At 64.5% G+C, this 126865-nt stretch overlaps 12 protein-coding genes, 1 long non-coding RNA gene and 1 other non-coding gene across 75 annotated transcripts; 7 read left to right on the top strand and 7 right to left on the bottom strand.

Moving 5' to 3' along the window:
* The first annotated feature begins 5128 nt into the window (after nucleotides 1-5128).
* On the top strand, nucleotides 5129-28059 carry CHID1 (chitinase domain containing 1). 6 transcript variants are annotated; one of them, XM_033861483.2, is made up of 13 exons: nucleotides 5129-5259; nucleotides 7830-7983; nucleotides 8493-8642; nucleotides 8901-9033; nucleotides 9588-9632; nucleotides 10406-10512; nucleotides 10926-10987; nucleotides 13832-13924; nucleotides 18961-19062; nucleotides 19592-19747; nucleotides 27430-27510; nucleotides 27687-27729; nucleotides 27885-28059. In XM_033861483.2, exons 2-13 carry the CDS (start codon nucleotides 7873-7875, stop codon nucleotides 27981-27983), a joined length of 1182 nt encoding a protein of 393 aa, XP_033717374.1. In that variant the 5' UTR covers nucleotides 5129-5259; nucleotides 7830-7872; the 3' UTR covers nucleotides 27984-28059. The 6 variants fall into 6 exon arrangements, with proteins under 6 accessions (XP_033717374.1, XP_033717375.1, XP_073665488.1 ...); XM_033861484.2 differs by having other exon boundaries at nucleotides 5258-5371; XM_073809387.1 differs by lacking the exon at nucleotides 5129-5259 and adding an exon at nucleotides 5336-5356.
* A 2219-nt stretch (nucleotides 28060-30278) lies between these two features.
* Nucleotides 30279-51525, bottom strand: TSPAN4 (tetraspanin 4). 19 transcript variants are annotated; one of them, XM_073809388.1, is made up of 11 exons: nucleotides 50646-51525; nucleotides 45319-45414; nucleotides 41928-42007; nucleotides 34211-34402; nucleotides 33732-33795; nucleotides 32881-32955; nucleotides 32201-32306; nucleotides 31892-31993; nucleotides 31663-31794; nucleotides 31509-31592; nucleotides 30279-30761 (listed from the first exon to the last, which is right to left on the bottom strand). In XM_073809388.1, the coding sequence occupies exons 1-11, from the start codon at nucleotides 50699-50701 to the stop codon at nucleotides 30693-30695; spliced, it is 1056 nt and encodes a 351-aa protein (XP_073665489.1). In that variant the 5' UTR covers nucleotides 50702-51525; the 3' UTR covers nucleotides 30279-30692. The 19 variants fall into 19 exon arrangements, 17 of the variants coding, with proteins under 17 accessions (XP_073665489.1, XP_033717386.1, XP_033717382.1 ...); XM_033861495.2 differs by lacking the exons at nucleotides 33732-33795; nucleotides 50646-51525 and adding exons at nucleotides 42924-43054; nucleotides 49705-50026 and having other exon boundaries at nucleotides 32201-32407; XM_033861491.2 differs by lacking the exons at nucleotides 33732-33795; nucleotides 50646-51525 and adding an exon at nucleotides 50038-50178 and having other exon boundaries at nucleotides 32201-32407.
* On the top strand, nucleotides 50215-51791 carry POLR2L (RNA polymerase II, I and III subunit L). The gene is made up of 2 exons (XM_033861505.2): nucleotides 50215-50452; nucleotides 51520-51791. Exons 1-2 carry the CDS (start codon nucleotides 50358-50360, stop codon nucleotides 51626-51628), a joined length of 204 nt encoding a protein of 67 aa, XP_033717396.1. The 5' UTR covers nucleotides 50215-50357; the 3' UTR covers nucleotides 51629-51791.
* Nucleotides 51792-53022: 1231 nt separating this feature from the next.
* On the bottom strand, nucleotides 53023-57855 carry CD151 (CD151 molecule (Raph blood group)). Of its 5 annotated transcripts, none has more exons than XM_033861500.2 (9): nucleotides 57699-57855; nucleotides 56680-56748; nucleotides 55733-55817; nucleotides 55450-55641; nucleotides 54945-55019; nucleotides 54370-54474; nucleotides 54109-54267; nucleotides 53866-53952; nucleotides 53023-53781 (listed from the first exon to the last, which is right to left on the bottom strand). In XM_033861500.2, exons 3-9 carry the CDS (start codon nucleotides 55814-55816, stop codon nucleotides 53722-53724), a joined length of 762 nt encoding a protein of 253 aa, XP_033717391.1. In that variant the 5' UTR covers nucleotide 55817; nucleotides 56680-56748; nucleotides 57699-57855; the 3' UTR covers nucleotides 53023-53721. The 5 variants fall into 5 exon arrangements, with proteins under 5 accessions (XP_033717391.1, XP_033717392.1, XP_033717394.1 ...); XM_033861501.2 differs by having other exon boundaries at nucleotides 55733-55842; XM_033861503.2 differs by lacking the exon at nucleotides 57699-57855 and adding an exon at nucleotides 57125-57255 and having other exon boundaries at nucleotides 55733-55842.
* An 827-nt stretch (nucleotides 57856-58682) lies between these two features.
* Nucleotides 58683-64810, bottom strand: CRACR2B (calcium release activated channel regulator 2B). 20 transcript variants are annotated; one of them, XM_033861477.2, is made up of 9 exons: nucleotides 61850-62037; nucleotides 61660-61771; nucleotides 61050-61233; nucleotides 60439-60585; nucleotides 60220-60310; nucleotides 59988-60080; nucleotides 59613-59779; nucleotides 59349-59420; nucleotides 58683-59128 (listed from the first exon to the last, which is right to left on the bottom strand). In XM_033861477.2, exons 1-9 carry the CDS (start codon nucleotides 62012-62014, stop codon nucleotides 58945-58947), a joined length of 1215 nt encoding a protein of 404 aa, XP_033717368.1. In that variant the 5' UTR covers nucleotides 62015-62037; the 3' UTR covers nucleotides 58683-58944. The 20 variants fall into 20 exon arrangements, with proteins under 20 accessions (XP_033717368.1, XP_073665475.1, XP_073665482.1 ...); XM_073809374.1 differs by adding an exon at nucleotides 63936-64810 and having other exon boundaries at nucleotides 58683-59178; nucleotides 59349-59801; nucleotides 61660-62037; XM_073809381.1 differs by lacking the exon at nucleotides 59613-59779 and having other exon boundaries at nucleotides 58683-59178.
* Nucleotides 64811-64945: 135 nt separating this feature from the next.
* On the bottom strand, nucleotides 64946-69970 carry PNPLA2 (patatin like domain 2, triacylglycerol lipase). Of its 2 annotated transcripts, none has more exons than XM_073809384.1 (9): nucleotides 69636-69970; nucleotides 67620-67852; nucleotides 67472-67537; nucleotides 66906-67115; nucleotides 66599-66659; nucleotides 66303-66488; nucleotides 66066-66198; nucleotides 65738-65860; nucleotides 64946-65643 (listed from the first exon to the last, which is right to left on the bottom strand). In XM_073809384.1, exons 1-9 carry the CDS (start codon nucleotides 69820-69822, stop codon nucleotides 65373-65375), a joined length of 1470 nt encoding a protein of 489 aa, XP_073665485.1. In that variant the 5' UTR covers nucleotides 69823-69970; the 3' UTR covers nucleotides 64946-65372. The 2 variants fall into 2 exon arrangements, with proteins under 2 accessions (XP_073665485.1, XP_033717373.1); XM_033861482.2 differs by having other exon boundaries at nucleotides 66312-66488; nucleotides 69636-69968.
* A 3231-nt stretch (nucleotides 69971-73201) lies between these two features.
* On the bottom strand, nucleotides 73202-75388 carry RPLP2 (ribosomal protein lateral stalk subunit P2). Of its 2 annotated transcripts, none has more exons than XM_033861507.2 (5): nucleotides 75254-75388; nucleotides 74945-75068; nucleotides 74392-74440; nucleotides 73419-73517; nucleotides 73202-73311 (listed from the first exon to the last, which is right to left on the bottom strand). In XM_033861507.2, exons 2-5 carry the CDS (start codon nucleotides 75065-75067, stop codon nucleotides 73238-73240), a joined length of 345 nt encoding a protein of 114 aa, XP_033717398.1. In that variant the 5' UTR covers nucleotide 75068; nucleotides 75254-75388; the 3' UTR covers nucleotides 73202-73237. The 2 variants fall into 2 exon arrangements, with proteins under 2 accessions (XP_033717398.1, XP_033717397.1); XM_033861506.2 differs by having other exon boundaries at nucleotides 73202-73314.
* On the bottom strand, nucleotides 74227-74361 carry LOC117313447 (small nucleolar RNA SNORA52). Its single transcript, XR_004527955.1, has one exon. It is a non-coding gene; the product is annotated as a small nucleolar RNA SNORA52 (small nucleolar RNA).
* A 17-nt stretch (nucleotides 75389-75405) lies between the features above and the next one.
* PIDD1 (p53-induced death domain protein 1) lies at nucleotides 75406-83562 on the top strand. Of its 4 annotated transcripts, XM_033861465.2 has the most exons (17): nucleotides 75406-75516; nucleotides 75595-77811; nucleotides 78475-78854; nucleotides 79291-79704; nucleotides 80021-80230; nucleotides 80316-80370; nucleotides 80533-80734; nucleotides 80812-80937; nucleotides 81174-81353; nucleotides 81432-81579; nucleotides 81695-81830; nucleotides 81912-82062; nucleotides 82156-82279; nucleotides 82357-82475; nucleotides 82554-82667; nucleotides 82777-82976; nucleotides 83176-83562. In XM_033861465.2, the coding sequence occupies exons 3-17, from the start codon at nucleotides 78551-78553 to the stop codon at nucleotides 83432-83434; spliced, it is 2742 nt and encodes a 913-aa protein (XP_033717356.1). In that variant the 5' UTR covers nucleotides 75406-75516; nucleotides 75595-77811; nucleotides 78475-78550; the 3' UTR covers nucleotides 83435-83562. The 4 variants fall into 4 exon arrangements, with proteins under 4 accessions (XP_033717356.1, XP_033717360.1, XP_033717357.1 ...); XM_033861469.2 differs by lacking the exon at nucleotides 75406-75516 and having other exon boundaries at nucleotides 75712-77811; nucleotides 82156-82231; XM_033861466.1 differs by lacking the exons at nucleotides 75406-75516; nucleotides 75595-77811 and adding an exon at nucleotides 77818-78131.
* A 3686-nt stretch (nucleotides 83563-87248) lies between these two features.
* On the top strand, nucleotides 87249-92033 carry SLC25A22 (solute carrier family 25 member 22). 7 transcript variants are annotated; one of them, XM_073809399.1, is made up of 10 exons: nucleotides 87249-87388; nucleotides 87485-87610; nucleotides 87819-87874; nucleotides 88275-88395; nucleotides 88662-88752; nucleotides 89547-89665; nucleotides 89757-89931; nucleotides 90014-90168; nucleotides 90261-90336; nucleotides 90415-92033. In XM_073809399.1, the coding sequence occupies exons 2-10, from the start codon at nucleotides 87586-87588 to the stop codon at nucleotides 90563-90565; spliced, it is 969 nt and encodes a 322-aa protein (XP_073665500.1). In that variant the 5' UTR covers nucleotides 87249-87388; nucleotides 87485-87585; the 3' UTR covers nucleotides 90566-92033. The 7 variants fall into 7 exon arrangements, with proteins under 7 accessions (XP_073665500.1, XP_073665501.1, XP_033717377.1 ...); XM_073809400.1 differs by having other exon boundaries at nucleotides 88290-88395; XM_033861486.1 differs by lacking the exon at nucleotides 88275-88395.
* A 370-nt stretch (nucleotides 92034-92403) lies between these two features.
* Nucleotides 92404-95560, top strand: CEND1 (cell cycle exit and neuronal differentiation 1). Of its 3 annotated transcripts, none has more exons than XM_033861510.2 (2): nucleotides 92404-92490; nucleotides 93889-95560. In XM_033861510.2, the coding sequence occupies exon 2, from the start codon at nucleotides 93986-93988 to the stop codon at nucleotides 94424-94426; it is 441 nt and encodes a 146-aa protein (XP_033717401.1). In that variant the 5' UTR covers nucleotides 92404-92490; nucleotides 93889-93985; the 3' UTR covers nucleotides 94427-95560. The 3 variants fall into 3 exon arrangements, with proteins under 3 accessions (XP_033717401.1, XP_033717400.1, XP_033717399.1); XM_033861509.2 differs by having other exon boundaries at nucleotides 92406-92513; nucleotides 93889-95558; XM_033861508.2 differs by lacking the exon at nucleotides 92404-92490 and adding an exon at nucleotides 92539-92885 and having other exon boundaries at nucleotides 93889-95556.
* A 6515-nt stretch (nucleotides 95561-102075) lies between these two features.
* GATD1 (glutamine amidotransferase class 1 domain containing 1) lies at nucleotides 102076-110198 on the top strand. 3 transcript variants are annotated; one of them, XR_004527733.2, is made up of 8 exons: nucleotides 102076-102231; nucleotides 103738-103814; nucleotides 104268-104373; nucleotides 104739-104846; nucleotides 105871-105965; nucleotides 106194-106302; nucleotides 106670-106763; nucleotides 106932-106973. XR_004527733.2 is itself a non-coding variant. In XM_033861511.2 (8 exons), the coding sequence occupies exons 1-8, from the start codon at nucleotides 102168-102170 to the stop codon at nucleotides 107130-107132; spliced, it is 663 nt and encodes a 220-aa protein (XP_033717402.1). In that variant the 5' UTR covers nucleotides 102077-102167; the 3' UTR covers nucleotides 107133-110198. The 3 variants fall into 3 exon arrangements, 2 of the variants coding, with proteins under 2 accessions (XP_033717403.1, XP_033717402.1); XM_033861511.2 differs by lacking the exon at nucleotides 106194-106302 and adding an exon at nucleotides 107126-110198 and having other exon boundaries at nucleotides 102077-102231; nucleotides 106932-107043; XM_033861512.2 differs by lacking the exon at nucleotides 106194-106302 and having other exon boundaries at nucleotides 106932-107047.
* On the bottom strand, nucleotides 110106-118919 carry TALDO1 (transaldolase 1). The gene is made up of 8 exons (XM_019951006.2): nucleotides 118761-118919; nucleotides 115078-115201; nucleotides 113323-113430; nucleotides 112963-113094; nucleotides 111021-111196; nucleotides 110735-110932; nucleotides 110392-110537; nucleotides 110106-110309 (listed from the first exon to the last, which is right to left on the bottom strand). Exons 1-8 carry the CDS (start codon nucleotides 118855-118857, stop codon nucleotides 110277-110279), a joined length of 1014 nt encoding a protein of 337 aa, XP_019806565.1. The 5' UTR covers nucleotides 118858-118919; the 3' UTR covers nucleotides 110106-110276.
* Nucleotides 115208-117340, top strand: LOC141279430 (uncharacterized). The gene is made up of 2 exons (XR_012333666.1): nucleotides 115208-115471; nucleotides 115816-117340. It is a non-coding gene; the product is annotated as an uncharacterized lncRNA (long non-coding RNA).
* Nucleotides 118920-126865: the final 7946 nt, after the last annotated feature.

A 126865-nucleotide genomic window follows, 5' to 3' on the forward strand; every position in this document is an offset into this window, starting at 1 on the left:
GAGGCTGTAACTGAGGATCTGACCCAGACCTCTGTCCTCGGCTTGTAGACGGCCCTCTTTGCCCTGTGTCTCTTCACACCATCTTCCCTCGATGCATGTCTCTCTCTGTGTCCAAATTTCCCCTTTTAACAAAGACACCAGTCATGTTGGACCCGGGGCCCATCTTACCCAGCAGGAACTCATCTGAATTAATTACATCTGCAACAACCCCAAATAAGGTCCCATTCTGAGGAGTTCAACATGTGAACTTTCAGGGGACACAATTCAACCCAAAACACACGTTTGGTGACATGATTTTGAATCCTCGCCCCTCCTTTTCCATCCTACCTACTTGGAGCACGGTTCTGGTGGCTGGAGCTCCATTTTGGACCACACCCTGCACTGCGCTAGCTCGCAAGCTGCCCGTGTTTGTGCCACAGTGGCTGGGGGCTCTGCTACACCGGCCGAACCTAGATACTAATTGACACCTATTGCCATGCCCGAGGGTTCTGTGCCATTGGGGTTCCTGGTGCTCTAGGGGCCTGGGACATGTCGGGATGCCCCCCACCATCCTGTCCTGTGGCTTGTCATCAAGACCACTTCACGTCCATTCCCCTTGGGCTTGAAGGGGCCTTCCAAGCACTGTCAATCATCAGCCTCAGGAGCAACGCAGCTGATGACGCCAACCCGGGAGGGGTGGAGCACCCCCCCACCATGCTGCCAGTTCAGGCATCCTGCTCACCCCCAGAGCAGGGAACCATGACCTCCGGTCTCCCTAAGGTACCTGTTGAAAAATACACCCCTTGACCTTAAAGGCCGGGTCAGCCATGCTGGCAGCCAGCCAGCCAGACTGAATGGGCCTCATATTATACGGTGTTTTGTGGCATCTCAGGCCAACATTCACCCACTGCAGCTCCTTCCTCTAAGGGCCCAGCCAGGGTGGGCTGATGGAATATAACCCAATTTTAAGATTAGCCTGAGAAAAACAACTTTAGGAAAGAAAACATACCTAAAAATATCAGTTCAGGCCTTTGAGCACCACTAGAGTAGTTTCCTGCGGCTGCTATAAGAGATAACCACGAAGCTGATGGTTTAGGAACAGCAGAAATGGATTCTCTCCCGGTTCTAGAGGCCGGAAGTCCAAGATCAAGATGTGTGCAGGGTTGGTGCCCCTGGAGGCTCTGAGGGGGACTCCATTTCCCGCCTCGTCTAGCTTCTGGGGGCTGCGGGACCACTCAGCCCGTGGCCTTCTCCCCTGCGCCTGTATGTTGGACCTTCCTCTCTCTCCTCTTATAAGGATCCCAGTCATTGGACTGAGGTCTCACCCTAAATCCAAGATGAACTCCTCCCGAGATCCTAAGTCACATCCGCAGAGACTCTATTTCCAAAAAAGGTCACCATCACAGGTGCTGCGGCAGGGACGTGGACAGCCTCCCAGGGTCCACCACTCCACGTGCCCCATGACAGCCACCAAGAAATGCTGCCCATTTGGCTTCGTTGACACACATACCACCCCTCCCCTTCATTATGGGGTATTTTCACGTGGGTTGTGGGATGACGAGAAGCATTAAAACCCATGACTGACACCACAGAGCACGCAACCCTGTGCACGGCCACTTGCCCATCGCAGAAGCCTACCTCGGGGCTTAGCACCTGCCCGGCCACTGACTGGACACCTACATGCCAGACAGCACAAGATGCCCAAGTCACAGCAGTCACCCCGGTCCTGGCCAGATGGGCTGGTGGGGGTGGGACAGAGCAGATCTGCTGTGCTGGCTCTGGAGCCATATCTGGAAGCTTCCGCTGCACATGACACGCCCTGCTCCCTCTCCCTTCTTGCTCTGGACTTTGCTTATCCCAGCACCAAGGGAGGGTGTCTCCATCCATGAGCTGGAGAAGGGCTCGGCAGCAGGAAATCCTTGCATGCGTCCCTCTTCCTGGCCCTCCGGCCTCAAAGCTGAATGTTTCTTGGCCCAGGAGTGATAGGACAGTGATAGTGGCTTGGGCCCTGCCCTTGGCGTGACCCCCGGCCAAGCCTTCCCCATTAAAATAGGACAAGTCACGGGTGGCCCCTGCCAGGAAAACAACTTACCTTGTGCTGACTTGGCAAATGAAGAGAGGCTCAGGGTTGCCCACGGGGCCAGGGACCCCATCCTCGCCCTACCCGGGAGCACTGGCCACCCCAGGGAAGACACAGGCCTGACCCCAGAAGCCCCACGGCCACCGGGCACCTCCAGCAACAAAGTATGAGTGCTCTTGGGGTGTCGTCCAGGTACTGGGCTCCCCATAGTAAGACAGAGATGCCATCCAGGCCCTCCTGGAGAGGCAGCCTCAGACTGGGGATCCTCGGCTGGCCGGGTGGCCCCGAAGTGGGGTGCTCTGGCCCTGCAGGTGTCCCCAGAACATGGGGGAGGGGCCCAGTGGCAGCAGGAGAGCTTGCCTCTGAAGGCCCCTCCACGGGGCCTGTATCTGCCCTTGCGTGTCCTCTGGTGCCCACTGCGACAGGCGGGGGGCAAGGAGGAGGATGGAGCAAGCGTGGGCCAGACCTGGGCTCGCAGCACAGAGCGTGGACCTGGCAGGGCAGGCAGCTCCTCAGGCTGCCAGGGCCTGAGGAAGGGCCAGGGATGGGGGCTGAGGGTTAGGGTTTCGGGCCTGAGCAAGGCGTTTATACTCAGATTTACATTAAATTTAAATAATCAGGATTCGACTTATTAAAGTTATAATTTCAAAACCTAATTTTTTAACCTGCTAAGTTCCGTTTTACAAGCCCTTATGCCCTTCACGAGCCTAGCAGGTTTTATGGTTGTTTTTAAGGGGCCTCTGCATAATATGCTGTGCCATCGACAATCTCAAGCATTTTCAGCATTTCAAACTGAACTTATAACTTAAGTGTCTTTCACTTCCATTTATGTACTCTAGCTTGTCTGAACGGACAACAAAATCTCGGGTGCTTCAAGAACTCATACACTCGCTAGATTAAATATTTAAAATGGTGAACCCCAAGTTGTCTCAAATGTTCCAGGAACACGCACTACCAAATGCGTCCAAGTTTCACTTCATCTGTAAATGCTAACACTTCGGTTCAGATTCTCTTAAACCTTCCTGTGCCTCATTCTAAATCTTCCTGTGGCTGGACCCATTTAAAGAAGTCAGCTTTCAACCTAGGTGCTGGGGCCCCTTGGCACCAGCTCTGCCAGCTGGGAGACTGACAGCTTTGTGCTCACAACTCCAAAGACCGCCAAACCCTGCCCAGTGGGGGCTCTGAAGAGGGGGTCTGGCGCCAGGTTCGGTGTCCCTCCTTCCCGCCTGCTCTCGGGGTCTGCCGTGCAGGACCAGAGTGACCCCTGAGTGGATTTTGCAATTCTTTTTTTATTTTTTAAAATTTTTATTTATTTATTTATTTTTGACTGCCCTGAGTCTTCGTAGCTGCACTTGGGCTTTCTCCAGTTGCGGCGAGTGAAGGCTACTGTTCGTTGAGGTGCACGGGCTTCTCATTGCGATGGCTTCTCTTGTTGCGGAACACAGGCTCTGGGCGCGCGGGCTTCAGTAGTTGTGGCGCATAGGCTTAGTTGCTCCGTGGCATGTGGGATCTTCCCGGACCAGGGCTCGAACCCGTGTCCCCTGCATTGGCAGGTGGATTCTTAACCACTGGACCACCAGGGAAGTCCAACTTTGCAGTCCTTTAGCTCCAAATATCTCTGCTCTCAAGGGATCCTAAGGCGACTAAATATCTTCCTCACTCAGAGAACTTTGCCCTTGCTGGGATCTCCTTGGCATTCCTAGGGCTGCATCCAGCATTGCCTCCTGGGGCTCTCTCCAGAGCTCTGCCTGACCTGGGGTCACTACCCACAGGTCAGGCCTCAGGGCTGAGCTGGGTGCCAGGAACACAGAGATGCCCGGTGACACTTGACGGTTGGTACGTGACATGCCTCATCACACCCACCAGCCCCCAGCCCCTGGGAAGACCGTGGGGGTCGTCTGGTAGAAATAGGAGGAAGAGAAAGAAGGAAACCTGAGTAGGAAGAAAGAGAACGAAGTTCAGTTCAGGGAGTAACCTCTTGAGCAGCAGAAATGGGGAAACAGCCGTGCAGCAAGTCCCAGGGCTGGCCGAGCAGGGACGGGCTATGCGGTTTTCTGCAGGAAACTGCTGGGAACAGCTAGGGATGGGTGGAGGATCCGTCAGCATGTATCAGGTGTAAAATGCCTTGTGATTAAAACCGCTGGCCACTGTGCCCTCAATCTGTCCCAGAGGCGCACTGACTCCCCTTGCTGGGGCTGAAAGGTTGGGGGACGGGGGCGGTTACTGTTAGCCTCTGGAGGGTTCCAGCTTTGTGGGATTTGCATGTGAGAAGTGCCACAGTTCCTGGAGGCGAGGACAGAGAGAGCACTGACTCTAGAATATGTGGGATTTACGATGTTCAGGGGCCATCCAGAGGGCCTGGAGCACGTGTCCCTGCTCCAGACAGCGTTGTGGGCACCACCGGCCCCTGGATGGTGACCAAAACCAAAGAGTGAGAAGAGCTCACCCAGGGCGACATGGGGGCTGACGGAGGAGGGCTAGGCTGGCGGGCGGCCACCAGGCGGTAGGAGGAAAGCCTGGAGAGGCGATTCCCGCGTTCAAGAGAGAACGTGGAATTCCGGATGTCGAACCTGCGCGGCCCTCCGGGCCACCTGCGGCCCTGGAACCCACGGCGCGCCCTCGTGGTCACCCACGTGGTCGCAACGCGGACGTCGCACCGGGCGCCCAGCCCTCCACCGAGCGTGCGCTGCCGGGGCGTGGGGACCGCGCGCTCCCCCGAACCCAGACCCCCGCGCCAGCTGTCGAGCGTGGGCGTTAGGTTCCCGGGCGAGTCGGGGTCCCGCGGAAGGCCGGGGTCGGCGCGCGCCTCTAGATCCTCCCATCGCCCAAGTCTGGACCCCACCCGCCCCGGGCGGGTCTCCTCCTTTTCGCCCGCTTCCCCGCCCTGGCCAATCCGGCCCACCCCGCCCCTTTCCGCCCACATCATCAGCCCCGCCCTGTCCACCAGGCTCCGCCCCGCCCCGGTTCCGCCCCTCGACCTCGCTCCGCCCCCATTCCCGCCCCTCTGCCCCGGCCCCGCCCTCCCCGTCTAGGCTCCTCCCCTCGGCTTCCCCCCCCACCCTCCCTCTCGGCCCCGCCCCCAGCGTGTCTTGCGTGGCGGCGGCCCGGAAGCTGGCGTGGCGCGGCGGCGGCGGCGTGCGGGCTTTCTGAGGCGGGACTTCCGACGGCGTTCGCGAGCGTCCGGTCTCCGGGACATGAAGGTGAGCGCCGTGGCGGCGGCTGGCCGGGTTGGTGTCTGCGTCCCGCGTTCCGGCGTCTGCTTCCCCGCCTCCTACGGCCTCCGTTCCTCTCCGCGGAGTGAGCGCGCGGGGGGTGCGTGTGAGAGCAGGAGGCGCGGCACGAGGGAGAACGGGTGTGACAGCTGTGTGGACGAGAGGGAGTGGTATGAGCGGGTGTGAGGGAGTGTGACAGTGGGTGTGACAGCGGGTGTGGACGAGAAAGGGGTGTGACAGCAGGTGTGGACGAGAGGCGGTGTGTGAGTGGGTGTGACAGCGGGAGTGGACGAGAGGGGATGTGAGAGCGGGTGTGAGTGCGTGTAAGAGCGGGTGTGGACGAAGGACGCGGGGCGGGAGCTTGTGGGCGCGAGCGGCAGCACGTGGCGTGGCCGGCGTGGGGCCGGGACCCGGGGCACGATGGGCCGCGCCGGGCTGGCTCCTTCTTGACCTCCACCCGCTAGTATCCTCCGCTCCCCGCTCCCCCTGCGCATGGCAGGCTGCCTCAGGGTTCCTCCGCTGAGGGAACCAGACGGTGGCCCACAGTGTGGACAGAACCCGAGGTTAACGTCCGCCGGGGCTGGGGTCTTTCTGCTCTTACGACGCCTTCACTTCCAAGTGCACTCGGCCCTCCCCGCAGGAACACAGCTAGCTCCAAAATTTGTGCTCACGGGCGAGAATCTGTGACGGACCTTACCCCCGCTGTGGGGACGGCAGCATTCTGTTCACGGGACAGTCGGCTCGGGGTCCTGCCAGGTGTTGGTGATGGTCGCTCAGGGCACGGTGGTCAGCATTTCTCAAATTGCACATCACTGAGCAGAGACAGGTTTGATGGATTAAAACCAGTATCTTAAGAGTGAAGTGGAGGGCTTCCCTGGTGGCGCAGTGGTTAAGAATCCACTTGCCAACGCAGGGGACACGGGTTGGAGCCCTGGTCCGGGAAGATCCCACATGCTGCAGAGCAGCTGGGCCCGTGCACCACAGCTACGGAGCCCGCGTGCCACAACTACTGAAGCCCACGAGCCACAACTACTGAAGCCCGTGCGCCTAGAGCCCGTGCTCCACAACAAGAGAAGCCACCGCAATGAGAAGCCTGCGCACCACAACGAAGAGCAGCCCCCAGTCGCCGCAGCTAGAGAAAGCCCGCGCACAGCACCGAAGATCCAACGCAGCCATAAATAAATAAATTTATAATAAAACAGGACCCTGCTGTGCGTGTGCACTTTGTGACGTTTGTACTAGGGGGTCATGAGCACCGTGGCGCCCTCCGTATTCTGGCGTCTGGGAGTGCAGGGTATTAAACAGCGCTGCAGTGAGCATCTTGGAGCGTTTTCGACATAAGTGGGATGTCCCCCAAAGTGGGATTTTTGAAAAAAAAGAAACACATGTTGGAAAGTATAATATTTGTGACCACATTGTCACCCGAAAAGGTCTGATCAACATGAATTCTCAGGAACAGCTCTGAGAGTGAAGCTGCCCCAGGTCGTCAGGTCGCATCAATCTGTTAGTCCTTGCCAGTGCCCGGGGGTGGGGGGGACCAAAACGCACAGCTCGCTGTCTTATCTCAGCGTCCGTTCCTTTGGTTGCTGGTGATGGTGGAGGTGGGGTCTGTGTGTTATGGGGGGGTCTGTATTATGGGGTGTCTGTGTGTGACACCTTCTCACGTCCTCTCTGTATTTTATAGTGGGGCATTTTTTATTGGAGTGTTTTATTTTCAGTTTGTAAGAGTTCTTTGCATGTCACGTGTAGATGAGGAATAGAAATTCATTGTCAAGTATGTTCCAAGTATTTTCTTGTTTTGTGTATTATTTCTTTAAATTTGCTTTTCGTTGGGACTTCCCCAGTGGTCCAGTGGGTGAGACTCCGTGCTCCCTGTGCCGCGGCCCGGGTTCGATGGCTGGTCAGGGAACTAGATCCCACATGCCTCAACTAAGAAGTCCACATGCTGCAACTAAAAGGTCCCACATGCCACGACGAAGATCCCGCGTGCCTCAACTAAGACCGTGCACAACCTAAATAAATATTTTTTTAAGCAAATAAATAAATTTGCTTTTTGTTTCCTAAGTGAAAGCTTCACGTTTTTACGTAGTAAACTCTATTGATGTTTCCTATCGTAACCTTTACTGTTGCTGACTTAGGTGGAAAAGCCTCCCCTCTCCAGCCCCTGTCCCTGAGTCTACGTACACAGGCACCCAAGTTTTCTTCTAGTCCTTTGCATAGCCCTGTTATTTTGCACTTAAGCCAGTAGCTCGTAGCCAGAATATTTTGGGGTTTGAGGAGGGTGGAGAGCCAATGTTTTCCTAGTTGGCCGGCTGTGGTTAGGGCGGCCCCGAGGCAGTGGGGCAGGGCTCACCGGCCTGCAGCAAGGAAGGCCCTTCCTGGGTGTCTGAGGGATGCCAGGGCCCAGCGGTGCTGACAGCTGGACTCTGGCCATTGGGGCTGGCTCAGTGCCCAGCTTAGGGCTGGGAGGCCCCAGGCACCATTAGGACCATTGCCACAGTAGGCAGAGGGGACACCCTTCCTGCTGGGGGTCTCCACGGGCTCTGCTCTCTCTGCAGCCCCCTGGACCCCGAGGTTGGACCCTGCTGTGACACGCCCACCATGCAGGTGCTCCTCGGCACACTCTGGCTTGCCCTGGCCTGCGGCTCTGTTCACGCCACCCTGTCAAAGTCAGATGCCAAAAAGGCTGCCTCGAAGACGCTGCTGGAGAAGGTAAGGGCAGTCTGGAGATGGGCCAAAGGGCTGAGCCATCGCGCCTCCTTGCCCGCTGGGGCTGTGAGCCGAGAGCTTGGCCTCTGGGCAGCCTGCGCTGTGCTGCCCCAGGGCTCTGGCTGGCTGGCCTTGGCGGGAGCAGCTTCTGGTGCTGGGGCCCGAGGGTGCGCCTGCCCCCGCTGGGCCGACCTTCTGTGACGTGCCACGTTTCCGCCCTCACCCTGCCTCGACCCCTGCGCTCTTCCCCGCTTCACTGAGCAGATCAGACAGGAGCCACACCGGCTTTGGCTGTGTCTTTGTGCCTTTTTTCTGGGGCAGCCCTGGGGAGGCAGAGTGAGTCTTCGGGGCCTGTCAGCTCCTCAAGGCAGGCCTTTCCCTGCGGTCTCCTGCTCAGCAGCTCCGTGTTGATCCTGGGACACACCCCTGCTGAACAAGAGGACCGCTGCTGTCCCTGGGCTTCTGCCTGGGGACGAACCCTCACAGCTTTCTCCCTGCTCCTTCTGTTTCAGACTCAGTTTTCAAGCAAGCCCGTGCAGGAGCGGGGTCTGGTGGTGACAGACCTCAGAGCCGAGGATGTGGTTCTCGAGCATCGCAGCTACTGCTCAGCGAAGGCCCACAAAAGGCATTTTGCTGGGGACATCCTGGGCTACGTCACGCCAGTAAGCCGGGCCCTGGGGTGGGCAGGGAGGTCCCAAGGGCAAGGTGGCTGCTCAGGTCTGTCTGCGTTCTCACCTCCCCTGGCCGCTGCCGCCATGGGGGTGTGGCGGGAGCCATGCCTCCCAGAGGAGTGGCCGGGATCGCGCCAAGCGTCCTGTTCCCCATGGTGCGGGCAGCCTTGCAGTGCCCCCATCCCAAGGTGGCCTCAGACCCTCTGCCCCAGCTGCAAGCAGGCTCACCCATTCTCCGTTCTCTGCCAGTGGAACAGGCACGGCTACGATGTCGCCAAGATCTTCGGGGGCAAGTTCACCCACGTCGCGCCCGTGTGGCTGCAGCTGAAGAGGCACGGCCGTGAGATGTTTGAGGTCACGGGCCTTGACGACGTGGACCAAGGTGCTCGCCCCGCTGCTCGTCTGCGCTCACCCCAGGGGTCTGGGAGGGTGTGAGTGTGTGCGAGCGTGGTGCCTACCTGGCATCGACCCGCATCCCTGTCGCCCTTGGGGGTTTGCACACAGCGTCCAGGGAGGAGGCGGCCAAGACGGTGTCCAGAGGGCGCGAGGCCCGGCTGTCCTGACAGCCATGTTTTGCACCTGTGTTTGCACAGATGTCCTCCCTTTTGGGTTCAGAGAGAGGAGGTGTTAGCTGGTGGTGGGGCTCCCCGAGCTGGGGGGGCAGTGTGTTGGAGGACACGGCCGGGCAGCGTCAGTGCCTGGCCCCTGGATTCCCCTCAGCTCTGAGAGATGGTCCCAGGCGCCTCGGAGTCGTCGCCCCCAGAGCAGCCACTTGCCCCTGGCCCTGGCGGTCCTGCAGGGGGAGGAGAGGCAGTGCAGGGCCCGCAGACTCCTCCCTGCCCCCCTCCCTTTGTTCTCCTCCTGGCGGGTAGGGCAAGTCTTCACATGGGCAGGCGGCTGTGTCCCCACATTGACTGGCTTCTCCACGTCCCACAGGGTGGATGCGGGCCGTCAGGAAGCAGGCCAGGGGCCTGCGTGTGGGTGAGTCCAGTGGGCCTGCGGGGTCAGGGCTGGGGGCCCTTAGGCCATACGCCACGGGTGGAGGTCCTGGAGCTCCCTGTGGGTGGGTCAGTGGCCCCGGGGTCTTCACACCTGCTTGCCTGGTAACCCAGGCTGTGCTGCCTGGCACGTTGGTCACTCCCAACGGCTCAGAAGTGAGGCCGCCCCAGCCCGGCATTCATGGCCCTCAGTCCGGCCAGAGCCCTTTGGCCCTCCCGCCCACCCAGCTCAGCCCGCCAAGGCCAGCCCGCCTTCGCCTGTGGTCCTGCCCTCCCATCGCTTCATTCACCCAGGAGTGTTTATCGAGGGCACCTGGGGGCTGCGCCCAAGGGTGACGCTCACCCTGCCCTGCCCGTCCTGGAGCTCGTGGCTGGCGAGGAAGGGACCCATTGCAAAGTGCAGTGGGGCTGGGGAGGGAGGCTTGGGGGTCTAGGGGCGCATAACAGCTGAACAGGAGGAAGGGGGCCTGCAGCTGGGCCAGCGGGGAGCCGACGGAGGCTGGTCCAGCCGGAGGCAGGCAGGAGGCGGCGGGCGGGCCAGCATCCGGGCACTCGGGGGCCTGGTGTGCCGAGAGGAGAGGGTGCGCACCTCCGTCCTTCCCCAGCGCCCCCTGGTGCCCCTCCCTCACCCAGCCACCTTGCACTGGGATGACCTCACTGGGTGCCTGGCTGTGGTCACTCTGCTCTGGAGGCCAAGGGCCAGCCTGTGGGCAGGGCCGGCACAGAGGGTCACAGTCTCTGCGGGTCTGTCCCCAGTGCCTCGGCTCCGGTTCGAGGACTGGACGTACGAGGACTTTCAGAATGTCCTGGACAGCGAGGACGAGATAGAGGAGCTCAGCAGGACCGTTGTCCAGGTGGCCAAGGTGACGCGCGGTACCCGCACAGCCACCACCGGCTGCCGTGGGCTCCCTCTGGCCACCATGCGTCTCGGGGGCAGGGGCTTCCCTTGGGCAGTGCCCAGCTGCCGGCTACCCTCCTGGGAGGGAACCCATCCTGGTAGCTGGTGCTGGGCTGCGGGGAGGGGAGAACCCTTCAGGGCCCTGGGGTCAGGTTTGGGGGAGGCATACCAGTGGACAGGGCACGCGAGAGCCCCAGCTCCTCTGCTCCTGGCTCCTCTGGGGACCCCCACACCGCCACCTTCAGAGAGGGGCTTCCAGGCCTGCAGCCTGGCCCTCGGGCTGAGGCCCGGTTGGGTGGGAGGAAGCGGGGCTGCCTCTGCGCCTCCCTCCCACCCCTTCCTCCTGGGGCCCTCCTCAGCAGCCCCCGTTCCTCTCAGAGCCAGCACTTTGACGGCCTGGTGGTGGAGGTCTGGAACCAGCTGCTGATCCAGAAGCACGCGTGAGTGGGCTGTGGGCAGCGTGCGGGCCCCCAGGGGTCAGGAAGAGGCTGGAGGAAGGATGTGGGGGGACCTCGTGTGGGAGGAGGGCCTGCTTCCTACAGTCTGCACCTGGGGGTGGGGATGGCACCCCGAGAGAGTCGGACAGTGGCTCCAAGAGGCCCGGGGGCAGCTGCGGGCAGGTGGCCAGCTGAGACACCCACGTGGTTGGCCTGATGGAGCCCCCAGGGGACTTGGAGAAGAGGTGGCCGTGCAGGGCCAGGGGCCCTTGGAGCAGGTGGCCACAGAGTCCTCTGGGAAAGGGATCTGCCGCCCAGGCCCACAGGCTTTGCGTCAGCCGGCCTGGGAGGATGCCGCGTGGTCCCCTCGCAGCATCCACCCTGCACATGAGGCTCACAGCCAGAGTGACCCGGCAGGGTGGGAGAGGGGCAGGTCCCCTGCAGGAGCCGCTCTCCTGGTTCTGTACGTGTCCCAAACCCCTGGGGTAGCCCTGGGCAGGGCTCCTCTCCTACCCTCCTGCAGCTGCAGGCGGTGCTCTGCCTGCTCGGAGACAGCGTCCGTGGGGTCTCCTGCCTCTCAATGCAGGGGGATGCGCATTGTCAAGGGGTCTGTGCAGGGGGACAGGCCTCCTGCCCGAGACCCAGAGGAAGCTGTGCATGGAGCCAGGCGTGCCGGGGCCTCTCTGCCTGGGTGGGGGTAGGGAGACTCCACTATTGGCCTCGGGAACAGGGGTGGCCTGGACCCAGGCCCCGGCCACGGTGCCTGCTTCTCGGTGCTCAGACCCCCGCCCCAGTGGGTGCTTCTGAAAGGCTCCCTCTCTGTCCACCTGCCCTGGGAGGGCCCCAAGGCTGGAGCTCAGGAGGAGGATGGGTGGAGACAGCCAGGCTGAGAGCGTGGAGGATACCCACGTCTGTTGGGAGCCGACGCGGCACCTGCACGTCGGGGGCCCTGGCTTTTGGCCGAGAGACAATCCCCCCACCCCCTCGGCTCTGCCTCCGTCCTTGCTGGGTGGTGGCCCTGCTGAGGAGGCCTTATGGCGCCTTCTGAGGAGGGGGTGCAGCTGGGGAAGGAGGTGCCGGAGCAGCCGGCAGCGCCTCCGTACCCCGGGGGCTCCTGGCGGGGGGCCCGGAGGAGGGCGGAGGCTGGCCAGCCTGGTAGATGGCTTTGGACACTGCTGCCTGGGAGCTGCTTCCGAGGACAGGCCTGGCCGTGGCAGGCATGACAGGGGCGTCCGTGCTCCTGTGCCCACTTGTCACCCTCTTTAGGCTTCCGTTTCCTACCCAAAGCGCCAGGTCACCCTGGGAAGGCCTGTTTGGTGTGATGCGAGGCAATGGCACCTTGTCCACGTGCCACCCTGGGCTGCGGTTCCCCCAGGCCCTCTCGTGAAAGCCTCCCGGGGAGGAGCGTGCGGCGCTGCCCGGCGCTGGCGAGAGGCCCGTCTCCTGCATTCACACCGGGCAAGCGGGCGGGCGGGCAGCCGAGGGGAAACCCCAGGGACTCCGTCCCAGCAGACTGCCCCCGGTCCCCACCGAGCAGGTGCTTCCCCTGGGCCATGAGGCCGCCTCCCCCCTCTCACAGAGAGGCAATCCCCTGGGTGGTCCCAGAAGCCAGGAAGGCACCCAGCAGTGACAGGTGCTGACAGCTTCTGGCCTCAGGGAGGTGCCGGCCCCCTCCAGCCCGCGTGCTCCCCCGAGGGCGCCCCTGACCACCTACAGTCAAAGCCAGAGCGGAGTGACCGGGATCGCTCCCGCTGAGTGGGGGCCACCTGGGAGGCTCTGAGAGGCTGCCACAGCCCGGTGGTCAGTGCGCACCAGGCCCCATGGCGGCCTTGGCAGGATGACCGGCAGCTGTGCTTGCCCCACCCCCTCGCTCTTTGCGGACTTGCTCTGGGCTGGGGGCCGGGGCAGCCCCTCTGACCCTCCTGCACTTGGTAGTGGCGGGGAGCACTTGCTGCCTGTTCTCCAGACGGAGGGGGCTCCTGAGGGGCTGCAGCAAAGGACCCAGGTCGGTCACTGGGCCCACAGCCTCCCAGGCACGGTGACGGTGGCCTCCGGGACTGGGGTGTCCTGACGAGTGCTCCCAGGCGGTGCCAGAGCCACTGTCCCGCCGGACGTGCTGCCCGCCAGCTCTGAGATACTGCCACCTACCACACGCCTAGGGTCCAGGCGACCCCGTGACACTGCTGTCTCCTCTGCCCCCTGCCTGGTGGCCCGCTGCCTGCAGAGACGCTCCCCCGCCTCCAGGCACTCCTGGTCGAGCACACGCCGGTGCCCCCTCCTTATTTCCCCCTGGGGCCAAGGCACACAGAGTTCTGCATCCCGGTGTGTGCAGGGCCGGGGGTGGCTGTGCGAGGGGGCTGGGCCGGCTGCCACCCTGGGGTGGGAGGTCAGGGCCCCCTGGGCACAAGGCCTCATCAGTGGAGCCGCCCCAAAGTCCTCATTTCAAGGCACCTCCCGGGTGCAGCAGGGCTCTCAGCACGGCCTGAGGTGTTTCGTGGCCCAGGCTGACCTGGCCACCAGCAGGCCAGCGTGCCAGGTCCACATGGGTCCTTCCTGACTCCCTGCCCGGCTGTGTGTCTGGGAGGGTCCAGAGGTGATGGGGCACCACACCGATCCCTCTCTGCTCTCCACCCTACTCTTGTGGGGAGGGAGGGGGCTTGAGTGTGAGGAAGGATGGGGGCTGGGCAGGCAGTCTAGGTGGAGGGCGATCCCCGCGGTGTCTTCCAGGCCCCCTGGTGCACCCACCCGGGAGCCTGTACCTCCAAGGCAGAGCGTGGCCGTGAGGGGCGTCTGCCTGCAGCGGGCCTTGGCCCAGCTGCCCCTGACCTGTCCTCTGTTTCTTTGCAGGGGCCTCATTCACCTGCTCACCCACGTGGCCGAGGCCCTGCACCAGGCCCGGCTGCTAGCCTTCTTGGTCATCCCGCCCGCTGTCGCCCCTGGGTAAGTGCCGTGCTTGCTGGCCAGCCCCGTCCAGGTACACGCTGGCCACCGCGTGTGTGACGGGTCCTCATCAGCACACTCGGACACCTCGGTGGCCTCAGCGCGCCCTCATGCGTCAGCGGGTCAAGGCTGCGTCCTTACACCTGAGCACTTGACACCGTGTCGTTTAGACTCGTTCCCCGCCCCCGCTGGTCCCTGGCGAGGCCCCGGGCACTGCGGTGCAGGGCCTGTGCCGCTTTAGGCCCCAGGAGGTCACGGCTCCCACGCTGAGCCCAGCTGTTCATATCCTGCCTTGAGATGAGGGCTTGTGCCCAGGGGGCCCTGACCTCCCACCCCAGGGCGGCAGCCAGCCCAGCCCCCTCGCACAGCCACCCCCGGCCCTGCACACACCGGGACGCAGAGCCCGGTGAGGCAGCTCTTCCAGAACCCCCGGGACAGGGAGGTGCGGGGCCCGAGTGCCAAGTCAGGTGGCCTGGCTCCCACGTCCAGCCTGTGCTGGGCGCGGAGGAGGCCAGATCGCACAGTGAGGACTGAGGGCAGCTCAGAGCCAAGTGGCGGGTCGATGGCGCACAGAGGCCCAGGGGTGCTGCCTGTGCTCTGCCTGGTCTCCGCTGGCTCCCAGGGCAGCCTGGGCCCTCAGTGCACTGCTCTGGAGGGACCGCTGTCCATGCATCTTGTCACCCCGGCTGTCGGCTCGCTCTGCAGCGCGGGCCAGTTAACAGGAGCGGGTGGGCAGCTCTGGGACCCGAGCTATCTGGCGACCCTGACGCTCACAGGCCGATAGCCCCACACAGAGGAGCCTGCGGGCGCTCCAAGGCCAAGGCCGCAGCCACCACAGCAGGCACCTGCCGCTCCCAGGTTGGCTGCCCGCCCTTTGCTTGGCCCTCGTGCCCCCAGAGCCCCCACGCGTCACCAGAGGCCTGGGCGGTGGTCCCACCCAAGCCCAAAAGCCTCGGCCTCCCTCCCGACTCTTCTCCCCATCTTTCCAGGGCCCTCAGCCTCGTGTGTGCTCCTGTGTGCAACACACGCGTGTGATAGGCTGGCGGTAGCAGGGGCCGCCAGTCCTCCTAGGATGGGGGGCCCCGTTCTGGAAGAGCCAGGGGTGGCAGACACTCACAGAGCCTGTGGGCTCGGCTGCAGACGTGGGCACCCGTTTCCGGGGTCTGCTGGTTTCTGTGACGGTTCGGGGAGGGGTGCTGTGACCGATGGAGCCCCGGTTGCCCTTTGTAGTCAGGGGCCGTCGGCAGAGACAAGCTCCTCGGAAGCTGGGGCAGCCCTTCAGTCTCGGCTGGGGAGAGGTTGGTTGCCTGGCCGGGGGTGGGACCCAGAGGCCTTGCTTGCAGCCCCTCCCTGCTGACACCCCGCCACTCCCCAGGGCCTCGGGCCTCACAGCTTCTGACGGGAGCAGAGAGCAGACTCCCAGCCCATGTGCTGGAGAGTGTGTGTGTGTGTGTGTGTGTGTGGAGGGGCTGGTCTCTGGGCTTGGCCTGGAAGGGCGGGAGACACCCATGGAGGGGCTGGTCTCTGGGCGGGGCCTGGAAGGGCGGGAGGGCTTGGGGCAGGGTGGGGAGCAGCTCTCTGACCGGCGCCCTCTCTGCCCAGCCGTCTAGCCTGAGCTCCTGTCCCCTAGGCAGGAAGTGGATGGTGTGAGCCAGGGCTGCTCTCTCACCCTGCGGTGGCCAGGGGAGGAAGTACCCTCCACCCGGCAGCCGAGGAGGTGACCGGAGGGAGGAGACCATGGCCAGGGCTGGAGGCACGGGTCCTGGGCACTGCCGCTGAGCTGTGGCCTAGTCTGGCCTGCCCCTGCTGGCAGCCAGGGGTGTGTTTGGGGGGGCTCAGGCCTGGGCTGCATGCCCCCGGCTGGCGGGCAAGCCCTGCTCTCTCCAGAGGCTCTGGCGGCCTCGGAATTGGTCTCATCGTTGACTTGGTCTGCCATGCTTCTGGCTAGCAGCCCCCGCAGAGGAGCCAGGGAGCCGTAAACAGTCTTTCTGGGGTTTTCTGCAGCATCAGTCGCCTCACAAGGGCTGCGCTGCCCCCCACGGGAACAGCCGCCCCAGGAGGGGCTGTGTGTGCTGCGCCAGGGCCGGTGCGCCTTTGCCGCTGTGCGCCTTGGCCTGGGGCCTCCCTCCAGGGGCCGCTGGCACAGCGGCCATTCTGACCTTGAGCCCTGCTCCCGAGGTCGCGGCTCGGCCCCCATTGACGTTCCAGCACCAGTCAGCTGGTTTAATCAGCCCTGGGCCGTCCTCGCTCCGGAGGGGGCTCTGAGTTAGTTCTCACCCCGGCTTCTCAGGCTGTATCTTCTGAGAATCCAGCACTCCCGGAACCCTCAGGAAAGTACTGGCCTCAGGCATGGTGGGCTGGCTTCCTTCCCAGGACCTGCCCTGCGGTGAGCTCGCATCCTCACAGGCAGGTGCCCACCTTGACGGGTGCTGCAGCCACCCCCGTGGTTTCCCATGGTTTCGGGCAGGCCATCTCCCCACAGTCAGGAAGGAGATGGGTGGGGGTCCTTCTCTGGGCAAGCCTCCTCGTGTCTGGGGGGAAACTGTCTAGAGCAGCGGTCACCAACCTTCTTGGCACCAGGGACCGGTTTCGTGGAAGACAGTTTTTGCACGGGCAGGGGCGGGGGTGGCTCAGGTGGTAGTGGGAGCGACGGGGAGTGGCGGATGAAGCTCCGCTCACTTGCCCACTGCTCGCCTCCTGCTGTGTGGCCCGATCCTGACAGGCCGCGGACCAGTGGCAGTCCGAGGACCGGGGGTTGGGGACCCCTGGTCTATAGGCCACGCCGTGTCCATTGTCCGTGACCACGTGGAGAGGGGAGGCCAGGCCACATGACGTCTACCAGGGCCACCTCATCCTGCAACGCCCCGAGGAGACACGGGCGCTGCCCTAGCCCCGCCTCTGGCAGCTTCAGGGTCTCGGGGGGAAGGATCCCGTGGGGCAGGCTGGCCTTCTGGAGGGGAGGGGTGCCTGCAGTCAGACGGGTAGTAACTCAGTGAGAAGCACCTGGCAGCCCCGGGTGCCCAGACACGAGGCGTGGCCAGAGGCCATGAGGTGGTCAGAGCCTTGGGAAGCAGAGGGGCTGGTGGGCCAGGGCGGCCCCTGCAGCCCTTTGGACCGCGCACTTGATGTCGGCAGGAGCCGCGGCCCCCAGCGCAGTGGGCGCAGGCTGCACAGAGCAGAGCCTGCCTCTGACGGGGCTGCAGCTGAAACCAGCAAAGGTGACAGCTCGGGGAGTCGTGTGGGATGGGAGCCTGCACCAGGCTCCTCCCCGAGCAGCGGACTTCTTGGAACAGTGTGACTGGGAGAAGGGGCTTGGAAACCTCCATTCTCCCTGGCCCCCGTGGCCGTTCTTGAGAGTGTTTGTCTAAGAAATAATCGGCCAGTGAAAGTGAGGCTGTTCGCTGTGCTGAGCAGGTTTGAGCAGAAGGGTTTCTTTTTATGGGGTGAGTGAGGCCAGCAGGGTAGTAGGCCTCCTGGGGCCCGCTCCCCCCGCCGAGTTCGTTGCTCCTGCCCCTCTGCCTGCCTTAGTCCTGTCCCTCGCCGGCCTCCCCTTCACACCTGGTACCAGCGCTTCCAGGACCCCTGGGGGTGGAATCCCCTCTCCCAGTTGAGCAGGGAATGTCTCCTGGAAGGCCCCGGTGCTGCAGTGACCAGGACGTGAGACACAGGGGCATACTCCCTGCTGGGCCACTGAACTGCTCCGCTCGCAACCCTGCCTCCCCTTGTGAGCCATGGAATCCAGAAACGGTAGGGCTGGGTGTCCGTGGGTTCCTGAGCGAATGTCCACCTGAGGACGGGTGAGCTTTTGAATTGTGGAAACATCTTCCTGGAGCTGATGGCATCCGCTCTTTGTGGGGTGCGCCAGGCCCTCCTCACACAGGCCCGTCTCCATCTCGGGCTGAGCCGGGAGGAAAACGCCGCCTGCCGGGCCTGGCGCCTTCTAGCTGACTTTAGAGGGCCGGTCTGGAGTGTGGCCACAGGGAGCATGGCTGTCACTGCCCGGTAGGGCATCTGCTCCCCAGGTGTGTCCCCGAGCTCCCTGCCGCGGCAGGTGCCCACCACCGAGTGTCGCTTTATCCCCCTCGGGGGCGGGCTTTGGCGTCCTGGGGTCGCTTTACTCCCGCGGGGGCGGGCTTTGGGGTCCTGGGGTCGCTTTACCCCCTCGGGGGCGGGCTTCGGGGTCCTGGGGTCGCTTTATCCCCCTCGGGGGCGGGCTCTGGGGTCCTGGGGTCGCTTTATCCCCCTCGGGGGCGGGCTTCGGGGTTCTGGGGTCGCTTTACCCCCCTCGGGGGCGGGCTTTGGGGTCCTGGGGTCGTTGGCTGGTGCTGCTGGTCATCAGGTCCCACAGGTGCCTCATGTGTCGGGGGGACCTGGGCCGGGCTGCCTGGACCCTGTGGAACCAGTGACCATGGCTCAGGTCCACACGGTGGGCCCCCCTGCCCCTGCCCAGGGATTGGAGGTGCTGGCTGAGAAGAGGGATTCTCTCTCTGCTCACATGTTGGGGGGAGCAGAGGGCCCCGACCCCCCTGGGACAAGGCTGCAGTCCTAGGGGCTGCTGCAGGCAGAGCGGGTGGGCTAGCAGACCAGGTGTGTCTAGCAGACAGGCCACCTGGGCTCCCGCCTGCCCCAGGCCTGAGGCCTTGGGAGGGAGGGCGCTCTGCTCATAGCAGCGTGCTCGCAGCTGAGATGAGCGGGGCTGGCCTGGGGCACCTGTGCCCACGTATGGATGGGCCCTCCCGGAGCTGGGCTAGCCGCGGTCTCCCGTGCACTGGGCAGGAGGGGAGCCGGGCCTCTGCTGGACCTCCAGCAGCAGGCTCTGCCTGTCGGGACCCAGCTGCGGGCCATCCCCTGTGACCGAGCGCTGGGCCACTCTGCAGGGAAAGTGGCCTGAGGTGTCTTCCTGGCGTGGGAGGAAGGGGCGTGAGCTGGGAGCCCACACGGCCGGCTTGCCGTGCCCTCTGCTGGCCCAGGTGTCAGCTGGGCGGGGCTGGAGGGCTGTGCGAGCTGGGTGTGGTGAGCGCGCCGTCTCGCTGCAGGACCGACAAGCTGGGCATGTTCACACACAAGGAGCTTGAGCAGCTGGGCCCCGTGCTGGACGGCTTCAGCCTCATGACCTACGACTACTCCACGGCGCGGCAGTGAGTGGGGGCACCCCGGGGCCCCGCGTGCTCTGGCTTGGCGCAGAGATGCTCCCACGACCGGGGCCTAGACGCTCAGGCAAAGTCCAGCTTCCCACGAGCCTGCTCAGGGCCACGCTTTGTCAGCTCGCGGTTCCAGGCACAGGAAGGGCCCAGTCTCGTCTTCCCAAAGCCCGCAATTGGCCTTGCATTGGGCGACCTTCTCCTTTCTGGAGTCACGTGACACAGGGCAGCGGGCACCCCCATGGGAATGCCATCCCGGGCTTCCATCCACGCCTATGCGATCCTGGCCGCCACATGGTGGCTGTGGTGCTAGGCCCGCCTCGCTGCCCAGGAGAAGGTGCCCCTGTGGCCGGGGGCGTCGTGCTGCTGCCTCTGTCCATCCCAGGCTTCACCTGAGCCTCTCAGCTGACTGCAGGGGCCCGCCTGTCTGCTGCCGTCCTTCCCACTCCGTGTGTGGGCCCCACCCCAACCTGGGGCGTCTGAGGCCTCTGCCTGCTGCTGAACCCACTTCTCCTTGGCCCCGCAGGGCCGGCCCCAGTGCACCGCTGTCCTGGGTGCGAGCCTGCGTCCAGGTCCTGGACCCCAAGTCCAAGTGGCGGAGCAAGATCCTGCTGGGACTCAACTTCTACGGCATGGACTACTCCGCCTCCAAGGACACCCGCGAGCCTGTCATCGGGGCCAGGTGAGCCAGCGGCTGCCCCAAGCCAGGTGGCTTCCTGTGCCGTCTGCCACGGCACCCTGTGTCAGGTGTGTGTCTCCCAGAAGTGAGGGGGTGCGGCGAGGAGGAGGCCTGGCAGGGTCTGACCACGTACCAGGCGCCTGCAGGGTGCTGTCCCAGTGCCCTCTCTTCCCCTGGGTCGGCGGGGGTGCGGCCCCCATCTGGCCCGAGCAGCACGCGGCCCCCCGGCCTCCTCTCCTTCGGCCTGAAGGACGCCCTTTGTGTTGCTTGCTATGCATTTCTACCAGTGTTGAATCCTCTTCCGTTTTATCTTGCTGGGTTTTGGGGAGATGTTTGTGCCGGATGTGGGGTTCTGGGTTGCCAGCTTGTTCCAGGACCTCGACGGTGTTGCTTCGCCATCTTCCCGTGCATTCTGGCCCACGAGACACTCGTCACCCGGTTACTCCACACGTATCGCCACCGAGCACCCCCGCGCTCTGATCACCAGGTGCCTCCACGCAGGCTTCTTTACGTTTTTGCCACCTGGTTTCCGTTGAGTTTTTTAGATTTGTGTATTTATCCTTTTTATCATACGTGGAAAGGTTATAGTCTATTTTTTCCAGGATTTTTCTTGTCCCTCCCTTTCTCTTCTCTTCTTCCGGGCCCGTGAGTACTCGTGTGTTAGGCCAGTCTGTTTGTCCCCCCATCCGCTGACACTCATTTTATTTGTTTGGCCTCTGTTTTCTTCTGTTCAGTTTTCCTTGCTGTCTTCAAGCCCACAGACCGTTTCTTGGTCGCGTCTCGTCCGGGGCTTTTCCTTCCCATGTGTCGTAGTAGCTCTCTTGTCAGGCAGTGCGTTTGGGGCTTAGCCTTTGCGTGTCCTCTCAGCACTGTGTGAGACCGGTTGCCTGGCGTTGGGCCCGCCTGGGGTCCAGTCAGCACTGTCCCCTTCCCGTGGTCCCGTCGAGCCAGCTCTCCGTGGGCCTCTGCTCCGGGCTGGATGCTGTGAGTTTCGTTCGCTTGGCTAGGTGTTGGGCATCTGGGGTTCCTGATCCTCTGCTTTCACTCTGGGTGCCGTCACGTCCCCTGGACACCAAGAGTTGTACGCTTCTCTGAGGGACCTGGTTCCGTCAGAAGAGACGGTCCCGAGGCTGTGACCTGAGCGCGTGTGCCCACTGCTCCCCACTGTTTGCAGGGTCACCTGCAGGCTTGCTTGCCGCAGGGACACGCGTGTCAGCCCAGGCAGGGGTCAGGCGCCGAATGCCAGCTGCCCGCCAGGCTGTCCGCGCCCGTCGTCCACAGTGACTCCCTCAGGTCTGCCCTGGGGGAGAGACAGAGGCTGCTGGGTTGGCCCGTGCCTGGACTCGTGGGTCCTGGAGGGCTGCTCCCGGCCTGCCCCCGCAGTGGGGCGGGGCTCCCGTTTCCTGGGTCCCTTTTGTGCTGGAGGCAGGGCCTCCAGGACGAGGAGAAGCGGATTGGGCCCCTCCAGGGGTGGGATGTCGGAGTCAGCCGTGCCTCCCCGACCCTGCCCGGTGCGCACAGCTGGTGCTAGGGCCTGGGCTCCAGCGCAGGCCTGGGAGCCCCTCCTCCCTGGGGCCTGCCCCTCTGCTGGGGGAGCCCTGTGGATGGCGGGAGCCGGGCTGGCGGGCGCTGCCCTGGAGCAGCCCAAGCCTACCCCATGTCCCCGCAGCAGAGGGGCTCTCGGCCCCCGGTGCCTGTGCCTTGGATCCGCCCCGCCCATCTGTCCTCCCTGTCATTGCTGCTGTCTGTTCTTTGTGTGCTGCCCCGTCCCCACCACAGCCTTTCCAGATGTGGGGCTCCTCGGAGCGTCCCTGACAGGGTGCCCGGCTCGGGGGGCATCGGGCAGAGCTGCCTCTGGAGCTCGGGCTCCCAGCACCAGGCCCTAGGGCTTCAGGAGCTGGAGTAGGAGGGCGTTTTCTCCTGCTGCAGAGGTGGGGTCAGTAGCCAGGGTCGCCCGCGTGAGGCAGAGCCAGAGGGACCCGGCGCCCCACCTCTGCTCCAGCCCCCGGCTTTGCTGGCCCGGGCCTACGGGCAGGGCAGGAGGTGTTGGGGCCTACAGGCAGGGCAGGAGGTGCCACCCACCTCTGCTCAGGCCGCCACACAGGTACCACGGCCGGGCTTGAGCCACAGAAGTGTCGTCTCCAGCCCTGGAGGCTGGAGTCTCAGACCCAGGTGTGGGCAGGGCTGGTCCTCCTGAGGCCTTCTCTCCTCGGCGTGTAGACAGCCGTCTCCTCCCTGTGTCCTCACGGGGTCGTTGCTCTGTGTAGGTCTGTCTCCTGACTTTGTCTTATGAGCACACAGTCTTGTGGGGTTAGGGCCACCCCAGGGTACCTCAGTCATCTTACATTAAACATTTCTTTAAAGGCCCTACCTCCAATTATAGTCACATTCTGAGGTTCTGGGGGTTAGGACGCAACATATGAATTGGGGGGACACGGTTCATCTCTAACACCGCCTGAGGAGTGAAGAGCTGTAATTTCTTTACTAAACGTGGGCCCAGCAGTAGCTCATGAGGTGGAGTTTTTGCAGCCATTAACCCAGCTCGTGGGGCCCGGCGACAAAGGCACCACACGGCCCCTGCCGGTTCTGAGGAGCGGCTGGGAGGCAGAGGGGGGAGTCTGGTTATGAAGATGTGTGTTTAGCGAGAGCACAGGTGCGCACGTACACACACGCATACAGGCTGCCCCCAGCCAGGGACGGAAGGCTGCATCGCCTCATCCGGGCCCCACCCCAGCTGAGCGTGTCCCCCCACCAGACGTGCCCCCACTGATGACAGCCAGGCCTGGAGGCAGAGGAGGGAGGTGGGCCTGTGCCGGGGCGGTAGAGAGGCTTCCCCCAGGCCCGGGGGCATGGCTGGGCTGTGTGTCAGGGACCGCCCAGCCCAGACCTCCTGGAGTCCGCCACCCACCTCACCTGGACCAAGCAGGTGCCGGCTCAGCAGGGCCGCCCAAGGGGCCGAGCAGGCTGAGTGCCGGGTGGCAGGGCTGCGGCTCCCCCCCTCAGGGGCACATGGAGGTCAGGCAGCGGCACCCGCTTGGGTCCTACCCGGTGAGTTTGTCCTGTGGAGGGGCTGAGGGGGGCCCGGGTGGAGTCGACAGGCCCGTGAAGGGCTGACTGCTGTCTCCGGGGGTCGCGTCGGCATCTGGGGGGTGCCATGGTGTGGGGATGCCCGGAGTCCCCCCCATGCATGGGCGGCGGGGCTGCTGCCGGCCTGAGCTGGGGAACTGGCACGTCGCCGAGCTCCTCTCCTCCCCAGGCCTCAGCCCTCCCACGGAATGGGGCCGAGTTCGGGCGGGTGCAGTGAGACCAGGTCTGGCGGCTCCCGGACGCTCCTCATCCCGTGGTGGGGGGGCCCGCAGGACCCCCCACACCCGGCGCCCGCACCAAGGCTTCACCCTCCCGCGGCCCGAGTGCCCCCACCCCACCGCTTCCTCCTCCCTCCCAGGGCCCTGGCCGGCCATCTGCCGCCTGCTGCCCGCACCCTGGGTGAGCCTTGGACAGGGGGTGGGGCCCCCGGCTGGCCCCTGGGGTTGCACTTGACCTCCTTTGTCCACAGCCTGATTTCTTCCAGCCCTTCCCCGGTGGGCAGGGCAGGGTTGACCCCTGGGCTCAGGGCCTTGGGGCTCTGGGGGTCATGGGGAGAGGCCTCTCCCAGGGCTGGTCAGCAGCCCTCCCCCTCCCAGGGCCAGGTAGTTCGGATCTGGGGAACCAGATAGGCAGGCTTAACGAGGCCGCCTGCGGGTGGATGCCTGTTCAGGGGAGGGAGGAGAGGGGAGGGCTGCCTCTGCAGGGGGTGAGCGTGTTCACCCAGGTCCGGCCCCCCCAGAAACACAGCTCACCAGGATGCACCCCTCAGCCGGTCTCCACCCCGGAACTCACTACAACAGCCTCTGTCCCTGAGCAGATGACAGGCCAGGTGTGAGGGGCAGGTGAGCCCCATGGCCACCGGAGTCTCTCCATCTCTTCCGCTGACAGAAGCTCAGGCCAGCCTGGCCCAGGATTATCTGCTCTCCCGTCTCAGCGTCTCCAGCGCTGAGACCCTGGCCTTCTGTGGCAGGTGTCCCCGGCCCCCTCAGGCAGTGGGGGATTAGCGGCCGCACCATCTGCTCCCTCGCCCGCCCCGCGGAGCAGGGGCGGGAGGCTGGCAGCTCTGTCAGGCCGGGGCTTGGCCTTCTGTGCCTGCCGCAGGGGGAGGGGCGGAGGGCAGGCTGTGTGTGCACATTCTGGGTTCTCCACTGACCCCCCAGCCTCTGTCGGCCTTCCCTGGGTGACAGCAGACCCCATCACGACCACGGCCGGGCTCCTGTGTGCGTGGCCTCGCCACTCCCCAACTTTGAGGCGTCTGGGCAACCGAGAAACACCCCAGGAGGGGCCAGGGCTCCCCCGCCTGCAGGCTCATGTCACCCCACGTGCAGTTCTGCGTGCTGATCCGTGGGTCCCCATGGCTGCCGAGCCCCCATTCTGGGAGGCCCTCCCACTGCCCTGGCGGCCAGGGCGCGCGGCTAGTCCCGCGAGGGCCCTCAGGCCAAGTGTGCACCCATGCCCCGCATCTGTGGCCCAGCCCCGCCCCGCCTGGCCTCTCCTGCCGCCGCCTCCCAGGGGCCTCAAGAAGAGCCAGCCCCGCAGAGCACGGCCAGACGGACCCCCGAGGGCAGGCCATGGCTGGCAGGACCCTGCCCCTGCTCAGAGGCCTCTTTTGGGGCCAGGGCACCAGAGGTCAAGGGCACAGAGGCTCGGGGAAGCGCTCCCTGTGTGTCCTGTGCCGGGGTCTCGCTCTGCCTAGGGGCGACTGGTGGCGCCTGGTCCCAGGGCTGCCTGTCGCCATTCCCCCGTGGCTCTGGGCCTTCTCCGTCCCTGCGCCGTGCTCTTTACTGAGGTCCTTTGCTTTTTCACTGGCTTGTGTGATCTCGGAGCCTGTCCTGGTCCTCTCCAAGCATCCTGCTCTTGCTTCCCAGCCGGGGTCTCCCCACGCACCTTTGACCCTGCCCGCTTTCACAGTGCCTCTGCTCAGGGTATCTGCCAGCCCTTGCGTCGGAGGCACAGCTGGGAACGGTCCCACTGCTTGCAGGTGGGGGCCTGGGACCCGGGGGTGGGGGCACCTCCTTACGTCACCCGCAGCGGCACCCACTGGACCCCCCGTGTGAGCCTCCGGCGGGGGGGCCCTACCCCTTCCACGCGCCCCTTTCCGGCCCAGCCTGGGAAGGCCATCACCAGGGGCCGTGGAGTCCTGGCTGCATGCTGCAGGGGCTGCAGGGGAAACCAGGTCAGGGCGGACCGCCCTTCTCGGTGCCCAGGAAGGTCACCTGCCCAGAAGGTGGGCCAGCAGGTCAGGTGCCCCCCGGGGCATGCCCAGCCCAGGCCCTCAGGCCGGCTCGGAAGCAGTGCCATCCGGGGCAGGCTGCAGCTGTGGGTCACGCTGCCGGCGGCCTCTCCACCCAGGGCACACAGGTGGCTCAGACTTGGCCAGATGAGGTCAGGCCCTTCAGTTCTCGTGGGGTCACAGCGGAGAGCACAGGGCACCGCAGGCCCCGCCAGCCGAGGCAGAGGCCTCGCTAGGCTTTCCTCCTGGGGCGGGGTGTCCCCTTCCTCCTCCGCCCCCCCAGCTCCCTTCTTCCCCCTCACCCACACCTCATCCACACCTCACCCACACAGCCTGATCACCTCTCTTCGGCTGGTCTCTGCTCGCTCCTCTGGAAACTGGGGGACGTGCAACTCGTCTCGGTGCCCTGAATCCTCCACCCGCCCATTTGGTGTGTCTTCGTCTACGATTCTGTCTGCCATTCCTTGAACCCTTCACTCCAAAGCCCGAGAACTTTTTTGAGCGGGGGCGGTATGAGTCACGCACCGTACACCCCCCACTGCAAAGCGCACACCTGCGTGGCATTTAGTCCGTTCTCAGGGTTGTGCAGCCACCACCTCCAATTCCAGAACGCTTGGTAGCAGCCCCCCACCTCACCCCACCCCTGGGGCACTAATCTGCGTTGCCTGTGGACTCGTCTCGTCCGGACATTTCGTGGAAACAGAGTCACCCGGCGTGTGACCGAGGCCTTCCACTTTAGTTCAGGGAAACGCTCAGGGCCCATTGGTACCGATTCCCTCCGTTCATCCCCACCCCGCCCCGGCTTCCTCCTCCTCCCAGGCAGGCCCCTGCCACCCCGACCCTCAGCCCCCGTGGCCCTGCTCTTCCTCCTGGGCCGCCTGCCTGGGAGCCCCCTGCACAGCTGTCCCTCCAGCCCACCCTGGCTCACACCCCACTCTGCTGCTCCACGTTCCCGGGGCTGCACCCAGGCGAGTGTGAGGGCCTGTGTGGTCCCCGCCCTGGCACCGCCAAGCCTCGGCCTTCAGAGGGGAGGGACCAGGTGCTCTCAGGGGTCTGGCTGAACCCCCAGCCTCAGCCGCCCCCGCAGCCTCACCACCTCCAGCAGGTAGCAGATTTTGAGGGGAAGCCCCGGAGGAGGAGTGCACAGCCAGAGCTCCCCAGACGTGAGGGCCCAGAGCCACCTTCCCGCCAGCATCTGCCCTGGGCCTCGGGGGCTCAGGGACAGGCTGGGTCGGGATGCCTCACCCTTCCCCACACATCCCATCCCCGCACATGCCACACCTGTCTCAGCCACGTAGCCAACGCTGGATCAGAAGCTGCAGATGACATCAAGCATCCCAAGAGCGTTGTGCTAATTAAGTATAACGCAATAATCTTGGACGATTCGAGCTGGTTGATGGGGGCTCTGTCCAGCCCTGACCCACTGCCGATGTGCAAGGTGCAGCCTGGAGCACCGCAGCCCCCTCCCTGGGCCCAGGCTGCAGGTCTCTGGCCTGTCTGGTCATCGGCTGCATGCCAGGAAGACACGGGGTGAGCTGGAGACCCCAGTTGTCCTGGCCATGCGGCACCTTAGGCACCGGCCTGTCCTCTGTGTGTCCTCTGTTGGGCGGGGAGGGGTTCTCAACCCCTGCTCCTGGCAGTGAGGTGGGGCCTGCCATGGGCTTGGGGCAGCTGTGTCCACAGCAAGGAGGCAGGCTGAGAACAACTTGGCCTCTGAAAGGGCCCGGAAACCACTGCCCTGGACTGTTGTCCCCCAACCCCGGGGGCGGGGGGGGAAGTGCCGAGGCTGCCCCCAGTTCTCGTTCATCCTCAGGCCTGCAGCTGGCCCCAAACCTCCTCCGCAACTGCAGAAGTTGCTGCTTCTCCTGCAGCAGGTGCAGTCTCCCTCAGGTCGAGGGAGTCTCCCCCAGGAGCTCCTGCCCGCACCACCGGCCCAGCAGGCGCTGCGCCCACAGCGCGGGGTCTGCGCTCCACCCGCACGCCATGCCGCCAGCTCAGGGTGCGGCGTGAGCTCTGAAGCACGGCCACGGCCTCTGCTCACATCTCAGCAGCCTCTCGGGGTCTCTGTCCTCCTCCTACCCCCAGTGAGGACCCGGCTGCTGCAGCCTTGGCCCGGGTGTTCCAGACCCCGTCCCATGGTCCTGCTTCCTGACTTCTTTTCGTGTCTGGCCACACGCGTGGCCCTCCCACCTGGCCCAGTGTGCTGCAGGCACTCCGCAGACCATCGGGGGATGGGATGACACCCCGCATCCTGCTGCCCTCTGGTGGCCTCACCCCTTCCGTGAGGGCAGAGGCCACTTCCACCCTGTCCAGGTGCTCGGGTGGGCAGGGGAGGGCCCCCGCACCCACACCCGGCCTCCCCCAGGTACATCCAGACGCTGAAGGACCACCGGCCCCAGATGGTATGGGACAGCCAGGCCGCAGAGCACTTCTTCGAGTACAAGAAGTGAGTGTCCGGGGGCAGCCCCAGGTGATGCGGGCCTCGAGCTCGGCCTCTGCCCCTGAGGGCCAGCCTGGCCCGAGGAGGGGCACCTGAGGCTTTGGCTGGAGGGGGGTGGGGCTGGGAGGAGCAGAGGCGGGTGGGAGTCGGGCTGGCGGACTGAGGGTTCTGCTGTCTTGCAGAAGCCGCGGTGGGAGGCACATCGTCTTCTACCCGACACTGAAGGTGCGTGTGGGTCCTGACGCTGGGCATGGGGGCAGCAGACACAAGCCCTTCCCCAGCAACCCTGGCCCTCAGCTTGGTTGTGGTGGGCAGGGGTCGGCAGGTGGCCCACGGTGGGGCAGGCGGGCAGGGCGGGGCCGACACTCCCACTGCTTCAGTCCTTGCAGGTGCGGCTAGAGCTGGCCAGGGAGCTGGGCGTCGGGCTGTCCATCTGGGAGCTGGGCCAGGGCCTGGACTACTTCTACGACCTGCTGTAGGCCTGGCCTGGAGCCGGCCTGAGCTTTTCCAAGAGACAGAGAGAGTGACAGGCAAAATACAGGCTCTTCCATTTTCCGTGCTGTGTGCGCTGCGGCCTCGGGCGGGGTCAGGGCGGCCTGGGACCCCAGGCTCCTCATCAGTGATGGGGCGGGCAGTCCGGGTGGTGGGGGGCAGCAGGCCCTGAGGATGCAGGCCCCTCTGGCCCAGCCCTGGCTGTCTGCCCGTTGGTGGCCGGTGACGGCAAGACCCACAGGCTGGCAGGGAGTCCTGCACGGCCTGCAGATCGCTGTGGGTTTGGAGGCTCCGGGACAGCCCCAGGCTCCCCGACACTTAGACACTCCGGTGGGCGTCACCCCAGGGCCGTGCAGAGGGGCCCTGGCCTCCCCCTGCAGGTGCTGACTCAGCTTGCCTGCCTGGGAGCCCGATGGGCACCACACAGCGAGGGCGGGGGCACCACGGCGGAGACCGGGGCTCTGAGAGGCTGGCCGTGTCCCACGGTGGTGCTGTGGGCTGTGTGGTCACTGCGGAACGACAGCTTGCCGCAGGTCCACTGCCTGCTGGGAACGGCCATGCTCCCAGGAGGGAGCAGTGGGAGAAGCCCTGGGTTGCCAGGAGTTGAAGGACAGTGGACCCCAGCCCTCGCCCCCTCGGTGGGCCCGCTGGCTCCAAGCAGATGGATCTGCACGTGATGGTGCTGCTGGCTGGACCCGCTGGTCAGACGCTGTGCGTGAGCCCAGGGTGCAACGGCTGTGGGACGTGACTGGGGGAGGGTCCTAAGGGACATGTATCTGTCCTCGGGGTCAGGGCCTGGTCGGGAGGGGAGCAGGAGGCCATTGCACTGGGAGTGGGCGCTGGGCTGTGTGCGGGGCAGTCTGCAGGAGTTGGGGCAGGAGGGGGCGAGGCCGGTTGTGGGCCCACAGCGTGCTCGGTGTCTGTGGCTGTGGAGCCAGCTGGGTGACCGGATGCCGGGTGCCTGGGAGGCTCCTCAGCCTAAGCTTGGAGCACGGGGAAACCAGCGAGGGGGGAGGGGGCTTGGGAACCCCACGGAGGCGCGGGCCAGCACGTGGCAGCAGGCAGGGCTGGCCCCACGTGTCCCAGTGGGACCTCAGTGGAGTCGGGGCTGCCAAGGCAGCTTGGGGGCCATGAGAGAAGCTGAGCCAGGGCTGCGCGTGAGGGTCTGGTGCCCGCAAGGCTGCGCCTGAGGCGCGCGGGCATGACCGAGCACAGGCAAGCAGCGGCTTTCCCCGAGCAGAGCCGGAGAGGTGCGAACAGGGACCTGGGCAGAGGGCAGAGAGCGCTGGCAGGGCTGGGGGACAGCTTGGCTGGACTGTGCTCACTTCCTTCCTGCTTGTTTGCTGTCGTGCCTGAGGACAGTTTGGTTTTGGTGCGTGAACCGCTAACTCTGACTTCTGCTGGAACGGTCCCCGGCGTTCTGGTGGCTTCCGTGGAGTGAGGACAGGGGAGGCCGGTGGGGCGTGCGGTGGGGGTCCAAGGGCCAGGAGGGGCCGGGCACCCTGGTGGTCTGGGTTGTGCCGGGGTCAGTGCCTTGCTAGGCATCACCAGGCAGGTCTGCCACACAGCAAGGATGCAGAGGGGGTGGGGCCGCGGGGCCGGCAGGAGTATGGGCTGGAAACTGAGAGTATGGGGTACCAATTGGTGGGTCAGATGCCCCACAGCTTGTGAGGCCCTTGGGAGGGGACCACCCCCCAGCCTGGACCCCCAGACCCACCACCCTCCTCACTCCCCGTCAGTTCTGTCCTCAGGAAGCCCCGCCCCACCTTTGAGGTGGTTTGACACAGTTTGACCGTTTCTCTGATTCTGGGCCTTGTGACAACTGCTTCACTGCCAACAGCCTACTTACTTGCAAAATCCGTGAGTGACACTTAAGGGACAAAGTTCCCAGGAACGAAACAGGAATAGAAAGAGAACAGGAAAGATGGAGCTGAGCTCCATTTTGGGAGGACACCCCTGGGGGAGGGGGAGGCCCTGAGGCTGGATGGGGGCCCCCCCACGCTGGGAGAGGGGTGTCCGCAGCACGGGCCGTGGGCGGGTCAGTGAGGCTCAGGGCTGTTCTCTGCCACGGCTTGGAGCCAGCCTCACTGAGGTTCTCTTGCCATCCTCTGCGGGCGCAGGGGCCACCGTCTGCCTGGCCAGGGAGCTCCCCCCGCTGGGCCCACGCACATCCCAGAGCCCCACTCCGGGCACCAGGCCGGTATCGGTGGCCAGAGGATCCACGGCCACACAGGGCCTGCCTGGTGTGGCGCCCCCGGGGTCAGGGCAGTGAGAGACACGGCTCGGGGGCTGCTGCCCACACACTTTATTAAGACGCACGCAGAGCCGGCCGCGGCCCCGCTGTGGAATGTGGGTGGACGGGGCTGCAGACCCGCCTCGAGCACCAGGACCAGTGGTCAGTCCCCCACCTCCCACCCCAGCCCCCCGCCCTGCACAGGGCTGCGGGGGAGCACACTGCTCTGGAGGGTACCTGGGTATAAGAAGCGTCAGAAGCCCCTCCCGACTGCCGCCCCGGCCACGCGGCGGCGCTCACAGGCCTGGCTGGCAGCCCTGGGGGCTCTGGCTGCCCGGTCCTCCCGCCCCCACGCCTGGGCTGGTGAGAGGTCCTGTAGCGGGAGACGCAGGTGGGGACACGGTCATCTCCCCAGGGGCGCCGTCCTTCGGCAGCAAAGCAGGGGCGGCGGGCAGCTGGCAGCCTACGCGCAGTAGGTGTCAGCCTTCACCACCTGGCAGTACATCGTCATGGCAAAGGTCAGGCCCAAAATCTGTGGGGAGAGGCGGGCGCTGGGCAGGGCTGCTCCAGGGACGACAGCCCGCGGCAGGCACCCCAACCCCAAACCACAGCTTCCCAGGTGGCCTGGAGCCCCCTTCCCTGGGGAAGCCTCGGGTAGAGCCTGCCCCCCACGGGCCCCTTGGGCTCAGCCCCAGACCCGCCTTCCCTTTGGGTTGGGCTTGGCCACCCTGGGCTCCGCTGGTGGTCTCAGGGCCTACGGGTTCCAGGCTAGGGCCCCCGCAGCTGCCCTCTGCCCCTCACCCCTTAGGGAGTGTCTGTCTGGGACCCCTGTCTGCACCCCACAAACAGGAGCTCCCCCAGGGTCCTGGCACTCGGGTCTTGCATGGGGGTTGGGGAGCAGAGGCGGGCTGGCTGGACTTCACACCAGGGCCTGGGCTGCCCACTTCACTCCCCTGGGCAGTCCTGTCACCACCACCCACCACGGCCACTGGGTAGGGCCTGCAGGAATGGGGCTGGCACATGGGCCTTTAGTAGAGGTGTCCAGTCTGTGCTTCCGTCCACGCGGAGACGGCAGGGCCCTCTGCTCAGGAGTCTGGGGCAGCCTGTCCTCTGAGGCGTCCAAGGTCACCTCCCCGTGGACATCGTCCCTGACTATCCCCCTGTGAGCCCCACCTCCGCCTGGGGACCCACACTCGTCTGCTGCTTTGTTCCCTGGGCTCAGGGCCTTCACACACATGCTGGGGCACCGGGGCCCGGGCCGGGGCGGGTCCCCGCGCACCTGAACCAGTGCTGTGCACAGCCCGAAGACACCCACGGCCAGCAGGTTCTCCTGGAGCCACACCTTCACCGTCTCGTAACACGGCTGCGGGAAGAGCAGGCGTCACGGGGGCGCGAGGCCGGCCCTCCACCCCCAGTCCCGGGGCCAGGCTCACCGCCTTCCACCAGGTGCCGGGCGCGTGCAGCCCGCAGCTGTCGCTGAACTCCAGGCAGCAGGAGTCCGGCACGCGCGTGGCGTTGTAGACCTCGAACCAGTCAGTGTAGTTGGAGACCCCGCAGCAGCGGAACTGTGGGAGAGGTGAGCAGGGACTGTGCGCTGGAGGGGGACACGCCCCTGCCCCGGCCACGCCCCCCGCCTACACGCCCGGCCACGCCCCGACTCACGTCTGTCTGGATGATGCTCCAGGCGTTGGTGAGGCCCACGTTACCCGGGGTGCCATACAGGTGTAGGCCCTTTTTCAGGTCCCGCTGTGCATACCTGTCGATCTGCAGGACAGCAGGGCCACCCTGTGGCCAGCTCCACCTGCCTCGTCCCGACCCCGGCCCGCCCCGGCCCCCTGTGCCTTTTGTCCCCCTCCCTGCGGTCACCTCCTCCCAGAAGTGCCACCAGGCTCTGGCCTTTGCCCCAAGGTCTCCCTGGGCCTCCCGTGGTGCCGAGCACGGGATCCAAGTCGGACACGTTAGTTAACGTACAGATGGAGACGGACGGGCGCAGAGACCCTCGGGGCTGTGTCTGCGCACACCGGTTACAACCCACACGGCTCCGTGCTGCCAGCCGAGAGGGCCCGGATCTTGGTTCCTAAGAGCATTCGTTCTCCAATAAAAGAACCAGGCTCCCTGGAGAAATGGCCGATTCCAGGGCTGGGACAGGGAACCCCCAAGATGGGCCTGGAGCGTCTTCTACCACCAGAAAGGAGGGAGGTGCTCTGAGAGGCACGCAAGGGACGCGGGAGCCGACAGAGCTCCAGCCGCCAAAGCCAGACCGGATGAGCAAAAAAATAACTGTCTTGGAGTATAACCCAGAGGATAAAACACACGTAAATGAGCCCTCACTTGTGTAAGTGAGCAACTGAAGGGGAGTGGGGGATGGGAGCTTTTTCCCCTCCAGCTGACACGCAGCTGAGACAGCGGGGGACCCAGCCCGGGCCTCCTGGGAGCTCAGACACCTTTCTGGAGCCTCCAGGCCCGGCCTCCTGGGGCTGCAGTTAGAAGCAAACCCACGGCCCGGCTCCCAGTGTCTGTCCACGCAGAGCTGGGCGTCCCTGGTGTGGGTTCTCGGCCCCTCCTGCCTCCTCGCCGCCCACAGCACCTGGGCCTCGCTGGGGGGGGGGGGGAAACACCCACACCCACACCCGAAGCGGAGGCAGCCGTACCTTGTCGGTGTAGGCGAAGAAGAGGATGGCGAGGGAGGCCTCCAGCAGGAACACCAGCAGCAGCAGCACGAAGAACTGAGGGTGGGGAGGCCACAGCCTCAGCGGGCCAGCCCCCAACCTGCGACAGGCGCCCCCAGCCAGGTCTGCAGCCTGGGGACCGCCAGGCCCCTGGCGGCTGCGCCACCTCCCTCGGAACCCTCCCGTCTCCATCCCAGGGGCCGTCGTCTCTCGCTCGACCTTTAAGCACGTGTGTGTGGCCCGCGCCTGTGTCCTTGTGATGGGCAGCCGGGTGGAGGGACGCCCCGGGAGGCCCCATCCAGGGAGTGGGTCCAACTGCAGTGACCCCCCCAGCCCCCAGGTCACGTCCCCAAGGGCAGCCGGGGGGCAGTGCCCACTCAGGGAGGACCAAGCTGGAGGAGCCATGACCCCTGACTGCTCAGACAGCTCACAGTGGCAGACTCCACTCGGGCACCCACAGAGGCACAGCCCTGATGCCACAACCAGGCTGAGCAGTGGAGCCTGCCGGCACCTCCTTTCCCGCCACGTCGCTCCCCCAGAAAGGGGGGCGGGGGGCAGGGCCAGAAGCCAGGGTAAGTGGGGCACACCGCTCTTTGAAGCCCCACTGGCCCCATGGGGCCCCTGGACAGAGTGGGGAGAAGGGACAGGGCCAGGGGAGCGGGCCCGGTCCTCTCCTGGGGTGCCCGATCTTGTCCCCCCTCAACCTGGGCCCACGCTGCCCCAGCAGGCACCAGCCTCCGAACTCCAAGTCACCCCGTGGGAAAGGCCAGGGTCGGGGCCCCACCCGCGCCCCAGCTTCCTCCTTCATCCAAGGGGCCGAAGCCACACCCTACCCGCTGCTCCGAGGGGTCCAAGCCCCGACGGGAACATCTGGCACGTGCTGGACACTTGCAGAAGCTGCACAGATGGGGGACGTGCCCTCTGAGACCCTCTGGAGGCCCCGCCCGTGACGAAAGCCCCATTTGAAGCAGGTGATTTAGGACCTGGGTGGCAGCCAGAGGCCTCTGTGCTGGGCACACTGATAGGTAGGGAGCCCGGCCCAGGGATCATTTTCCTCCATTATCTGTGATTAACATTCCCGCCTCTAAATCCATCTCCAAAGCTGAGGGTCCTGGGGGGCCAAGAGAGCTGGACAGGAGCTGGAGAGGGAGTCGTGGGAGAGGGGGTCTTGGAGGAAACAGGCCCAGTATCGGCTGGAGGGGCCCTGCCCGGCACACGTGTGTGTCTGTGTCTGTGTCCCTCAGGGGAGGCCTCCCCCGAGCACCGCTCCCCCCACCGCGGCCCGCCCGGCGTGCCCCTCCCCCGGACTCACAGTGAGCAGAAGGCATTTGTTCTCCTTGATGGCCCCGATGCAGCCCACAAAGCCGATGGCCATCACAAAGGTGCCGGTGACAATAAGCAGGTTGGCGGCTGACAGGGACGGGAAGGAGGAGGACAGGGTGGCGAAGTTCCCCTGCGTGGCCGCCAGCCAGATGCCGACGCCGAGGATGCCGCAGCCTCCCAGCTGGGCCCAGGACAGGGCGAAAGGGACAGGGGGGCAGGAGGTGAGCAGCCCACCAGATCCCTGTGGGCGAGCCCGGGCACCCTCGCTGCCTTGCTGACCTCCCAGTCTCGTCCTGTTATGGGGGCTGGATCCCCCCCACACACCCTCGGCCCCAGCTCTTCCCTAGGAGGTGCAGTCCCTGGAGCTCCTGCCGGCCCGCTCCCTGGCCCCCTCCCCTCGACCACTGGAGCTTTTATTGAACTCCATAATTGCTCATTATTACAAAAATCGATTGAGACAGGAGGAAGAGGCAGAGAAGGGCAGGCGGTGATGAATGCGGGGACGGCTCTTGGCCTGGGGCGGGGGGGCAGGGGCGAGCCAGCAGGGCGCCGAGGGCGCTATGGCTCCAGACCCCGGGACTCTTGAGCCTCTGGGTCGTCTCCAGATGAAACGGGAGCACGTGTCCAGACTGGGCCGCGGGCAGGCGGCCCCCACACATGGCTGACCAACCCCTGGACCTACAGCATCCTGGGCTTTGGGAGACCACCTGGGGACTGATGCCTACGGGCTGGCAGCCCTGGGGGCCCTGCCCCACTCAAAACTGGGCATCACATGGGGCCCCGCACCCCCCGGGCCCAGAAGCCTCCTCGACATCTGGCCTTGACCCTGGCAGGGACCCCCCACCCCAGACTCAGGCCGGATGGGCCCTGAGACCCCTGCCGGAGGAGGCTTCCGCCTCCCCGTGGGCCTCCCCTCGTGTACTCACTCACCCCACCCCCACCAGCAGGCAGCCCTGGCTACAGGGGTGGGGATGGGGGACGCTGCCCCGCTCTCACTAACGCACCGGGGAGCACACACCGTGCGTGAAGCCAGGCCAGCAAGAGACCGCAATTATGGGGCGGGGGGCGGTGGTGCAGCTCCCAGCCCAACAGCAGCAGCAGCCGCGGGGTCCCCGAGGGGTGGGCGCGCCCGGGGCTCTGGCCCAGGCCTCCCGCTGGCATCTAAGGTCCCTCTGGGCCTCGCCCGGAGCTGGCTAAGCAGGCCAGGAGAGCCCCAGTGGGGGTCTGGTCAGCTTAGGGCAAACACAGGGCTCCTCTCTGACCCCCACCCCATCCCCCTTTGCACCTTCCACCAAAAACAAGAGCTTCTGTCTAAAAATTATAAACTACCCACTCTGAACGCTCCTGGCTGAGGGTGGGGCCTGGGTGGCAGCGCTAAGCATCCCAGACAGGACAGGGCTCTCGTGCCCTGGCCTGCATCCCATCTGAGCCCTCCTCGGGGCGGGGTGGGGGCTGCAGCTCCGGGCGTGTGCCCGGGGGTGGGGTGGGGCCAGCAGCCGGGCTGGGGGCACTGGCAGCGGGTGACGGCCCCGAGGATCCAGCCTTACCGCAGAGCTGGGCTGGGGCACAGCCCCAGGTATGGTGGGGTCTGCTGGCTGTACGAAGATGTGTGTGCCCCCACCTGTGGGATGGGGATGACCCCCGTGTGGCAGGCCCCGGCCAGCAGTGCGGGGACAGAGCTGTCCACGGTGCTGACCGCTGGCAAGGCCACCATGAGGGAGCAAGGCTGGCCACCAGCGCCTCTGGGCACCCACACCTGCCCAGGGGGTGCCGTGATGGGACACAGAGAGGCTGGGACACGTGCTGGCTCCCTCAACCCTCCCACCCGACCTGCAGGTGAGGAACGGGGAGCTCTCCAAGGACGCCGGGGGGAAGGCTGAGCTGGGAGCAGCCAGCGGGGCCCTTGCAGACCTGCGCAGGCAGAGAGCTCCCCTGGCCTCTGGCCGGGACTGGGGCAAGGGAGGGACCCTGGGGCAGAGGCCAGGGAGGGCGAGCGTGGGGGCAGCCTCCCCTTGGAGGGAGCTGAAGTCGGGCCACTCTGGCTGCAGGAAACAGCGACCGGCCAGGCTGTCCTGGGCCCTCGCCCAGCCCACACACGTCCGTCCCCTGCAGAGCCCAGCAGCGCCCGCTCTGGGAGGGTTACGTCTCCGGGCTGAGCCCCCAGGCCAGGGCCCCAGCGGGGTGGGTGGGGCTGCCTCTGAGCAGAGAGGAGAATTGTTATTTAAAACCAAAGGGCTGCCCAGCTGGCTCTGCCTTCAAGGGCAGCGCGGATGGCTCCAGTCAGCAGGAAAATGAGCCCCTCCGAGCTCCCTGGCCCCGTGGGGACGCGTGGAAGGGCACGGGGAGGATACCACGGCAAAGTCACTGTGGAGGCGGTGGGGGGGGGCGTCCGGGTCGGGGGTATCCTGGAGGGGCTGGGCGCTGCCCCCAGCCTTGGTGGAAACAAGATTTCTTCAATTAAGACTCCACAAAGCATCCTCACCTCCAGCTCCGAGGTGGCAGGAGAGACACCCGCCGGCTGTCACCCAGGTGCTGCCGTCACACGCACTGTGACGCGGACACACAGCCCACGTCCCTCACCATCACACAGTTTCACCCAAACACGCACACACGTCACCGACGCGCTGCCCCGAAGCCCCAGGCGCCCCTTGTTCCAGCACATCACAGTCACCAGAAGCCCAGCACTCACGGGACGCGTGCGCGTGGCTAATAAAACTACCTGTAATTTTGAAATCTGCGTAGGCAACTTTTAAAACATTTTGGCAGGAAGATTACAGCCTCCAAGTACAGGAGAAGATGGGCCCTGTTGGACCCAGACAGGACATCCAACTCAGGACAAGTGGGGCTGAAGTCCTGGGAAGGCTGGGCACTCCAGGTCCCTCCCAGGACACGGTGGCCGGGACGTCAGCAGTGGGGCCACCCCCACCCTCCCCGTGTCCCACGCTGCACATCCCCAGCCCCACTCATCGCTGCCTGGGCCAGACAGAGGCCCAGGCGGGGCCCAGGAGCAGACCCCAAGCCCACGACAGCCTGGGAGACGAGCCCAGCCCGCCCACCGGGGTCCCCCGTCCCAGCCCTGAGGTCACCGGGGCCTCCCTGTCTCCCTCGCACACACCTGGGGCGCACACCCTGCCCACCTGTCCCCACCGGAACCCAGCCCATTGCCTGGCATGTCCTCCCCACTTCCTGCTGTCTCTCTTCTTGTCCACACATTCTGGGGGCTGGCCTAGGTCTTGACAGGTGGGGCCACTTGGTGAGGCCCATGTGGGGAGGGTACCAGCCGGCCCTCCACTGCTGCCCCTCCAGCCACATGGCTCAGGGTGGCAGATGGCCGGGCAGCTGGCCAGGTCCTTGGAACGGGGTGGAGGGCTGGGTGCCCACAGGGGCCAAGCCTGTGTCCAGAAGCCCCTCCCCCGGCAGCCTGCACAATCTTGGGGTGGGGGCCGGGCATGGTGGGGTGACACGCCCCTCCCAGCCAAGAACAGCCACAGGAGACGGGGAGAACACATCTCTACGAAGTTCAAGAATGGCAAAATGTATCCCCTGTGCCAGAAGTGACGTCTGCAAGGGCCCAAGGCCGGGGCTGGGGGGACTGAATGCAAGGGCTCAGGGGCCATCCTGGCTGGGTGCCGTTCCCCCGTGACATCGCAAGCTGCCCACTGACATCTATGCAACGACTGTAATCAGTTTCCTTAAGCTCCAGCATAGCCCCACATCCCCCCAGGCTCCAGCCCGTCAGGTAGGTGGCCCCACTGACCGGGGACCTCCTGAGTCTGGTGTCCAAGGAGGAGGAGCGGCGCCTCAGGGCAGCCGGGGAGCAGACAGGGGGCAGGGCCTACGATGGCGAGGTGCGACCGGGCCCCCAGGCCTCTCCCGTGCCCCCGGCCCCGCTTAGTGGCTAAGGCCACACCTCTCTGCCCCAGACAGAACTCCCAGAGCCCCCGACCACCTGCTGCCACCCACTCCCTAATGGGAGCGGGACGGTTCAGAAAGGGATGCTCACGCGGGACCGACATCTTGTGGCATACTGACCCCTGACCTGACCAGGACGGCCAAGGACCCCCGCTTCGGGCTGCCCACCCACCCCGGCTCGGGGTCCCCAGGCAGCAGGACCCCCACTGCCCTGCCCCAGCCTGTTGCAGGAAGAAGCCGGAGCCAGAACACACAGACGCCCTCAGCACCTCCAGAAGGCTGGGGCCAAGAGGAGTCACGGGGTCTGAGGTCTGCAGGCCCCCGGCCTGCGCCGGGACCTCCGGCAGGGCACCCTGCACGTGCCTGTTTCCCCGACTGCGGTGGGGCTGGGGGAGGTGTTCCCACAGCCCTGCACAGCCCTTTGCCAGCATCTTCCACCGGTCTCGGCGTCTTGCCCAGAGGCCAGCGACAGCAGACCAGGCCTCGGTCTGTAGCTCATCAAAGGGGAAAACCAAGGCCCCCCTGTGGTGCTGCTGGGGAAACTGAGGACCCCAGGAGGGCAGGACTTGCCCAGAAGCCTGGGCGGCAGGCAGGGCTCAACCCCCAGCCCAGCCACACAGACAGACCCTGGCCACACTGCAGGGGGAGGCGGAGCAGGGAGGGGCCCAGATGCAAGACCAGGAGGCGCGCCTGCCAGGGAAGCAGGGAGCCGGGCCCTCAGCTGGGCAGGTGCGGGCTGGGCTGCACGGCTGAGGCTTGGGTGCGGCCCCCCGGGCCAGGGGGGCCCAGAAGCACCTTCCCCTTTCAGAGCCAGCCCTGCCTCTGCCCAGGACCGCCCCCAGACCAACAAGACCGCCCCTGGGGCCACAGAAACTGCCCCTGGGGGAGCCCTGAGCACCCACCCAGAGCTGGAGAGGGGGAGGGAGAGCGCCCCAGGGGGCGCACACAGCCCTACTCACCAGGAGACACCCCTGACTCAAGGACCCTGGCCCTAAGCTGCCCACCACCTGTGCACGCCTGCAGGAGGGCAGCTGTGTCCCCAGTGGAGCTGTCCCTGCCCTGTGAGGGCCTGGATGCCGCAGGAGGGCAGGTGGAGGTCTGGGGGTCAGTTGGCACGGGGGCCTCTCCTCCCCTGGGCGCCCCCTGCTGCCCGCCGGCACCTTCTTGGCTCCCTGTCTCAGGGCACCCGAGCTGCAGTCCCTGGTGACAACGGGCAGGCGTGTTTCCTCTCCCGAGATGGGCCAATGACCCACAGGCCACGCAGGACCAGGCAGATCCACCCCAGTACAGATGGGGGATGCTTTCCAGCGCCAGTGGTACCTGAGGCTGGAGGCCTCAACCCTGCCCTTCCAGTCCCCATCCAGAAGCCCCCAGGGAAAACCCCGCAAACAGGGCGCACAGAGTCAACTAACTTCAGAGCCCGCCCCTCCCCCATCCTCAGCCGGGGGCGCTGCCCCGCACTGGGGACGGAGGGGGAGGGGCGGGCTGGCGTTGCCGGAGGAGGCGAGCTTAGGCCTGGGAAGAGAGACCTGCCAGGCGTGCAGGTGCCCAATGGGGCCAGGTGTGAGTGACAGGGCCTTGTGGGGGATCTGCCTATGGACAATGGGGGTTCTGAGGTGACTCCTGAAGGAAAGGGGTGCCCAGCACGGGCTGGGGGGCAGGAGGAAGCCACGGGGAGGTCACTGCATCTTGACCTCCAAGCAGGTCCATGGGCCGGAATCCTCACTCCCACTTCCCCTCAGTTCCTCCCAAGTGGGAAATGGGGGGGGCGGGAAACCTACCCCTCCTGCGGGGACTCTGCACCCCCAGACAGCAAACGAGCCAGGCTCTGGGGGAACGGGTGCTCTAGCCCCACCCCACCCACCTGCAGCCTCCGTCACCAGCAGCAAGGGCCTAGTTGACAGCTGCACAGGGCCCGGGGGATGGATGTCCCGCCACCCCCCGACCATGCTCACCACCCCGGCCTCGGCGTGTTTCCCATGGGCCCCCTCTCTGACCCCCAGGCCTCGAACCCCTCTGGGCACAAAGGTGGGGTGTGGAGAGACCAAGACAGCACACTGGCAGGGGCCCAGTTTGCTTGGCTGGGGAGTGTAATTGGATAATAAAAGGGAACTGGATTTTCCAGCCCAGGAGGGGATCCCAGGGGGTTCCTGAATTGTTCTTTCCTGCGATGAGGACGTCATCCACGGCAGGAATCAGTGGAGTGTGTCCGCCCTGCAGCTGGTACGGAGGCTCCTTCAGGGTTCACAGGGCAGATACAGTTCGGCCTGGGGGCCCATAAGGGTGGGCTGCTCTCAGAGCACAGGCCCCCTCGAGGGGCCCCCTCTCGTTTACCGGGCAAACAGGTACCCGGGTCACTGGGGAGGTCAGGGAAGGGGAGAAGCAGGTCCTGCCCACCACCTGGGACCATCCCCCACACCCACTGCCCATCCCCCAGTCAGTCCACCACCCTCACTGCTCACTACCATCATACCTACGGCTGCCAGCTCTGGTCACACTGCCTAAGGCACACTGACCCTGCCAGCAGCTCACTGCTCACTACGCTTGTGCCCACTGCATCTGGTCAATGTCCCCCGCCAAGAGAAAACAGTCACCTCTGCACATGCCTGGACACAGCTCCAGCTGTACCCACCTCTGCTGCTGGCTCCTGGCCTCTCGGGGGGCTCCTCCGCTCTGGGCCCGGGCCTTGCCCCTCCCAGGAGCCCCTTGCAGGGAACAACTCTTCGGGTGACTGCCTCGGGAGGGGGCAACTGGGGCAGGAGCCCCCCAGGCTGGCCACCCATCCCAGCAACCCTCCCACTTCCCAGGCCAGAGTCCAGGAGAGAAGGGATGTGCAGAAATGCGGCCCGGTTTCTGAGCATTTCGCCTTAACTGGACCTCATGCAAATGAGCTTACAATTGACAGCCTCCTTCTGGGGTCCAGAGCCCAGGCAGGAGAGAAAGCCACGCCCCCTCATTCCCAGTTGTGGCAGAAGGGTGGGAGCAGAAAGTGACCTTGGCATCAGCTCTCCACCAACCCTCCCCCAACCCAGCCAGTGGGGCCCAGGCCTGGCCAGGCATGCTCTAGTTGCTCAGGTGTGACACCTGCCACAGCCCGAGCCCAACACCCTCCCTGCCCTTTGGGTCTGGGTGGCAACTGTGTCCTCCGGTTTGGGGGGACGGGGGCCACCCTGTAGCACCAATACCTCTACCCTGGACACAGGCACCTCCTCTGAGCAAACCCAACCCACCTCAGCGAAAGTTATGAAAGCCCCGGTCTCCCGCCGACTCCTCATCCCGCCCAGGGTCTGGTCCAGCCGGAGGGTTCACCCACATACACCCTCTCCCTTCCCTGCTTCGGGAGGCTGGGGACCGTCTCCCCTAACCCCCGCCCAGCCCCTCCCCAACTGCGGTCCCTGGAGCCAGGAAGGCCGGTCTGCAGGGGAGGCGAGTGCAGAAAGGACATGGTCTGCGCCCACGAAGAGGAAGGGAAGGGGCGGGAGAGGAAGGCACCAGCGGCTCAGCGCACGGACAGGAGCTCACACCCGGTAGAGGCCAGGCGCAGGGCCCCACGCCGACCTGCGGCAGGTGCGGGACACGGCCGGTCTCAGGAAGAGACAGAGAGGGGAGAGGACGCGGGGCGGCCGCCCACAGGGCAGAGGCCCGTTGGACCCCAGCGGCACCGGAAACCCTCCCCAGGGGCCGGTCCAGCCCTGGCCCCCGGCGACCCCAGGCACACCCCCCAGTCCGCGTCGCGGGTGTCCCCCCCCCCATTCCAGCGCGAGCAGCGACCCCGGGGCCCCGCCGCCACTCACCCAGAAGAGCAGGTTGAAGGCGAACATGAGGTACTTGACGCCCTGCAGGCAGCCGCGCGCCATGCTGCAGCGCTTCAGCTCTAGGAGGAAGATGAAGGACAGGTCCAAGTAGAAGACCACGTACTTGCTGCCCTTGGGCGACGTGTAGCGCGCCTGGGCCGCCTTGGGGCCAGGGTTGGCGTGCAGGCCAAAGAAGGGGCCGCCGCGCGCGAAGCCCGGCTCCTTGCCCGGCGGCGACGGGCTGCGCCGGTACGTGGACTCGTCCGTGCTCGAGCGGCGCATCGCGCGGAGCCGCCGGGGCCGCCCCACGCTCCGCGCCCCGGCCCGCGGTGGCACCGGGCGCGCCGCTCCGCTCGGACCCGCGGCGGGCCCGGGACACCGGCCGGCCCGCCGCAGCCCCGGCCCCGGCCCCGGCCCCGCCCCGCGTTCGCCCGCCCGCCCGCCTGCCAATCCTCGAAGGCCCCGCCCCCGCGCGGACCCCCTCCACGCCTCGCCGCCCCGCCCCTCAGATCCGACCGCTCCGCCCCGCGCCGGCCAATCGCAGCCCCGGGACGGTGCCCCCGCGCCGCCCTCGGCCCTCGGCCCGCGCCTGCGTCCCTCGCTCCCCTCCCCTTCCCAGTCCGGCCCGGGAAGCGCGGTAGGGAACTGGGGGCGGGCGTCCAAGCAGCTCTCAGTCCCGGGTGCGACGGGCCGGGCCTTGCCCAGAAGCCGCAGCGCGCCGGGACCCCAGTGCCGGCCGGGCTCTGAGGCCTCCGACCGCAAGCGAAACGCAAAGCGCTATACAAATAAGGGGTGACCCAGTTGCTGTCTGGTGGCGACTAGCGGCATCTCCGGCCCGGGCCCCTGGCCCAGATCGAAGTAGCGCGGGGAACGCAGCTGGAACCCACCGGGGGTGCACACTCCCCAGCGGCCCACCCTGGGCTGAGCGAGCGCTGCGCGGGGACCCCAAAGCTCCCGCAGCTCACATAGGACAGGGGTCAGCCTGGGGGATCCAACCTGGTGGGCGGTCCTGGGAGAGGCAGCAGAGTTGAGGTTTGAAGGACAAGCCCCTCAGAGGGGCCAGGGCGAGGGAGAACAAGCGGGGAGGGTGCTCTGGGGCACCCTGGGTGCCCAGAGGGTAGGTCACTCTGTAAGGCATGAAGGGAGGTTTTCAGACTTAAAGGGAGGGGCCGGACACACAGGAGTGCAGGAGTCATCACTGGGCACCCAGAGACAGGCCGCATGCAAGGCTGGCGGCCCACTCCAGGCCCAGAGCTCACGCAGGCCCCCCTGTCCTGCCATGGTCCCACCTCCCTGGGCAGGGAGCAGGCCCGGCCTCACCGGCATGTGACATGTGCCCGTGACACATGTCACACAGGACCCTTCTCTGGTTTGACGCTCTGCTGCCACTGTCTTGAAATTCTCCATGATTTTTTTTTTTTTTTTTTTTTTGTGGTACGGGAGCTTCTTACTGTCGTGGCCTCTCCCGTTGCGGAGCACAGGCTCCGGACGCGCAGGCTCAGCGGCCATGGCTCACGGGCCCAGCCGCTCCGCGGCATGTGGGATCTTCCCGGACCAGGGCACGAACCCGCGTCCCCTGCATCGGCAGGCGGACCCTCAACCACTGAGCCACCAGGGAAGCCCTCTCCGTGATTTTTGACCAAGAGGCCCTGAACTTCATTTGGCACCAGGCCCTCCCAGACACATCCACACAAGCCAGGTGACGGGGACACATGATGCTGCAAGGCCCCTTGCACCGGCGGTGTGGTGTGCACACGTGCTGCCGTTTAGACAGACACACGCCAGGCGCAGCCTAGAAGTCAGAGGTGGGGAGACTCCCCTCAGCTGTGCCTCCACAGCCCACGCATTGGTGGAGGCCCTGGGCCGTGTGGGGAGGACCTCAGCATGGGGCCCAGATGCCTCCTCCCCATCTGCCCTGGGCCTCTCAGCTCAGCAGGGGAGCCAGGCTTGGGGGAGAGTGGCCACAGGCCTGGATGCAGCCTGCACCCTGGACTGGGTCTTCCCAGTCACTGAGGCCGCCCACTGGTGGCGTCCACACCATCGGATGGTCCCAAAAACTAAAGTCCAAAGAGGGAAGGACTCGCCCAAGGTCAGCAGAACTCAGATGGGAGAAGAGAGGAAAAGAAGTCGGGGAATAAGAAGGAGGAGGAAGGTGGGGGGGGGGAGGCCCGTCAGTGACAAAGTGACAGACTGAGAGAGTGAGAGGTGCCCGAGGTAGCATGTCTGGGGGACGTCTGCTGGGCTGGGGGCCCAGTGAGGCCTGGCAGCCCTGCGGGGCCCTGAGGACCACTGCACCAGTCCTGCGCTGCCCCGGCGGGCTCTGAGGAGAACTGCAGCTCAAGCCCCCAGGGCGGTGTCCTTGCAAGGTCCTCCCTGAGCCCAGCTGGCCCTGGTAGGGAGTGGGGACAGGAGAGCCCCAGCATCCCCGCCCTGCCCACATGCCAGCCAGCCTGGGGCTTCCCACAGTCCCTCCACCCTGTCCTCCGCCAAGGATTCTTTGGCGTGTCTGGACCCCTGGAAAGGGATACAGCGGTGCCCACGCGCCAGGGGCCCAGTGAAGAAGTGAGCCTTGCAGGGCCCCCATCTGGGCCCCGTAGAGACCACTGGCCGCAGCTCTGCCCAGAGAGCGAGTGGCAGCCGGTGGCCCCTGGAGATCCCGGGGAACTCCAGCAGCCTCTTGCTATCTTTCCCTTGGCCCAGCTCAGGCAGCCCCATGCACCCCAGCCAGGGATGGACACTCAGGGCCCCGAGGGTCGCAACGCACGAGAGGGCCTGCGCTCAGTATGCACGCTGGACACAGGGGAGCTGACGAGGGCTGAAGGACATGTCTGTCTCCCCAGCCTGGTCACAGGCAGGGCCTCTGAGGACAAGGGTGGGGTCCTCCCCCGTTGCCCGTCCTCCGCTTCATCACACTGCAGCTCAGGGCGGGGGTGGAAGGGTGGCCTGGGTTCCCACGATGGGGCCCAGCACCCAGGCTGCCCTCTCCCCAGCCTCACTCAGCCAACACCATGCCAACGCCCCCAGAACTCCTGCCGAGCCCTCTGTTTCTAAAACCTGCACCCATCACCCCAGGTGAGCCTGTGAGTCTGAGCTGAGATTAAACCAGAAAACCACCAAGGACGCCAGGGACAATGGCAATGCGGACGTGAGCACATCAAGGCCACGAGTGGGGTGCTTCCCAGCCCCCAGGAACCCTGTCCTCAAAGTCCAGCCATTCCTCCAGCAAGGGGACCCCAGTGAGACATGCTGAGAGGGTGACAGCTGGCTGGCTCAGCCTCAGTCTGTCCCGGGACCAGGAGAGTATCCAGCCAGCAAGGCCCTTGGGCCAGGCGTGGGGGAGACCAGGAGGCCACCCAGCGCTGCCCCCGCTGCCCCACGGGCTGCGACGTACCTGGGTTTGCGGCAGGGAAGAAGGTAGGCGGTGCCCGGCGCCCCTGAAGGCTGGCCAGGCGGCAGGTGAGCAGTCAGCAAGGCCAAAGCCGGAGCTCTGTGGAAGGAAGACGGGCAGAATGGAGGCCGTGCTGCACCTCATTCCCAGCCTCTGTGGGGCTCTCCACTCAGGACCAGGTCCCTGCAGGGGCAGCTGGGGGCTGGGTGGTGGTGCACTCAGACTCAGGGGGCCAGAGCACCAACCAGCGGCCCAGACCGGGGGGCTGCATCCCCACCCTCTGGTCACTCAGCCTTCTGAGATGCCCTGGCAGACACGAGAGTACCCACATGCGGACATGCACACAGAGAAGACACATGTTCAGAGTTGGGGACACACACACGGACTGAGGGCCGTCCAGCCCCCAGCGGTCCTGGAGCCCTGAGACCCGCCGGCATTGTCCACTCATTCTGAGGTGCCCTGCACCCCATGCCCTCCTGGGTTCCCAGCAGACAGATGCCATGAGCCACCAGCCTTACGCTCTGCCCAGGGAGCCAACAGGCGATGACTCACATGGGGCCGTGAATCTGCCGTTGGCGCTCGAAGGGGGATTCTGTCCTCCCCTACCAGCCAGGGATTGCGGGGGGGGGGGGGGGGGGGGGGACAAGCTCACACGCCCCGCCCATCACACCTCACCCCTCAGACCAGCGGCTCCTTGCAGCCTGGGGGTGGATCAGGTGTCTTTCCAGCGGCCCAGGGGCAGGAGGGGACAGCCACACTGGCACATGCCCACCCCGTCACAGCCATGCCCTCTTGGGCAGCCCACTGCCAGCCAGTCCACTCAAACCCACACCTGGGGCAGACATGAAGCCGCTGAGCGGATGGAGGCCCCGGCAACGTGAGACCTGTCCCTTCATTTAGGGGAACGAACAGCACCCACCACGGTGGGGCGAGGAGGCACGTGGGCCCAGGGCCCGGGACCACCCCCCCCAGCAACTGCTGTGCCCAGGGAAGACGCGTCCGTGGAGGGGTTTCAGGCCCAGTGACACATCGAGGGCAATGAGTGGGAGGGACGCACCCCTCCCGTGTTCTTTGATGAACCCCCTGCCCAGGAGCTGAGGGGCCCAAAGCCCATAGCCACAGCGCAGAAGCAGAAGACCACGCATCGCAGCCCACCACCCCTCCAGGCCTGAGGCTGCGTCTGCACACCCCGCACCCCCAGACCCGGGCGCCAGGCCCTACTGGGCAGCTCCACCAGCACCCCTCCTGGCCCCCACCCCAGAGGCACCCCTGGACCCTCCATGAATAACCTCCCCGCCTCCTGGCCCCCACAGTGCCCCTCCATGAGTCCGGGGCCCCCAGCCGCATCCTGGGCAGCCCAGCCACAAGCCTGCAGTCAGGGTATGGGTGCAGGGCCCGACAGCACCGGGCTGGCCCTCTCCCTCACCCAGGCCCAGCCTCCTCCTCCACGAAGCCTCCTTGCCCCACACCCTGCTCTGGGCTTCCTTTGAGCACAGGTTCCGACATGCCTGCGTCCCCCGGAATGGCTCGTGCAGCCGGCAGTCAGGATGCGGGCTGAATGAGAAGCCCGTGACAGACCCTCCCGCAGCCGTCCAGCCCTAGGCTGGGCCTTCTGAATTCCCCGGGGCCCCAGGGCGGGGGCAGGCAGGGACCTGGGGGAGCGCGAGCCACACAGAGGTCGTGGGTGCCTACCTGGCCAGACCAGGGTCTAACTCAGAGAAGGACCTCCCCGAACGCCAGAACAGAGCTTGCCCCGGAGGCCTTGGAGGCCGGGGGTGGACAGCAGCAGGGCCCGGGCCGGAGCACACACCCCAGCGGGCAGCACAGGCCGCGCGGTGTCGGCCTTCCTGCTGCCACTCCGACCCCCGCAGGCCCCAGAGCCCACCCAGGCCCGCACCCCCTCCCGCCTCCCCCCACCCAAGCTGCAGCCCCTGGGGCTGGGAGACACCCCCTCCAGGGGAGGGGTCCCCGAGGAAGAGGCCGCGGAGGGGCCCCAGGCTTTCCCTGGGCCCACCGAGGCCAACCCCAAGCTCAGGGCCCTCCCCTGCCAGCCTGCTGCTCCCGCCGCCCCCAGGCCCCGGGAGCACCCTTCTCCGGTGCCCACAGTGTACGTGCCCCACCTCAGCGCTGACACCCCACCCGCCCCCTCCTGAGCGGTGCCCTCGGGGAGCCCCATGTGGGGCCAGGCTGGCAGAAAATCACATGATCACGTTCCCAAAGGCCATGGGCCCAGCCTGTCCACAGGGTCATTAGGCTGGGCCAGCTGAGCCTCAAGCATGCCTGCAAATACCACCACTCTCGAATACCACGCCGGGGGCTGGGGCCCAGAGGGTTACCGTAGATGCTGCAGGCGGGTGACCCCGTCGGACCCTGGGGAAGCGTCCGAGCACCCCGCTCACCCCACCGCGTGAGCACGAGTCTACCCAAGGCAGCCGGGGCTCCGGGCTGAGCCTGGGACCCCCAGGCCCACACAGCCAGTATGGGGACCCTCCAGCTGGGCAGTGTCTGGTTCCACCGACGCTTCACAGATGGGGAAGCAGAGGCTGTGATCCAGGACCAGGGGCCAGGGTCAGCTGACTCCCAGCCTGTTTCCAGGACAACACTCAGGGCCAGAGGCTGTCTGCAGCTAAAACTTCAATCGCTGATTTCCCCTTGTCCCTGCCTGCCCTGAAGTGACCCTCCTCTAGCAGGAAACAGGGCTCTTGGGTTCCAAACCACATGTAAGCACAGCCCTCCCTCCCTGTGCCGCCGCCCCTGGGGGCAGGACACCCCATTCTCGGAAAACAAGCGCCTCACTCTCCCTGCCCCACCTCCAGCCCTTCCCAGAGGTCTGGGCCACATCTGTGCTCACACCCCACTGCCCCTGCAGGCAGGCCTGGCCCCGCTCCCCCTGACCCTGTGTGTTGGGCTCCCGGGGCACCCTCCTGCCCCTGCCCACCCTGCGGAGAGCCAGGCCCACGCCCCAGCCTGCCCCCCCACACACACACACGAGGGGGCCAGCTGAGCAGGGGGCAGGGCTGACCTCTGAGGCTCCCCTTGGTCCTCAGGTCTAGCCTGGCCAGGCCTGAGCCAGGGCAGAGTGGAGGCGGAGGGTCAAGTGCCCCAAGGGGCCTCTGTGCACATGTGTGTAGGGGACCTGCACACAGGCAGCCACACTGCTCCCCATGGCCTCTCCTGGGAAATCAGGGAGCTGGAGGGAGGAGACTCCCCCCAATCTACACACAGCTCTCAGAATTCCAGGAATGTCAACTTGGCTCTCGGGCCCCTCAGTCTCTGGGAGTAAACAACTTCTGGGGCCAGAGCAGGATGAGGCGGACCATGGGCCCCTCCTCCAGGAAGCCTTCTGCCCACACCCGCTCCCGTTACCGAAGAGCTACCCAGATGGCATCCCAGATCCCTCCCCTGTTTCCCTCACCTCCACAGGTGCGGCAGCCTCTACAGCTGAGCCCGGCTCCAACCCCAGGCCACTGTGACTCAAGGCCCCTGCCCCCGCCGGGGACAGGATGTGTCCCGTCAGCCTGGGAAGGGGGGGCACTGGGCAGGGAGGTGGCCTCTGCTCGTGGCTCCGCACGTGGCAGGGTGGGGGATGGCAAACGTCCCTGGGGAGGCTGTCAGGGCCCAGACTTCAGGCGGGCAGAAGCTCTGATCAACCTCTCCAGGACACTGGGGACCCCCATCTCCCTGCCCCTCAACTAAATCCAGACTCCGTCACCCACCCTGAGAGGACTGTCAGGCCCCACCCACCCCAACCAGAAATCCAGACGCCGCAGACCAGCAAATGTGCCCAGACTTTGCATAGGTGCCTAAGTTACAGGGGCCACTGTGAGACACATCTACCTTTCTCAGCCCAAAGCTCACCTCCTCCAGGGAGACTTCCCTGCTTCTCACGGTACACAGCCACAGGATCAGGGGTCTCACCCCAGGCCATTTCCAGAGACACAGCCTCCCCTCCCTTTAAATCCGTCATGGCCCCTGCTCCATCACCTCCAGCTCCGACACCTACTCTGTCCCACAAGTACAGCCTCCAGGCCTCAGCCCATGGGTCCCCTTTGCCGGTATCTGTCCTGCTCCCTCACACACACTCGGGATCCCTTGTCAAGGCTCAGCTCAAAGGACACCACTTCCACGACGACCCCCTGACCACCCTCCGCTCCTCAGAGATCCGACGCTCCCAGATCGCAGGCGCCCGACTCATCAGAGCCTGGCCTGGGACGGGTGCAGCCAGCCCCATCCCGCACCCCCTCGCAGCCCCTCCCCCGGGAAAAAGGCAGGAGAGACAGGGGCGAAGCGGACCCAAGCGGCGCTGGGGGTTGGAGCGGCCGGCTGAGCCCGCCACCCGCCGGGTCACTCGCACCGCGCCCTCCCGCCATCAGGGATACGGGCAACTACCGGGCCGGGACCGTTACTGTGCGGGCGATCGGGCTGGGCGGCGACTCCGAGGGTCCTCCAAACTCAGTGCAAAGACCCCCGGGTGTCCACGGGCAGTGGCTCCAGGTGGAGAGACCCTCCCCCCTTCCTGGTCCCCACTGGCCGCCGGTCAGCCGCTCTCCTCGCCCGCAGCGGGGTCGCCGCGCCCCGGCCCGGCCCGCAACTTGTTGCTGAGACTCGTATCGTGCTCTGCGCTCGGGGCCTGAAATTCGCGCCGGCTCGGCTTGGGCCTGGGCCCGGCTCGGGCGCGCGGGCAGCGGGACCCGGACTGCATCCCCGCCGGGGGCGCTATACCTGCGGGCAGTCAGCTCGTCGCGCAGCTGTCAGTCATGCGGACACGAGAAACGCGAACGCCGCCGCCGGGCCCTTACGGCCCCGCCCGGACGCCGTAGGCCGGGATGTACCAATGTGGCAGGCGGGGGGCGCCGCCTGCTCCTGCCGCGGCCGCACGGGCCTCGGAAACTCGTCGCGGAGGGAAGCGGACGGCAACGGCACCAGGGCGGGCGGACGGCCGGGCACCCCCGCGCCATGGGCGCGCCCGGGGCGGGGCCGGAGCCGAGGGCGGAAGCGCCGCAGGATCAAGGAGTTTGGCCGCTGGCTGCTCCGGTGCCGCCATGATCATCCCTGTGCGCTGCTTCACGTGCGGCAAGATCGTCGGTAACAAGTGGGAGGCCTACCTGGGGCTGCTGCAGGCCGAGTACACCGAGGGGTGAGGCGCCGGGCCGGCCCGGGAGGGCCTCCAGCCTGGTCGGGAAGCGCTCCCCGGGCCGCCAGCCTGCGGGGCAGGGCGGGTGGGTCCCGGCCTGAGGGGCCTGGGGGGCCGGGTCCCGGCCCGCGGGGTCGGTGTATCGGGCCGGTGTCGGGGGGTCCCAGTCTGCAGGGCGGGGGCGGGGGCTACTCACATCAGATTCCAGGTGACCCTGGGCGGGGGAGCTTTCAGTCTCGGAGTCTTTTCCATCCCTGTTCTCCGGACCTGTTCTCAGGAAAGCGCCCCCCGCCCCGACCTCTTAGTTTGGGGAGGGGAGGGAGTCGGGCGTCAAGCTGCTGCCGTCTGGGGACTCCTAGGTATCCTGGCGAGTCTCGCCACCTCCACGGCAAATAAGCCCTCAGCCGCCTCTGTCCACCTGCTCCCTAACATCTCCCCGCTGTTAGGCCCACCCCCGTGTACTGCAGACTCACTGGCTTATTTAGGACATAGGACAAGCTTCCTGACCACATAGGCCTCATCATCAGGCTATTGTGGGGGTCCCTCTTCTGTGCTTACTTACCCCTTAGCCCTGCAGTTACCACCGTGCCTGTCAGAGTCTCTACCCTGGACTAGAGTCTGACCTTGGGCCCCTGTGTGGACAGCCCCATCCTCATCACATTTGAACCTCTGGGTCCCGGGATGTGCCAGGGAGGCGTAGGCTCTTAGTGCAAGTGTGTGGGATGAACGGGGAAGCGATAGATGGCCTTAGTATTTGCGCCAAGTTCCGAGGAGGCTGCTGAAATGACCAGAGTGCAAGTGAATGCTGGCAGCCTGCACGGGACCCCTCCCCAGGATGCCCCAAGCAGGGGCCACCCGACCTGGCCTCCCCTTTCCCAAGCCAGCGCATCGTCTGCACACCAGAGGCCTTGAGGGTGACGGGCGGCGTCTCTGGGAAATGAGAGAGGTGTCTCCCTCCCCGACATGGGGAGCAGAGCCCGTGGCAGCTGAGCAGGGCTTGCTCCAGCCGGGGCAAGGTCCTCCATCTGCCAGGACAAACAGGCTGCAGCCAGCTTTCTCCTCGCCCTCAGGGACGCTCTGGATGCGCTGGGCCTGAAGCGCTACTGCTGCCGCCGCATGCTGCTGGCCCACGTGGACCTGATCGAGAAGCTGCTCAACTACGCACCCCTGGAGAAGTGACCCCTGCCCGGCAGGCCGCGTCTCGCCCACGGCTCGTTCCCTGGAGGTGTGGGGAGCTGGAAGCAAGGCCCGCCCACCCGTGGCCCTGTCGGCATGGGTCTCCCTCTCTGGAAAGAACCGTCCAGTAAATGGTTTTGAGGACCACAAGGAGGTCCTGACAGTTGGCCTGGCTCTGTGAGGCTCCCCGCTGCCCGCTCCTGTGTCCTGCCTCGAGCATGAGGCCGCTTGGGGTGGGTGCGGCCCTCACGGCCCGGGAGGGGGGAGGGCCATCCCCAGGGATGAGGCCTGGGAGAGGGGAGGGCCATCCGCAGGGAGGCGCTCAGCGGGGGGCTGCTTTCCTCCAGGGCTCACGCTCGGCTCCACACAAGGCGCAGATGTCGGGAGTGCTTGGGCGCCGGCGTCCCCACAGCGGTGTTCCGGGCGCCCTTTAGGCTCAGGACAGACGCCCTCACCTCTTCCTCCCCGGTGTCTGAAGAACCTCGAGGCTTTCTGAGCCCTGAGTAGAGTGCCCGCTGTGGTTAGACGCCCGTCTTGACAGTCCTGCTGCCAGCAGCTTCCGGGCTGCCCCCAAGGCCAGCAGCCCGTTCCCCTCCACAGACAACTCAGATCCCCACAGTGGGTGGGAGGGGCCCTGCCGGCTGGGCTGGATGGGTTCTCAGTGCCCCAGGCACTGACATGCCACCCTGTGAACCAGCGGAGCGCTGCCTCTCGGAGGCCTCTGTCCTGTTGTGGCCAGGCTGAGGCTCAGAACGGGAAGCTGCCGCCTTGGCGGGGGTCAGGCAGGCCCTGGTGCCCTGCAGCGGGCAGAGGGCAGGGCCGTGCAGTTAGCGAGGGAGGCGCCCTTCCCCGGGCACCTTCCTCAGGGCTGGCCCAGCTGCCCGGACGCCTGAAGTGGGGTTCCCTGAACGCACGGGAGGGGACCACGGGAGGGAGATGGGGTCTGTGCAGCGGTGTGAGGAGCTGGGCAGCCCCTGGGCCAGGGCACGATGGCCACACCCTGGCTGCCCCTCCAGGCCCAGCACCCCTTCCAGCCCCAGCTCCCACTGCCAGCACACATCCTTCCAGACACACCCCGGACTCGCTCCTGAGACACCAGCCCCAGCACCTTCTCCCGTTCCTGATCCTGCACCGTGGCCAGAAGGGCCCCTGGAAACCACAAGCAGTCCCGGCTACTCCCCGAGGTCTAGCCCCACTTCCTCTGGGGCTCTGGCCACACCACCAGCTTTGCATCAAGACCTGTCCCCAGCCACCTCTCCCTCGAGTCCCCTTGGCCCACAGCTGGCCCCCTGTCCTCCTCTGTTGTGGCCCTGGGTGGGGGGATCTGTCCACTCTGCTGGATGTGACGGCCCTGGGGACCAGGACTGTCTGTGTCACCAACATAGTAAGTTCAGCCATCCGCTCCACAGACGTTTATTGAGCACCTACCACACAGCAGGAGCAGTCCTAGGCATCGTCAGGCGGCAGTGAATAAAACCTGCAGGACGCCTGCCTCCAGGGAAGAGGTGACAGCAGTGAACTAGTGATGCGAGGCCTCTAGATGGTGGTGAGAGCAGCGGGAACACAGCGGGGGGAGCGGCAGAGGCCTGGCCCTGGGAGAACTCTTGCTTGGTTTTCCCCAGGGGCTGGACGTGGCTTGCTTAAGGAGAAGCCCGCAGTACCTGAGGGGCCTCAGGGCAGGCACACGGGGCTCCTCACCTGCTGCCGCCCGGCTCCCCGCTGGGCCAGCCCATTGCTGCCCAACTCGGCCCCTCTGACTGAACCCAGGCCTCAGGGAGCAACCCGAGGCCACGACCCCGGCCCCCACCCACCCACCCAGCCCAGCAGACAGGCAGACAAGTGGGGCCGACCCCAGGCCTTGGGACTTTGGTGTGCAGCTAAAGGCACTTGAAGCTGCCTCCGGGGTTTGGGGCTCCCCAGAGGTCACGGTGATGGCACGGTGCGGGGGGCGGGGGGGCCCAGGCACGAGAACACCAGGGGGAGACCCTGGCAGGCAAAGGGCGGGGCCACGTGCTGGACCGCAGCTCCCTGGCCGTCAGTAGTCAACGCGTGGCAAGAAGCTGCAGTGCACATGGAGGGCCGGCCCGCAGGCAGGATCAGTAGTGCTCCAGCTTCAGGCTCTTGTACAGGCAGCACGTGAAGATCATGCCAAACACCTGAACATGGGGCCAGCATGAGCGGACGTGGCCGCCAGCACCTCGCATCCCAGCACCCGCCGGCCCGCCCTGCCGTGCCCGCACCTGCACGCAGGCGATGCCGAGGCCCACGGCCCCGATGATCCTCAGGTGCTCCTGGATGAACGTCTCCAGCTTAGTGATGCAGCCGCCCTGCAGGAGCAGGCCAGGGGTGCGCGCTGAAGGCAGCAAGTCGTCAGGCCCCCTCACCAGCCCCCAGCATCCCGGGGCTCCCCGGGCCCAGGCACGACAGAGCAAAGCCACTGCCCTCAGGGCCCTGGGCGTCTCAGCAAGGCCCCACCGGCCTACCTCCACCTTGTAGATGTTGGAGGCGTGGTCGCGCTGCCCGCAGCGGGCCACCACGGTCTTGCAGCAGCTGTCAGGGACCACGCGGCCACCTGCCTCGCCCGAGCGGATCCACTCGCTGTCCCGCCAGTCCTGCGAGTTGTTGCTGCCGCAGCAGTGGAACTGCAGCGAGGACACAGCCCAGGCTGAGCCCTGAGCGCCCACCCCTGCGGCTGGGGCTCCCGCACGAGTCTGGGGAGGTGCCTCCCTGCGCCACCCACCCACCTCCTGCTGCAGCTTGTCCACAGCGCTGGTCACGCCCTCATGGCCCAGCTGGTGGTACCGCTTGGTCATGGTGTCCTTCAGGTTCTCCTTGAGCTCTGCGTTCAGCTGGGGTGAGGGGTGACAGCTTCAGCCACAAAATCTAACACTCTCCAAGGTGGGGCAGAATGCAATGAGCACAGGCGGGAGAGAGGCGCAGGGTCAGGGCTGGGGTCAGACACATGGCTCAGATGGCCACGGGGAGGGCCGCGGGCAGGGAGGGCGCTCCAGAGCCTGCGGACACCTGCCTCCCCCGCCAGGGCCCCCAAGCAGGCAGCTTGGGTGCTGCAGGCAGGCTGCCCATCCCTGTGATCCGCCCTCCCCCTGGGACCCAGTCCCCACCTCCTGGGCCTGATGCCACGACGCTCAGCGCTGGAGCGCGTGGGGTCCTGTGTGCATGTGCGCGCCCTGCCTGTGTATGTGTGTGTCCCCGTGTGTATGTACACGTCGCCTGCCTGTGCACATCCATCTCGCACGTGCGTGTCCCCGTGTGTGCCCGTGCACGTCCACGTCGCCCACGGCCCGTCTGTGCCCCTCACCTGCTGGTAGTAGACGTAGGCCAGGGCTCCCGCGATGATCTCCAGCAGGAAGATGACGAGGAGCAGGGTGAAGTACTGGGGGGCGGTGCAGGGGCTCCGTGAGACGGGGCGGGACACGGACACCCCCAGTCCGTGAGCACTCCCCGGGCCCAGGCACAACAGAGCACAGCCACTGCCCTCAGCTCCCAGCAGCCACACGATGAGGGCTCCAGGCAGCAGGCGAGCGCTGGGGGGCCGCCAGGACCCCCAGTGCTCACTCCCAGGTGTCTTCCCTCTGTTGGCCCAGCTGGGAGGTGGGCACTCACAGGACTGGGCAGGTGGGAAGGGACGCCCCCCCCCCCAGGTGAGCACAGCAGAGTCCATCCTGCGGTGTCACACTCGACCCCCATCAGTCCCTTCTAACTCCCTCAAGGACCCAGAGCCAGCCCCCGGCAGCCTGGCAGGGAGCCCTGGCAGGTACCCGCAGCCCCACCCCCGCCCCCAGTGCCAGCCACACCCTGCTGACCAGACGCAGCAGGTCCCTCCGCTCCTTGAAGGTGGCGCAGCAGCCCAGAACCCCGGTCACCATGACGACAGCGCCCGCCACCACCAGGATGTAGGCTGTGGCCAGATAGGTGCCCGAGGCCAGCAGGCTGATGTAGTCGCTCTTGAGGGCCAGTGTCCAGATGCCCACGGCCATGACGGCCAGACCAGCCAGCTGTGGGCAGTGCACAGCGGTCACCACACCTGGCCCCAGGTCTGAGCCCCAGGCCAGGCTCCTTTCAAGGCTGGGGAAGGGGGTGCCTCACCCAGAAGCAGCAGTTGAAGGTGAAGAGCAAGTACTTGAGGCAGACGGTGCCACATGTCGTCGTCTTCTCGCCGAACTCGCCCATCCTGCGGCAGGGAGGCGGGGGAGGGCCTGACTGGGAGGATGGCCAGACACCAGTGGGGACAGAAGGAGGGGACACAGATGTCCAGACCAGCCCCAGGTTGGGGCCAAGCCAAGTGCCTGCCCGGGTGAGGGCTCTGGGAGAATGTCCACGGCAACCAGGATGCTTCCTGCGAAGGCCGCTCAGGAACCTCTACCCCACTGCAGCGAGGGCAGCTGGGGTGCCCACAGCCTAGCTGAAGGCCGGGGGGCCAGGCTTCGCTGACCAGAGCCCAGGGCACGGTGAGAGGGGGCCTGGAGGACCCCCAACCATCATGGGCTGACTCACCCCTCTGGCAGCCAGGGTAGGAAGCCCCAGCAGGCACCTCGGGGTGAGCTCATGCAGGCTCCCCACCCCGTCCCAAGCATTCCCCGGGCCCACGTCACAGGTTGGCAGGAACCCACCAGCTGCTGGGGGGGAGGAGGCGCTCCAAGACAGACCGACCTGCCGCTCGCTAGCCTAGTCCCACGGCCTTAGGAAAGCCCCTCAGGGCTCTGTGAAAGGACAGGCCTGCCTTCCTCCCAGTGGGGACAAGTGGAGCTGGCAGACACACACCCGCCCAGACCTGGGGGGTTCTTCCTGTGCCGGGCCTCATTGCTGGAATGGGGACAGCCACACCGACCCCAGGGAGAAGTGGAGCTACCGGCTGTGCTCCTCCCCAGAGGCACCCCAGGGCCACCCCACCCACTCTGTTCTGGGGTGTCCGCACTGGGCGGGGAGTGGCTGTGGGACACAGATGGCAGCTGAGCGCCCGGGGCCATGTTTCCAGACAGACACAGCGCTGCCCGCCCACAGCCAAATTTATATCCAGCCCGCCCAGCACTCACCTGGCTGGTGGGGATGTCTCTCTCCTCTGTAAGGCAGGCAGACGGAAGTTCCCGCCCGAGGAGCCTCCGCTAGAAGGGCAGGGACAGGTCACAGGTCTGGCTCAACCTGGATGGTCAGGATCCCGCCACCCCTCTCTCTGGCCGACCCAGGCACTGGACCCGAGCTGGCCTTCCAGAGCAGGCAGCGTCCACCCCCTGCCCGTGGCTGAGAGGGGAGCGGCCAGGCCCGGTATTTTGGTCTGGGCCAGGGCGGGGCAGGGCAGAGGACATTTCTGGACAGTCCGATCCAGGGAGGGACCGCACGCCTTCTCCAGGCCCCCGTGAGCCTTGGCACCAGACCTGTCACTGCCCCTTGCCCCACCAAGCAGCAGTAGCTGCAGCCTGGAAAGAAAAAGGCGCAGACCACTAGCACAGCCGGGGTGTGGAAGCCCCACGTGCCGCAGACCTGGGCCTGCCCTGGGGTCCCGGGGAGGCTGCTTCCAGACACAGATCCGGCCCCCACGGCCCGCCCGCGGGCGACCGGCTGAGGAGGGGCCCCTCTTTCCGGGAGTGCCTGGCGGAGATGATCCCCAAGGGAAAGGGCCGGCCAGAAATAGCTCCCGCGGCCCGGGACAGAGCCGCCCCACCCACGTCCCCCGCGGCCCAACCAGCCCTTCGGCGCCCCGCCCCGCAAGGTGGGGGACCCCGACTCGGCTCCAGCCAGGCCGGGTGAGGAATTCGCGATGAAGTCACCGCCGCCGCCTCCCCCACGCCGGGGCGAGGCGAACGGCCCGCCCACTCGCACCGGGCGGAGGGGAGGGCACCGGTGTCTGCACACAGTGAGCGGGGTGCTCGGGAGGAGCCCGTGGCCGGAAGGGGCCGCCAGGCCCGTCCGGAGACCCGGGAGGCGCCTCGCCCTCGCCGCCCGGCGGACCCTCTTCCCGCCCGGCCTCCGGGCGCCCGTCTCCCTCCGGAAGCGGCCTGCACGGCCGCCAGGCGCGCGGCTTCTCCCGGCCGGCCGGGCCGGGCGGTGCACTCACCGGCCACGCGTCCGAGTCGGGCCGGCGGCGGCGGTGGCGGCGCAGGCGGCGGCGGCTCGGAGCGCGGAGAACGTGCGGCCGACCGGGCGCTTGCGAGCGCGACGCGCCGGACCGCTCAGGTCCCCGCCCCGGGCCCGGAGGCCACGCCCACGGCCGCGACGCCGGGCAGGTCCGAACAGCGCTCGGCGCGAGCGGGCGGAACACCAGCGGGGGCGGGCCCCGGGGGTCCGCCGGAGGCGGCGGGGGCCTGGCGGGCTGCGGCCCGGGGGCGCCCACAGCCCCGCCGGCCCATGCCCTCGGAGGAGCTGCGCTGGGGGAGGGGCGGGAGGCTGCAGGAGTCGACGGAACAGATGCGGGCCTGGGGGGAGTCTCTGGAAGTGCGGTCAGATGCAGACAGGAGCCTCTCTGGGCGCCGTTGGGAGGACGGCCTGGAGGGGAGGCCTGGGGTCAGTGTGAGAGTCCAGTTTGGAGGGCATCGCCTGGGAGTGGTGGGGGGAGGGGAAGGAGAGAGGGCAGAGGCTGCCCACCCGCTGCGCTGGGGCGCTGAGAGCGGGAGTAGAAGGGGAAGGGGAGTCCCAGGTGGGCCCTGAGGCGGCACAGTCGCTGGGAGCGGCTCTGCGTGGACGGTGGCAGCACTCATCCCCAGCTCCCTGCCCGAGGCTCGCGCTGGCAGGGCGGAGGGGCAGGGGGACAGCTCAGGCCTACCCCCGGCGCCTCCACTCAGGACTCCAGTGGGCTGAGCTAGCCCACCCAGGACTGTGTGAGGACTGGCATGGGGAGGGGGTGGCTGACTGAGGCTGGGGGTGGGCAGGGAACCTCGCCTGCTGCTTCCTGGGAGTCAGTGGCCTCAGTCCCTTGGTTCCTACAGCTTTGACGGACAGTGAGGGCTTGGGGACATGACCGGGGACACGCGTGGACGATGGAAATCTCATGCGTGTACCTCTCAAATGTTGTGGCTCACACACACACAGGAGGCCGAGGAGGTGGAAGTCAGTGGACTTTATTTGGAAGAGGGAGTTTTCTGCTGGTTTTGATGGGATGGGGGTAGGGTGAGGACCGGCAGGGAGGCACGGTGAGACCCTGGCCACCCAGGATTAGTTCCTTCACGTCTGCAAGTCAGGCAGGCCAGGCAACCTACTGGGTAGAACCCACAGCCTGGATGGGCAGCCCCCAGCCACGAGGAGTCGCCTTCAAGGGGCAGCTTCTCCGAGTAACCAAGTAACGCCCAGTGAGTCACTCGGGCTGGTCAGCGGGCACTGGGAAGGTGGCCAGAGCCGCGTCTGGGGGGGCGAGCCCAGCTACTACAACAGCAGGAACAGCAGCAGGTGGGCCCCAGCAGGGGGGCCGTGGTCAGAGCCTTCCTGCGGCCACTGCCCAGCCGCTCGGCCTCACAGACGTCCCTCTCGTCTCGTAGCCTCGTGTTCAGCTCCCTGGGGAATAGGAGTCCAGGGGTTCTGAGAGGTGTCAAGAGGCAGCATTCCTAGGTGGGGAATGCAGGCACGGGCTTTGGCGCTCCCTCAGACCAGAAGAGAGGTGTCTGCCTGGAGCTGCAGCATGACGGATGGAGGGCAGACACAAGGAAGGACTTCCTCGCAGTGGGATGGGGCAGGGAGAGGGACTGTTTGGGAGCTAGGAGCTGGGCTGACGCACCTGAGCAGTTCCAGTTGCCGCAGGAGGCTGAGCTTCTCTTTCTGCATGTTCCTCGAGACCACGACCACGTCTCTGCAGGACGGAGGTGGTGATTTGGGTGCAGGGAGGCTCCTCGGGGTGCCCCACGACCCCCTGGAGGACCCTGCCCCACGGAGACCCTGGAGGCGGGGCTGGGACGGGGTGGGATGGAAGCCCTGGGCTCCAAGCGCGACCCTTCTCGGAGCCCGCCCCTGAGGGCCCAACCCCAGCCCCGCCCCCCAGCACCGTTGGGTTTGCTCCCGACGGCCCAGCAAGTCGCTCTCCAGTCTGCGGAGCTGCTCTTGCACCCCTTCCAGTTGCGCCCGCAGCGCCTCGTTGGCCAGCCACAGCTGGGCGTTCTGCGCCTGCGCCTCCAGCTGCTCGGTGGTCCGGGCCTGCAGCTGCTGTTCCAACTGGGGTGTGGGGGGATCGAGGCTGGAGAGAACCCCCCACGTCCCCGGGATGCTGCGTTTGCCCCTGACTCCCAACAATTCCGGGGCTGGGAACATAGGCCCAAGGGCCTCAAGGACGCCGGGGAGTAGCATGGGGCACGGTGAGGATGAGGCCTGGGCTGGACCGCTGTGCACGCCTCCCGGCCGGGACCGCCAGGCAGCCGCTCACCTCCCGCTGCCGCAGCCCCGCGCGTTCCAGCTCCTGCTCGCGACTCTGCAGCTCCAGCTCTAGGCGGCTTCTCCGCTCCTCCCGGGGGACGTCCTAGGACGCGCGGGGACACCTGAGCCCCCTTGGCGGCGGAGCGGCAGGGGCGCGGGTGGGACCACTTCGGAGAAGGCGGGGCCGGGGAGACCCGCGCGTCCGGGGTTGGGCTGGGCGCGGGGCGGCGCTGCGGGCCCACCTGACTCCGCAGGCGCCGGCGCTGCTCGCCAAGCTGCCGCTCCATATCTTCGTACAGACATCGCACCGCCCTCTCGTGCTCGCTCTCCCGCCTTCGGGCAACCAGGAGTAGGACAGCTGCTTAGAACCTGCCAGCGGCACAGCCCTCGGCCCCGCCCCTACCACCTCGCAGAGCCCCTCCGCCTGGCCCTCAGGCCGCCCCCAGCCCCCCAGCCCTCACCGCCGCAGCGCCTGCTCCAGGACCTCCCGCTCTCGGGCCGCTTCCTCCAGGCAGGCCGACGCCTGCATCAGAACGTCCTCGAAGGAGCCCAGCAGTTCGGGTCGCTCACGCTGCAGCTGGGTCCAGAGCGTCCGAATTGCCCGCTGCCTGGGGGTGGGGGTGGAGGTGGGCGTGGGGGTGGGGGGTGGGAGGGCAGAGGCTGAAGCTGAAGCGGGGACTCCCCACCCCACCCTGCAGGGTAAGAAGCCCCCAGAGGCCCCCGTAGTCTTGCACAAGCTGGGCATCCCTCTCCTGGGTGCTTTCACTCCTGTGGGGGGCCTGTGCCTGTGCGGGGCTTGTGTGGCCAGGAGGTGTGTGTGCGTGGGGTTGTGTCCTTGTGTACACAGGGCTGTGCCTGTGCTGGGCGCAGCCCTGGCTGCTGCCTCCTGAAATGCAAATTCTGTGGGAAATCAGGCCCGGCACGCAGTAGTTGCAGCTGAGAGGGAAGGAGCGGCCCAGACCTGGTCTAGGGACCTTGCCTGGGAACAGACACGCAGGCAACGCGGACAGGCATCATGCAGGCGGACAGAGAGCAGGTGAGGGTGACGGGAGCCGGGCCAGTGCCGACTCACTCGCCCAGGACCCGGGCCACCCCCAGCTGCTCCAGCGCAGAGCAGAATCTCTCCTCGTCCTCCTCGTCCAGGGAGCCCCGGGGGCCTCGCACATCCGACCAGCCCGCCTCAAAGGTTTCCTCTGGAGCCCGAGGAGCCTGGGAGGGCAGAGCACCCGGGGCAGGCTCCACCCCCACCAACTTCCCTGTGGGCATGGGAGGGAGAGATCACCGGGCTTTGGGTCACCACCTCCAGCCCAGCCCACCCCCGCCCCCTGCATATCCTGCCCTTTCTCTGAGCCCAGTTTCCTGTTTTTCTTCCTTATTCTGGTCCGATTCTTGTCCTGGGAATGGGAGGTGACAGCTGGGCTCGGGCCAAAATGAGGCATGCCTGGCTCCCAGTCCCACCTGGGTTTGGGTCAGGGAGCAGGTCATCTCCACATATGCCACAGCATCTGGGGGGCTTCCCGTGGTGCCTGCGTGTACAGACACCAGCCTGTGCTCCGGAGGGAGGCCAGGGAGAAGCACGGCCTGCCACCCTTGTGGGCTGTGGGCCCCACAGAGTCCCATATGTGCCAGCGGAGGGTGTCTGAGCAGCGGGGTAGGGGGTGGGGCTCAGGGGCCGGGCTCACCCAGGCCGAGGCAGAACTCCCGAGCGGTGAGGAAGCCGGTGTGCGCCTGGTCCAGACTTTCGAACACAGCCTCCAGCTGTTCGGGCGTGAGGGGCAGGTCGCTCTGCAGGCCCTGGCCGGGCAAGGATGGCAAGGCTGAGTAGCCAAGGTCAGCCCTGGGGTGGGAGGCCTCTTGTAGCTGGGGGCTCACCTGCAGGTCGTGCCGGGTGATGAAGCCCTTGGCCTCCTTGTCGCACAGCAGAAACAGCTCCTGGGCCTGCTCCAGTGTCGCTGCCAGTGGCCCTGGGGCGTGCCCCTTGTCCCACCCCTCCTCCTCCTGGTTCTCCCCAGCCCCAGGCTTCCCGGGGCTGGCCATGGCAGGGGTCTCAGCCTTGGGCACTGTGAAGCCAAGGAGAAGTCAGGGCCTGAGCAGAGCTGAGAAATGAGGGGAGAGGAGAAGTGTAGGCAGAGAGGGTGACAGGCAAAGGTGGCTGAGGGCTAAGGTGGAGCGGTGGGGATGGGAAGGTGGAGGCCCAGAGAGGAGGGGCAGCTGGGGGAGGTGTGGCCCAATTGCAGGTGGTGGGGCTGGCGCAAGGTGGCATGGGTGGAGCCTGCAGGCTCAGGGCCACCCAGGGAGCCAGCCGGTGCACGAGAGGATGTGCTGGGGGGCGGGGGCAGGGGTGGGGGGGCAGCTATAGATCTTGTGATGGAAAATGAGGAGGTGGGGGCTTGGGTGAGAGAATGGTCAGCCGCAGAGAAGCTGAACAGGTCCTGGAGTCGGGGCCTGGAGACTGGGCGGGCCGGGCTGGGCCAGTGGGAGTGTCAGCCTATCCCGGCTGATAGAGTCCTTAGCCTCTGAGTCTGGGCCTCTGGGCCTTGCTTCCAGCCAGCTGGCAGGCGGGGGAGCTCCTCCCTCCCTGCCTGCAGCCCCGCCCACCGGCACCAGGCCCCAAGGGGTGCAGGTGCAGGGTCCAGCCTGGGCCACGATGCCTTCTGTGGCCCTTGTCAGGAGCAAGCTCAGAGTCTAGCTTAACAGGCTCTCCTGCTGGCACTATGCTCTCCGCCAGACTGGCGTCCCTCCCCATGGGGGCACCCTGCCCCCTAATCAGACCATCTGTCATTCCCACGACACCTGGACCCCAGAGTTCCCAAAGCTAACCCCCAGCGTGGCGACAGCCCCGGGCCTGGGACCCTCTGGTCCTCGCCCCCCAGTCCAGGACTGTGATTCTCTCTCCCCACCCATTCCTGGGGGATGCGGGAGGCGACCTCCAAGAGGGCAGGGCTGAGAAAGGCGGAGAGGAGGGGACACAGGGGCGGAGACGTCTCCGCCTCACGCCGTCGCCTTCCCCGGGCGGGCTCCACGGGACCGGGGGACCATCCCAGCCGGAAGCTGCGCTGTGGCCGGGCCGGGGAGCGGGGGGGGGGGGAAGGGCTGCCTGAGCCCCCGCACCCTGGGACCTAGCCCACTCTGCCCCTGCAGTGCGTGTCCCAAGGGGCCCCGGAGCCCCTGACCACGACACGCGGGGATCGGCGCGCCTGGCGGTGACGGGGGTTGCGGGGCCAATGCGGGCGGGGGGACGGGCCAGGCGGCTACCTGCGAGCTTTGCCACCGCACCTGCTGCACACCAGGCTGTTCTCCTGCGGGCACCGGGACCCCGGCAGCGATGGCCCTGGCGGAGCCGCCGCCGCGTCCCCACCGTGTCCCCGCCTCTCGGCATTGCCCCGGTGGCCCAGCGCTCGCCTCATAGCCCGCCCCGCCCCCGCATACGGCCCGACCCCCGAGTGTCTGTCCTGGCAGAGTCCGAGCGCAGAGTGGGGGGATGACCCTGGGGACCCTTCCTGCACAGGGCCAAAGTTGGGGGGCAGTCCTCAGGATCCCGATTTAAGGCGCCAAAGTGTGTGCACGAAGAAGGCAGGAAATAGACCAAAATATTCTCAACGCTTTTCTCTAGAAGTGGGGTGACTTTCCTTTCTTCCCTATACTTCTCCAATTTTCTTTTTCCATTTTTAAACAATAAACGTGTACTATACAAGAAAATGGTACTTAAATCAGCGGCATAGATGCCCGTGCGTGTGAGGGTGAGTGGCTGGGAGTGGGGGGAGCAGAGGGAGGTCCTCGTCTCAGCAGGTGCCCCAAGCACTCCTTTGGGGGCATAGCCCTGACTCAGGTTCCTCTTGGGGTAGGGCTGCCAGAAGGTTCTGGGTGGGGCCTGTGTGTGACCTTCCTGAGGTGGGGGGGAGAAAAATCCCGTCATCTTCCCAGGGGTCCTCCTCCCCGGCCCCAGCCTGGCACCCACCTGGAGGGGCTGGCCTGGCAGAGCTGTCCGGGCAGCGCTGGGGTGCTGGAGGCCTCTGCCTCTTCAGGGGCCTGGGATCCTGCTCAACTAGAACAGGTTGGGCCTATAGGACAGGACCTTGAGACCAAGGTGGGGGTGGCCCCTGGCACAGGTGCACGGGGACTTGCTGAGCCGGCTCTCCCAGTCCTGCAGTCGCACTACCGACCGTTATTGTTGGCTGGGGGCTACTGCCGCTGCCCCGTGCCTCGAGGAGAAAGGGCAGGAGGGCAGGTGCCGGCTGAACCCGGCAGGACTAAGCGCTCTGGACCTCCAGCCAAGTGCCCAGCTCTGCTCAGGCGCCCGTTACCCCATGGGCCCTTGTGATCACCAAGGAGGGCTGGTTACATCCCCTCAGACTGCCCAGGCAGGGCAGAGGAGGCCTTCGGGAAACCTCATCCCCCCCAGAACAGGATCCAGCCCCCTTTGGCGCACACCTCGCCCCGCCCAACGTTCCAGATCCCTCCTGTATACCTGCAGGAGACTGGGGACACAGTGCGGGGGGAGGGAGACAGGGGAACGAGGTGTGTGCACCTCGCAGTGAGGCTCATGGGTGACAAGGGCAAGACCCGCACCACCCACAGAGCCTTGGGCCAAACACCCCCAGTGGAGCAGGCCCCCAGAGCTCAGCTTGGGAAATCAGCGCCACGCCCCCAGGGCACCATGGAGCAGAGGTGCACACACCACCTCGGTAAGAAACTGAACAGTTCTGTTTTTATCTTGCAAGGATCTTGGTCCCCGATACTTCCACTGGCCCTTAGAAAGCTGTGCCCAAGGGTCCCAGGCAGAGGAGCAGGCTGAAGCCTAGGAAGCCCGCAGTGCTTTGAGGGGGGAGCCCCAGGCCCAGCTGGCAGGGCCGGAGTGCCAGGCTCCAGGAGAGCGGGAGCCCAGGAAGTACTGGCCTGAGGCTGGACGCTGTGGGGGTCAGCTGGGGGCGGCGGGGGTGGGGAGGCGTCACCAACGAGTGAAGGAGGTAAGGCTGAGCGGCGGCATTTATTACATCTGCTTTGGCAAAAATAAATAATTCACACACATGCTTCGGCCAAATGAGAAAAATGTAGAGGGAGGAACAGGTGCAAAGTTCTCAGCAGTAATACTGCACTCGCGGGTGTGGGTGCTGGGCAGGGGCCGCAGGTGCAGGAGCCCCCAGCCCCAGGGCGGGGCCTGCAAGGGGAGGTTAAGGCACAGACAGGGGGCCCTCTGCGAGGGGAGGGCTACTCCACTCCCCTCCCTCCTCAGTGCAGCGAGTTAGTGGTTGGTTGACAGCAAAGCCCCCTCGGGCAGCGTGAGGGACCCCCATCTCCTCTCTCTGCTGGCCCCGGGGCCCCGCCTCACGGGGCAGGGAAGCTGGGGGGCCCGGCCCTCGGCACCGGGGGCGGGGAAGGCCGGAGCGGGCGGCTCTCAGCAAGGGGGCGAGCCGGGCGGGTGCTGCGGGGGCACGAGGGCCGCGCCGGCAGGGGTGCGCATGCGCAGGGCGTCCTGCGGGAAGGCCACGTTGGTGCAGAAGAGGCCCAGCAGCAGCTGCCGCTGGCACTCCTCCCACTTCGCCAGCACGTCCCCCAGCGACAGGCTGTTGCGCATCCAGCTGGGCAGCGCCTCGCTGTAGACGGCACAGGACAGCGGCACGGAGGGCAGCGACCGGGTGCGGCGCAGCTCCGCCTGCTCCGACAGCCTGCGGGCAGGGAAAGGACCGAGGGAGGGAGGGAGGGCTTTCGTGGGGGCCCCTGAAGCTGCAGGCGGGGTGGACAGGGCAGCAAGGAGCTCACCTGGAGGGCAGGTGGCTGCCCAGCTTCCTCTTGGCGCGCATCACCAGGTACTGGCAGATGCTGCCCGTCTGCTCCTTCATCCAGCGGATGTCCTCGGGAACGTCGGGCAACCACTCCAGCAAGCTGGGGCGGGGCACAAGGCATGGCCTCAGGGGCTGCGGCCCAAACCTCACACCCGCCCCAGCCCACCTCCGTCTGTGCCTGGCTTCTGTGCCCGACGTGGCATCTCTGCAGCCCCTTAAACCGGCCGCCTTTTTCTTCCCTCGAGTGCCCACCACCCGGGGATGACCCAGAGTTCGTCCCTGCACCCCTTCCCCCTGCCCCGCACCGGATGGTAAAGGACACGGCGCTCTCCAGCGGCAGAGTGTAGGGCACCATCATGGCCGTGGCCAGACGCACGGGCAGCATGTTGGAGAGCGTGGTCAGCAGGTCCGTGGGTTCCATGCAGGCGTCCAGCAGGGCTGTGGGTGCAGGAGGGAGGTTGGTGCGAGGTCGGCAGGGGAGGGAGGTGGAGCCCAGGACCCCTCTGCCCCCCATCCCCCCAGGTCCCCCCGCTCCCGCCAACCCCACATACCCTCGTTGAGCCTCGAGGGCAGGTGCTCGAGGATGTGATCCTCCCCAGGTGGCTGCAAGTGGTCCTTCACTCCGGTCCTCTCCGTGGCCACCTCGGCCTCCTGTGCGTCCTCATCCTCGGGGGCAGGAGGGCGGGCGGGAGGCAGCGCCAGCAAGGGGTCGGGCCGGTTCAGGAGGCCTGGGGTGGGGGGGGGGGACCCGATAGGCGATCAGCACGGCTGAGGCTGGCTGGCCCACAGAGGACGGCCACGCAGAGCCCACCCGGCTGCCCAGGCAGCCCCCACGCACCGTTCCGCCGCAGGAAGCGCAGGCCATCCCTGTAGCCCTGCTTGCACATCTCTCGAAGCACCTGAGGCAGGGGGATGCATAAACTGGGGCAGGGGAGCCAGACGTGCCTGATAGAGTCCCCAGTGTCCCTGAACCACCACCCCACCCTGCCCCACTGCAAGCTAACTTGGATTCAGGACCAGGTCCAGGGTGGACAGAGGCTGGACGGGTTGCCCCAGTGGAGAGGCTGTGCGGGCTGTAGCCGGGAGAGGCCCCCGGGGAGCCGCCCCCGGCGCCCCCGGTGCCCGGCGGGGAGGTCTGGCCTCACCAGGGGCTCGGGCGGGAACAGGGCCTTGGAGAGACGGTAGAGGTTGCGCAGGTTGAACTGGATGCTGGTGTTGGTGACGCGCAGCTCGTGGATGTTGGTGGAGCTGTCCTGTGGGCAGATGTCACTCTCGCCCGAGAACGGGGACACTGTGATGGTGTTCTTGAGCTCGTAGAGCGGCAGGTTGTCTGAGATGCCGCCATCCACGTAGCGCTGTGGCAGGGACACGGGGTCACACGGGGACAGGCCTGCAGGGTGAGCTGGGCTGCCCCCCAGCCACCTCAGGCCCCCCCCAGTGGCTATTTCATTTGGGCGTTTCACCCACTGGGCACTGGCCACTGAGCAGATGGCCAGACAGTGGGGGGTGGGGAACAGCCACAGGAAAGGTGCATCTGCGCAGGGCTGGCCTGGCTCTTGAGTAACTCTGGGGGAAGTGAGGCAACGGGCAGAGGCAGGAGTGAGGGGCCGGCGTGGGGAGGCACAGATGGCTTCCTCCCCGCCTCCCTGTCCCACAGCCCGCAGAGGAGCAGACTCTTGTCACCCAGGGAAGGTGCCCAGGAGATACTCACTACCCCCTGGAGGGAAGGAGGAATGAGGCCACAGTACACAGGGATGAAAGTGCTGCAGACGTTGGCCTGTGGGGCAGGGACAGAGGGAGACAGTGAGCAGGGGCCTTGGGGTCCCTACTGAACCCCCAGTGTGGCCCCCAGGGCCCACCTGGATGAGCTCCTCTTTGGAGTTGAACTGGGTTATAATGACGTTCTCGCCATCGGAGACGCGGGTCAGGGAGATGCCCAGGCGGCCGCTGGCGCGCTCGTGGCCGTCAGCAGGCAGGGTCTTTAGCAGGCAGCCCCGAATGATCTTCACCAGGTTGAAGGAAGGGTGCAGTGGGCCCAAGAAGCGCTTCCGGGCCTCCTTCGACACCTCAATGATGTTGGCGCCAGCCTCCCCTGGAGCAGCAGGGGCAAGGGTCAGGGGCCAGCACTCCTGGGCTTCGCACACTCCCCAGGGCTCCAGACCCAGGGTCCACGGCACAGACTCTCGGCACCCTTTTCTACCCTAGAGGAGTCTCAGCGTCCACCGTGGAGCCTGGCCCACAGCTGGGGCTTCTGCCACCTGCTCCTGGGGAGAGAGGGGCTGCTGGGAGGGCAGACAGCTGGGGCCACGACTTACTCTCTGCCCGTATTTCCCAACTGCCCGCCCTGATCTGTGAGTCACTGGGCCTGGCATGACATGGCGCCCAGCCCCCACCCCGGGGAAGGGTAGAAGGCAGAGGCTCAGCTCTACCAGGCTCAGCCTTCACCGCTTGGCCGGATCCAGATGCACCGACCCCAGCGCAGCCCAGGGGCCCCACAGGCCCAGGGGCCTGAGGTTGGACGTAGCGGGGCCGCATCACTCCTGGGGAAGCACACTCGCATCCCACTGCAGCCAAGAGCAAGCAACCCCCCGACACTCCTCCTGGGGGCCCATGGGCACTGGCCTGGGACAAAGCCAGGGTGGGAGCAGGCCCAGGGCTAGTCAGGGAGCAGCAAGGCCTTGGGGAGGAGCTGAGGACCATCCCCCAGGTCAGGAGGGGGGCAGCGTGGAGCCAACACCCGCCAAGTTGTGGGGACTCCAGCTGCCCAAGACCACTCCCACCCGTGAGAAAGAGGATTCTTGGGAGTGGGGAGGGGGAGGCGCCATGGGACCATGTCCTCACGAGGTACCACGGACCTGAGACCAGCACGGCGGTCTGGGAAGCACTGGCCTGAAAGCCTCCGTGAGGAGGAGGGGCAGGGCCACAGTGGTGAATTCCCAGGTCCCAAGAATGCAGAGCTGTGCTCCCTCCACCCCACCCTCCTCAGGGGAAAGGCCACCGGCAGGGTGCAGAGGAGAACACTGGACAGGCTCCTGATGGGCAGGGCGTTCCAGAAGCTCATGACCCCTCTGCTGCTTTGGCTGCCCTAGTCGGCTGGGGGCCGGGCAGCACTCCCAGGACTCCTGGAGGACTCCGTGTGCTGTAAACATCACTCGCGCTGGCCGCCGGAAGCGTGTGGGTGGAGGAAGCCGACTCCGGGGCTGTAGAGTCCTAAAGCACCTCTCACCCCACGGGGTGGGCAAAAACGTCTGGCCGCAGTCCACAGAGGGCCCGAGGCCCACAGTGGGCCGTGCGCCAGGAAGGCGAGGGCGGCAGAGAGCTTGCGCTGGACGGGCCCACGCCTGACCTGCCGGCTCCTCCTCTAGGCGCCCTCGGGAGGCACCAGGCCACAGTGCCCGGACGCGCGCCTCAGAGGCCAACCCTGTCCCAGCCCCGGAGCCATGGCAGTCCGGAATGCCGTAGCCCCAGGAGACAGTGACCGCTGCCACCCGGCCGGATGCCCGGGGCAGGAGGACGGCCTAGGCCTCTCCCCCGACTCTCGCGGTCCCGCCCACGAACTACTTTCTCTTTCCAACGAAAGAGCTCGTGCTGCACCTGCCCGCCCCCCAACCTTTGCGCCCGAGGGGCGGGTCCTAGGCGGCAGCCTCCGCTCAGAGGCGCACAGGGCCCTACCCCAATCCCCGGGCACCCTCGGAGGAAAACAAGGCAGGCCCCGCCCCTCGTCGGCGTCCGGCATTGGAGCCTCGGTCGGGGTCCCGGGCAGAGACCCCAAGGCCCCCACGGTCCCCGCGGCCCAGCCCGCTGCTCTGTGCGGACGGAGCGGGGCGCTCCGCGCTCACGAAGACCACACGCCAGCCCCCGCCGGCCCCGCTCACCCAGGCAGGCCCCGGTGACCAGCGCCGTGGCCGTGAGCGCCCCGGCCGAGGCGCCGTAGATGTGCGTGGCGTTGGCCACCAGGAAGGCCGCGTGCTCGCGGAGGCAGGAGGCCACGCCGATGTGGTAGACACCGAGGAAGCCGCAGCCTGCGAACGAGATGTTCCACGTCGTCTCCCTGGGGAACATCGCGGCGGCCCGCCGGGCTTCCGGGCTCCGCGGGCGGCCGGCCTCGCTGTGCGCCGCGCGCTCGCCGCTCGCTCTGGAGCCGGGGCCAGAGCCGGCAGGCCGGCCCCGCAGTCGCTGTGGCTCGCGGTCTCAGCCGGCGGAGTTGGAGAAGCTGCCGGGGGAGGAGGCGGAGGCGGTGATTTTAGCGGGGGGCGGGGCGAAGCCGGCACGCGCGGCCCAATTGGGGCGCGCGGGGAACGGCCGCGCCCTCGGGGCGGGCCCTGGAGCCCCGTCCCTGGCCCCGAGGGCCCACCCAGGTCGAAGCCAGGCCCCGAGGCCACGCCCCTCTCCGGAAGCCCGTCTCGACCCAGAGACCCCGCCCGGAGCCCCGGCCCAGGCTCTGAGACCCCGTCCCCGCCCCCCACCACCACCACCTCGCCGCCCGCTGTCCAGGCCGCTGGGCCCTGAGACGCGACACCTGCGGCCCCGCCAAAGACACTGGCCAGGCCCGGACGAGAGTCCAAAACCTTGACCTCCCGCTGCCTCCCCACCTCCCCACCCCGCCATCGTCGACGGCGGGAGGGGACACCAAGTGGCCCAGAGGTGTGGGGATGGTCGAGCTTAGGTCCAGGACGACCGCAGTCTGAGCTGGATACCCACGAGGGGAGGGCCCTGCTGTCTGGGCAGCATCCGCCCCCTCCCTCGGGGGTCGGCCTACAACACCAACCAGGGACACTGCGGAGCTCGCCGAGGGTCAGGGACCTGAAGGACCCACCGACTCATCCACAGACTTACTTACCCATGAACATACAGGGCGCACGCGAATCACACACAGACCTCTAGAGATAACACCGGCGTGGTAGACCACACCGGACATCCCGACCCAGCCCTGCCCGCCACGCGCCCAGCTCCACCTTGGCACTAACCTGGGTTCGACCTGCGTCCTGCCCCAGCTCCTCAGGCTGTGGGGTCTACGTGGGTATGACTCAAGCCCTGTCCCGCCTAATTGCCCCAACAGGTGGAACATTCCTGGTGATGTCACCTCCTGCCCGCTTCCGCATTTTTCTCCTGGACTGTAGGGCAGGCCTAAACTGGCTTGGATCCAGGGGCCAGCCCTGCACCTCACCCCACCTCCCAAACGAGGGGCTTGTCTGTGCTGGGCAGTGGGCAGCCAGTGTGCATCTGTCTCCCCAGGAACACTAGCTCCTCTGGCTGGAGCTTGGCTCAGGACCCAGCTTGGGGCTGCACAACCCCCAGCCCCGAGGCCCAGGTGAAGCCAGAGCAGGGCCTCCCCAGCACAGGGCCTTCTGGCGTCATGCCCCCCAGTCCTCAGCCTCTGTGCTCCAAGCCACCGATGCTTAGCACCATGTGCGCCTGGCATGGGGGCCAGCACGGGTGCCCGTGAGCAGTGAGCAAAGTCAACACAGACCCTGCCCCACTTGGGGGAGGGAGTGGGATCGATGGTTTCTATTAAGTTCAGATAAGGACTGAGAAGGGCGAAGAGGCGTGTGGACACTATTAACATGGGAAAGCAAAGGGCCACCCACCCACAGGACGTTCAAAGGCCCTGGGTGGGGGAATTAGGAGAGGGGATCCCAGGTCTGGGTGCTGTGGGTGCTGGGAATGGGGAAGGCAAGGGGATGAGGGAATTTGACTTAGAACCCCAAATGCTTGGGTGGGATGGAGGCGCAGGGCAGAGGATGTGGCCCCATGAGGGTGACTGAGCCCTTGGGGATGCTGCTGGATGCAGCAGGGGACAAGGGGTGTGACACAGTGGGGATGGAAGACCCCCAGGGCCAGCCTGCAAAGTTCAGGGGTTCACCAGGGTGCCAAGGAGGACCGGGACGGTGCTGAGCCAGGAACCTAAGCAGGCCATCCCTGCAACCTGCTCCGAGGGGAGGCCAGAGCCCGTGCCCTCCCCGTTTCCAAGGGGCTGTGGGGCTTGGAGGGCGGCACTACCCCCGTGCCGGGAGACCTCTGCTCCCATTTCCACACCCTAGCTGACTTGTTTTGGGTACATATCCCTCCCTCCCACCAGGCCCCTGGAGCTCTGCAGCCAGGAACTGGGTGGCTCTTCCTAGAATCCTGGCTGGGGGTGGGAGTGGACCTGCCCCCCTCCCCGTCTGCACAGAGGAGAAGCCCTGGTATCTGCTGACTGCCAGGGAGGTGTCATGCCCCCACTCCCACGGTGTCCTCTGGCCCACATAGGGAGGGCCCTTCTCCTCAGCCTCCAAGGCTGGGATTGCGAGCTCTGCCCCTGGACCCTGCGTCACTCCTCTGGTGGGCCATCTCTACCCTAACCTTGGACCACGGCCCCTTGCCACCTGTGTCTCTGGGTATCCACAGCCCCACCTCTCATCCCACTCATACTTTCCCCTTGCAGCCCACACTGCTAGGACTCCTCATTCCCCCTTAGCCCCATGTCCCACACCCCCTCCCCCGAGGCCCTCTTCTAATCCCCACTCCTCTGGGTAGCAAAAAGGCCCTCAGCCCTCTCCCTCCACCCATGAACACCCCTGCCCTGGGGCCTCTTCCTGAGGGAGGGCCCCCCACGCACCCAGCCCTGCTGTCTCGTGCCACACTCATTACTCTCCTCCAGAACTACAAGCCCATAGAAGCAAGTCCTTCACACCCGCCTACCATGTGGTGGGCACATGGCAGGTGCCCACCACACCACAGCCTTCAGAAAGCAAAGCTGAGAATCTACTGGGTGGCCTGGCACTGGTGGGCGGCTGCCAATAGCTGCACTGCAGGGCCAGGATGGTGCTTGGGTGGGCAGTGGGAGGGCCTCTCCTCTATGCCCCACATTCTAGGCCAGAGCCTGGCAGAAAGAGCACGGGCAGGCCCAACAAGCAAGCACGCAGCCCAACACTGCTGCCCACACCACTTCTGAATCTACCCAGCCAAGGTACTGGCCCACCAGACAGCTGGGGACACAGGCTCAGAGGAGGTAAGTCCAAGCTGCTCAGGGGAGAGGTGGAGCCGGGGCACTGACCTCCACACTGCCATCTGGGGACCACACACCCACCAGCACATCTCCTGTGTGTAAGTGAGGCTCTCCCAGCCTTGCGGGAGCTGCTGACCTCAACTGGCCTGACCCACTTCGCAGAGCAGAGACCACCCACCCCTGCTTTTCAAGTGTTCGTGGGTGTCCCCCTGAAGGCCTCATTTCCTAGGAAGGCCCTGGCAGTCCACAGGAGCCAGGACCATGCCCAAGAAGGGAACTCAAGGCTTGGCCACACTCAAGACCCATAGAAAGTAGCCCCCGTCCAGGCACTCCGCTCCTGGCTCTTCAGGCAACCGGCTCTGCCTCATCGCGCAAGGGCCCTGGTTCGTCCCGGGATGAGACTAGGATGCGGACACCACACTCTGATGAAGGGCTCACAGGCAACTCAAGAAATACGTCAACATGTTTTTATTTGCACGGGTGTGGGCTCTAGTCAAACAAGCCGAACCCCATGTCGTCATCTGACTCTTCTGACTCCTCCTTTTTCTCCTCCTTCTTCTCCTCTGCTGCGGGGAGAAAGAGCGTGGTGAGAAATGCCCACGGTGCAGGCCACACTCCCAGCAAAGACCCCAGTGTGTCTACAGAGACAGCTGCCTGAGCCTCCACTTACCTGCGGCTGGGGCAGAACCCACAGCAGGAGCTGCAGCTCCTGGGGCAGCAGAGACGGCCACAGCCCCGCCAGCTGGCACGCTGGCCAGCTTGCCAATACCTACAGCAATCAGAAGGGAGAGGTGAGACCACAGCAGGAGCCCGGCCTCAACGTTACTCAAGAGTAACGAGGGCTTCCCTGGTGGCGCAGTGGCTGAGAGTCCGCCTGCCAATGCAGGGGACGCGGGTTCGTGCCCTGGTCCGGGAAGATCCCACATGCCGCGGAGCGGCTGGGCCCGTGAGCCATGGCCACTGAGCCTGCGCGTCCGGAGCCTGTGCTCCGCAACGGGAGAGGCCACCACAGTGAGAGGCCCGCGTACCGCAAAAAAAAAAAAAAAAAAAAAAAAAAGGTAACCAGACACTTAGCCCAATGTATTAGGATCCACGTCATAGGTTCCTGTTCTCCGACACAGGAGTCTGTTGCCACTGCCAGAAACTGGCTTCTAGGAGTCCCTCCAGCAGGGCTACAAGACCACAGCGCCCTACCCTGGAGATAAGCTAGACAAACATGTTTACAATCAAGCAGGTAAAGTCCGCTGCCCCAGTGTCCAGCAGCGAGCTCACAGACCAGACTGTCTGCTGAACTGGCTTTACCCCGTCACGGACCCAAGGACAGAAACAGCTCCCCAAGAGCTCAACTTCCAGACAAATCCCACATACTCCAGTCTGATACCACAGGGCAGGGGCCTGTGATCAGCCCTAGCACCCCAAGAAAGGGTGGAGAGACTTGTTTACAAAAGCCCAGTGAGAGCACGGGCGCCCTGTCCCGGAGCTGTCTAGAAGCGCCCACGGCTTGAGCCCACTGAAACCCCGCTCACTCCTCTGGGTAAGGCTTCTAGGGTGCTCTGGTCCACAAGCGAAACCTGGCAGGTCACAGGCTGACCGGCAGGAATTAGAATGGACCGTGAAAACGAAAGTCCAGGACAGAACCTCACCCTGGGCAATGACGTCCTCGATGTTCTTTCCGTTCAGCTCACTGATGACCTAAAAGAGAGGAGTGGCCTAGTTTACGAGAGGCCTACCATCACACCCCTGGACCCAGCACAGCCGTCACGACCGACGCAGGACAGGTGAACTGAGACGCCCTGCATGTAAAAACTAACACCAAAACTTACTGCTGAGAAAGGATGCAAAATATTCTCACTTTACACTCAACACGTGTCAAAGTAACTTTCACCAAGTTGGGTAAAAAAAACAAGATCAAGATAAACGTCACCGCTTTCATTAAACAAAAAAATTACTAAGAAACCTTCAATTACACGTGACTTGTGTTTCTACTGAGCCACGCTGAGGTTTGGCTTCACCCCCACTTTTTCTTCTTTGGGGCTGTACCAATACATCAAGGCAACCCCAAAACCATATGGGCTGGCAGAAATCAGCAGGAACCTACACTTTCCCAAAGGGAAACGCCGGGTCGGGTAAGGGAGGGGTCCCCCTGTACGGAGTACAGAGCAGACCGGGGGCTTCGGGCCCCAGCGAGGCGGCTACCTTGTTGAGCCGGTCGTCGTCTGCCTCGATGCCCACGCTGTCCAGGATCTTCTTGATGTCCTTGGCGTTGGGGGAGGAATTGCCCCCGAGAGCAGCCAGCAGGTAGGAGGCAACGTAGCGCATCCTGCGGCGCGAGGAGAGGGCGGCGGCGTTACGGGGAGGCCTCCCGCCCCCACCCCGGCCCGTGCGCGGCCGCGCGTGGCTCGGTCCGGGGACCCCGCAGAGGCTCAGCTCGCGCCCTGCCCCGCCCGCCCTCCCTCCGCGGCACTCCCGGCCCGGCCCGCGCCCCGGCCTGCCCGCCCCACTAACTTGGCGGCGGCGGAGAAGCCTCGCGCGTGCGACTTCGGCGGCGTTAGGCACGGAAAGGAAGGCGCCGGTGCGGGGGGCGGGGATAATTCGCTACCCAGAAGCCTCCGGAACCTGCGCGCAGCGCCCCTTGAGGGCGCCTCCTAGTGATGTCAGACGGTGCGTAGCCCAGGAGGACGCAGGTGACGCCATTATCCCGTCTTGTCCCGCAGCCACCACCGCAAAGGCGAAAGGCAGTTCCGGGCCGCCTTCTTGTACGCAGTGGGGTGAGTGCCCCTCGAGATCCCTGGGGGAAGCGGGGCAGAGCAAGACGCGAGTCCGAAGTGCAGCTTTTTTCCCTTTAGGGCTCCCGGGATGCCACGCGGCGCCTACAGCTCCCACCATGCAGCGCAGCCTTCACGCCCAGGACGCATCTCTGCGGGAGAGGCTGACGCGGCCGGCAAACTACGAGTCCCATGGTGCATGGCTACCGGAAGCGCGGTTACGCTGCTGCCTGCGCGGGCCACACGTGGCCCGGGCGCTATTGCACGGGTCCAGCCCGCTGCCCTTCCGGGTCTCAGGTGGTTCCCAGACGCGGGAACAGGAGTTCGCTGTCCGGCCCGCCCAGTGGGGTGGGCGAGCTGCTCCGCGCGCTCACACCGCCGAACCGAGCCGCTGCTTCCCCCCAGCGCCTTGGTGGGAGCTCCGGCCGAAGCTGGGAGGCCCTGTCACCGCCGCCCGGAGGAGCGGAGCCAGGAGTGCCGAAGCCCGCGTGACTCCCCCCCCACCCCCTGCCCTGGCCTTGTCGGCTCGGGACAGATCTCAGGGTCCACACGGACGTAGCACACGTAGCACACGTCACTCATTCACTCTCCGTGTCAGGAACCCTGCTGCAGGCTGGCGTCAGTCCTGAGAGGGAACAGGCCCGGTTCTGCCTCCGCAGAACTCAGGTTCTAGTGCGCGGACACGCAAAGTAAATAAACGAGGCAGTCCCAGGCTGACGCTGTCACGGGGCTGAAGGATGAGAAGGAGCCGGCCCTGCGAAGATGTGGGGCGAGCATCAGCCCCCAGGGGTCAGATGCAAAGGCCCAACTAAGGTGGCCGGAGATGGGTTCAGAGGCAGCAGCCAGCCCATGAGGGCCCTGACAGCAGGTGAACCCGCGTGTTAGCGCCAAGCACTGGTTTGTTAACGCAAGCCACACGGTACCCTTATCGTATAGATGAAGTCAGACATAGAAAGGTTTTCTTGCTCGGGGTCACACAGCTGCGGTAAAGTGGGGAAACCGTTTGGGAAGGATGGGACTTTACTGCAATCACACAAGAAAGTGTTGTGATTGTTTTTATTTAAATTTTTAAATGGTAAAATAATACATAACGTAAAACTTACCATTTTAACCATGCAATTTAGGGGCACTAGGTGCATTGACATTGTTGTGCAATCATCACCCCCATTTAGCTCCAGAACTTCTCAAACTGAACTCCATACCCATTCCCCTCCCCCAGCCCCTGGCCCCCACCATTTTACATTCCGTTTCTATGTATTTGACTGCTCTAGAGACTTTACAGAAGTGGAGTCATACAGCATTTGTCCTTTTGTGTCTGGCTTGTTTCTTTAGAGTAATGCTCTCAAGGTTCATCCATATTATAGCATGTGTCAGGATTTCATTTCTTTTTAAGACTGAATAATGTTCCTGTGATTGGTTTTTTGTTTGTTTGTTTTAAATTCTTCTGGCAGCTATGTGGAAACTGAAGGGGGGATAGGAACTGGGGAGAATGGAGGCCTGGTGGGAACTGCCCATCCGGGTAGGAGGGATGGCGGTAGCTGGCGAGGGTGGAGGAAAGAGGGTGCACACGGTATCATTTGGGGCAGAACAGGCAGAAGCAGATGCGTTCATGTGTCCGTTTATAGGCATCGACTGTGCGGGGTGAGGAAGCGGGAGTGGGGAAGGTTCTCTTGAGAGTCAGACAGACCTGGTTTGAGATCCTTGGCTTTGGCACTCACCAGCTAGTGGCCTTGGGTAACATCTGATCTCTCGGAGCCGCCTTTTCCTTCCTTGTGAGATGCGGAAAGATAGGAGGCAGCATGTGAGGAAGTCCACTGCTGGGGGCATGTGCCCCACAGTGATCACCCTAAAAGGAGGGCCATTGCAGCTGGGGCCCAGGCTCTGCAGGGCTTGAGAGGAGGCCTTTGGGGCTGGCTGGGGCCATTCTCAGAGCTGTCCTCTGGCAGGAGGTGGGTGGGGCAGCAGCTTCGATCAGCACCCGATACCCCCTGCAGCCAGAGATCGCACTAGCTCATTTCAGCATGGGGCCGGGAATGCACAGCCCTAGAGCTGAGCGGGCCCAGGGCCCGAGAGAACCTCAAAGGTTGGGTTTGGTGGCGCGCAACGCGGGCCCTCCCACGGAAGGCTGGACGGCAGAGGCACACAGGCCTACAGGAAGCTGAGTGCAGCAGGGCGGCGACCGGCGGAGGGCGGGCGGGCGGGGCGGGAGGGACACTGAGATCCCGGCCTGCGGACCCTCGCCGGACATGAGGCGAGCTTCCGATGCGGCGGGACCCGGAAACGCGCCGCCGGGAGCAGGTGACGCGCGGGCCGCGGGCGCGCCGTGGGGAGGGCGGCTCGGGGAGGGCGCGCTCTCCCGCCTGGGGCCCTACCCGAGCGGTGGGGGCCGCGACTGCGCGGTGCACCGACCTCCTCCGCGGACCGAGGTGCGAGCTGGAAGTGGCGGGGAGCCCACCTCCAGGCGCCAGGAAGTGGGGTCCGGTCCTTAGGAACCCCCTCACACTCACTGCTCTGACATACGCGGGCACGATCACCCCGCCCTTGCCTGGAACACTGGCCCCACGTGGTAGATGAGAGCCAGGACCTCTGGTCAAAGCCGAGGAATGTGAAGGTTGGAGGTGGGGCTGGACCCAGAGGGGGTGGGGGGTGGAATAGGACCTGACACCTCTAGGAGTCCCTTGTCAAGTTTCCAGATTTGGGACGTGAAGCCTCACTTTTCCCCTCTCCCTCAAGCATGTCCCCAGGCCCCTCTGCACACAGAGGTCTCCCTGCCTGCTGCCTTCCCAGCCTTGGGGAGTCCTATTCCCCGGCCCCATTTCAGCGATTATCTGTCCAGCAGCCTAGGCTTTGGGCTCTGGACCAGCTGGCCTGGCTCAAGAGCTCTCCCCAGCCAGAGTCCCCCTTCCTCTGGCTAGAGGACGCCCAGCCCCCTCCTACCCGCTCCTCCCCCTGACTCTGCAGCCTCCCTGGGCCCTGCCTGAGCAGGCCTGCCTGGCGAGCTGGGACATGTCTGGCCCCCGAGGACAGCCGGTGGGCGATGGCTGCAGAGGCGGAGGGGCTGGAGCCCGAGACAGCGGCTGTAGAAGATGCTGCAGGAGATGCTACAGATGCTGTGGATGCAAGGCTGGGGGCACCCCCTCTCCTGGTTGGGAGCCGGCTGAGCCTGGACCTATACCCCAGGGGCTGCCACCGGCTGCTGCACCTGTGTGCCCAGCAGGTCCGTCAGTTGCTGGAGGTGGAGTTCCTGCAGCTGAGTGGCCACGAGGACCCTCAGCTGCTGCAGGCCACCCTGGCCCGTCTGCCCTGGAGCCTGCCACGCCTCCGCTCCCTGGTCCTCAAAGGTGAGCACCACCTGGTCCCAGCCTCATCGCTGGCTCCTGCCTCTGCTTCTTGGTCCTGAAAGGCAAACCCCGGTCCCAGCCTCATCGCTGTTCTCTGCACAGCGCTACCCGACCCCTTTTACCCCGAGAGGAAGCTGGCTGAGCCTGGGCTCCTGGACCTGGCAGCTGCCAGTGGGGTCTCCAGCAGACCCCAGTGTGGGTATTTCTCCTGGGGTGGGTCACGGGTGGAGACTGTCAGCCGAGACGAGCCTGCGTTGTCTGTCGCTGCTCCCTTCATTTGCTGGTGACTCTCCAGTATCTGTGTCCATCTCTCGCTGTCTAAGCGGGGTTGGGGTGGAGGTCTGTGTTTCCATGCACCTATTTCCCTGGCTGGCAGGGCTGAGCTGGGACCTGGGACTCTGGCTCTGAGAGCCATGTCTGCCTTTCCCCCACCCAGGTGGGCAACATCGGGACGCTCTGGGTGCCTGCCTCCGGGGCTCCCTCGCCACGCTGCCCGCCAGCCTGAGTGGCCTAGCCCACTTGGCCCACCTGGACCTGAGCTTCAACAGCCTGGAGACATTGCCAGCCTGTGTCCCGCAGTTGTGTGGCCTGGATGCCCTCCTGCTGTCTCATAACTGCCTCTCAGAGCTGCCTGAGGCCCTGGGGGCCCTCGCTGCCCTCACCTTCCTCGCTGCCACCCACAACCGCCTGCAAACGCTGCCCGCAGCACTGGGGTCCTTGTCCAGCCTGCAGCGCCTCGATCTCTCCGAGAACCTTCTGGATGCTCTGCCCCCTGAGATCGGAGGCCTGAGCAGCCTGGCCGAGCTCAACCTCGCCTCCAACCGGCTGCAGGGCCTCCCTGCCTCCCTTGGTGAGTCGCAGCCTTGGCTCCCTGGGCCTGATGGGCCTGATGGCCCGTCGGCCACTGCCCAGCCTGCCCTGCCCCACAGCGCTCTCTCCTGCGCAGGGCCTCGCGCGCACAGGCTGCCACCTCGAGCCTTCGCCCCCCTCGCGGCCCTTGCTTGCCCCCCACTTCCCTGGCTGCTGAGGCTCCCTGTGCAGGCCGGCCCGAGCTCTCTCGTCCAGCCAAAGGGCGGAGACTGAAAGCGCGGGCGGCCTGGCCTGGCGCTGCAGGGCTGGGGTGGCCCTGTGCGGCCTCCGCGGGCCCTAAGCTGGCGCCCCTGCAGCGGGCCTGCGGTCCCTACGGCTCCTCGTTCTGCACAGCAACCTTCTGGCTTCGGTACCTGCCGGCCTGGCCCGTCTCCCGCTGCTCGCCCGGCTCGACCTGAGGGACAACCAGCTCCGGGACGTGCCCCCCGAGCTACTGAATGCCCCCTTCGTGCGCCTGCAAGGAAACCCCCTGGGTGGGCCTAGCCCCGGCCCCCACAGTCCTCCAGGTAGGCTCACTGGTGGGGACGGGGCAGACCACAGACAGGACGCAGGTGTCATCACCATCCTAACAGCCCATCTGTCCTTCCACAGGGACACCCGTGGTTCCAGAAATGCCCAGACTGTTGCTGACTTCAGATCTGGACAGGTACGGTGTGGAGGAGGGGCCGGGCTGCAAAAGCGTCTGTCCACCCTGTCACCCTGTCCACCTGCCCGTGCCGTGGGGGTCTCCTAGAGTTGCCCAGGGCGCCAGACTCAGACATGTGGGACCCTGCTGCGTCTGACCCGATGTCCACCCTGTCTCCCTCAGCTTCGCCGTGACCCCCCTAGGCTGCTCTGTGACCCTGGCCTGCGGTGTCCGCCTGCAGTTCCCTGTGGGAGCCACTGCTACCCCTGTTACCATCCGCTATCGACTGTGGCTGCCAGAGCCCCGCCTCGTCCCTCTGGGTCCCCACGACTCTCTGCTCAGTGGTGTCCTGGAGCTGCAGCCCCACGGGGTGGCCTTCCAGAAGGTGCGGCCAGGGCGGGTCGGGGCAGGTGAGGAGGGCCCCGCCGTGGCCCTGGCACTCACAGCACCCTTGCCTGGCAGGACGTGGGCCTGTGGCTGCTCTTTGTGCCCCCCCGGGCCCGGCGTTGCCGTGAGGTGGTGGTCAGGACCCTGAGTGACAATAGCTGGAGTGACCTGGAGACCCACCTGGAGGAAGAGGCGCCCAAGGTGAGGGCTGTCCAGGCCCATCTGGGAAGGGAGCATCTCTGCCCTTGCCTAACTGTCCCCCCCCCATGCCCGGCAGAGCCCCGACCCTGTCCCTCTGCCCCCCCCATGCCCGGTGAGGCCCCTGACCCTGTCCCTCTGCCCCGCCCATGCCCGGCGAGGCCCCTGACCCTGTCCCTCTGCCCCCCCCATGCCCGGCGAGGCCCCTGACCCTGTCCCTCTGCCCTCCACACGCCCAGCGGCTCTGGGCTCGCTGCCAGGTGCCTCACTTCTCCTGGTTCCTCGTGGTTTCGCGCCCTGTGTCTGACGCCTGCCTGGTGCCACCAGAGGGGACATTGCTGTGCTCCTCAGGACATCCTGGGGTCAAGGTCACATTCCCCCCTGGGGCCACTGAGGAGCCCCGTCATGCCCGCATGCAGGTACGGGCAGGGCAGCTGCCACGGGTGGCGGGTGGTGCCTGGGCACAGAGGTGATCGCTCGGGTGCCCTCTGCTCCAGGTGGTGCGCGTGGGCAGCAGAGAACTGCCGGCCCTGCTGGGAGAGCCTGAGGCGGCCGCCAGCCCCCTGCTCTACCTCTCCCAGAGCGGCCCCCCAAGCTTCCTTCGGCCAGTCACCGTGCAACTGCCTCTGCCCCCCGGCGTCACAGGTGAGAGGCGGCTGTGTGGCCTCCTGGACTTGTAGCCACGGGGCGGGGGGAACAGTGCTCAGAAGGGGGGCCCCGGGCAGGGAGGCCTCAGCCTGTGGCCCCCTGCCACCCACAGGCCTGAGTCTGGACCGCTCGCACCTGCACCTGCTGTACCGGGCCCCACCCGCGGCCACCTGGGACGACATCACAGCGCAGGTGGCACTGGAGCTCACCCACCTGTATGCTCGCTTCCAGGTCACGCACTTCTCCTGGTCAGTGCCCCCTCCCTCCGCCTCTTTGGCCCCCCACCCCTGCCCCGGCCTGTGCACTCCGCTCACCCCCAGCCTTCCCAGGTACTGGCTCTGGTATACCACCAAGACCTGCGTGGGGGGCCTGGCGCGGAAGGCCTGGGAGCGGCTGCGGCTGCACCGCGTGAGCCTCATCGCGCTGCAGAGGCGCCGGGACCCCGAGCAGGTCCTGCTGCAGTGCCTGCCCCGCAACAAGGTGGGGGCGGGGGCAGAGGGCTGGGAGGGCGGGGTGGGGGCCAGGGGGCCAGGTCAGGGCATTGGGCTCCCAGCCAGTGGGTCGCCCCTGCAGGTGGACAGCACCCTGCGGCGGCTGCTGGAGCGCTACCGTGGCCCGGAGCCCTCAGACACCGTGGAGATGTTTGAGGGTGAGAAATTCTTCGCTGCCTTCGAGAGGGGCATCAACGTGGATGCCGGTAGGCCCCCTGCCCCCAGAGAAGGGACCCTGGGGTCTGCCCCCACAGTCCCTGCTGAGCCCACCCCCTGCCCCCAGACCGTCCAGACTGTGTGGAGGGCAGGGTGTGCTTCGTCTTCTACTCACACCTGAAGAACCTGAAGGAGGTGTTCGTGACCACAACGCTGGACCGGCGGGCTCAGGCCGTGAGGGGCCAGGTGGGCCAACGGGGTAGGGCCCCCCGGGCTGCCTGGGCCGAGGCCAGAGCACTGAAGCCCACCTCATCCCACCCACAGGTGTCCTTCTACCGAGGAGAGGTGCCAAAGGAGGTGCCTGAGGAGGCGGAGGCTGCTCGGCAGAAGAGGGGTGCAGACGCCCCGTGGATGGCCACTCTGCCCCTCAAGCTGCCGGTGCGGCCTGGCGGGGGGAGCGTGTGTGAAGGGGGAAGGGGGCGGCCAGGGGTATGGGCTGGAGCCGGGGGCGGGGCCGGGGCTCACTGCCACTGCGTCCTCCCCACAGAGACTGCGGGGATCCAAGGGCCCAGGGCAGGGGGCTGGCCTCTCCCTGGCACCTCTGAACCTGGGCGACGCCGAGACTGGGTTCCTGACACAGAGCAACCTGCTAAATGTGGCCGGGCGCCTGGGCCCTGACTGGCCAGCCGTGGCCCTGCACCTGGGTTTGCCGTACCGTGAGCTGCAGCGCATCCGGCATGAGTTCCGGTGCGTTCTTTTGCGCCTCCCTTCCCGCTGCTGGCCTGCCTACTGGAGGCTGGCTGAAGTTCTGTCCAGGGGAGGTGGGGGCAGGGCAAACAGTCAGGAAAGGGAGGGTCTGGCCGCCCCTGGCCCAGGGAGGAAGGAACCCATCTTGGGAGGGTGGTCCTGGGCCGGGCCCCTCCCTCACCGTTCCCTGTCCCCCCAGGGACGACCTGGATGGGCAGATCCGCCATATGCTCTTCTCCTGGGCTGAGCGCCAGGCCGGGCAGCCAGGCGCTGTGGGGCTCCTCGTGGAGGCCCTGGAGCAGAGTGACCGGCGGGACGTGGCCGAAGAGGTGCGAGCTGTCTTGGAGCTTGGCCGCCGCAAGTACCAGGAGGGCATCCAGCGCACAAGCCTGGCCCCCGGGGACCTCGGCCCACCTGGCTCTTCAGCATCACGATCCCCCGAGCCTGCCCAGACCTAGAACCTACCGACTTTGGGCTGGTCCCTGACATCCTCTGGCCAATGGTTAGATGCTCCCACTTTCAAACTTGCCCTGGGTATGGGGCCAGTGACCCTCTCCTCCTTGTGTAACAAACGTGCACCATCCTGGCTGCTGTCTCAGAGCTCAGTTTATTTGCTGGGTGGAGAGACAGGTGGAAGGCACGGGGAGGCCAGATCAGAGGCCTGGCCCCTGCTGTGAGGGGGCCTGTGCACAGGCTTCCCCACAGCCCTCGCTCCTGCCTGTCTCCGGCCCAGCGCCTCCTCTTGGTCCTGATCTCTGGGAGACAGGGGGCCCCAGCTACAAAGTAAGGGCCGCAGCCCCGATGGATACAAAGTCACCCTGTGCGGGATTGCACATCTGCCCTTTGGTGGCGGTGAGGGGCGGGGGCTTGGCCAGTTCAGTCCCCTCCCAGCACCGCTCCTCCCCTGGGACACCTCGTCCCAGCGCACCTCGCCATCCGCTGGCCCGACGGGAGTAGTCCCTGGTCACTGGCCCATGCACGGGCGCGAGGCCAGACACGCAGGGAAAACCCTTGGGGACCTAGGGTGAGGGCTTGGCGCTGGGCTGTGGCCCGCCGGGCGCAGTGGCCGCGGCGGCCAGGAGAGGGAGCCGGAGGCCGCGAGCGGGCCGAGGACCGGGGGCGGAGCGCGCGCGGCGCCGAGCGGACGCGCCCCCGCGCTTAGGTGAAGCCGGGCGCGCGGCGCGGCGGGGAGGCGAGAGCGGCGGCGGCGGCGGCAGAGCGCGCGGTGAGTGCCCGCGGGGCGGCTCCCATCCGCGGCGCCCACCCGAGTGTAGCCCGGCTGCGGGGGCGAGGGGCACCACGACGGCTGTGGGAGGTGACATCTGCCCGGACGAGGCGGCTCCTGCGGGGCCCGCGCCGGCGGATGCTGCGACCCGCTGCCGCTGGAGTGTGGGAGGCCGTGCTCGGCCCCGGGCGGTGCCGGGCGCGCTCCCCGCGCACACGTGTCCCCGCGGGGTAGGAGACGGGGGCCGGTGGCCAAGGAACAGAAGCCTGGCCGTAGGGGGGACACACGTGGGGCCCTGCTGGACGTATGGGGACACGTGCTTGGCTGGAGTCGCCATCGCCTGGAGGGGGACAGCGTGGCGGTCCGGGCCCCGTCCGGACCCCCTCCAGCGAGACGGGGAGTTGAGCCAGCCTCCAAGCGGAGCCCTGAACTCCCACCCCGCGCCGCCTTTGTCACCGGCTTGGCGCCCCTCCAGACGGCTGGACAGAAAGCACCTCCCCGGGGGGGAAGGCGCTGGGGAAGATTGAATGGGGAGCAAATGGCCAGTCGCAGACTCTGAGCCTCACCCCCATTGCCTTTTTGGGGGGTGGGGGAGCTCAGCGGCTTCATTTGTGGGAGATTTTACCTCTGGAGGGCCTGGAAGCAGCAGCATCGTCCTGTGGGTGGTCCCTGTGAGCTGCGGTGTCCACAGCCTTGCCTGCAATCCCAGTTTACCAGGCTGCGGGGAACCGGAGGGGGTACAGGGAGGGCTGACAGCCCTGGGGCCTCAGTCCTGGCTGGGGCTGCCAGGTTTCTATGGCAACATGGGGGCGCAAGGGGAGGGCCCTCCAAGCTGTCTCATGAGCAGGGTGTGAGAACACTGAGTGAGGACAGAAAAAGGAGCATTCAGGGTCCGGAGGACCCCTTGCCAGTCGTCTCCTGGCAGAGCCCACTGCCCCCACTGTTCTCAGTTCTGCAACCGTCTTCCCCATTCCAGCCGGCAGAGTGTGATGTGGGACCCCAGGGCTGCCTGTCTTCCTGGGACAGCTGCTCCCCTCCCCACCTTGGATAGTCTGTCTGACTTCCGGGGCCCCCATCACCCAGATGTCCCTTACCCCAGACGGGAGGCAGGGCTCACTCAGTCCCCATAGGGCAGGATGTGGACCTTGCCCCCAAGGGTCTGGGACAGCGGAGAGAGACGGCTGTGGCCAGTCTACACCTGGAGGGTGGGGGAGGGTGGGGGTGGGAAGAGAGGGTCAGGTTGAAGTGCAGAGGTCAGACTCCTCTCTGCAGGCTGGGGCACGGAGAAGCAGGTCCTGGCACTGAGGCCCTGGGCGAGTGGGGGGGGGGTGCAGCTTGGCTGGGCAGAGGGCTCTGGGAGTGCTGGTTCCCATGCCCTCTGGACCTGCCAGGTGAACAGGCCCATGGGTGGCAACCAGTAGGCTCTGAGGCCCAGCCACCCCCTCCCTGGCCTTTCCAGCAGACAGGCATGTCTTTCTCTGCTCCAGCGTGAGTTTTCCCTGAAGTTCACCTTCCCCCAAAAGACCCACAAGTCCCACAGGCACGAGTGGACACAGACCCATCTCCACCCCATGGCATCAGATCCCCCATGCCTGGGCACAGAGAGAGCCCTATCTGTGGGGTCCCGGGGCCCTAGGCAGATCCAGCCTGCAGGCTGCAGACTGAAACCCATAGGGCAGCTGGGGGCACGGTGGTCAGGGGCTGGGGTCCCTGGGAACCGGTTGCGTGGCTTGGCTGGGTCAGCCCGAGTCTGACCCACTGCCCCACGGGCTGGCGGGGGCTTCGAGGCCAGTCCCAGCCTCCCAGAAGCTGTCACACCCCCTTCTGGTCCCTTCTCCCACAGGGGCAGGGAGCCTCATCCCGCCCAAAGTGAAAGAGAAAGTCACCACCCCCCTCAGGCCCGCCCCGCCCCGCCCCGCCCCACAGCCAATCCCCGCAGCCGGCACCGCCCTCGGCCACTGGATCTCCTCCGCCCGCCCGCGGGCTGTAGTCGCGGAGGAGGAGCCGGTCCGGTGCACCTTGGGGTGAGCGGGACCGCGGCGGGGGGCGGAGGGGCTGATGAGGAGGCAGGGGACATCCCGGCCCAGGAAAGCTGAGGTGAAGGTCACCAGTTCTCGGGGGGGCGACAGGTGTGAGCCAGCCGTGTGACCCTGGGTGGCAGCGCTTCGGGTGGGAGCCTGTGACAGCTGGCCTCTGAGGGGGCCACAGTGGGGGGGAGGACCCCACAGCCCAGTTTTTATGGCTGTGCCCCTGCATAGGAGGCCCCCGAGGCTGGCTCTGGCTCCCCAACCCTGCCCCTAGAGAGAGGGGCCTCTTGTCTCTGCACCCCTGGAGTAGCTGGGGGACTGGCCCCAGGGAGCCTCGGAAGGTCAGCCATCCCCCTCCCAGAGGTCCTGGTCGCTGGGTTCCTCCGTGTGTGTGGGTGTGTTGGGTGTGAGTCTGGGGGTGAAGTTCCTGGGAGGGTGGGCACAGGGCTGGCTGTGGCTGTGCTGGCGCTTCTCCGGTCACCAGGGGAGCGATGGTCTGGGGGTCCAGCGTGGAGTTGCCACGGGAGTGGGGGCATCTACCGGGCAGCTGTGAGCTGAGCCCTAGAGTGGACCCTGGGGCACTCTCACCCCCCTCCTGAAGAGGGCAGGTGCCCGCTGCCTCTGCTCAAGGATGGGGGCCGTCACAGCCCAGTCTAGGGGCGCCCTGCCCGGCGTGTTGGCCCCGTCCCCTGCTGCTGCCTCCCCAGCGGCGCCTGGCCCTTTAAAGGGCTCCGCGCACGTGAGCGAGCGAGCGAGGCCAGCTGGGAGCACGCAGCCGGTGGGGGCGCCTTGAGGGGAAGCCGGGTGGCCCAGGGATGGGGCCAAGGGGCAACGGTTCGCCGCACACTGCGCGCCCAGGACGTGCGGAGGGCCCCAACCTGGGAGGGGGCGCTGGGGGGAGGGCTCGGTGCCCCTTCAGGAGACCTGGGAGGGAGGCTGGGGGGGCTTACTCCTCTGGGGTGCCTCTGAGCCGTGGCTCTGCCCACCCCCGCTGATCCCAGTTCCCTCTTTCTTCTAGGACAGAAGTGTTGGTTTTCAAGCTCCCCTGGAAGTAGAGGACCGCCCCTCCCCCTCCTCCAGCACCACCTCCGCTGTCTGGCATCCACCTCTGCGGCTCCTACCTGAGTGCTCCCGAGTTAAATGGCCGATAAGCAGATCAGGTCAGAACCCCACCCAGCCTCACCCCACCCCTGTCCTCCCCTCCCCGCCGACCTATGGCCCAGGAGGTCGTCCTGACACTCCCTCCGCCCACACAGTCTGCCAGCCAAGCTCATCAATGGCGGCATCGCTGGGCTGATCGGGGTCACCTGCGTGTTCCCCATCGACCTGGCCAAGACGAGGCTGCAGAACCAGCAGAATGGCCAGCGCCTGTACACCAGCATGTGAGCCTGCGGGGGGGCGGGTAGCAGGCGTGGAGCCATGGGTGTGGGGCAGACTTCTGCGCTCGGCGCCTGTATCCCCCCATCCCGTTAAACCAAAGGGGAAACTGAGGGGGGCAGGCTGGGGGAGCGCCTCCCTGGGTCAGGGCTGGGGCCGTTGCTGGATGCCAGACTGATCCCCTGCTCGCTCCCCCCCCGCCCCGGGCTGTAGGTCTGACTGCCTCATCAAGACCATCCGCTCAGAGGGCTACTTCGGGATGTACCGCGGTGAGGCTGGGACGGGGCAGGCCTGGGTAGCACCCTCCCGCAGCCCCAGAGGGGTCCTACCGTAGCGACGGGGAGGCAGGTGGGAAGTCAGGGCAGGGCGGCGTACCTGTGCCGGGTGTGACGGTGTGGACCTGTCCCGTGGGGGCTGCTGCACTTGCACCGGGGGTCATCAGCCGGGCCCTGGGTGCTGGGGGGACGGGGGGTGGGATCTCTGGGGCACGGCAGTTCTCAGCCCCGTCCCCCACTCACTACCAGTGCACAGCATGGCAGGACACTGTCTCTACCACAGTGGCCGCAGCCCCCTCCCCTGCCTCCCGGGACGGGTGGGACCCTGTCTGTGCCAGGAGATTGGGAGGGATGGGGTCGTTACTGCAAAGCAGCTTAGGAGACAATCTCCAAGCCTGGATTTGCCCAGATGCTGTGCAGCCCTGAGTCCTCGCCGCTGAGAGGGGCTCGCCACTGCCTCCCCAGCTCTGACCCGCGCCAGGCCGGACGTGGCCTTACCCAGAACCCCAACGCGAGCACGTCTGTAGCCCAGGGGAGGTGTCCCTCAGGGAGGCCGCCCACTGGACTGGGAGGGTTACGGGGGAGGCTGAGCAGAAAGCCCGGAGAAGGCACTGCCTGGCCCGCCGGTCCCGCCCCTGCCAGGCACAGATGTGGGCGAGAGGGCAGGACGCAGCCCAGGAGTGACGGGGGGCGGGCTTTGTCAACTGGGAGGCGAGTGCTGGTGGAGAGCCTCCCCAGCCCAGGCCACTGACCTGTCTGTGCTCCCCCGTGTACCACACAGGAGCCGCCGTGAACCTGACCCTCGTCACCCCCGAGAAGGCCATCAAGCTGGCAGCCAATGACTTCTTCCGATACCAGCTCTCCAAGGACGGGTGAGGGGCTCGGCCGGCTGCTGGGGGCCAGGGTCGTGAGGGGGAGGGGTCTGTGCTTCCAGACAAAGGACGAAGGCTCTGTCCTCCTGGGGGCCCCTCACCCCGACCTTGCAGGGCCCCCTCCTCCTCCTTCCCCTCCCTCTCCTCCCCCTCCTCCTCCTCCCCCTCATCCCCCTCCCCCTCATCCCCCTCCTCCCTCTCCTCCCCCTCCTTCTCCTTCCCCTCCCCTCCTCCTCCTCCCCTCCTCCTCCCCTCCTCCTCCCCCTCCTCCCTCTCCTCTCCTCCCCCTCCTCCTCCTTTCCCTCCTCCCCTCCCCCTCCTCCCCTCCCCTCCCCCTCCTCCTCCTCCTCCTCCTCCTCCTCCTCCTCCTCCTCCTCCTCTGTCCCCAGATGCTGAGTCAGTGGTGCCCAGGCCCCAGGGGTCCTTGGCCCCCAGCCACTGCCTGCTGCCCCTTGTAGGTTGGGATCTGGGGGGCACTGACCGGTTTTCCCCATCACCCAAGGGTGGGGCTGAAAGGCCAGTAGTCCCTTGGAGCACTGGAACCGCCCCCCCACTGCATTTCTCTTTGCTCAACAACGGCCCCTTGGCCCTTCCCTGGCCCTGCCAGGAGCCATCTGTCAATTGGGCTCAGCGCCTGTTGCTGGAGAGCCTGGAGGGTGTCTGAGGCTGCGGAGGTCTGTACCCCACAGGGCTGCCTCCGCCTCCACCCCTCCCATGCCCCCTCACTCCTGGGCGCACTGGGAGGCCCCCGGGGCCTCTGACTCTTCCTTGCAGCCCCACCCTCTTTGCTACAGGCAGAAGCTGACCCTGTTCAAGGAGATGCTGGCGGGCTGCGGGGCCGGCACCTGCCAGGTGATCGTGACCACCCCCATGGAGATGCTGAAGATCCAGCTCCAGGACGCGGGCCGCATTGGTGAGGGCGGGGCGGCAGGGCAGCTGGGCGGGGGAACTAGCCAGGAGTCGCGCTGAGAGGGAGACCAGCAGGCCGGCCCCTTTCTCCCCAGCCGCCCAGAGGAAGACCCTATCTGGCCAGGCCCAGCTTTCTGGCCGGGGGGGTGCCCAGCCCCCCGTGGAGCCTCCAGCTGCACCCCGGCCCACAGCCACTCAGCTGACCCGGGACCTGCTGCGGAGCCGCGGCATCGCCGGCCTCTACAAGGGACTGGGGGCCACGCTGCTCAGGTAGGGGGGCAGGGAGGGTTGGGGGCGGCCCGCCCACCTGCCCCCCACCTCCCAGCCAGTCACCACCGCCCTCCTTCCGCAGGGATGTCCCCTTCTCCATCGTCTACTTCCCCCTCTTTGCCAACCTGAACCAGCTGGGCCAACCGGCATCTGGGGAGAAGTCTCCTTTCTACGTGTCCTTCCTGGCCGGCTGCGTGGCTGGGAGCGCGGCTGCCGTGGCTGTCAACCCCTGTGATGGTCAGTGCCCAGGCCTGGGCCCGGGTTGGGGACGGGGCTGAGGAGTGGGGTCGGCGGTAAGGGGCCCACACTGACCCGCACGCTCCCTGCAGTGGTGAAGACCCGGCTCCAGACGCTCCAGCGCGGCGTCAACGAGGACACCTACTCGGGGTTCCTGGACTGCGCCAGGTGGGTGAGCCCCCGGGGGGTGTGGGGCGGGGGTAGGGCGGCCCCAGCCCTGCAGCTCTGACCCCCCTCCCCCGACAGGAAGATCTTGCGGAACGAGGGCCCCACAGCCTTCCTGAAGGGTGCTTACTGCCGCGCCCTGGTCATCGCCCCGCTGTTCGGCATTGCTCAGGTGGTCTACTTCCTGGGCATCGCCGAGACCCTGCTGGGGCTGCCGCGAGTCCAGCCCTGAGCCCGGCAGCCACCCCACGCCCTCCAGCTGAGCGGGACCAGAGTGGGGCCAGAGCCAGGCAACGCACCCGGATGATGCGAGAGTCTCTCCCCACATGGACGTGGGGGTGGGGGGAGAGGAAGGGGTGCAGGGTCCACACGGTGTGCACACGTGGGCCTGGTGGGGTTCTGCCTGCACGACCGCTGGGATCAATGTCTTATGTAGAAAACTCAGAAATCTTTACATTCCTGGAGCCAGCCCTGCCCACCTTGGCCCCCCCCGAACACCCCCAGGGACAGAGCTGGTCTCTGGACTGGGGGCCCCCAGGCCTGGGCTGGGCAAGCTGGACCCTCCCTTCCAGTCTACCAGCTCCCGTCCCCGAGGCTTGGCCCCTAGTCCACAGAGGGGACCCTGCACAAACCTATTTATTAACTTGCTGAGCACAAGTGGCTTTGTCCATCCCTCCGTCTGTCCGTCCAGCCTCCCCTGCTGCTGTTCTCGCCTTGGCCAGCCTTGCGGGAGGATTGGGCTCTCCTGCCCCCCATATTGAGCCAGGAATCCTAGGCTGGGGGTCACCCTGCGTTCTGACTCCCAGGACAGGTTCCCCGCCCCCACCGTGGGACCCAGCCTCCTTCCTGGTAGGCCCCTCGGCCTCCAGCCCAGGCTGGGGACCCAGAGCGTGTGAAGTCGGGGCGCATGTACGAATGTTGTGGGGAGTAGCTGGTGGCAGCCCTTTGCTGGCCTGGCCCCTCAGGGATGGGGCTGCCGGGGAGACTGCTGCCTTTCCCCACATGGCCAGGCGCGTGCGCGTGCGCGTGTGCGCGTGCGTGCGCGCACATGTGCTGTGTGTGCCCTAGACTCCCCACTGCCCCCGTCCAGAAGTTCATTTCTCCGGCCTGCCCGCTCCTGCTGCACCTTCAGTAGACCCCTCTTCGGAGACCACCACCCTGGTGCAGGATTGGCCCTAGGGGAGGGCAGGCACGAGGACCAGTCTGGAGCCTGGGAGCGTGTGCTCCTCTTGCAGGGGTGCCAGGAGCTGCCCCTCCAGTCTTCCCAGTGCCCACACTGCTCTCTGGGCCTCTGCATACGGCCCCCCCAACAATTAGTAAAGCTCCGCCCTCCCAGCGTCCCCCCCCCCCTTCGCCCACTGATATTGTGAATGGAGGCAGAGGCTCACCCTGCCCTGCCCTGTCCCCAGCCACGTGATCGTGTTGGTGATTGGTCTGACGTGCCGGTGCTGTGTTCCCCCACCCCCCGGGCCCCCTCCCTGGAGGCCCCTCCCAGTGACACTACCTGGGGCTCAGGCCTGGGCCCCGCAGTTTGCGGTTGCTCCTGGGAGCTGCCCTCTCCCGTCACATCTGTACCTTGGAAGCTGCTGCTGCTGCTGCTTACAGAATTATATATTTTTTCTTTCGAATTCAAGAGTTTTAAGAAGTTGTAACTTTTTGTGTCTTGTCATGTAAGAAGATAAATAAATATTCTAAGTAGATGCCTCTTCTCTGAGACTCTGGTAGGGGTGACGAGGGGAAGGGCGCCCTCCTCTTCTGGTAACTGGCTCCCCTCACCTGGCAGTCCTGGGTCCGTCTGCCCACCCACTGACGGGCACACTGGCTGGAGGGGGTCCTGGGCGGAGTGGCCTCCTGACTCCCTCACAGTCTGGGATGGGGTTGCCAGCCTCAGCCCCTCACCTCCCTGACTCTAAGCTGCCCTTGGGATCAAAAGCGGAGCTGGGTTTGGGGGCCCCAGAGGTCTCAGCCAGCTCGGGGCGCTGTGGTGGCCGAGAGCAGGTGGGCGGGGCCAGCGCTGATGCGGTCCCGCCCCCCTTCCTGCGCCGGAAGCAGTGCATTGTGGGAAACTCCCAGTCCTTCCTCCGCAGCCGCCGCCCGCCGCCCGCCGCCCGCCGCCCGCCGCCCGCTGTGGTCCCGCGGAGAGCGCGCTGCGCCGAGGTGGGAGCGCCGGGAGCAGCAGCGTAAGGCGGCGGCGACTCCGCGGCCTGGGGTCTGGGGTGGGGTGGGGGCGTTGGGCCCCGCAGGAAGAAGCAGCGGTTCTCCGCTATGAAGGTCACCGGGGGCCCTCCGGGGCCCTTGCTCTCTTGGGCACAGCGGCCTGCAGGGGGAGGGGTAGCCGGGTGACGTTAGTATGAGCCAGAAATAACCAAGGGTCTGGGGGAGGTGGAGAGTGGACCCCCTGCCCTTTGCAAACTTGATGCCCAGCAGCTGGGTGCCCCTCCAGAGTGGCAGGGGTGAGGGGCTGCTGGGGTTCCCCGGGAAGTAGGACAGCAGCTGGGCCTCTCATCAGGACACCCACATCACGCCGTGACCTTCAGGCGACCTTCACTGTGGTTAGTGTGCATTGCCAGGGTGGGGACCTGGGGCTGCCACCCCCCACGCAGGCTCCCTCTCCCTGAGGGTTGAGGTGGGAGTTCTCAACCTCCTGGAGAAGCGGCGGACCGCCGGTGTCCGGGTGTCCAGGGAGGGAAGACTCAGGTCCAGAGTGACGAGGCCCCCAGTCCCCCTGCCCTCCCCAAACATTGAGGATCTGGGCCAGGCATTCCCTACAGCCCAGAGCCCCCATCCTCTGCCTGGCCCAGATTCGGGGGTGCTGAGGCTGATGACAGGGCGCCTGCCGACCCCAGACTCACACCAGGGATTCCCTCCACTCCCAGAGGCAGGCGTGGCCTCAGGGTCACGGAGGACTCCCTGCTCTTAGGCCGGAGCAGGCAAGGCCGGTCATGGGGGTGGGTGCCCGGCGCTGGGGGGAGTAGATGGCTGGCTGGGAGGCACAGGCCTGTCACTGCCACCCTGCCTTCTCCAGCCTTCTGAGAAGACACCCTGGTTTTGTCACATCCAGGTCCTGGCGGCCTGGGGCCCATTCCTACCCCACCAAGGCGCAAGAGCCCAGACTCTGGGCTCCCACCCTGCCCTGCCTCCCCCCCAGCCCACCCAGCCCTGAGAAGGGTATGCAGTCAGTTCTGCCCAGGCCCACGGGGCTGCTGTCCACCTCCTGTGACCGCACACCCTTCTCAGGGCTGGGTGGGCTCTCTTTCCCACCCTGGGTCAGCGTGATGGACACGGCACACATGTGGGCAAGACCGTGTCACAGATGAGGAAACTGAAGCCTCTGGCTGGTCTCATCCCGACACCCCAGCCCAGAGGGGGCCCACAGCCCCTGCTTGTGTGCTTGGAGGGGCTTTTCAGAAGGTGGGTGAAGCCGGACGGAGGCTGAGCCCTGGAAGAAGAGGGTCCAGAGAACTGAGCAGGGTCTCTATAGGGACAAGGAGCTGGGAGCTGGACAGGACGCCAAGTCTCTTGTCCCAGCCTCGTTGGGTCTCCCCCACCCCCCAGGCTCATAGGATGCCCAGAGGTGAGCTGTCCTGAGCTGCTGCGGTCTAGACACCTGCCTGTCCACGCACGCCCCGTGCAGCCCGCCAGCACACCCACCATGGAGTCCAGAGGGAAGTCGACCAGCAGCCCAAAGGCCGACACCAAGGCTGCTGCTGAGGCCCGAGCGCCCACCGCCGCGGACGGGAAAGCCCCCTCGGCTAAGCCAGGGAAGAAGGAGGCCCAAGTGGAGAAGCCGGAGCCTCCAGCGGCCCCCACCCTGCCGCCTGCCAAGAAGACCCCGGCCAAGGCAGACCCTGCCCTCCTCAACAACCACAGCAACCTGAAGCCGACCCCCGCAGCCCCCAGCAGCCCCGATGCAGCGCCCGAGCCCAAGGGCCCTGGGGATGGGGCTGAGGAGGGCGAGGCCCCCGACGGGGGCCCAGGGGGCCAAGGCCCCTGCCCTTTCGAGAACTTGACCCCCCTGTTTGTGGCTGGGGGCATGGCTGTGGCAGCTGCAGCCCTGATTCTCGGTGTGGCCTTCCTGGTCCGAAAAAAATGATGGCTGGTGCCCAGGCGGGGGCACAGCCACTTCCTGTACAGACCTCGGGAATCCAGTGCATGCCAAGTTCACACACAGCTATCTATACATGCGTAATACATATACTTGTGTACCCCCCACATACACGCAGAGGAAGAGAGAGAGGGACAGGCCCCCTGCCAGCAGTGGAAGCCAAGCCCCCTCGGTCGGTCAGTCCCCAGCACTTTCCCCTCTGAACCTGGGGGCAGAAGGAGCCCTGGCTCTGTGGGTTACAGAGCAGCACGGTTGGAGCCCTGACAGGGTGGCGGCTTAGGCTGGACCAGGGCACCTGAGGGCGGAGGAAGGAGTGGGCTGAGTGTGGCCCGCCTGCCCAAGCGTGCCAGCCTGTCCCAAGGGCCCCAGTGGTTCTGCGGGCTTCCTGGCAGCAACTTCCCAATGAGCCCCCAGGGTGGGTGCCCCCAGGGCTGGGCAGGGGTCTGGGATGGGTTCTGACCTGGGTGCAGCCCGCGTGGGGACATTAAAGGGTGTGGTTGTCTCACTCTCCCCATTTCTGCTCTTTGCTTGCAACTTGGGGTGGGGCGTTCATCTGGGTGAGCTGACTCCGGGGGGCTGGCCTCAGGCGGGCGGCCACACGGCCGGAGTTTCCGAGCCACTTGCCCGGTCACCTGAGCCCTGGCTGGGTGGACAGACAGCCCGAAGGCTGGTGTCGGGAGGGGGCTCCCCAAGTTGACCTTCTAGCTGGGCCCCACATTTCCCGCCCTGACCCCCATCCCACCGTGCGGCAGTTGTCCTGCGGGCAGCTGAGAGCTTGGCAGGGAGGCGGCTGTGCCGGCCTAGCCCCCCACAGACGGCGCCTCCTGCCTCACCCAGCGTCCTCGGGCTCTAACAAGCGTATACATGCAATAACACAGGTAGAGTAGAACCGCTTGGCGGGTGCCCGTCACCCACGTCCGCTGCCTCATTGTGCCTGCAGGGAGACCATGCGTTGCTGGGCCCACGGCACGGTGGCAGTGGGCACTGTGGGAGCCCGATGTGCCCTTGCCTGGCCAGCTGGCCACTGGAACCCCAGGCCTGAGTGGAGGCCGAGTCTGAAATAAACTCTAATTATCTAAAGGCTGGGCTGGCGTCCTCACCTGCACGCGGCCGGGACAGGCTGGGGCTGCCTGTCTGGGTGTGTGGGGTGTCATGTATCCACACCGAGGGCCTTCCAGGGAGGGACAGGGACCCCCAGGTGCCCCTCACCAGCCCTTCCTGCCACCTCCGTGCCCTCGATCCTGGTGAGCTCTACCCACAGCCCCGCCCAGGGCCTGGCCCCTCCCAGACAGCCACAGCCAGGCCTTCCTGCAGGCCCTGACGCTAGATGGACACCCAGGGGCTGCAGGACCCGCCCCCAGGCCCAGGCTGCCGGCCACAGCATGGGGTCGAGCTGTCCTGGAGCCACGTTGGGAGGGGAATGGGGACCTTGGCCCTCAGTCGTCCTCTCCAGCTGGGGGCGCTTTCTCGACCCCTCTCTGCAGTGAGCTCACCACTCCAGGGGGGTGGGGAGGTCGCTGCAGGGAGGGGGGTCTCTCCTCTCATCACCTTCCACCCGCAGCTTGCTGCCCACCCCGGCCAGGTGTCCAACTGGGGGAGTCGCGCGGGCGTGGGCTCGTGGGGAGGAAGGCCCCCTGGGCTCCAGAAGTGCTCTGCGGGCTTTGTCACCCTGGGCCCCACGGACTTCCTCAAGCTGGCTGGGGGCACGTCTCTCCCTTCTTTTCCAGGTACTCATCCCCCATTGGTGCACCCATACCTCAGGCCCAGACAAGTCCAGAGCCCTTCCTTGGAGTGAACACACTCCAAACAGACCTGACACCCTTGCCCTGAGCCATCTGGCCTGAGCTTGGCCACAGAGAGCAGGCGGACGGTGCCCACACCCGCAGCCTCCAGCCCGCCGGCCCCACAGGCGCCGGGGCTGCCACTTGCCTGCCTTCTCCAGCCAGCCAGCCCCCTCTCCCCTTCTCTGTGTTCTGCTTGCACCTAAAATGCAAACAAACGAAAATCCTTCTGCCATTTTAGGGGACTTGGGGCGGGACGGAGGTGCCTGTGAAGGTGAGATCTGTCACCTTCAGCTGGACACCCAGGGCTCGGTCCTCCCGATGCGGTGATGTTCTCCCCATGTTGCTGCCTCATTTTACTTCTCCATTCTCTGTTTGTTTGTTTGTTTTTTGCGGTACGCGGGCCTCTCACCGTTGTGGCCTCTCCCGTTGCGGAGCACAGGCTCCGGACGCGCAGGCTCAGCGGCCACGGCTCACGGGCCCAGCCGCTCCGCGGCATGTGGGATCCTCCCGGACCGGGGCACGAACCCGTGTCCCCTGCATCGGCAGGCGGACTCTCAACCACTGCGCCACCAGGGAAGCCCCCTCGATTCTCTATTAAAGGATATTTAGATTGTTTCAGAATTTTTGCAACTTTAGACAAAGCAGTAATGGAAATCCTTGTCCTGCCCCGGTGCCCTGTGTCTCTGGGCATCCTGCGTGCACATCTGACCTTTATTTTATTGTGGTAAAATGTACATTATATAAAATTTACCATTTTATCTTAAACTTTCCGGTGCACAGGACTTTAGCGTTAACCACATCCACACTGCCGCGCTAGCATCACACCGTCTGCCTCCGGAAATCATCGCCCCAAACGGACAGTCTGCCCCCGTTAAACACTCGCTCCTCAGTCCCTCCCCCCACCCCACCCCCCGCCCTCACCATCTACTTTCTGTCTCTGTGAATGACGACTCTGGGGACGTCATGTGAGTGGAGTCAGACAGGATTTGTCCTTCTGTGTCTGGCTTATTCACTGAGCATAATGTCCCCAAGCTTCATCCATGTTGTAGCCTGTGTCAGGATCTCCTTCCTTTTAAGGCTGACTATCCCATTATATGCATGGACCACCTTTTGTGTGTCCGTCATTCGCTGATGGGCACTGGGCTGCCTCTTCCTGTAAGGCTGCTGTGAACACGGGTGTGTGCACACCTGAGGCCCTCCCTGCGGTTCTCCTGGGACTCACCCAGAGGTAGGCCACACTGTGTATGCACCTTAAACTCGGCTGCCCTGTCTCGTGCCCATGGGTCGGCCACGAGAGCAGAGCTCCCCTCCCTTGGTGACACAGGAGCAGGTGAAGCACTCAAGGTTTTAAAGCCCATCTGGGGACTTCCCTGGTGGCGCAGTGGTTAAGTATCTGCCTGCCAGTGCAGGGGACACGGGTTCGCGCCCTGGTCCGGGAAGATCCCGCATGCCGCGGAGCAACTAAGCCCACGTGCCACAACTACTGAGCCTGCGCTCTAGAGCCCGCGAGCCACAACTACTGAGCCCGCAAGCCACAACTACTGAAGGCCATGCGTCTAGAGCCCACGCTCTGCAACACAAGAAGCCACCGCGGTGAGAAGCCCGCGCACCGCAACGAAGAGTAGCCACCCCTCGCTGCAACTAGAGAAAGTCCGCGCACAGCAACAAAGACCCAACACAGCCAAATATAAGTAAATTAAATAAATAAATAAAAATAAAGTCCGTCTGAACAGGGGAAGCTGGCCACTTCTGGTTGTTTCTGTTTGCACTGATCCAACTGCTACTTTTCACCAGGTTCTTGGCCATCTGGGCCTTGCCTTTTCTGACTTTTCTTTTTTAAGATTTTATTTATTTATTTTTGGCTGTATTGGGTCTTGGTTGCTGCGCGCGGGCTTCCTCTAGTTGCGGCGAGCGGGGGCTACTCTTCGCTGTGGCGCGCGGGCTTCTCATTGCAGTGGCTTCTCTTTGTTGTGGAGCACGGGCTCTAGGCGTGCGGGCTCGGTAGTTGTGGCTCTCAGGTTCAGTAGTTGTGGCTCACGGGCTTAAGCTGCTCTGTGACATGTGGGATCTTCCCGGACCAGGGCTCGAACCCGTGTCCCCTGCATTGGCAGGCGGATTCTTAACCACTGCGCCACCAGCGAAGTCCTCTTCATGTGTTTTATACTGCAAGCCTTCATCACATGGCACTATCTGCATTCAGTGGCTGGCTTACACCTCACTGTTTCCTGCATCTAGAAGTTCCAAAATCTCAGCTTATCACACGGAACTGTTGCTCTCTTTACCATGCAAGCTTTTGGAACCTCGGTTAGAAGGATGTTCTCCCTTGTTGTAGTCTAATACTCTTGGCATTTACTCACGTTTAGGCCTTTAATGCATCTGGACCTTAGGTTTTGTGTGGAGTAAGCTGGAGAGCTTGTGGTCTTTCTTTCTCACCAGCAGGTGTGATGAGCCAGCAACAGCCAGTGGACGGTCCCCCTAGCCCCACGGTGACTCTGTCTCCTGCTGTCACTTCCCACACAGCCAGGGCCTATCCTGAGCCTGGGTCTGCCTGCACCTGCCACAAGGCCACACTGTAGTTTTGTGATATCACTTTGTAACCATCTCCTGTTTCTTCTGAGGCTCAGCTTCTCGTTCATAGCATCTCTAAGCTTGAGGAATGTAGGCATGCTTCCAAAATGAGAAAAACAAAACAAAACAAACAAACAAACAAAAACAACCTCTTGGGGATGCCCAGGCTAACTTAAGTTCCTTTTGTTACAGAACGGCTTTTATATTTATTTATTTATTTGTTTGTTTATTTGGCTGCATCGGGTCTTAGTTGCAGCGTGCGGGCTCCAGAGGCCACGGGCTCGGTGGTTGTGACGTGCGGGCTTAGTTGCCCCGCGGCACGTGGGAGCTTAGTTCCCTGACGAGGGATCGAACCCGAATCCCCTGCATTGGAAGGCAGATGCTTAACCACTGGACCACCAGGGAAATCCCAGAACTACGTTTAAGGTCTAAACAAAATACCAGCTATAAAAAGTATTTAGTGTATAAAGAGTACACACTGTAAATCCCACTCGAACTTACAAGGACACCTGAAAACCAGGAGAACTCAGATGGCAGCAGCGTCTCCAGGGACGGAGGCCCCAGTGGGCTGGGCACTGAGGGAGGGGCTGCTAGGGTAAGCTGTGTCACACGTGGGGCCACCGTATAGGGGCGCAAAAAGTGTAGGGGTCCGGTGTGCTTTCCTCTCTAGCACCCTCTCCTCTCCCGAGAGTAACTTCCCTTTGGGGACCCCACCGTGGCACGCATCCTCCGTGTGCCCGGGGGTGGGGATGCCAATGCCTCAGGATCCTGCCCTCCGCAGATATGGGCATGGCCAGGTAGGGGCCTTTGGAAATGCTCTTCCTCCAGCAGGGCAGAACAACCGAGGCCTGCGGAGGGCAGAGGTGCGGGCGGCTCGCTGCTGCGGCCCCTCCCCCTGGCTGCTGCATCAGGCCTCTCTGATTCCTGGGCCTTCAGCGCACCCCTGGCCCCGAGGCTCCCTGACCTCAGGGAGGTCCCAGGGCCAGGCAGGCAGAGGCTCCCTGCGCCCCAGTGACTGGTCCTGCCGTGCCTGGGCTTCCTGTCTGGTGCCTTCGGCCCCCGGAGCCGGTGCTGGCTGTCCGAGGGCTGCTGAGAAGAGCGAAAGCCGCACCACGTCCACACGCCACGGCCCCCGCCCCCCGGCCCCGGCATCAGGCACCTGTCCCGGCAGGAGAGAAGTGCACACCTGTGTGTTGCAGAGGGCGCTGAGGGAACGTCCCTGGGATCCACCCCGGCACATGGGAACAAAAAGCCTGGGTGTAAGTCGGCCCCGCCTTCAGCCCAGTGGTACCCGGAGGTGTGTCTGAGGGGAACCCCACGCAGACCCTCCTCTGGATCCTCCCACGTGACCGCTGCTTCCTGTCCTGATGTCCTGGGCATTGGGATGGGCCAGCTTGAGACAGAACCCACCTCCCTGTCACATCACCCCACTCCAGGCCACAGATCGCCACTGCCTGTCCAACTGCCTGATGTCCTCCAGCCAGGCCCTGGCAGCCTGGGGTCAGACAGTGGAACCAGCTGATCTGTCCTCTCAACAGTACTGCTGAAGTCCCACCCGAGGCAGAGGGACCCTGTGCCCAGCCCGCTGCCCTGGCCTCAGCCGCCCCAGCCTTTAGGGGCTGGTGCAGGGTCTGCATAACCCACAGGTGCTTGAGGTCTAAGTCTCTGGATCCACCCTGCCCAGCCTCGGCCAAAAGAGAACCTGGAGCTGAGGGGCCTTAGCCCTGCTGGGAAGAGGGATGCATCCTGGGCCTGGGACATGGCCACTCTGCCCGCTGCCTGGTAGCTGGCCTGCCCGTGACACACCCACCCTGAGAGAGCCCCAACCCCAAGTCCTTATATGGGAGGCCCACTGGGCAGTCAGGCTGAGCTAGCAAAGGGGCACTCAGGGCAGTCCTTGCATGGGGTGTTCTCAGAACGGGAGAACTGGGTAGACAGTGCCTTAGTGCCCATGGGCTTTGACGGATGGTTAGGAGTTTGACGGGCAGAGAGGCACTCCAGCATTCCAGAGGTAGGAATAGGAAGTGCAAAGGCCCCCAGGGAAAGGCTCAGGCGTGCTCTGAAAAGAGGAAGTTGCCAGGGGAGCAAAAGCAGGGGTGACCTGAAGCACTGGTCAGCAAGCCCCCCAGGAATGGCCCCCCACTCACCCAGCCTTGGCTTCCAGGGTGAGCAAGTTCCAGAGACAGGAATGAAATGCTGGTGCAGGACAACAGGACCTTGTGATCCCCACGTACCTTGTGCCTCAGGGTCCCAAACAAGTGCAAGAACCCAGGTTCAAGGGTGTCACAACCCCCAACAGCAGAGCCCCTGTGCCCAGCCCCCAGGCCTCCCCCACCTTCACCTGCCCCACCCAGGCGCTATTGGACAAGGAGGTACCTGAATAGCATGTAGATGATGCCAGGGGGAGGTGGGTGAGCCTACACCTCAGGTGTGACCCAGGGCAAGAGCTGTGGGATGAGGCTCAGCAGGACGGGTGGGGGCTCTGAAGGGGGAGCCCCAACCTCTCAGGTCTAGATCCTTCCCAGGAGACAGTCACCAGGCCTGGGCTGCTGGCTGCAGATCTGTCTGGTCCCCAGGCCCTCCTGCATCTGCTCTGAGAGGAGTCGTCACCTGCCAGTCGCTCCCCTGCAGCAGCCGCCATCACCCCCAGGTGTGCACGGCCACCTGGCCCAGGTGTGGGCCCCGAGGCCTGGCCTGAGTAACAGGCCCCACCTCAAACGCAGGGGGTGGGGTGTGAGGGACAGGGGCCGCCCCCTGGGATGGGAACCCACTCAGGAAGGGGCAGCGAGACTGCAACCCCACCTGGGGGGCACCCCAGTCACCATGACAGGTCATCTTGTGTGCGTCCTCCCCACTGGACCCGGGGGCAGACACGGAGACCCAGAATGAGGCTTCCGGCTTGTGAGGCCCCATGCCAGCACCGCTGCCTCTGTGCCGGGTGCGCCTCCCAACTCCACATGCCACGTGGGACCCGTACCCTCGCAGGCTGGCCTGCGCGGCCCTGGACTGGGCTTGGGCAGGGGAATGAACTGTGCTCCTGACCGCGGTTAGGAGTCGGGCCAGGGGGCTGCTCAGGGCTGCTGAGGGATCTGGCCCGAGAAGACCCTCGGAGGCCTCTCCTGCGGCCCCGCGCCCAAGCTCAGACCTCTCTGCGGGCCCGCCTGGGCCACGAGGCGGACGGCGTCAGAGGAGTGGCCCGGGCGGACCTTGACCTGGACTCCGACCCGGACCAGGGCTGGGAGGGAAAGGCGGGGCGGGAGGCGGGATGGCGCATGCGCCCGGCGCGGCTCAGCCCAGCCCCCAGGCCGCCGCGGCCCTTGACCTTGCCCCTGGCACGCTCCGCGCACGCGCAGGCCGCACAGGCCGTGGCTGGGCCCATGGCGTCCGAGCGGCTCCCGAGCCGGCCAGCCTGCCTCCTCGTGGCCAGCGGCGCCGCCGAAGGTGAGGCTCGAGAGGGCGGGGCGGGCGGGGCCGGGGGTCGTCCGCTGCGAGTGCTTCCGCCCGGGCCGAGGACCGGGGATGGCGGCCCGCCGCGGGTCTGTTCAGTACGCCGGGCCGCCGCTCTGGGGGAGCCGGGGAGGCGGGGCGGCGAGGGCAGTGGTGTCTCCTCCCCGCACCCTCCCCGCTGCCCGCCGGCCCGGCACACGGCCCGGAGGACGAGGGTGGGGAAGGGACGGGTCCGATGGGCTCGCGGGCGCCGTGGCTGGTGGGGCCCGGTTCTCGCCCAAGGCCCCCGGGTGCTCAGGGTCAGCAGGGGAGGAACGAGCCGGTGAGGGTGGCTGGCGCACTTCCTGGGTCCTCCCCTTGCTGCCTGCATCGCAGAGGAGTGATGAGCCCGAGGTCGAACGGCGGGAGGTGGAGAACCAGGGTTGGGACCAAGGGTCCGAGTCTGCTCCCGCCTTGACTTCTGTAGCTGCCCAAGTGGGCGAGGGAGTGAGGACCGCGGGTCATGGGGTCACAGTGTGCTGAGCCCCAGGGCCCCTGAGCTGCCCCCAGAATGAGGGATGGAGGAACTGAGGGACGCCCCCCCCCGCATGGGGAGTTCGAGGGTGAGCCATCGAGAGTGGGGTTCAGTCCTGAAGACGTAGGTGGCTGGTCGGAGTGCAGTAAGGGTGAGGAGGGGTCGCACTGGCTTGGCTGTGCCACGGGGAAGGGATGCTGAGGACATGGGGTGGGGGCACAGCGCTGACAAGGCTGCGCTCCGTGGGCAGGACGAGCGGGCCCTCCAGAGTCCCTTCAGGGGAGCCTGGGGCGGAGCAGGTGGGGGTGGGAGGGCTGGAGGAACTGGGCAGAACTGGGGAGACCGTCTTTGCCCAATCTGTGGACTCTACGATGAATGTGTATTAATTTGTAAGAGTGAATAAAGGTGAAGGCGAGTTTTCGGGATTGGGTCCCTCGACTAAATAAAGGTGGAGGGATGCAGATCACGTCCCTGTAGAAGCGGGCGTCTCTGGTGGGGGGGCCTCAGCTCCCAGCGGCCGGGAGCCTTCGGACTGGGCATGCGCAGAAGAGGCTGCACGCAGCCCCGGGGCCGGGGCTGTAGGCGGGATACGCGAGCTCGGTGAGGAAGGGAGCCAGCGTCCCCCCCGGCCTGTGCACCGCGCTTCCTGCTGACACGTGCTGCGGCCCCACCTCCACGGCCACAGGCCTCGCTCACTGCCGCTCCTCTGTGGCTGCGATCGGGGGTGGGGCTGGTGCTCAGCCCCTGTGGTTCGGGGCGTAGACAAGCAGAGTGTCAGGGAACCTCATGCATGGGTTTGCCTTCTGGAAAGGCCTTTAGTGGTCAGGCTGGGGAGACAGCCCCCCTCGGGGGGCCAGGGGGGCTAGGGCTGCTACCCCAGCCATGGGAGGGGTGGGCCCCGGGGTGAGATGGGGTGCGGGGCTGCTCCCCAGGGTGGTCCGGGGCCGGGAGGAGCCCTGCACCCACCGGGCTGCATCTCCTTGCAGGCGTGTCAGCCCAGTCCTTCCTCCACTGCTTCACACTGGCCAGCGCCGCCTTCAATCTGCAGGTGGCCACCCCCGGGGTAAGTCCAGCCACCCTCTCCTCCAGGACAGTGTTCCACCCCCTGGGAGGAGCCGGGAGCCAGCTTGGGCTGAGGGCCCGGGACCGCGGTGGCACCAGCTAGTTCTGTTCCCCATTTTCTGAGACCTTTGGTCACGTGTGAGTGAGGGTGGCACAGACCTACCATTGGGAGGACTTCCCGGCCCTGGATGGTGTGGAACTCAGGGTCACAGAAGTGAGCCATCAGGTGTTTCTCACTGCACCAAGGGTCACCCTGAGGTGGGTGGGACACTTGCTTCCACTTTAGAGGCAGGAGGCTGAGGCCACTCAGGGGCAGGAGGGGGCTGGGTGTGGCGAGGAAGCCGAGGGGCTGGGTGGTCGGGTGCCTTTGTCCCGAGGCACTGCTGTCAGTCCCAGCCCTTGCCAGCATTTTCCTGAGCCAATAGCGGGGGTGTCTCATGCTGGGCTCCCGCAGGGGAAGACCATGGACTTCGTGGACGTGAACGAGAGCAACGCGCGCTGGGTGCAGGACTTCCGCCTCAAGGCCTACGCCAGCCCCGCCAAGCTCGAGTCCATCGACGGTGCGGGGCCTGGGGGGCCGGGGTGGGGGGTGGTTCCGGCTGGGGTCATGGCCCCAAAGTGCTCGCTCACTCTGTTCCTGGAGCATCCAGGGGCTTGTCCCGAAGCACTGTGGCCATCCGGGGCCGTGTCCAGCCCTGCGTCCCGTGGCCAGAGTTCTCCAGCTCGGGCTGGGGGAGGGAGTTGGCGGGCACACAGAGGTGGTTGGGAGCCTCGGGAGCCTTAGCCCACGTGGGGGTAAGTGACACAATCCTGTGACACAGTGGCTGGCAGGAGCAGAGAGGAGCTGGGCTGGTGGCCGTGTAGGGCCTGCTCCCAGCTGGCGACCTCGCTGTCTGTGACTGACTGGGCTGTGGTCTCCCGCCAGGTGCCCGGTACCACGCCCTCCTGATTCCCAGCTGTCCTGGGGCCCTGGCTGACCTGGCCAGCAGCGGGTCCCTGGCTCGCATCCTGCAGCACTTCCGCTCCGAGAGCAGTAGGTGGCCCCCAGGACTGGGGTTGGGGTGTGTATGCAGATTCGTGGGAAACGGGGTTCCACCAACAGGGAGGAGAGGCGGGGAGATGCCCAGTGAGGGGCGTGGGAGGTGATGGCCATGGACTGCGGGGTTCAGGTTTTGTTGCTGGAGATGCCCGGTCATTTCAGGAGCCAGATAGGGTAGGTGTGAAGAGCCATGATTCTGACCAGTGAGCGGACAAGTTTAGACGGCATGTGTACACACACACACACACACACACACACACACACACACACACACACACACACACACACACACACACACACACACACACAGAGGAGGGGCATCCCTTCCCCATCCCTCCTTCCCCGACTTTGTGCCCATCAGGCCGCTGCCCCTGTGGTCCCTCTGCCTGGCTCCCTCGGGGGCTCGTGGCTGGGATGCTTACCCCCCAGATGGGCAGGCAGGATGCTGGCTTTGTTCCCGGTGGGGTTTGGGCTCGGAGGCTGGCAGGACTTCTGCTCTGTGGAGAGGTGGCGTGCTGCCCTGGCCTGGCATTGGCGGTGATGGGCAAGTGGCTGCGATGGGGCTGGGACGCTCGTTAGGGCGTGTCCTCTCTTGGTGGGAACGGGGCCTCCTGTCCCCAGGCAGTGATTGTCTGGGCCGCCTCAGCCGTGGGAACGCACTCATGCCAGGCTGCCCTGAGAGGGAGCCTCGGAGCCAGGGGCCTCCCCCTGCCGCATTCAGAGGGGGCGTCTCCCAGGCGGGCTGCCCCGCGGTGCCTAGAGGCCAGGTCGGGGCCTGGAGCCAGGCGGGTGGTTCTGCGGGGCAGAGGGTGGTGGCACTCCGGTGTGACAGGTGGCCTGGCACCCGACTTCCTCCTTGTACCTGTTTCTTGGCCACGAGAACGACTTGAGGGGGTCTGGGCTCTAAACAAATCCTAGTTCTGAGTTGTATCTGGGGAGGGGAGCCAGGGAAGTGGAAATGTTGGGAGGGGCCTGGGCGGCTTCCAGTGCCTCACTCTGGCCTTGGCCCTGCTTCCAGAGCCCATCTGTGCTGTGGGCCACGGCGTTGCCGCCCTCTGCTGTGCCACCAATGAGGACAGGTCCTGGGCGTTCCAAGGCTACAGCGTCACGGGGGTGAGTGCTGCAAGGGTGCTGGGCTGTGGGTGGGTACGGAAGATGTGCACACGCGTCGAGAGCAGGCGGACTGGCTGGGGGCCTGCTGGGGGGCCCAGGGTCCCCTCCGGTGGGGGCAGCAGTCATTTGCCCAGCTGGGGCTCTTGGTTACCAGCATGGGGCAGGGGTGGGGAGCAGGGGCCCTTCGGGGCCTTGTTTCATGCCTGTTGAGTATGTCACTCCTTTCAGGTCCAGGAAGCGGTGCCGCCACTTGGGCAGAGGGCCCGGCTGGACGTGGAGCCAGTCCGGGTCCTGGGGCAGGTCTGGGGGGATCTGCCGGGCGAGGACTGAGGCCTAGGTGCGGGGGCTGCACGGGGCCGGCCTGGCCGGTGGCTGGGAGAGGACAGGAGGAGAGGGGCAGGGGCTCTCCTCTGGGGGGGACCTCGGTCACCGCCCCTCGCGTGGCTCTGTGCTCGACCCCCAGCCCTTCTGCTCGTTGAAGGGCTCTGCCCTGAGGTCACCTGCCCGGCTCATTCTGGTCACCCGTGTGCCCCGATGCTGGGCGAGGCGGTGACAGGCAGCTCCCGCCCTACGGTGGCCTTGTCACCTCAGGCCACCCCACGGCGGGAGAGCCTCAGCCCTGGCCCCTGCTGCGGGCCCTCCACCCTCAGCAGCCCCCACGTGGTAGGCGTGGCCCCCTGAGCCTGGGTGCCCTTTCCCCGCAGCCTTCCGTGTACGAGCTCGTCCGGGCGCCCGGCTTCGCCCACCTGCCCCTGGTCGTGGAGGACTTCGTGAAGGACGCGGGGGCCTGCTTCAGTGGTGAGTGGGGGCCCTGGCCAGGGCCGCCTGCAGGGGCTGAGTGTCCAAAGGACCTCGGGGGCCAGCCCTTGACCACGAGTCCCCGGCCCGGGAGGGCAGGTGCGGGAGGGTCTCGGGAGCTGGCCCAGCACGTGGCCTGAGGCCTGGGCCCCCGGGGGTCTCCTGCAGCCAGCGAGCCTGACGCCGTGCACGTGGTGCTGGACCGCCACCTGGTCACTGGCCAGAACGCCAGCTCCACCGTCCCGGCCGTGCAGAACCTGCTCTTCCTCTGCGGCAGCCGGTGAGGGGCCTTGGCCTGGGTGGCGGGTGGGACGCTGCCTTGTGACTGGCCCCTTTGCCTTGACCTGGCCTCCGTCTCGCAGGAAGTGAGGTGGCCCCGAACTGAGCCCGCCAGCGGATGCCACCACCTCCAGATGTCCCGGGTGTCCCCAGAGGCAGCTGGACTCTCAGGCTTCCGGGAACCCCGTCTTCACGACACCCCAGCCTGGCTTGCTGGGGGCTCTGAGGATCCTCCCTGAGGGGTGAAGGCTCTGGGGGAGGGGCTGAGCCCCCCACCCTGCAGAGTCTCCTCAGGGAGGGGTGGGGAGTGCCGAGGGCCCGCTGGCGGCCGGGTGGCCCTGGAGCATTCTGAGTGCCCCGCAGAGGGTCGGCTGTGGGGTCCGGGCTGGGGTCTTGGCTCCTCTGCCCGTCCCTATTCACCCTGGCGGGGGCGGGGGGGGGCAGAGGCTGAGCCTTCCTGGAAGCTGGGTGGCTGCCGGCTGGGATCCCAGGGTCCCGCTTCTGTGCTGAGGCTCCTCCCAGGCCTCCCTGCGGTCTCCCCAGGCCTTTGGGCGTTGGTGGGGGCTGGGTGGGGAGGGGCCCGCTGGCTGCTGCTGAAGAACCTGCTCTCACCCTAACCCTTGCCTAGTGCACGGTTTCAAATGTGATGGCAACCCCGTGTTAAGGCCAGCATGGACTTTGGGGTGGATGCTGCAGTGTCACCACGTCCCTTCTGATGTTGAGAAACACTTTTAATTGTGGATACAACCCACGGCCCTGCCCAGGTGGCCTCGGGTCCGACGGCCGAGCCTGGTTTTGCAGCTGCTCTGCCTGTTTCAAGGTGGACGTGACGGAGCCGAGTTCCACTTGGAAGGAGGCCTTGAGTGGGGCTGGCTGGGCTGGGTTGGCAGGGGCGGCGGACAGTCCTGGGGATGCCAGGTGGCTGTCCAGCCAGCCGAGTCCCAGTGCGGCCTGGAGGCTCTCCAGCTTCCCCAGGGCACCTGTCCTGGCCTGTGGCCCTTGGCTGGGGCCTCCTGGAGCCGCTCTGGCCCCGTGTGTCACCATCCTTGTCTCAGCCTGACTAGCTCTGCCGCATCCAACCCCTCAGGACAAAGGAGGAGGAAGCAGGGCGCCCGAGTCGGAGGCGATGCTCCCACGTGCTCCTTTCCGTCCGGCATCTCCCGGCGTCAGGGCCCCTGCCACCTGCTGGCCTGCTCTGTGCACACATGGGGCCTAGGCAGCCCCATCGTTCATCCCGTGTTTGCAGTCGCCACATCACGGAGTCACGGACGTCTCTGGACAAAAAGTTTTTTTCAAATGATGACGCCTTCTGACTGTGCAGACCAAGACCCAGGCGGGCTCTGCGGGGGCCCCTCCACAGCCCTGCTCCCTGGTCGCTGATGCTTTCTGAGTCTGCCCCACTGGCTGGTCCTGGGTATGCCAGGTCCAGGGCACTGGGGTGGTCACTGGGTGGGTGCAGGTGCCTGTGCCCCCGGGGGCTCCCCACATTCCCGGGGTGTTTAAAATAGACCCTGAGGTTTATCCAAGAGAAAGAAAGACCTACAACTCTACAAAAACAGTGCGTGAACATCTGTGGTGTTTTTCGCGATAAGCTGTAGCTTCCATAAAAGGAGCATTCTTACTACTGGACGGTATTAACGTCCATGCGGTGGACCCTTGGAAGCAAGCTCAGCAAAGGAAACCAGACAGATACGAAAAACCCCAAAACTCAGCGTGCGCCGGTCATTTGTGGCTGGGAATGGGGGCAGATCGGGGGACAAGCATGTTCTAAGGTGCTGGCCGCACAGGGTTGTACCTGTGAGCAGGTGGGCTTCATGTCCGTCACTGGCATCCACGGTCTCCATCCTGAGGCCCCAGGCCAGGCAAGATGGTGAGCTGAGACCTCCACGTCCTCCTAGGACACAGCCCTTTGATCAGCTCGGGGGAGGGGGCTGCAGGAAGCCTTAGCCCCCTGACCCGACCTGGCCAGGCAGCTGGGGGGCTGGGGGCGAGAAGCCCTGCCCACCTCAGCAGGTCCCTGTGCTACGGCACCCAACCCAAGGCCACCCCCTCAGCACCAGGATCGGCGGGGGGGGGGGGGGGGGGGGGCAGCCTGGGCAGGCTAGGTGGCCCGAGGGGTGTGGCCCAGGGTGGCACCTGTCCCCGGCTGCTCAGCACTCCCCTGCGTTTGGGGAGGGTGGCAGCTCCAGAACCGCAAGTCCCAGCCACCTGCTCCAACGCCAGCAGACGGGGGTTCCAGGAGCCCCACTCACCTGCAGGGAGCCGTGGGGAACAAGCCCAGCCCAGCAGGCGCCCCCAGGGCGGGGGTGGGGGCACAGGGGCTCCCCGTTGACCCTCAGCCAGACCCAGGGCAGCGTCCCACAGGACTGTCCTGACACCTGGCTCCACTGGCGCAGGCCTGGAGGGTCCGCCGGGGCCCCTTCCACCCACCTCGTGCTCCCAGGCAGTCTCACCCAGACCCTGTGTCCCCCCCACCCCCAGCTTCGCTGTTCCAAGAACAGAGGCTGGTCCCAGGGGAGAGGAAGGGGCTCCCCTGTGGACCACCCGTCACCGCCCCCCACCAACCCCTTCCCAGAAAAATCCAGAGGGTGCAAGTGAAGTGTCTCTTCACAAGCTGTGCCCTGCCTCTGCTCGGGGTTTGAGGCTTGGAAGTCCTGCTCAGCGCACGCTACGCTGTCCCCACAAGGTGGCGCCATCGCCCCACCTGTGCCTCCGCCCCAGGGCAGCGCGGAGCGGCTCAGAGGCATGGGGGCCGTCCCAACAGGTCCGGACGGCCGGAGGCTCTGACGCAGAGGCTCCTCTCTGCGGGCCCGGCCCCCGCACAGCTCCAGCGGGCCCCTGGCACCCTCCCACCCAACTCCGCAAGCACAGCCTACAAGCCCCGGGGCCGTCGGGCTCCAGACACAGAGGAAGTGCTCAGGCAGTCCCTGCCTTCTGTGTCCAGGCTCCAAAAGCAGGTGAGGGGCTGTCACCCCTGCCTGGAGGCCCCCAGGGGGCTCTTGACCCAACCCCGCCTCCATCGGGCCAGGCTGCAGCCAGCGACAAAGGACGCACACACGGAACGAAAAGTGACACCTTTAATGCGCTGAGCAGAATTTTACATAAAATCAGAAATCTGTGATTAATCCCCGCTCCGATTAGTAAAAAAAAATCCAAGATTCGTCGCAAGGCATATGTGCAATTAGGCCCCAATTCAAAGTCGGCGGCATATCTGGTCCAGCCTCAGGTGCCAAGCTATTTTCCGTTCTCCGCGCTGAACATTCGTTCCTAGAGATGGGCAGTGTGAGCTGGTGCGCTGTCCTCCCCCGCCCCGCCCCGGCCCCTCCCAACCGTAACCCCGGGCTCTCACCCTCAGCATCCGCTCCAGCTTCACAGCGTCCGCGGCGAACCTGCGGATCCCGTCCGAGAGCTTCTCCACGGCCATGCGGTCCTCGTTGTGCAGCCAGCGGAAGGCCTTCTCGTCCAGGTGGACCTTCTCCAGGTCACTGGCCTGGGCTGGGGGAGGGCATGCGCCGGGGCCTTGGGCTCAGAGCCGCCCTAAGGCCCCTCCCTGGCGCGGCCCCCACGGCAGGTGGGCTGGACAGCAGGTGAGTGAGTGCAGGCTGGCCCTGCGGCTCTAGGCTCCACACCCTCAGGTGACGGAGGCACCGGTGTTCCCATGGGGGCCTTGAGCGGGGCGGGGGGCTTCTTACCTGCCTTGACCGAGAGCGTGGGCGCCAGCTTGCTGTGGTCCTTGAGCAGCTCCCCCAGGAGCTGGGGTGAGATGGTGAGGAAGTCGCAGCCCGCCAGGGCCTTGATCTCGCCCGTGTTGCGGAAGGAGGCGCCCATGACGACGGTCTCGTAGCCGAACTTCTTGTAATAGTTGTAGATCTTGGTGACGCTCTTCACTCCTGGGGAGACATGCCCGGAGCTGCCACGCCGGCCGCCGGCAGCAGACAGCGCAGCACCCCTCCGCCCCTGCCTCCCAGTGCTCCTCACCGGGGTCCTCCAGGGGCTCAAAGGACTTCTTGTCCGTGTTGGCCACGTGCCAGTCGAGGATGCGGCCCACGAAGGGGGAGATGAGCGTCACCCCCGCCTCAGCACAGGCCACGGCCTGGGCGAAGGAGAAGAGCAGCGTCATGTTGCAGTGGATGCCGTGCTGCTCCTCCAGCTGCCTGCGGGCGGGGGAGGGCGGCGTGAACAGCGGGGACACAGCGAGAAACGCTCGCGATTCAGTAGCTGCAAAGGCAGGAACAGGGTCGCCCCATCCTCGTCAAGAGCAACTCTGGGGCTTCCCTGGTGGCTCAGTGGTTAAGAATCCACCTGCCAACGGAGGGGACACGGGTTCGAGCCCTGGTCTGGGAAGATCTCACATGCCGCGGACCAACTAAGCCCCGTGCGCCACAACTACTGAGCCTGTGCTCTAGAGCCCGCGAGTCACAACTACTGAGCCCGTGTGCCACAACTACTGAAGCTCATGAGCCTAGAGCCTGTGCTCGTCTACAAGAGAAGCCACCGCAATGAGAAGCCCGCGCACCGCAAAAAAGGGTAGCCCCCGCTTGCCGCAATTAGAGAAAGCCCACACGCAACAAAGACCCAATTCAGCCAAAAATAAATAAAATAAATTTATTTAAAGAAAAAACAAAACAAAAACCGCCCAAAAAACTCTGGAGGAACTTCCCTGGTGGTCCAGTGGGTAAGACTCCACGCTCTCAATGCAGTGGGCCCAGGTTCGATCCCTGGTTGGGAAACTAGATCCTGCACACATGCTTCCACTAAGAAGTCCGCAGGCCTCAACAAAGCCCCGGCATAGCCAAAAATAAACAAACAGATATTTAAAAACAAATATGTGTGGAGCTGAAATTAGTTCGTTTTACTAAAAACAAAACAAAACTCTGGAACATTCACCAGGGCTCTCTCTGGCTAATGAGTTGTGGGTGACCAGAACTTCCTTCATCAAACCAGCAATTCAAAACAGGGACAAAGGCAAGAGGTTCCCTGAGAGCCACAGGCCCGGTCCCTCACCTCGTCACAGAATCAGCTCCGACCACAGCGCCATCCTGCCTCAGTCCCGCCCGGAGCCCGCGGCCTCCCCGGCCCCACTGCTCCCCCTCGCCCTTCTGGGTCACCCTGCAGAAAGTCAGTCACCCACGTGACATCCTGGGGTCGACTGTGAGAACAGGGCCCCGGCCCCACTCTGCAACATGCCGGGACGTGGACTGTGACAACTGAGTCCCTGTCCCAATGGACAGTTTCAGAGGCACCTCTGCTGCCTGGCCGCAGAAAGGTGGTCAAGAAGTGCATCTGCGGGGGGCACAAGGCAGCCTCGACAGCCGACACCATGACCACAGCACCAGCAACTCCGCCCTCCAGTGTGCGCCCACCAGAGACGGCACCAGAGCTCGAGCACACGTGCTCACAGCAGCACTACCCTCGACAGCACCGAAGGCAGGACAACCACGCGTCCCTTGAAGGATGGACTCAGAAAATGCAGTGTATACACACGAGCGAACAACAGCTTTCAGAGGAATGCAGCCCCAACACACGCACAGCATGTGTGAACCTTGAACACATGCCCAGCAAGGGAAGCCAGACACGAAGGCCACGTGCTGCACGATTCCATCACGCGGAAGAGTCCAGACAGGTGCGTCCAGAGGCAGAAGGTCGCAGGAGGGGAACAGATAACACAGGGACCCCGCTGGTGCACAAGGGGCGCTTCCAGGCCAGCCGTGCATGGCCCTGCGGGGCCGGCGCCAGAGCAGCTCCCTGTCTGTACCTGCTTCTACCTCCTCCGCACTGAGCACAGCTGCTGGGAAACGACTTACGTTCTGTACACGGAAGACGACGTGAGGACAACGTGTGGCATCGCACGGGGCCTGCTCCCCAAGGCCCACCCGGGACGGGCAGTCCCCACCAGCTCCCTCCTCACGGGGACACTTACTTTCCAGCCTGGATTCCTTCCCAGGTAGACGACAGCTTTATCAGAATCCGGTCCTTGCTGATCCCAGCCTCCTTGTACAGGTCGATGAGGCGCTGGGCGCGGGCCACCATAGCATCCTTATCGAAGGAGAGCCTGCGGGGGCAGGGCCGTGACAGGGGTGCCCAGCAGCCAGCCAGGGGGTGCGTGGCATGCCCAGCTCAGAGCACCTTAGCAGGACTGATATTCAAGCAGGACCCGGAGACGAGCAGCTCATCGTGGACCAGTAGCCACAGCAGCACCTGGGCGCCACGCGGGGAACCGCGGACTGAAAGCAGCTGCCGCCCTCTGCCCGCGTCACCTGTGTCAGCCCTGCGTCCTTACCTTGCATCCACTTCTGTGGATACGCGGCCTGGAATTTTCTTCAGTATTTCTACTCCAAACAGCACAAAAAGTTTATCAGTAGCATTTGTAATCTGTTCCTCTTGTGATCTGAAATTCCAGGGAAAAAATTAGGTTAGAAGCTTGTTAGATTTAAATGCACAGGATTCTACAAAACAAATTCTGTTATTCATTTCCCAAATTCTTTTCCCTTCATCTTTTTTCTTAACATAATTTTTTTAAATTGTGGCAAAACACACATAGCATAAAACTTATCGTCTTAACCTTTTTTTTTTTAACCTTGGCCATGCCACACAGCTTGCAGGATCTCAGTTTCCTGACGAGGGACTGAACCTGAGCCACGGCAGTGAGACTGCAGAGTCTTAACCACAGGGCCGCCAGGAAACTGCCCCATCTTAACCTTTTTTTTTAATGAGGTTTGTTGGGTTTTTCTTTTTTTAACTAATTTATTTTTGGGCTGTGTTGGGTCTCCACTGCTGTGTGCGGGCTTTCTCTAGTTGAGGCGAGCCGGGGCTACTGTTCGTTGCAGTGTGTGGGCTTCTCATTGCAGTGGCTTCTCTTGTTGCGGAGCACGGGCTCTAGGCGTGCGGGCTCAGTAGTTGTGGCTCGTGGGCTCTAGAGCGCAGGCTCAGTAGTTGTGGCACATGGGCTTAGTTGCTCCCCGGCATGTGGGATCTTCCCGGACCAGGGCTTGAACCTGTGTCCCCTGCACTGGCAGGCGGATTCTCAACCACTGCGCCACCAGGGAAGCCCTATCTTAACCATTTTTAAGTGACTAGTTAGGGGCACTGAGTGCATCCACATCGTGGTGCAACCATCCCTGCCTTCCATCTCCACGTTTCATCCTCCCAAACTGAACCCCTTCATCTTTGGGGACGTGAACAGAACAGTCTTTCCAATCTCTTTGAAGCTGCCTGGGCAGATGAGTAAGGTACATGATGCTGTTCCAAAATGGACCAGAAAGATCTCCAGCCCGCGTGTCACGGGCTGGACACGGGAGCAGGGCCAGTCTGGTGACCACTAAGGGCACCACCTTGTCACCGATTCCAGGAATACCAAGAAGGGACAGGGAAGCAGCCAGGATGGCGGGGGCAGGGCGGCCCAGTGCAAGGAGCAGCCATCTCACACACACCCGCACACCGCCTGACCTCAGCACACAGGAGCACCAGAAAGGGACAGGCCAGCCCAGCGTGGCTCCTCCCAGAGGCCACTGTTCCCTGCAGGCTCGCTCTCAGCTGAGCTGTATCGCCCAGATGAAAATTTAAAATGACATCCAGCAAAGGCCAATCTACGGAGAGGAAGGCCAGTCTGTGGTCACTGGCAGAGGCTCCAGGGAACCTTCTAGGAGGTGCAGATGCTGCAGCACTGCATAAACTGACCGGAATGAACCGGACAGCGCACTAATGAATCTCACTCCAGCAGAACTGCTAAAACATAACAAAAAGCCAGAAAGCGGGTCCATGGTTGCCAGGGCTGGGGAGACTGACTGCAAAAGCGGGGAGGGGCTTCTGGGGTGGTGTCTACATGTTCCTGCAAACAAAACTCAGTGAACTGTATTCGCACAATGGGTATTGCCTGCTACGTGTAAATAACATGTCGGCTGTTTCTTTCCTGACAAAAAGAAACAGGAAAGCAGACAGCATTCCCTCCCTGAGTCTAAGACACCTGAGAACTAAACTCAGGGAGGGCAGGAAGCAACCAGACCAGCTGAGGGCTGCTGCCCAGACCCGCACTCACCCGCCCAGCCTCCGGCCGTGGGCGACGGCCTCCTCCACCAGCTCCCGGTAGGTGGGCATCTGCGCCGCGGCTAGGATCAGGGACGGGTTGGTGGTGGCATCCTGGGGCTTGTACTCATCGATGGCTATAGGGAAATAATTGTGGAAAGCAGGGAAGTAAGTGGAGTGCTCGCTTCCAGCCAGCAACCCGCGCCAACCCCTGTAAGCCCTAAACGTGTAAACAGAGTCAAGCATGTCTTCTGAGCCAGGGTGTGGCCGCACTTCACACGGAAGGCTGGCCAAGAGGCAGCTGCGTGCACGATGAGAAAGCAACAGAGACTAAAGCCAGGAAGCAGATGTGCCGAGGGCCCAGAGCAAGAAGGGCAGTGGCTGCCTGACAGCGTCGTCGGCACCAGGTCTGTATTCTCCTTTAACACACTAGCACCTTCTTGGTAACCAGGCTAGGAAGTCCAAGGAGTCTCGTGGCCCAGGCTCACGGGGTAGCACAGAGTTCACGTTCACCAAACTCAGCTTCCAGGATTAGCTGGTTCAGTAAGCTGATTGGGCAAGTTAGTATTGTCAAAGTATCTTCTGATGACAAAACTACAGAGATGGAGAACAGGAACAGGGAAGGGGGGCGGCTCTCAGGGCCGAGGGAGGTCTCTGTGGCCGGGGAACAGCTGTGTCCTACCCATCCTGGTGGCTACAAGAACCTATGAACTGTAAAACTGCCACAGGGGATGCCCCCTCCTCTATGCAGGTGGAAACTGGTGGACATGGAGCCGGCCTGAAGCCTGTTCACGGTGTCATGCTAGTGCTAAGTTCCTGGTTCTGATGTCACCACGGCCACACAAAATGTCACCACTGGGGGACGATGGGACTCTATGGGCTAATTTTGCAACTTCCTAAAAGTCTATAATTATTTCAAAATGACAAGTTAAGAAAAAGTACTCTGGAGCAGAACTTACACAGATGTGTTAAAACCCAGAGTAATGCACTGAAAATAGTACCTTTCATCATATAAAATTATACCTTGATAAAGCTTTTAGCAAAATTAAAAACAAAACCAAGGGGGCTTCCCTGGTGGCACAGTGGTTAAGAATCCGCCTGCCAATGCAGGGGACACGGGTTCGAGCCCTGGTCCGGGAAGATCCCACATGCCGCGGAGCAACTAAGCCCGTGCGCCACAACTACTGAGCCTGCGCTCTAGAGCTGGTGAGCCACAACTACTGAGCCCATGTGCCACAACTACTGAAGTCTGCACGCCTAGAGCCCGTGCTCTGCAATAAGAGAAGCCACCGTGATGAGAAGCCCGCACACCGCAACCGAGAGTAGCCCCCGCTCGCCACAACTAGAGAAAGCCCACGTGCAGCAACGAAGACCCAATGCAGCCAAAAATAAATAATTTTATTAAAAACAAAACAAAACAAAACCAAGACCTATCTAGGGTCAACAGATGGACCTCAGACTCCACGGACCCTTAAACTGAACGCAAAACCGGGTGTGGGGCGTCGTTCTGGGAAGAGCATCCACAGCTTTGACTGTATTTTCAAAGAGGCCCACGACTCCCCGAAGGTAAGAACCTTCAGTTCATAAAGTGACCAAAAACCGAATTTACAGGAGCTTCCCTGGTGGTCCAGTGGTTAAGACTCTGTACTTCCAATGTAGGAGGCCGTGGGTTTGATCCCTGGTCGGGGAACTAAGATCCCACATGCCAGGCGACACGGCCAAAAAATAAAAATAAAACAAAAAACCCACAAATTTACAACTATGTAAGATTTATGGATATACATTATCAACAAATGTATTTTTTAATAAAGTTCTTAACATTCACTTAGAAATCTTTTTTCTCTAAACTTATTTATTTTTGGCTGTGTTGGGTCTTCGTTGTGGTGTGTGGGCTTCTCATTGCGGTGGCTTCTCTCGTTGTGGAGCACGGGCTCTAGGCACGTGGGCTTCAGTAGTTGTGGCTCACCAGCTCTAGAGCGCAGGCTCAGTAGTTGTGGTGTAGGGACTTAGTTGCTCCGAGGCACGTGGAATCTTCCCGGACCAGGGCTCGAACCTGTGTCCCCTGCATTGGCAGGCGGATTCTTAACCACTGCACCACCAGGGAAGCCCTCGCTCAGAAATCTTAAATGTCAACACTTGGGCTTAGATATTTCTAAAAAGAAAGAGGGGGGGAAAAAGAAAAAGCAAGCATTCCTCAGGGTCCCTCCTGCCTTGTTGGCCCTACACTGACAGGTGTTAACAAGACCAGCCATCCTACGGCTGCTGCCTGGTGAGACCCGACAGGAAACAATATAGACCAGGGCTTTGTCAACTCACAAAGATGGGAAATATTCCATGCTAAGAAGGTGCAGAAATACATGCCGCCACTTTTCCAGCATGCTCTATCCTAGTGATGTCATTGCCAGAGGCCTGAATCAGGGAGGGAGGGGGTAGAAAGAAGACCGTGGCCTCCCAGTGAGCAGGAGCTGGAATCTCCAGGGCCCCCAGCTCTGACCAGGCGGGGACCTTCTGGCAGATGGTTTAAAGTACAGGTTGGACTCAAGCCCATCAGTTTCCAGCGTTTATACTGAAGCAGCTAAACATGCTTACTCACTCTCCTAGACTCTGCTAGATAAAGACTTACTCTTACCAAAGAGGAATTAAAGCCTGTTTCTCAAGTCACCATGAGAAAGCAGAAAAGAGAGGAAGTCCCTTCCGTACTGTGTGCCCCACAGCACTCGTACCCAGAGAATTTCATTATTTTCCTGAGAATCTTAATTGTTCACAGCCTAACAGAATGGAGGTTCACCTAGTCTGGGTTTCCACTGCAGAGGGAGGAAGAGCTAAGTCCCCCAGCTGCCTGCAAGGAACGTGATTCAAAGCCAGGAAAATCTGAATCTGGGACAAGCTTTGCTTTCCTCGGCGCATGGGGTTTTATCCCCGCAGCTCCTTGGCCCAACGTGGTGAACGTCTAATTGGCCCGCACGCGGCCGCAGGCACCAGCGTGCACAGCTGTCCCCTGGGTAGGGGTGGAGAGTGTGTGCAACACGAGGTTTCAAAAGCAGGTGGTGTCATTCTTAGTTTCTGGTCTTTCTGGGTCCAGAACTAACTCATGTTCCTGCTCAGCGGTCAACATTCGCGCAACAAAACTACCCCGTGTAACCACAAACGGTCCGCAGCTCCAAGGCGGACCTGGAGTCTCTCCCCAAATCAAAGCATTTGGACACTGTCCCCTGACGCACTGGCGGCTCACGGCGGGCTCCCGCGAGCTACCAGCAGCGCGGAGGGGACGGCGGCCCCGGGCCGAAGGCGAAAGGGGGCCGGGCACGGGTGCCGAGGGCGGGGAGCGAGGGAGAAAGGGGGCGGGAAACGCGGGGCGGAGAGCGAAGAGGGGTCGGGGCACCGGGAACGGGGGGGAGAGCGAAAAGGGGGGCGGGGGGCGAAAGAGAAGGGGTACCGGGAATAGTGGGGGCGAAGGAGGGAGCCGGGGTGAAGAGGGCGGGAGGCGAGGGAGAAGGGAGCGGAGGGACCGGGTAAGAGGCGCCGAGGAGAACCGGGGCCAACTTCGCGGCCGGGGAGGCCTGGTGGCCCGGCCCGCCCCTCACTTGCAAGCTCGCGCCCCCGGCACCTCGCCCCGCCTCCCCTCACCCCGGGGCCGGCCGGCGCTCAGCGCGCACGAAGCCCCTCTCTCGGAGCTCGGGGCCAGCGCAGCCTCACCGTGGAAGTCGCCCGTGTCGGCCACCACGGTGGTGAACTGCTTGAGCTGGTCTAGCACGCTCTCCATCCTCTGCCGCTTCACCGGGGACCCGGACATGGCGAGCTGTGGCGGGAGCGGACGGCCCACAATGCCCCGCGGGCCCTCCCCGCGGGCGCGGCCAATCCGAGCGCGGCGCCGGAGGGCGGGCCTGCGCGCCTGCGCCCGGGCGAGGCCCCGCCCCCGAGGCGGCGCCCCCGCCCCCCGGAGCTGTACCTGACTTGTGCGGCGGAGGTCTCCCGGAAGATGCGCCTCTAGAGCGGTGACCCCGGAGCGATACGCTCCCCGGGGCGATGTGTCCCCAGGGAGGCGCCCCCGGAGTGACGAGTCCCGCCGGGAGAAGCGTCCTGGAGACGGTGCCCCGCTCCCGGGGCGGTGCCCTCAGAGCGTTGGTTTCCCTCGGAGGGATGCGGCCCCCCGCAGCTGTGACCCCGGAGTGATGCCCCCTTCCAGTGTTGCTCCCCTCGGGGCAGTGATACCCGGAGTGATGCGCCCCCTCCGGAGCGGTGCCCCCCCTGGAGCGAAGCACCCCCAGGGATGCTCCTCGCCCCCCACTCCCCGCGAGGAGTTAAGGCTGAGGGTTAAGCAGAGTCACAGGGAGACCTAGACGCCCCAGACCCTGCATCTGGGCCGAGGCCTTCGGGGACCATGAAAAGGGCCGCTGGGGCTGTGGGCCTGGGTCTGGGTGGCCCCCCCGTTTCCCAGCCCTCCTGAGGCCTGGGGCGCGCAGGGTGCACGTCCTCCCTTCAGGCCTGGCTGCTCCTCCAAGCCCTCCTAGGTCAAACTGGGCCTGGTGCCTGGGGAGGAGCTGGGAGAGGTGAGGTGGCCTGAAATCAGGGCCTGTGGTTTCATTTTCCAGAGCCCCAGGATGGGCCTTTGATTCTGGGAACCCACATCTGGCAATCTGCCCCAGAGAAGTAGTACTAAGTTCAGAAGTGTGAAATAAAATTCACACTTTATGGCAAGACAATAAAAATTAAAACACGAACATTTTCTCTGCCCTTTGGCCCCCTGTCTCCCGTCAGTGTGCATTGTGTATCTGCATTAGGCATGGACCTCCCTCCCCCATAGGCAGGAATAGCTGCTCAGGGCTTCCCTGGCGGCGCAGTGGTTAGGAATCCGCCTGCCAATGCAGGGGACACGGGTTCGAGCCCTGGGCCGGGAAGATCCCACATGCCGCGGAGCAACGAAGCCCGTGCGCCACAACTGCTGAGCCTGCGCTCCAGAGCCCACGTGCCACAACTACTGAATCCCGTGTGCCTAGAGCCCGTGCTCCACAGCAAGAGAAGCCACCGCAATGAGAAGCCTGCGCACCACAACGAAGAGTAGCCCCTGCTCGCCGCAACTGGAGAAAGCCCGCGTGCAGCAACGAAGACTCAACACAGCCAAAAATAAAGAAAGAAAGAAAGAATCCACCTGTCAATGCAGGGGACACCAGGTTCAATCCCTGGTCCAGGAAGACCGACATGCTGTGGAGCAACTAAGCCCACGAGCCACAACTACTGAGCCTGTGAGCCACAACTACTGAAGCCCACGTGCCTAGAGCCCGTGCTCCACAACAAGAGAAGCCACTGCAATGAGAAGCCAGCGCACTGCAAAATGAAGAGTAGCCCCTGCTCACCATAACTAGAGAAAGCCCGTGCGCAGCACAATGACCCAACGCAGCCAAAAATTTAATTAACTTTTTTTAAAAAAAGAAAGAAATACCTGCTCAACCATCAAGAGCAGCATTCTCCCAGCATCAGCAAGACAACTCCTTAAAAGATAACATTTCTTCTTGACCTTGTAAGGGGCCACAATGACACTTAGGTCTGGATCGTGTAAACTGTCGATAATACATCATTTAATATACAGCCCTCTGTCTCAAAACACTTGTAAAACTGTGCCTGGACTTCTAATGGGTGGAACAGTTCTTGGAGCTTTCTGAGGGACTATTCCTGAGGTTATAATCCTCAATTTGGCTCAAATAAAATTTTCCATTTCTTTCTTAGATCAACTGATTAATTTTTCATCAACAGAAGGTGTCCCAAGAGAATTAAGTACGAAATCAGTCATAGGAAATGTAACTGCTGGTTGTTACGAGATTGGTTGTCTTTCTTTCTTTGAATTGAGTTCTTTGTATATTCTCGATTAAGTCTTTTGTCAGATGTGTATGTATTGCAGATATTTCCTCCAAGTCTGTGGCTTACCTTTTCATTTTCTTAACAGTGTCTTTGATGAGTTTTAATGTTGCTGAAGTTTAATGTATCAATTTTTAATTTTCTGGTTAGTGCTTTTTTTTTGTATTTTCTCTTTAAAAAAAAAAGTCTTTGTGTACTCCAAAGGGACAAAAATATGTTCCTATGGTTTATTTATTTTTTGCGGTACGTGGGCCTCTCACTGCTGTGGCGTCTCTCGTTGCGGAGCACAGGCTCCGGACGCGCAGGCTCAGCGGCCATGGCTCACGGGACCAGCCGCTCCGCGGCATGTGGGATCTTCCCGGACCGTGGCATGAACCCGCGTCCCCCGCATCAGCAGGCGGACTCTCAACCACCGTGCCACCAGGGAAGCCCCTGGTTTCTTTTTTTAAAATAAATTTATTTATGTATTTATTTATTTATGGCTGTGTTGGGTCTTCGTTGCTGCCTGTGGGCTTTCCCTAGTTGCGGTGAGCACGGGCTACTTTTCGTTGCGGTGCATGGGCTTCTCATTGCAGTGGCTTCTCTTGTTGCGGAGCATGGGCTCTAGGAGCACAGGTTTCAGTAGTTGTGGCACGTGGGCTCTAGAGCACAGGCTCAATAGTTGTGGCGCGTGGGCTTAGCTGCTCTGCGGCATGTGGGATATTCCCAGACCAGGGCTCGAATCCGTGTCCCCTGCATTGGCAGGCGGATTCTTAACTACTGCGCCACCAGGGAAGTCCCCCTATGGTTTCTTTTAGAGACGTTTCAGTTTTGGCTTTGTTGTTAGGGTCTTTGATGAATCTCAAATTGGTTTTGTCTGTGTTATGAGGTAGATGTCAAGAGTCATTTTTCTCCACTTGTCTTATCACTCGTTGAAAGGACATTCGTTTCTCCACTAAAATGCAAAAATGGGAAATACAATTCACAGAAGAAGAGAAATTCTATTCATCAGAGAAATGCAAATCAAAACCACAATGAGATGTCTCCATTCTCTCCCTCAAATAGTGAAAATTAAAAAGCTGACAATACCAAGTGCTGGTGAGGACGTGGCGCAACTGGAATGAACATGCCGCTGTTGGGGATGCAAAATGGCACAAAAAGAACTGTTCGGAGAACAATTGGGTGTTTTCTCATAAAGTTAAGCATGTACTGGGAATTCCCTGGCAGTCCAGTGGTCAGGACGCCACGCTTCCACTGAAGGGGGCACGGGTTTTATCCCTGGTCCTGGTCAGGGAACTAGGATCCCACAAGCCTCGTGGCATGGTCAGGAAAAAAAAAAAAGTTAAGCATGCGAACCAGTCCCCTACTCCTCAGAGAAAAACATTTGCACAAAGATTTGCACGCAGATGATCACAGCAGCTTCACTGATTAAAGCGCCAAACGGGTAACAACCTAAATGTCCATCAGCAGAAGCTCCATGCCGGGGAGCTACCTGACCATGAAAAGTAATGGGCTAGTGACCCTGCAGCAGCTCAGAGAAATCCCACAAGTGTTCTGGTGAGTGAAAGGAGCCAGACACTAAGGATTCCATTTCTGTAAAGTTCAAGAACGGGCTGACTGCTCATGGTAATACCAGTCCCCACAGTGACTGACTCAGGGGAGGCCAGAACAGAAGGAGAAAAAGCGTTATCCGGCCGAACTTGGCTCTGCTCGCCTGCCGAGCAGCAAAGCCAATCATCTGACACGGGGCTCTGGTGAAGGAAAGTACGGTGTTGATTGCAGGGCTAAGTAAGGAGAACGGGCAGCTCCTGCTCAAAGACCCCAGCTCTCCGGGGGCCGGATCAGCACGTGGACTTTCTTCTGATTGGTTGGTGATGAGGTAACAGGGTGACATTTCAGAAATCTCAGTCATCAACCTTCTGGTTCCAACCAGTCCGGGGTCTACAAGCTTGTGGTCTGCAAGTAAGTCACCATCCACCCGGGTTGCGAGCGTCTTAGTTCCTGAAGAACAACTCAAAGAATTCCATCAGATTGTTGTGAAAATCCCTTGAGGAGGAGCTAAGGTTCAGTTTTATCCTGAGCTGACTGTTGTCTCTACTTTTCTCGTTTACCTGCTTCTCCCTCACTTCCCTAATTAGTAACTGCCTATCCCTGCTCTTTGAACTCAGGAAGGGCTTGGGAGGCTAGAGCCTTTTTCTACAAACAGGAAATGAGGGACACGGAGGGGCTTTTGTACCCGGGAGGGCCTGCAGGGTCCTGCTTGGTTTCAGAAGGGGGACCAGGGAGTTTCCTGGGGTGGTGCGAGTGTTCTCCAGTCGAGGTTTCGGAGTGAGGCAGGACCACCAGCATCACCTCCCCCTGGGAACTGTCTGAAAAGTCTGTTTTCCGGCCGCCCACAAGGCCTTGCTGTTGCTGGTGCAGGCCAGGGTCTGAGAACCTCAGCTCTGTATATTTAAAGGGCATTGGTCACTCAGAGTAGACAAGGAACAAAACACAACAAAATACAGACCCTCGGAAACAACACCTGCCTGGCATCTACTGGTTCCCAATACAAGACATCCTGGGGTGGAAGGTTGCAAAGATGTGGGGCAGAGTCTGCTGGGCAGTTGCCTGGCGGGGCGTCTCTCCAGGGGTCCCTCTCTCTGCCTTTTTCCCACATGGGCCCCACCCAGGGGAGGGGGGAAAGGGGAGACTCCTTGGCCTCAGCCCGATTCAGATCTCTGTGGGCTGAATCTCAGTTGATGGTGGCCCATTTCCCAGAGGTGCAGATGAGTAGCTGGGCCAGGCAGGGGAAGGGGGTCTGGCCAGGCCGGGGCTCCCGGGGCCACGGTCACTTCCAGGCGCTGTGGGACCCGGGCCAGGAGGGAGGTGCTGAGGAACCTGGCCCCTGACACCGTGATGACTCAGGGAACACCAGAAGTTCCTTCCAACCTTGTGATGAAATACAATTTATATTTTATGGCAGGACAAGAAAAATGTAAAGATAAAACTCTTCTGTACCTGCTTGGGCCTCCTCCCTCCCCTTTAAGGTGCATTGCGCATCTGCATTAACCAGACCTCCTCAGGAGCCCACATTCCTTCTTAACCTTGTAAAGGTCACCCATGACCCATTACTTGCTTTGTGCGCTTTAGCCCTGCAGATCTGGGTTGTGTAAACTGTCAACACATCATGTAACCCTTTGTTTCAAAAACTTGAGCCAAAGTTTCAAGTTTCAAGAGGTCTCACTGTGCTTTGACCTCTAATGGGCGGAACAGTCCTCAGAGCTTTCTGAAAGACTGTGTCCTGGGTTATAATTCTCAGATTGGCTCAAACAATTTCTTTTTCTATGTCATTCTTAGATTGACTATTGATTAATTTTTTCATTGACACTAATGTGGAGGGCTGTGCTGTCCAGGGAACTGCACCCTGGCTGGTGTTTACCATGCACTGAATCGGAGAAGGTGGGGTGCATCTGCGTGCAAACACCATCCACAGCTTCCCTCATCCCCATGATTACCGGCTTTGCCATTAAAACCCCCAAATCACCACCAACACTGCCAGTCACCGGGGTGCATCCCAGGGGCACTGAGAGCCTCGCTTCCCACGTATGTTGGACTCGGGCTGCTCTGTGGGTCCGAACCCTCGCTGGAAGGCCGGCAGTGCCAGGCCTGGACCGAGAGTGTGCCCCGCAGGAGGCCAGGAGCAAGGGGGTGGCTGTGAAGATGGTGAGGAGTGATGGCTGACGTCCCCCTCCACCGACTCCATGACCTTAGGGTGCTGGTGCGGCTCAGGAAGGGGGCCTCTGGAGCCTGGAAAACCCACAGGTGCTGTATGACTACATGGACGCTCTAACGCAAACCTAGCCGGTGGCTGCGTGAGGCCAGTGGCAGGTGTAAGTTTGGGGAGACGAGGTACAGCTAAAGCCTCAGGGTCACAGAAGGAGCAAAGTGTGGAGCGAGAGTGGGGGCTGGGGATAAGGGCCTCGGGGGGCCAGCTGGCCGGCTCTGACTGCTCCAGAGGGGGCCCGGTGCCTGGCTCAGCCCCTTCCCAGGCGGTGGAAGGTAGGGATAACCCCAAGGTGCTCTTGCACGGGCTGCAGGAAACCTCCCAGGAGCCTTGGTGCCCCCCCCCCCCACCGATCCCTGGGGACAGGCCAAGGGTCAGGCTGGGTCAGTGGGCAGGAGGCTGCCCTGGGGAGGTCCAGCCTCACTGCAGCCGTAGGGCCGGCATGTACAGGGAGGGCTCCAGGACTCCTGTTCCAGCAGCACCAGGACTGTCCTGTGGCCCAGCCAGGGCCATGGCACCATCCACTGGGAAGCCGGTCGGATGCCTGGAGGCAAAGAGAGGGTGGCAGGGACAAGAGAAGCGGCTGCCTAGATGCCAGCGAGGAGCACATGGGGCAGAGGCCGTGGGCCTGTGAGTGGTGGGGGCATCAGGGAAGGCCCCCCTGAGAAGCTGGCCTTTGAGCAGATGCCAGGGTCTTGGGGAGAGCCAGGCAGGGCGCTGCGGACGGGACACAGCCAGTGCAATTGCCCTAGGCCAGAGTCGCCCCCTGTCGTAAGAGGTGTACGAAGTTGAGGTCTGGAGGAGTGGGGGGGGGTCCCAGTCCTCCCTGAAGACTCGTGTCAGGAGCCTGGGGGGCTGGGAGCGGAGGAGGGATAGGACTCAGGTTTTAAAGGTCCCTCTGGTGCTGTGTTGGGAGCAGACTTAGGGGCAAGGGTGGAAGCTGGAAGCCGTGAGGGGCCACTGCTCTCCCTGGGGGCAGGGACAGGGACCAGAGGTTGGTCATGATGGAGTGGGTGCACGGTGGGGAGAGGATATGTTCTAGGCAGCCCCTGACTGCCCGTTCACCCTGGCCAGGCATGACAGTAACCACCTGCACAAGTTATCTTACAACAGGAAGTCCTAGTAAGGAATGCAGAACTAAGAAGCCACCACCAACCGGAAGACCTCGGGAAAGGTCAAAAGGAGAGAGAAGACTCCAGTCCACACGTCCTACCGGCCTCTCAGAAGCCTCCTCGCTGGAATCTGCCTTGACTGAGCGATGGGCCCGCTACCAGGAAAGACCCTGAGTCAGAGTGATTGGCCAGAGACAACCCGGAAACTAACCCCATCACCGTAAAACCCGAGACTGCGAGCCATGGGGCAGAGCAGTCCTCCTGGCGCCCTCGCCCCGTTACCCCCGCTGCTCTCCGCCCGGGCGCCCGTCCCCAACAAGGTCTCTTGCTTTGCTGGCACGTGGGTCTCCTCGGACAATCCATTTCCTGGTGTTAGACGAGAGCCCACTCTCGGGCCCTGGAAGGGGTCCCCCTCCCTGCAACACCAGGACAGCCAGCTGCTGCAGTCCCGCAGGCTGTCGGGGAGGGAGGGCGTCAGGTGGGGGCAGGGGTCTCTGGTTCGGGGGGTCTTGGTGCTGAATGCGAAGCAGCAGTGGGGTTAGTGGTCTGGAGCTCAGGGCAGGGGTTGGGCTGGAGAAACATGTTTGAGGGGAACTGGGTGGGGCATCTGAAGCCTGGAGGCTGGAGGGACCACCCAGGGTGGGGGGGGGGGAGGAGATGGAGAAGGACAGGGCCCAGGGCAAGGTCAGCCTGGACCTGGGAGGAGCTTCTGGAGAACTGGATGCCCTGGGGTGGGGGAGGGGCACTCCAGGGCCTGGGGTGTGGCCTCCAGTTGGGACCTCGGTGCTGACCTTGCCCAGGGCAGCTGCAGTGGAGGGTGGGAGGGAGAAGGAGGGATGGGGTGGACCCTCGAGGCTTTTGGGGGTCTGCTTTGAAGGGAGCAGGGCTAGTGAGCGCTGGGATCCAGGGCACGCATGCAAGCGTGGCCTTTGTCACCAGACAGGACGTCAGGGGTCCTGGGAGGAAGGGCAGCAACCTGGGCAGAGACGGGCAGTGGGGAGACGGCTGTGGCACAGGGGGTGGGGGGTGGCTCTGCAGACCACTCTGCATCCTCAGGGATGTTGCAGGAAGCAAGTCCACCAGCCAAGACG

Source organism: Tursiops truncatus, chromosome 8 (assembly GCF_011762595.2).
Source record: "Tursiops truncatus isolate mTurTru1 chromosome 8, mTurTru1.mat.Y, whole genome shotgun sequence".
In the NCBI taxonomy this organism is placed as follows: domain Eukaryota; kingdom Metazoa; phylum Chordata; class Mammalia; order Artiodactyla; family Delphinidae; genus Tursiops; species Tursiops truncatus.

Excerpts from the sequence above, each read along its gene's own strand:
- POLR2L (XM_033861505.2), top strand. The coding sequence starts at position 50,358 with ATGATCATCCCTGTGCGCTGCTTCACGTGCGGCAAGATCGTCGGTAAC. Across the intron at positions 50,453-51,519 it reads CAGGCCGAGTACACCGAGGG|GGACGCTCTGGATGCGCTGG; the intron begins GTGAGGCGCCGG and ends CCTCGCCCTCAG.
- CHID1 (XM_073809385.1), top strand. The coding sequence starts at position 7,021 with ATGAGGAATAGAAATTCATTGTCAAGTATGTTCCAAGTATTTTCTTGT. Across the intron at positions 10,504-10,925 it reads TCAGCAGGACCGTTGTCCAG|AGCCAGCACTTTGACGGCCT; the intron begins GTGGCCAAGGTG and ends CGTTCCTCTCAG. Across the intron at positions 27,511-27,686 it reads CACTTCTTCGAGTACAAGAA|AAGCCGCGGTGGGAGGCACA; the intron begins GTGAGTGTCCGG and ends GCTGTCTTGCAG.
- PIDD1 (XM_033861465.2), top strand. The coding sequence starts at position 78,551 with ATGGCTGCAGAGGCGGAGGGGCTGGAGCCCGAGACAGCGGCTGTAGAA. Across the intron at positions 80,735-80,811 it reads ACGGGGTGGCCTTCCAGAAG|GACGTGGGCCTGTGGCTGCT; the intron begins GTGCGGCCAGGG and ends CTTGCCTGGCAG. Across the intron at positions 82,977-83,175 it reads CGCATCCGGCATGAGTTCCG|GGACGACCTGGATGGGCAGA; the intron begins GTGCGTTCTTTT and ends CTGTCCCCCCAG.
- TSPAN4 (XM_073809388.1), bottom strand. The coding sequence starts at position 50,701 with ATGGAAAAGACTCCGAGACTGAAAGCTCCCCCGCCCAGGGTCACCTGG. Across the intron at positions 32,307-32,880 it reads TCTTCGCCTACACCGACAAG|GAACCAAGATCCGGGCCCTC; the intron begins GTACGGCTGCCT and ends GAATGCTCTTAG. Across the intron at positions 31,593-31,662 it reads CCGGCACCTGGTGGAAGGCG|CCGTGTTACGAGACGGTGAA; the intron begins GTGAGCCTGGCC and ends CTCTTCCCGCAG.
- GATD1 (XM_033861511.2), top strand. The coding sequence starts at position 102,168 with ATGGCGTCCGAGCGGCTCCCGAGCCGGCCAGCCTGCCTCCTCGTGGCC. Across the intron at positions 104,374-104,738 it reads CAAGCTCGAGTCCATCGACG|GTGCCCGGTACCACGCCCTC; the intron begins GTGCGGGGCCTG and ends GTCTCCCGCCAG. Across the intron at positions 105,966-106,669 it reads AAGGCTACAGCGTCACGGGG|CCTTCCGTGTACGAGCTCGT; the intron begins GTGAGTGCTGCA and ends CTTTCCCCGCAG.
- CRACR2B (XM_073809374.1), bottom strand. The coding sequence starts at position 62,014 with ATGGCCAGCCCCGGGAAGCCTGGGGCTGGGGAGAACCAGGAGGAGGAG. Across the intron at positions 60,586-61,049 it reads GTGGCCCGGGTCCTGGGCGA|GCAGCGGGCAATTCGGACGC; the intron begins GTGAGTCGGCAC and ends CCCCACCCCCAG. Across the intron at positions 59,802-59,987 it reads CGGGGCTGCGGCAGCGGGAG|CCTCGATCCCCCCACACCCC; the intron begins GTGAGCGGCTGC and ends GGTTCTCTCCAG.
- CD151 (XM_033861500.2), bottom strand. The coding sequence starts at position 55,816 with ATGGGCGAGTTCGGCGAGAAGACGACGACATGTGGCACCGTCTGCCTC. Across the intron at positions 55,642-55,732 it reads CCTTCAACTGCTGCTTCTGG|CTGGCTGGTCTGGCCGTCAT; the intron begins GTGAGGCACCCC and ends CACTGCCCACAG. Across the intron at positions 55,020-55,449 it reads GGAGGGACCTGCTGCGTCTG|TACTTCACCCTGCTCCTCGT; the intron begins GTCAGCAGGGTG and ends ACCGCCCCCCAG.
- RPLP2 (XM_033861506.2), bottom strand. The coding sequence starts at position 75,067 with ATGCGCTACGTTGCCTCCTACCTGCTGGCTGCTCTCGGGGGCAATTCC. Across the intron at positions 74,441-74,944 it reads ACGACGACCGGCTCAACAAG|GTCATCAGTGAGCTGAACGG; the intron begins GTAGCCGCCTCG and ends CCTCTCTTTTAG. Across the intron at positions 73,518-74,391 it reads CGAGGACGTCATTGCCCAGG|GTATTGGCAAGCTGGCCAGC; the intron begins GTGAGGTTCTGT and ends TGATTGCTGTAG.
- PNPLA2 (XM_073809384.1), bottom strand. The coding sequence starts at position 69,822 with ATGTTCCCCAGGGAGACGACGTGGAACATCTCGTTCGCAGGCTGCGGC. Across the intron at positions 67,853-69,635 it reads GGTCACCGGGGCCTGCCTGG|GGGAGGCTGGCGCCAACATC; the intron begins GTGAGCGGGGCC and ends CTGCTGCTCCAG. Across the intron at positions 66,660-66,905 it reads TGTTCCCGCCCGAGCCCCTG|GTGCTTCGAGAGATGTGCAA; the intron begins GTGAGGCCAGAC and ends CCCCTGCCTCAG.
- TALDO1 (XM_019951006.2), bottom strand. The coding sequence starts at position 118,857 with ATGTCCGGGTCCCCGGTGAAGCGGCAGAGGATGGAGAGCGTGCTAGAC. Across the intron at positions 115,202-118,760 it reads CGACACGGGCGACTTCCACG|CCATCGATGAGTACAAGCCC; the intron begins GTGAGGCTGCGC and ends ATTTCCCTATAG. Across the intron at positions 110,538-110,734 it reads CACGCTCTCGGTCAAGGCAG|CCCAGGCCAGTGACCTGGAG; the intron begins GTAAGAAGCCCC and ends GCCCTCCCCCAG.
- SLC25A22 (XM_073809399.1), top strand. The coding sequence starts at position 87,586 with ATGGCCAGCGCCTGTACACCAGCAT. Across the intron at positions 87,875-88,274 it reads CTACTTCGGGATGTACCGCG|CCTGGATTTGCCCAGATGCT; the intron begins GTGAGGCTGGGA and ends ACAATCTCCAAG. Across the intron at positions 88,753-89,546 it reads TACCAGCTCTCCAAGGACGG|GCAGAAGCTGACCCTGTTCA; the intron begins GTGAGGGGCTCG and ends TCTTTGCTACAG.
- CEND1 (XM_033861510.2), top strand. The coding sequence starts at position 93,986 with ATGGAGTCCAGAGGGAAGTCGACCAGCAGCCCAAAGGCCGACACCAAG.